The sequence below is a fragment of the Crinia signifera genome, chromosome 1, assembly GCF_055691185.1.
Source record: "Crinia signifera chromosome 1, ASM5569118v1, whole genome shotgun sequence".
In the NCBI taxonomy this organism is placed as follows: Eukaryota; Metazoa; Chordata; class Amphibia; order Anura; family Myobatrachidae; genus Crinia; species Crinia signifera.
Genome location: NC_139217.1, coordinates 32,179,989 through 32,324,167, shown reverse-complemented (window position 1 = coordinate 32,324,167; position 144,179 = coordinate 32,179,989). Strand labels below are relative to the sequence as shown.

The window sequence follows — 144,179 nt, the reverse complement described above, 5'->3', positions numbered from 1 at the left end:
CTGTTTTGTTGGGAAGTTTGTTGGGAATTGTTTTTCGACAATCCGCAGCTATTTTTGCTGATCCGCTGACTTTCCGACACTCAACAGCCGGAACATTGAATCTCCGACTGTCCAGTTACTGTGGGATGAAACAAAAACAGCCCGGGATTCCGACAGTTGGAATTCCATATTGAATACCCTCCTCAAGGCTTTCATTTCCGATTGGTAATCAGCCAGACTCTACACAGCAGTTTGACATCTCCTCAGGTTACATCATTTTTTGACGAATTGTACAATTATTTCATAGGATCCATGTTTAGGTGATTTCATTGTTGCTCTATACTATCATTGGATGATGGACAGTCTAACGCTGAGACTGATAGACTTCCTTTCTTCATCAACGTGGTTAGTGGTACCGTAAATGGTAAAGAATGACCACTTCAATGTTACTGTACCTGCACACAATGTTATTGTCAGTTGGGTGGTTAAGAATCATCAAGCAGGACACTAACCTCACCATGTTTCCAAAATATGGGGAGTTTGTTGAACACAAGCTGCTCTTCTGTAGATGAAGCGTTGAAGGTTGCCACTTTCCTGAAGTGATATTGTCTATTAGGTAAAACCGCGTAACTATTAATGTAGTAGAATGCGGTCATTTCACCTTTATCATTAAAGTAGACATCTTCGCCGGTGGGATCTTGAATGTGGACTCTTCTTAAAAAGTTCTGGAAGGATTGGACATCATTTTGATATAAATTACTGTTATACTGTATATACAATATGATATAATTACTGTAGGATACTTCCTTAACATGTATCAATATTTCTCCTTCATCCACTAGGTGTCACTGGAGTTACACTGGGGAATAGAAGGCGACCACAGGGAGCATGGGCACTTTAAAAAATAAATTAGTGTGACCAACTCCTCCCCTTCTACTTCCCCTCCCAGGCAGTCTTAGATCGTGCCCAAAAGGGAGCAGGTCACATTTGGCTCATCTCCTGGGCTTTTTTGTAATTAGGGCATAAAGCAGCAAGTTTTGCCTTTGAGGACAGGCAGATAGTTGCTGCTACTATCTGCCTGCGACGTAGGAGCCTGCCGGAGGGAGCCGGCTGCTGCTTATAGGGTTTGCGCCGGGCTCCCTGGCTGACAGAGACCACCGTCTCTGGAGCTGAAACGGACGCCGCTCACACGAAGCGTGCACCCGATCCTCCCCCAGCCCCACCGCCAACGGCATGGCCGCAGCACTGTGAATATTACCCTGCCTTCCTGTTAGAGGAAGGTCAGGGACACAAACGGCAGTGCAGCAGAGGTTTTTTTAAACCTGGCACCATTATGGGTGACGGAGCTGCCGGGCGGGGGGCGTAGTCACCGTGCGGTGCTTCCCAGCAGGCCTTGGCATACCCCAGTGTTCCTGCAAGTCGCGGCGGCCATCTTGGACATTTGGCGCCATTGAACACGCTGCTGGAGGCTCCACTATTGCGCTGCAGATCTCTCCTAAGACTGCAGCTGGGCGATCCTTGTCCCCTGGTGAACGCTCTACCCGGTCTGTGAGTTACAGGGGGGATTAGAGCTAGGTGGAGACAGTTTGGGCTGTGTCTCAAATAGAGCTATAGCGCTCCTAGGTTATATACCATAGCGCTGTTCAGGCTCTGTGACGGGTCTTTTACTTTTACTGTCTCTCCCTTCCAGTATATAATGCTGCCTATCCTATACCTACTATCTGTGTACAGTGTGGTAGTGTGTGGTGATTACTGGGTGTTTTACCATGGCAGGGGGTAGCTCAAAGAGGGTTACTTGCAAGAAGTGTAATGTAAGATTTACACCTTCTAAGGAGGGAGACTCTATATGTGATAAATGCACTGCTTTACCCCCAGCACCAGAGTCCCCGTGCATACCCCTGTTTGTGCATCACAACTCGCTGATGTAATGTCTCATTTAGCTTGTGAGCTCTCAGCAGCTCAAAAGGATAGAGAGACTTCCAGAACTCAGCAGGCATCCTTGGCTTCTGCTGTGCAGAGTTTAACAAAAGCCTTGACCCCAGCAGAGGGCGCCATTGCTTCATCTTCTAGGCAAAATCCCCCTCCCTTACTCAGGAAAAGGGTATTACAACCCTCTGGGGATTCTGGGGAGTATGAGGATATGCCTGATCTGGAGGAGGGCGAATTTGCCCTTCCAGATAATGATGATGATGATGATGTGGATGAACCTGAGGCTCAAGCGTTGTATACGCAAGAGACGGCCCCAGCCACACAAGGCTTGGAGGACCTCATACACATGGTTAAGATTGCCTGCAAGGTGTCAGATGACACCCACCTTTCCTCCAGCTGAGAAGTTAGATGAACATGTTTTGCAGGCTTGGAATCACCCTGTCAAAAAGTTCCAGGTACCGCAGCGGTTTCTGTCTGCTTATCCTCTCCCACCGGAGGGTAAGAGGATTGAGATTCCACCAGTAGTGGACTCGTCAGTCTCACGACTGTCTAAAAAGACATTCCTCCCGGTGCCGGGTGCAACCACTCTTAAGGACACGTCTGACCGTAAGTTGGAGGTAACCCTTAAGAATATTTTTTCTGCAGCTGGAATTATTCAGCGTTCGGCCCAGGTCGGATGCTGGGTAAATAAGGCCATGGGGGTGTGGGCTTCTCAGATCCTAACAGAGGTTCGTGAGGGCTCTGACCCTGCCTCCATTGTTCAGCTTGCTGAACAGATCCAAGAGGCATCCCTGTATTTGATAGAAGCCTCTTCTGACGTCTGCATGGTTGCAGCCAAAGTTTCAGCCTTATCCATCTCTGCTCGCAAAGCTCTCTGGTTACGCCAATGGCAGGCTGACGCAGAGTCCAAGCGTGCGGTGGAGGCCCTGGCTTTCAATGGGGAGGTTCTTTTTCGGGCCAGAGCTCGACAAGTGGATATCCCAAGCAACGGGAGGTAAGTCCCACTTCCTTCCCTCAGCGGCTCCACCGACTACACGCAGGACCCCTCAAAGGCCCTCTTTTCGGTCCTTTCAGCCGACGGCCAGATTCAGAGGTCGTTCCAGAGGCGGAGCTCCATCTAGAGGTTCCAGAGGACGAGGCAGAGGTGCCTCTGCAGCGGTCCAGGAACCCAAGTCCACAAAGCCAGCCGCATGACTGTCCACGGTCCCATCTGGGGGATCCCAGGGTAGGGGCCCGACTGCTGTCCTTCTGTCACATCTGGCTGCAGTCTTGTCAGGACTCATGGGTAAGGGATCTGGTAACCCACTGTTACAAGATCCATTTCCAGTTGCTCCCTCCAAACAGGTTTTTCAAGACCGGTCTCCCAGTCTCAGGGGGCAAGGCGCAACTTCTGTTGTCAGCAATCAACAGGCTGCGGACAACAGAAGTTGTGATACCAGTACCCGAAGATCAGCGTACTCAGGGATACTACTCCAGTCTGTTCCTTGTACCGAAGCCGGACGGCTCGGTAAGGCCCATTCTAAATCTCAAGGATTTGAATCCGTTCCTACAAGCGGTCAAATTCAAAATGGAGTCCCTACAGTCGGTGATACAGGGATTGGAACAGGGAGAGTTCCTGGTATCTTTGGATATCGGGGATGCGTACCTGCACATCCCTATCTGGCCTCCTCACCAGGCCTTCCTCCGGTTCTCTATACAGGACCAACACTGGCAGTTCCAGGCCCTGCCGTTTGGTCTCTCATCGGCCCCCAGGGTCTTCACCAAGGTGATGGCGGTGATGATGGAGGTCCTCAGGGCTCAGGGGGTTACCATCATCCCCTACTTGGACGATCTTCTTCTGAGGAATCGTTCAAGGGAGGCTCTGTTGTCCAAAATACAGCTCACCCAGGAGACTCTCATCAGTCATGGGTGGATTCTGAACTTTGCAGAGTCTCAGTTACAGCCGTCTCAACGCCTTCTCTTCTTGGGGATGATTCTGGACACCCAGCAGATGAAAGTTTTCCTGCCGCCCAACAAGATTCAGTCTCTGCAGGTTCTGGTCCGGTCGGTCTTGCGACATCCGCAAGTATCGGTGCACCTATGCACCAGACTCTTGGGGAAGATGAGTATAGATTAGAAGAAAAAAGATTTCATTCAGCTAGTAGAAAGAATTTCTTTACGGTCAGAACAGTCAAACTCTGGAACTCTCTTCCCACAGAGGTGGTAACGGCTGGCTCATTAAATGCGTTCAAGGCAAAGTTGGACAAACATTTACTGGAGAAAAACATCCATGGGTACAAATAAGAAATATAATTTGTCTGTAAAATACCAGAACCTACCAAATCAGCAATGTATATCTATACCAGGTTGAACTAGATGGACGCAAGTCTTTTTTCAGCCTTACCTGCTATGTAACTATGTAAGATGGTGTCCTCCTTCAAGGCGGTACAGTATGGCCGCTTCCACTCGCGCCAATTCCAGTTGTCTCTCCTTCACCAGTGGTCAGGGTCTCACCTACATCTTCAACAACGGGTGACCCTGTCCCCTCGAGCCCGTCTGTCCCTGCTGTGGTGGCTAAACTCAGCAAACCTGAAAAGAAGCAGGAGGTTCGGCATATGGGAGTGGATTCTCCTCACCACAGACGCCAGCCTACGAGGCTGGGGAGCGGTAACTCTGGAACACCAGTTCCAGGGTTTGTGGACGAGGCAGGAGAGCTTACTCTCCATCAATGTGCTGGAACTCAGAGCAGTCTACTATGCTCTTCTACAGGCGGGACACCTCCTGCGGGGCAGAGCCATCAGAGTCCAGTCCGACAACGCTACAGCCGTCGCCTACATAAACAAGCAGGGCGGCACTCGGAGCCGGGCGGCGATGAAGGAAGTGAGCAGGATCATCCTCTGGGCTCAGGACCATGATCAGGCTCTGTCAGCAGTGTTCATTCTTAGAGTAGACAATTGGGAGGCCAACTTTCTAAGGTGCAGGGCTGAGGTACTTGGCGGCGGAGGCAGTAAGGCAGAGTAGCCCAGAGAGCGATGCTTCAGCAGAAGCTGTGCAGTATCTTCCCAGTGCCTTGCTGGCAGAAGGTGTCAGCAGCGGGGTGAAGTAACCTGCCATGCCTGCCAGCGGTAAGTTGCCTTTTTTTTGTAGTGTAGCACTTGGAGTAGTCGCTACTTGGAATCACTACCCGGGGAAGTGATAGTTGTCACAATTTTCCCAGCCTGGGAAGGAGGGGGCATAGAAACATAGAATTTGACGGCAGATAAGAACCATTTGGCACATCTAGTCTGCCCTTTTTTTTACCCTTCAGGTCATCTCAACCCTTTTTAATCCTTATTTCTTTGTAAGGATATCAATATGCCTATTCCAAGCATGTTTAAATTGTTCTGATGGGAGGCTATTTCACTTAACCACTACCCTTTCTGTGAAGTAATTCTTTCTAACATTTCCCCTGAAGCTACCTCCCTCCAGTTTCAGTGCATGTCCTCGTGTTCTATTACTTCTTTTCCTTTGAAGAAAATTTCCCTCCTGTAATATGTTAAAACCCTTGATTTATTTGAAGATTTCTATCATGTCCCCCCTTTCCCTTCTCTGCTCCAAACCAGTGGCGTAACTAAGTTTTGGGCGCCCCCCCCCCCCCGCCGCCGCCCCGCCAAGCACCCCCAATCCCCCGCCGCCCATGCAAACCCCCCTCCCCCCCATGCCCCGCCGCCCATGCAAACCCCCCCCCCCAATCCCCTGCAGCCTTACCTATCGCGCTGGTCCCGGCGGCTCCGTTCTTCTCCTGCTGAGGACCACCACAAAATGGCCGCCCCAATACAGCAGACAGTTTCAGAGAACTGTGTGCTATATGGGGGCGGCCATTTTGTGGTGGTCCTCAGCAGAAGAACGGAGCCGCCGGGACCAGCGAGATAGGTAAGTCTGCGGGGGATTGGGGTGTGTGTAACTATAGCAACGCAGCCCCCGGCGCCCCCACATGCACAGCCCCCCCCCCGGCGGTGGCGGGGGCTGCGGTGCTATAGTTACGCCGCTGCTCCAAACTATACATTGTGTTCTCTGGCACCGTGGGGGCATGTGTTATCTGGCACCGTGGGGCATATGTGTTATCTGGCACTGTGGGGGCATATGTGTTATCTGGCACTGTGGGGGCACATGTGTTATCTGGCACCATGGGGGCATATGTGTTATCTGGCACCGAGCGGGCATATGTGTTATCTGGCACCATGGGGGCATATGTGTTATCTGGCACCGAGCAGGCAAATGTGTTATCTGGCACCAAGGGGGAAAATGTATGTATCAGGCACTGTCGGTGGTGATATATAAGGGGGAGCTTCTGATGAAGGACTCCTAAGTCCGAAATGCATTGAGCTGACGATTTCCTGGCAGAAGGAGAAGTTGATGCAGCACAGACGCACTTTATTTGGAAGAAAGCCATCCCGCATTTGCACTTTATGACCTTTCCATTTTGAGGTTCCAGAAACTCCTGGAAGTTGTCAGAGAGATCCGGGTGGTGAGACTAGAATTGTCGCTGTGTGATCTGTTTCCATCACCAATCGGGTGTTGATATGCTTGTTTTATTATATGTCATGTGAGTGCAATGTATAAATAAATTCTCTCGTTTTGGACTGAAGGTATTGCACTACTGGATAATCTTTTCATTCTAGAGAAATCGTTTTTGATGGACTGAAAGGACATTTCACTATACACCTAATCTAGTGTAAGTGTCATTCTAAGCAATTGGGTCAAGCACCAATCACACTATATTTTTTCTGTGTAAGTCTTTTCCATTTAGAAGGGTTGCTCAGACCTCTTCTTTGTAGTGTGGGCAGCTGACAGCAACCCAGCACACTGTGTATAAAATCTTTCCCACTGCCTACACGGGTAATGACCCATTTTTTTTAAACGGGTCTTTAACCCCTTCATGACAGAGCCAGTTTGTGCCTTCATGACAGAGCCCTTTTTTTCAAATCTGACATGTCTCACTTAAGTGGGGATAACTTTTTTTTGCTTTTACTTATCCCAGTGATTTTGAGATTGTTTTCTCGTGACACATTGTACTTCAAGTTAGTGGTAAATTTTCGTCGATACAGTCTGTGTTTTTTTGTGAAAAATACCAAAATATCGTGAAAAAATGGAAAATTTAGCAATTTGCAAAATGTTAAATTTTCTGCTTGTGAGAAAAATAATCATACCACTCAAAATAGTTAATAACTAACATAGACCATATGTCTACTTTATGTTTCCATCATTATTTCAACTTCCTTTTAATTTTTTTGGACACTAGGAGGCTTACAATATGAATAGCAAATTCTCAAATTTTCATGAAAATTTCAAACACTGATTTTTTTAGGGACCAGTTCAGTTCTGATGTGACTTTGAGGGACTTGTATGTGAGACACCCCCATAAATGATGCCATTTCAAAAACTGCACCCCTCACAGTATTCAAAACAGCATTTTGGAAGTTTGTTAACCCTTTAGGTGTTTCACAGGAATTAAAACAAAGTGTAGGTGAAATTTCAAAATTTCTTTTTTTTTGCAGAGTTTCAATTTTAATACATTTTTCTAACGAATACAGTAGATTTTACTAGAGAAATGTGACTAAAAATTGATTCCCCCAATTCTTTTGTTTTCAAAAATATCCTATATGTGGCCCTAGTGTGCACGTTGACCAAACCACAGGCTTCATAATAGAAGGAGCACCTACTTGATTTTGGAGCCTCCTTTTTATGAGATTTTTTTTTAGGCACCATGTAGGTTTCTAGGCACCATAAGTGCTAAAAGTTAGGAACCTCCCCCACAAGTCACCCCATTTTGCAATCTACACCCCTCAGGGAATTCATCTAGGGGTATAGTGTACATTTCAAACCCCCAGGGGTTTCACCAATTTTGGTACAACTGGGATGTGAAAATGGAAAATTACATTTTTTTACACAAACATGCAGTTCTGGCTCAAAATTTTTCATTTTCACAAGGAATGAAGGAGACAAAGCACCCCAAAATCTGTGCCCCAATTTCTCCCGAGTACGGCAATGCCTCACATGTGACCAAAAAATACCAGTTGGGTGCATGGCAGGACTTAGAAGGGAAGGAGTGATTTTTGGATTTTGCAGCTCAGATTCTGGTGGAATTTTGGTGGGTGCTATGTCGCATTAGCAAGACCCCCCAAGCACCAAGACAGTGGAACCCCCCCACAAGTGACCCCATTTTGCAAACTACACCCCTCAGGGAATTCATCTAGGGGTATAGTGTACATTTCAAACCCCCAGGGGTTTCACCAATTTTGGTATAACTGGGATGTGAAAATGGAAAATTACATTTTTTTACACAAAAATGTACTTCTGGCTCAAAATTTTTCATTTTCACAAGGAATGAAGGAGACAAAGCACCCCAAAATCTGTGCCCCAATTTCTCCCGAGTACGGCAATGCCTCACATGTGACCAAAAAATACCAGTTGGGTGCATGGCAGGACTCAGAAGGGAAGGAGTGATTTTTGGATTTTGCAGCAAAGATTTTGGTGGAATGAATGGTGGGTGCTATGTTGCATTAGCAAGACTCCCAAAGCACCAATACAGTGGAACCCCCCCACAAGTCACCCCATTTTGCAAAGTACACCCCTCAGGGAATTCATCTAGGGGTATAGTGTACATTTCAAACCCCCAGGGGTTTCACCAATTTTGGTACAACTGGGATGTGAAAATGGAAAATTACATTTTTTTACACAAACATGCAGTTCTGGCTCAAAATTTTTCATTTTCACAAGGAATGAAGGAGACAAAGCACCCCAAAATCTGTGCCCCAATTTCTCCCGAGTACGGCAATGCCTCACATGTGACCAAAAAATACCAGTTGGGTGCATGGCAGGACTCAGAAGGGAAGGAGTGATTTTTGGATTTTGCAGCAAAGATTTTGGTGGAATGAATGGTGGGTGCTATGTTGCATTAGCAAGACTCCCAAAGCACCAATACAGTGGAACCCCCCCACAAGTCACCCCATTTTGCAAAGTACACCCCTCAGGGAATTCATCTAGGGGTATAGTGTACATTTCAAACCCCCAGGGGTTTCACCAATTTTGGTACAACTGGGATGTGAAAATGGAAAATTACATTTTTTTACACAAACATGCAGTTCTGGCTCAAAATTTTTCATTTTCACAAGGAATGAAGGAGACAAAGCACCCTAAAATCTGTGCCCCAATTTCTCCCGAGTACGGCAATGCCTCACATGTGACCAAAAAATACCAGTTGGGTGCATGGCAGGACTCAGAAGGGAAGGAGTGATTTTTGGATTTTGCAGCAAAGATTTTGGTGGAATGAATGGTGGGTGCTATGTTGCATTAGCAAGACTCCCAAAGCACCAATACAGTGGAACCCCCCCACAAGTCACCCCATTTTGCAAAGTACACCCCTCAGGGAATTCATCTAGGGGTATAGTGTACATTTCAAACCCCCAGGGGTTTCACCAATTTTGGTACAACTGGGATGTGAAAATGGAAAATTACATTTTTTTACACAAACATGCAGTTCTGGCTCAAAATTTTTCATTTTCACAAGGAATGAAGGAGACAAAGCACCCCAAAATCTGTGCCCCAATTTCTCCCGAGTACGGCAATGCCTCACATGTGACCAAAAAATACCAGTTGGGTGCATGGCAGGACTTAGAAGGGAAGGAGTGATTTTTGGATTTTGCAGCAAAGATTTTGGTGGAATGAATGGTGGGTGCTATGTTGCATTAGCAAGACTCCCAAAGCACCAATACAGTGGAACCCCCCCAAAAGTCACCCCATTTTGCAAAGTACACCCCTCAGGGAATTCATCTAGGGGTATAGTGTACATTTCAAACCCCCAGGGGTTTCACCAATTTTGGTACAACTGGGATGTGAAAATGGAAAATTACATTTTTTTACACAAACATGCAGTTCTGGCTCAAAATTTTTCATTTTCACAAGGAATGAAGGAGACAAAGCACCCCAAAATCTGTGCCCCAATTTCTCCCGAGTACGGCAATGCCTCACATGTGACCAAAAAATACCAGTTGGGTGCATGGCAGGACTCAGAAGGGAAGGAGTGATTTTTGGATTTTGCAGCAAAGATTTTGGTGGAATGAATGGTGGGTGCTATGTTGCATTAGCAAGACTCCCAAAGCACCAATACAGTGGAACCCCCCCACAAGTCACCCCATTTTGCAAAGTACACCCCTCAGGGAATTCATCTAGGGGTATAGTGTACATTTCAAACCCCCAGGGGTTTCACCAATTTTGGTACAACTGGGATGTGAAAATGGAAAATTACATTTTTTTACACAAACATGCAGTTCTGGCTCAAAATTTTTCATTTTCACAAGGAATGAAGGAGACAAAGCACCCCAAAATCTGTGCCCCAATTTCTCCCGAGTACGGCAATGCCTCACATGTGACCAAAAAATACCAGTTGGGTGCATGGCAGGACTTAGAAGGGAAGGAGTGATTTTTGGATTTTGCAGCAAAGATTTTGGTGGAATGAATGGTGGGTGCTATGTTGCATTAGCAAGACTCCCAAAGCACCAATACAGTGGAACCCCCCCAAAAGTCACCCCATTTTGCAAAGTACACCCCTCAGGGAATTCATCTAGGGGTATAGTGTACATTTCAAACCCCCAGGGGTTTCACCAATTTTGGTACAACTGGGATGTGAAAATGGAAAATTACATTTTTTTACACAAACATGCAGTTCTGGCTCAAAATTTTTCATTTTCACAAGGAATGAAGGAGACAAAGCACCCCAAAATCTGTGCCCCAATTTCTCCCGAGTACGGCAATGCCTCACATGTGACCAAAAAATACCAGTTGGGTGCATGGCAGGACTCAGAAGGGAAGGAGTGATTTTTGGATTTTGCAGCAAAGATTTTGGTGGAATGAATGGTGGGTGCTATGTTGCATTAGCAAGACTCCCAAAGCACCAATACAGTGGAACCCCCCCACAAGTCACCCCATTTTGCAAAGTACACCCCTCAGGGAATTCATCTAGGGGTATAGTGTACATTTCAAACCCCCAGGGGTTTCACCAATTTTGGTACAACTGGGCAGTGAAAATGAAAAAAATACATTTTTTTACACAAAAATGTACTTCTGGCTCAAAATTTTTCATTTTCACAAGGAATGAAGGAGACAAAGCACCCCAAAATCTGTGCCCCAATTTCTCCAGAGTACGGCAATGCCTCACATGTGACCAAAAAATACCAGTTGGGTGCATGGCAGGACTCAGAAGGGAAGGAGTGATTTTTGGATTTTGCAGCACAGATTTTGGTGGAATGAATGGTGGGTGCTATGTTGCATTACCAATACAGTGGAACCCCCCCACAAGTGACCCCATTTTGCAAACTACACCCCTCAGGGAATTCATCTAGGGGTATAGTGTACATTTCAAACCCCCAGGGGTTTCACCAATTTTGGTACAACTGGGATGTGAAAATGGAAAATTACATTTTTTTACACAAACATGCAGTTCTGGCTCAAAATTTTTCATTTTCACAAGGAATGAAGGAGACAAAGCACCCCAAAATCTGTGCCCCCATTTCTCCAGAGTACGGCAATGCCTCACATGTGACCAAAAAATACCAGTTGGGTGCATGGCAGGACTCAGAAGGGAAGGAGTGATTTTTGGATTTTGCAGCACAGATTTTGGTGGAATGAATGGTGGGTGCTATGTTGTATTACCAATACAGTGGAACCCCCCCACAAGTGACCCCATTTTGCAAACTACACCCCTCAGGGAATTCATCTAGGGGTATAGTGTACATTTCAAACCCCCAGGGGTTTCATCAATTTTGGTACAACTGGGCAGTGAAAATGAAAAAAATACATTTTTTTTACACAAAAATGTACTTCTGGCTCAAAATTTTTCATTTTCACAAGGAATGAAGGAGACAAAGCACCCCAAAATCTGTGCCCCAATTTCTCCAGAGTACGGCAATGCCTCACATGTGACCAAAAAATACCAGTTGGGTGCATGGCAGGACTCAGAAGGGAAGGAGTGATTTTTGGTTTTTGCAGCTCAGATTCTGGTGGAATGAATGGTGGGTGCTATGTGGCATTAGCAAGACCCCCGAAGCACGGTGAAATGATGAACCTAATAATCCATAGATGTGTGGTATATTTTGAAACACTCCTTTATACATAGGCCGGGTTTGTCGGGGCAAGTTTCACAGTGGAAAATAGTTTCCTTTCTTATTCCCTTTTTATAGCAAACTTTGCACCTTTTTTGTGTCCTGCCCTTTCTTGCAGTGGAGGGGATTTCGTTGGGAAAATGCTGCCCTGGTACAATACGGGGGCCAGTACTAGAAGTACTGGGGCCCTCTGCCTGCTGATTCCCAAATGTTAGGCTCTTTATGACTTCCTCTTGAAAGTGCATAAATGTCCCCCTCTGGCCGGTAGAACGGAATAGCACGTAAGCGTTATACAGTGCCATCTGGATGATATACACGGCCAGCTTCTTGTACCAGATATTTGTTTTCCGCAGGGCACTGTACGGCTTCAGTACCTGATCTGAAAGATCCACTCCGCCCATGTACTTATTGTAATCTAGGATACAATTTGGTTTTGAGGTGTGGGTACTGGTACCTCGTACAGGGATGGAGGTGGTACTGTCTCCATGAATTGTTGTCAGTATAAGGACATCCCTCTTGTCCTTATATTTGACCAACAACAAATTTTCGGTGCATATTCCCCTGCTTTCACCCCTTCTCATTACTTGGGCAATGTGCGTTTTGGGGAGGCCTCTTTGGTTCTTGCGCACAGTACCGCAAGCTGCTGTACCTCTTGAACCAAGGGCCTTAAACAGGGGGATGCTGGTGTAAAAGTTATCCACATAGAGGTGATAACCCTTATCCAGGAAGGGGTGCATTAAATCCCAGACAATTTTTCCACTAACACCTACGAGGGAGGGGGGGCATTCTGGTGGTTCAATTCTTGAATCCTTCCCTTCATATACCCTAAACTTGTGGGTGTACCCTGTGGTGCTTTCACACAGCTTATACATTTTTATGCCATACCTTGCCCTCTTACTGGGAAGGTACTGGCGGAATTTAACCCTTCCTTTAAAATGTATAAGGGACTCGTCGATACTAATACATTTATCAGGGATGTATAGCTCTGCAAATTTGGCACTGAAATGATCAATGACCGGCCTGACTTTGAATAGCCTGTCAAAGGTGGGATCATCTCTGGGTGGGCACTGTGCATTATCGGTGTAATGTATAAATTTATGGATTGCCTCAAAACGAGCCCGGGGCATGGCCATACGGTGAAATGGGGTGCTGTACAGAACATCTGTACTCCAATATTGCCTAATTTGTGGCTTTTTTACTATGCCCATATGTAACACCAGACCCCAAAACGTCATCATCTCTACTGCATCTACAGGGGTCCACCTAGCAAATGATGACGTGGGGTTTTGAGCAATAAACTGCTGGGCATATAAATTAGTTTGGTCCACCATTAAATTTATAAAATCATCAGAGAAAAATAATTTAAAAATGTCAATTTCTCTGAGACCTGTTGAATCAAATTGGATTCCTGGGATGGCCAAAAACTCAGGAACCTGGGGCTCAAAATTGTCTGGTGGTGGGGTCCATACGAGATCAATTATTGGGGGGGGGTCTCAGCTGCTCTACGGGGGCGTCTTTGAGGGGGTCCCTCATCATCAGAGGAGGAAGAGGAGCTTAAGACAAATCCTTCAAATTTCCCGCTTGCCTCACTGGCTGTGTCAGAGTCAGAGGCAAGCATGGCATATGCCTCCTCCACCGAATACATTCTCCTGGATGACTGGGACGACATTTGGGATGACATTTGGGATGCCATTTATATTTTTGTGTTACTGGTAGTGAAATGTTTCAACACGTGTATAGTGTAGGGGGGGGTACAAACTTTATTTCAACCCGGGGGGTATGTAGTGTGTAGTGTGTATGTATGTAGTGCAGAAAAAAAAAATACAAAAATAAAAAAATTGAAGGGTTCAAAAAAAAAAAATGGAAGGGGTTAAAAAAAAAAATGGAAGGGGTTAAAAAAAAAATGGAAGGGGTTAAAAAAAAAAAAAATGGAAGGGGTTAAAAAAAAAAAAGGTCCTGCGCCAAAAATTGAGCACAGATGTTGGTCAGTAACGTCCGTCACTGAACAGCGCTCAAAGGCAACAGGAATTTGATCCAAAAAAAAAAAAAAATAGATCAACCCTGTGCCGAAAAAGCTGATCAGTGATGTACGTCACTGATCAGCGCACAGTGGCCACAGGACACACACAAAATCACAGTGTGTGTAAAAAAAAAAATGTAAAAAAGACCCCACAGCACTCACAAAAAATAAAAAAAGGTGATCAGTGATGCGACACTGATTACCAGTGAGGGGCAGCAGGTGCACAACCTTTGGTGGTACTGACAGGTATATATAAAAAAAAAAACCTCTGCACCCCTAAAAAGTTGCTGATCACCTCAGATATAGTGATCAGCACAAAAGGCGGGGGCAGCAGACACAAAATTTAGCACTCTCTATCACTCTCTGTCACTATCTCTCTCTATCTCTCTATCTCTCACTATCTATCACTCTATGACACTGCAGCAGCAGCACTGACAGGTATATCTATATATAAAAAAAAACCTGCGCCCCCAAAAAGTTGCTGATCAGTTAATTTATACTGATCAGCACAAAAGGGGGGGCAGCAGTCAGTTATATAAAAAATATATAGCACAATCTGTCACTATCTCTCTATCTCTCTCTCTCTATCTCTCTCTATCTCTCTCTATCTATCTATAGCTCTATCACACTGCAGCAGCACAAAATATAGCACTAGGCCTCTCTATCTCTCTCTATCTCTCTCTATCTCTTTCAGTTATATAAAAAATATATAGCACAATCTGTCACTATCTCTCTCTATCTCTCTCTCTCTATCTCTCTCTATCTCTCTCTATCTCTCTATCTATAGCTCTATCACACTGCAGCAGCACAAAATATAGCACTAGGCCTCTCTATCTCTCTCTATCTCTCTCTATCTCTCTCTCTCTAACTCTCTCTCTATCTAATAAATCGCAGCAGCACAAGATGTCACAGGATGTCACAAGATGTCACAAGCATAAGCAATATCAATGATCAGGTAAGTATTTTGGATGGGTTCTGGTCAGTATAGGCGGCAGCTGGGCACGGTGACCGCACTGCACGCTATTCCAGACCGGAATGGCGTCTGCAGTGCAGTCACCGTTAGTTTAAACCCCCCTCCATGGCTGTGATTGGTCCGTCGGTCCGACGAACCAATCACGGCCTTTGGGGGCGGGAGGGGTGAGGTGGGGTGACACCAGTGTCACCCTTACACCCCGCGGTGATTGGTGCTGTACTTTACAGCACCAATCACCTCCGATCCCGTGTCACCGGCGAACGTTATTCGCCGGTGACACAGAAAACGCTGTGAATGGCTGTTCACAATGAACAGCCAATCACAGCGATCGCCGACGGGGGGGCGGCATCGCCGCCCCCCCCTGGGCATGCACGGACATGTCTGCTGTCAGGGACAGCAGACATCGTCCCTCTGTCACTGCGTCTCTAGACGCAGTGACAGTTTTAAGCCATGACGTATATATACGTCAACGGTCGGGAAGTACTTCCCGGCCATGACGTATATATACGTCAAATGTCGTGAAGGGGTTAAACGGGTAAGAGCCATAAAGACCCTTTCCCGCTGCAGCTTTTAAATGGTAAATTACCGTTTAAAAGCTGTTTTTGTCACATTCACACTTACCCGTTTAAAAACCCGTTTAAGCAGTGTAAAGATGGGGGGGGGGGATTTAAAAAAAAATCGGCGTGTTTACATCGTGCGGCTCCGCCTCCTGAATGCCGCTATTGGCCGCCTTGCGGCCTAGCGGCTCCTGATTGTCCGCTAGGCCGCAAGGCGGCCAATAGCGGCATTCGGGGGCGGAGCCGCACATATACACAGTACAGTGCGGCTCTCTGCTGTTCGCTTGGTTTCGCGTGTCGGTTTGTTATTTTGCAATGTCCCCTTCCCTGGACTACGTCGCCCTGGGACAGGTGAGTATGGTTTCCTTCCATAGGTTCCCACATGGATTTCGTCGGACTCCGGACCGCCGACGCCATCGCCGACAGGGATGCCGACATGGATACAGACGCCAACACAGACTAGGACATCAGGACCAGGGCTACCTACGGGCTCAAGATAGGTAAGTATCAGTGTGTTTGTGTAATGTATGTATTAAACTTTTATTTTTCACGTGTGTCAGTGTGTTTATTGTACTATTTCTTTTACTGTGGAACTACAAGTTCCAGCGGGCCCTTTAATGCCCCGCAGGCTGGGACTTGTGGTTCTCCAAGTCCCAGCTTGCGGGGGAGGCTTGCTGGGACTCATAGTTCCACAGTAAAAGACAATAGTTTTTATTCTATTTTTTTACACCATTCCATCAGCCCGATGCCCACCGCCCAGGGGCATCGGGGACAGCACCAGGCTTCAGCCTGGTCAGGTAAGTCCTGGAGGGGGGGACCCCTTCATTGGGGGGGTCCCCACTCCCCCAGGGCCCCTGGCCAGGCTGACTGGTCGGTAGGGTTAATGCTTTGGCCGCGGGACCTTATATAATAAGTGTCCCCCGGCTGTGGCATTACCCTGCTGGCTGGTTTGGCCTGGGGCTGGTTCTTAAAATACGGGGGACCCCTAGTCATTTTGTCCCCCGTATTTTGGGAACCAGCCCCGGACCTGGAGCCTGGGGCTGGTTGTTAAAAATCAGGGAACCCCTATTTGTCGGGTTTCCTGATTTTTTTAATACCAGCCCCGGCTCCTTCAGCCTGGTGCTGGTTACGGCAGTGGGGGGGGACCCCATGCCATTTTTTTTTTAACGGGTAGAGGGCTACCCCTTTCCCACTGACGAAAAAACGGCTTTTAAGCGGGTAAAACACTGCTTTTTACCCGTTCAAAAAAACATGGTATTTTTAAACGGGTACAGCAACCTGGAGCTTTCAGTGGCTTTTAAGCTGTTCCCGTTTAAAAAGGCTAAAAAAATGGCATTTTACCGTGTAAAGCCTGCAGTGTGAAAGGGGCATAAGGGGGAATAACAGCCCCTGGCACACACAAATATATGGTATTATTATTATTATTATTATTATTATTATTATTATTATTATTATTATTATATAGGGGAGAGGGGACCACACAGTTATATATGAAGGGGTATAACACAGCTGAGATGTGGTATTGTTGTTGTTGTTATTATTATTATATAGAGGAGAGTAAAATTGCGTATAAGACTCATTATTTTTCTTGCGGCCTGCACAAGACTTAGACCTTGATTATTCGGCCCAGTTGGGATTTTGACTTTGACATGCCTGGACTATATTGACTTTTATTGTGACCGCTATCCGCTGAATTCCGTGAGGTCTCTGATGTCATGTGACATCAGCTGTCCTCCCCGAATGGGCAACACCACCAAAAAATAATGGCCTGCTCCAGCCCCTGCCCTCCCCCCTCCCTCACTACCCACGCAAATTCCTCAGCGAGTGTGTTTTCTTCCCCATTAGTGCTTAGTAAATCTCCCCCTTATGTCCCCCTCAGTGGTAGCTGATTGCAGGACTGCCATGTGACTGCAGATTGGTCCAGGATTGGACAGCAGCATTCATGATGAGTTGAATGTACTGGAGTCACATGACACATACTGAGCATTGGGGATTGGAGCAGATGGGTCAGTGACTGCGAGAGATCCAATATAGATTGAACTTGATCATGTACTGAGTTATTTTTTCAACCTCTTCAACAACAGTATATAACTATATGTAACTATAATGCACCCAGGCGGGTGTCGATTAATAGATAGTGTCTAGATAGTGTAATGTCTAAAGGTCAACATGCAATAGTTCAACAGGGCCAAAAGGTCAACTGGGTCTAAAGGTAGACACATGAAAAGGATGCCATGATTTTCACATTTTTGTGTCAATGTCGTCAACTTTTGTCATGGGCCCACAATTAGTGCAATGCGTACCCTCCCTTTTCTCGCCATGCACAATATTATTTTCTCTCTCTATGTCAACATGAATGGCGAAGTAAGAACAAGTCGGTTTTCAAAAATCACGAAAGACCTATTGCATGTCAACCTCTTGGGGTAGACCTATTGACTTTCTATCTAGACACTTAAAATCTTTCAACCGGAACAACGGCCCTTATTCTGATCGGTGCGGTAATATCCGCGTGCGTTCGCCCCGCCGATGTTTTGTGTCTGCGCATGTGCAGAGGCGTCTCTGCGCATGTGCGAGCGGGGCGTACGGCCAAATCCCGCATGATATGTGAACACTCCGAACAGGGGGTGGAGAGGGGCGTGAAGGGCTATTTGGGCTCATTACCATATGCATACGCCCCGCGTTTCATGGGAGTTCCCATGAAAACGCTGGGCGTACGTATGGTAATGCGGCCGTGACGCACGTGTAGGGGTCGGACATTTGACATCGCCGGATGTCTGCTGCCCGCCCAGATCCCTGCTTTTGCACGGAAAAATGTCCGTGTGGTCTGAGGTTGCGGGTGCTGGTGGAGCACTCGGTCCTGCATTCGATGGTCTGCGACCATCGAATGATGGGGGAGGTTACCTTAGATGGAGGAGGCGTATTCTGTGAAAAATACACGTGCGGTCCGTTCGGCCAGCTTCTTACCGCATACGGACGGAGTTGGCGATCCGTATGGAAGGCGGGGTTTCGCACGCACGGTCCTGGCCGCATAATCGGCTCTGGCCGCACCGATCAGAATAAGGGCCAACCCCTTATTATAGGAGAATATACAATCCTGGTTGAGCCACCATTTCTATCAGCTGTTGCGCTCAGTGGATTGATCATAGAGTATAACTATATATATATATATATATATATATATATATATGACAGCACTTAAAGAATAAAAAACTCACGGTTTTGCGGTACACAGTCCTGTAATGTCCTCAGGAAGACTGTGAATATCAGTTGAAACAGCTGTTGGGCCGTGTTTGTATACCATCTCATGCCTTAAATAAATCTACATTGGACTTCTACCAGTGTGTGCCGGTTCTTCCTAACCTTCTGCAAGGAGAGTGAGTGCTTCTATATATGTGTGTGTGTGTGTGTGTGTGTGTGTGTGTGTGTGTGTGTGTGTGTGTGTGTGTGTGTGTGTGCGCACCGATAATGTTTTTTCAAATGTAACTTTTAATTAGTATTAACTAATGGTCTTTGGGGGAAAATTTACTAAGAATACGAATACAAAAATTTGTTTTCGTATTCTTAATACGAATCCATACAACTTGCTTCGCCGTTGTATGGCATTTACGAATTCGTATTCCGGAGGAATTTGACTGATTCATATTTTCCAATGGCGTATGGATTCGGATTTTTGCCGATACGAATTTGTAGTTTAAATACAAATTTGTACTTTTAAATACAAATTTGTATTTTAAAATACGAATTCGTATCGGCTTCAGTGTGTAAAAAAAAGAAAGAAAAATAAATAATTTAACAAAACCGCATGGGGTCCCCCCCCACACACAGCTGTAACCAGTCCCAGGCTGACAGAGCCGGGTCCTGGTTGTAAAAAATCAGGGGGGAAATCAAATAGTGCTCTCCTGATTTTTTAAAACCAGCACCAGGCCAAAGGATAATGATTTATTTTGAAGCAACTGGGCATCCTTGAAGTTTTGTTTAACTAGAAGACATATTTGTCTCATTCTATCTCACCCTATAAGATGTAATTATATTTGGTAATTTGGGATTTTGTTCCTTTATTGAGGCTGTACAAAATGCCCATAGGTTGTTTTCCATACTAGCTAAAGCGGAATAAATCCAGCTGAGGATTGTCTTACTTCTTGGACTTCCCTCAAGAATGGAAGTAGGAAGTAGGACAAGTATCCATGTCTTCTTTTACTTGGGTCACTGCCAACTAATAATTTGCTTTAAAGTTTGGTAAAAGCGGTCTACAAGCCCTTCCATTTGCGGGTGATGAGCCTTTATGTCAAGCAACTATGAAAGTTAACTCTTTCATTCACTCAGTTGATCTGCAGACGTATTTGCCAATGTGTACCCAACTTTACTCTACGTATTGCATGGGCAATGTCAGTGTTGCTGTATGGGAGAAATAGAAAAAAGAGAAGGAGCATTTTTACCTGGAGCATTTTTTTATGACTTCTCACGCAGCTTGTATTTGGATTTCTGGATGTATAAAGCTGAATGTCATGCAGAGAATGTGCTATGGCATAGACAGCTCTGTACACTTGGTAAGTGATGCCAAAACTATGAGTGTAATAGTTAGCATTGCTTAGAGTCCGTAACTGTACACTCTCATTGCAGCTGAGAAGTTTTGTCTTATACTCAGCTTCAATTATTGTATTGAGTGAAGAATTGGAAGTTAGGCAGTTCTTATACAATGCAAGTATGTACTCTAGTAATAGGTCATTGGGGCGATTTGTGTGGCTGGCCTCTTCCAGGAACCGCTTCAGTTGCGGAATCTTTTTGGTGATGGGTGAGAACACCAGACTTCCATGTAAGAATGTCTTATATTTTGCAGCCAAAATTATTTGAATATTCGCACCACTTGGTAAGATGAAGGTCTTCTCATGGCCACCATTACGTACTTTTTGAATGAAATTTATTGTGGAAAATGAAATTGTTCCACAAAGTACAATAATTTGGGATGATGAATTGTTAAAAGTCTCTATGTTCCTCTTTGGAATTGTATAGAATTTATTTCCATCCTCAGTTGGTATCTTTAGAATAAACTCAATGCAGACACCATGGACAGCAGTGACTTTCTTTAGCTCCTGACTCTGTTTGTCACCATCATCATCATTAGAGGCAATTACACCAATCCACGTCCAGCCAAAATGTCTGAGCAACTTAACAATGGCCAGGTACTGGGTCTGGTCACTGGGAAGTGTTTGGAAAAATGATGGATAGATGTTCTTGTTGGTAAGAACAGGATCTGTTGCCCCATAGCTGATCTATGTGATATAATAAGGAGATTAGAACACCATTACTGTTGAGGCGTTATGTGCTACTATACTATAAGCAAAATACTGTAGGATGAGAAAAAAATACTATTTGATTGTGTGAGATTCACAAATACATTTTTACAGCTATATTTTGACTGGTGTGTAGCATGTGACACAACCCACCTAATAGAGAAGTGTACAAATGGAGCCCTCCTCATCTAGTCCTTCAATAGGATTAAGTGAGTAATAGGATTACTCTGCTAATCCCCTACTGTATTGTTCTATGTATTGTATTGCAGCTGAGAACAATAGGATAGCCATGGTGAGCCACGACCTAAGGAAGATAGTTGAGAGGGGCTCCATCTGTTTGTGTACAGAAAGATACATAAGCCATCTTTCTAGATCAGTATGATTGGCCTGAGAAGGAGGCACATGGAGCAAAATATATACAGAAAATGGGGAACTCTAAGCTGGGATGGGCATCATTTGTAGTCGAGGATCCATCACTGCCTCATCTCATGAGATATTAGATGCTGCTGCCCTGAGAACAAAATTTCTTGGCTTTCAGCCCTAAAAAAATAAACTGATTTCTCAGCCTGAGATGTCTGCTGTTGTGGCCATTGGACCTGTACATAAACCTACTGTCCTGGAAGTCAAGCCTGAGGAAATCCTGACTGCTTAGAATTTGGACTTTAGGACAAACTGCTGAACAAGTCACTAGAGCTTGAGGACAAGTCCTTCAATTTGAAGGTCCAAGTTCTCTGGTATAACTGCCATTCCGAGAGGACTGTTCTGCCACAAGCTCAGAAGCAGCTGTCGAAGAAGAAATGCATGGAAATATCCATACAGAACAATATGAAGACTATTTTGCAATCTAAAAACATTTCTGTCATCTCGGGGTACAAATTACTTCTCAAATATTTATGATCAATCCTTCTCAGACAGTGAGCTTCTTGATCTTGTGGTTTCCAAATCAAAGTGACAACTTTGAAAAAGAGATTTAAAAGTCTATACTAAGCCTTGGCGAGAGATAAAGGTGAGAGAGATGAAGTACCAACTGCCCAGCCTCTAAGGGGTAAACTTACTAAGATGGGAGTTCTATTGAAGATGTGATGTTGCTATGGGCAACCAATCAGATTCTGTCTGTTATCTTCTAGAAAGTGCTAAATAAAAAAGACTAATCTAAGAAAATTTAATTTTTCCAACACAGCCTTTAACATGTCAGTTAAGAGCTGATTGGCTGGCTATTTATGTCTCTCCAAGGCTTAGTAAATCGATGCCTAAATCATTGATCATACAGCTCCATAATCCCTGCATTATTGGGGAATGTACTATGCTTACGTGCAGTTCTGTTGTGTATTCAATCTTTCTTAAATGCAGCATGCTCTTCTCTCTGTGCTCTCCAGATTATATGTTCTGTCTGGCTACTATACACTTGGATCCTCCGTCTTGAAGTCAACTGTCTACTAGCTTGACAATAAAGAACCTCTTTTTCTCACTGTTGGCTTTTAGTACCACTTGTATCAAAACAGTACAAGTTTTCCAATACACTTAGATCATATTAACAAATTCCACATTCACTTGTAGTCTACATTTTCCCAAATCACCATGACATCTGAGTTGTAAACAAGGACCACATCATGTTATAAGCAAGTGCTGGCAGTTCATGACCTGTGATTTTGTCATCTGTGTGTTGGTGGTCTGGTGGGCACCGCACTGTGATTATATTTTTTTTTGTGCAAGGGTGATGGGACACACTGTAGGTTAGGCTTCATCGTAGTACATGAACCAGACACCTCTCAAGGCATTGTGGACTCTAGAGATGTCCTGAAATTAATTACATTCAGAAAGGGGAAGCAGTGGGAGGGGAGCAAGTATGGAGAGGAAGTGGGAGGTGGAAGGAGTCCAAGTGGGCCAAAGATCTTCTGTAGAAGACAATGATGACCTTCAAACCTTTTGCATGAAGGAGAAACATGTTAAAGATACAGTACTTGGTGCCTCTCCTGTGAGTGACTGGACATATTGTCTGGTCATTTACCGATGGATTGAATCAAGGCAATTCAAATTCATTGGATGACAATTCTGGTTGATGGACTAATAACTTCCATGGTTGTCTTTTCTGTATCCTTAGCATAGTTTATTCAATGTGTCTTTTATGCTCTTCATCGCAATTCCTTTGCCATTCGCCGCCAGCTGCCAGAAGGGGGCGCGTGTGCATGAGATGCTTGCGCCTCCCGCTACTCCCGCACCCTTCTCTCCCCCTGCCCATCTCCCTGAAGTTTAGACGGGCAAGGAATCTGCTACCCACCGCTGCGCTGATGGGGAGGCACGAGTGTGTGAGAAGCTCGCGCATCCCCATCTGATGGAGATTCTGACTGCCAGCCTGTGCCAGCTCAGTTCAGGCTGGCTGACATCTGTACACTACAGCTCATCAATTTCACTACCCCCTCATATTCATCAATTGTCCTGTATAGGATAACCTTGATGCATATGTTTTACACAGAAAACGAGTCCACCTGCTTTGACTCACAAAGACATGCCCCTCAAACATGAGGCCACACCCCTTAAGCTCAATCCTGTGATAATGTGTCATCACAGACTTTATCTGAGCTGCAGACACTGCCGGGGTTAATATAGTGACAAGCTTCACAAAAGCTATGCAGCCTTCTCAGTGAGTGGGGGAGTTTATGTAGGGGGCTAGGATAGGAAGTGATGGAAGTTTTAGAACAAAGGACAAGCTGTTCAGTGTGAGCAGAGGTGAGGATGGAACACACAGGCTAGAGTGTTCTGGATAAAAAAAGCCAGGCTTAGGACCATGGAGCCTATACAGTCCCTGGCATTATGGAGACAGAGATCACAGTGTAATAGCAGCAACAGGATGAGGTAGCAGTGGAAGAAACAAGGGAGATCCACACATTCAGGTGTACCCTAGCAGCTAGACAAGAGGTGTGAGTCTTTCTTAAGAGGACTATCTGGGTGAGTGGTATAAAACCCACAGGAGGTGGAAGGCCCAGTGACGAGTCCATGAGAGACTGTGCTATTTAATTTGTACTCGGATTGGGCCAAGCATGTAAACTATGATGGTGCAAGGGACAAAAGTGCGCTTCCCAAAAATTTCAAAGATGCAGGGAATGTGTCAGGATTGGGAATGCGGAGATGAAGATGAATGCATATTAAAGACACATTGAATAGTTTGCTAAGGATGCAGAAAAGACGACCATGGTAGTTGTTAGTCTGTCAACCAGGATTGTCATCCAATGAATTAGAATTGCCGTGATTCAGCACACCTGAACACCGCTGGACTTGGAACTGTTCTGTATCTATGGGGAGGCTGCTGAGTCTATGCTCTACAGTAGGTCTAATACTGTATACATTACTATACTGTATGTCCATCTAGGGGGTGGTGCTGTTTCTTCGCAGGGACTGCTGTCTGTGTCCATCCATGGACTGTGGCTACCTAATCATTTGTCTTGGGTCTATCTGCTTCAGTGGTTAAAAAAAACGGTTTAATAAAAAAATTGTGATCAAAAAGTTTGGAATAAACACTTGAAGAAGTAAAACAAAGCGTTAGAGTAAATGTTGTGTGTGCTGTTGTACTGCTGTTTATACTCATGCCTCACTGTGCATCAGGGTTGCTTACCCTCCCGGATTGGCCGGGAGGATCCTGAAAATCGGGTACCCCTCCCCCCCCCTACCCCCCGGAAAGGTGGGCAATCCTCCCGTATTCTCCCTCAGCCTCCGCAATCTGCCTGGCCGCCTCCTTGAATTACCGCGATTTGTGGCTTTTCGCTGGGAGGGGCGGGGCCAAATATGCATATTATGGCATGTTGTCCAGCCCCCTCCATGTGGTCCCGCAAATCGGGGGGGATTTTCAGTGCTGGGGCGGGGCTTGATGACATATACATCAGGCCCCCACCCTCAGAAGTGATGCTGTCAGTCTCCTCTCCGGGCTTCTCCCAAAGAGGAGAGTTCAAAAGTAGGCTGTGCATCCATGTGGGAGGCAGAATGTACTGAACTCTATGCTTACATTTATAGTTACTGTGTGTGATCTGTATTCCTCAATCCTGTAGCCTAGGGCTCATCTGTAAAGCATGTTATCACTGTGTAGACAGAAAAAAGTGTGAATCACCACCAGGTGATGAAGGCGCTGGGGAGATGGGGTGGTTTGTTATTAGGCAGCTCACACGTAGGGGGGTTCAATCCCCTGAAGTGGATACAGGAAAAAACAAACAGAAAGTTTGTGTAGAGCGCCAAGGTGTAATTAAAACACTAAATAATTTTTAAATAAGTAAATTTGATACCTCAGTGCAGGGATGAAAAGGCTCCAGAAGTTAGCAGGTAAGAGTTCCCAATTTGTACATCCAGGTTGGGGGTTGCCAGAGCGCAACGAAACGCGTCAGGTTAACCCTTGTCTGCATTGTGACTACCATTTGGATACCATACCATCACCCCTTGAACCAGCTACCAGCCTATACCTACGGACCCAGCATTCCCACGCTGGCACCCCCAACCTGGATGTACAAATTGGGAAGTCTTACCTGCTAACTTCTGGAGCCTTTTCATCCCTGCAGTGAGGTATTTACATCTTGCCCACCAGTGGAAACAGAGACCAAGGCCTCCAGCAGGACCAACTGGATCCCCACAAGTACAGGTCAATCCGGACTTCCACCTTCCCCTACCCCACCTTGCCCCATTCCATTTTGGGACCTCAAAAAAACCCAAACCAACAAGTAGCAGCATCTTGGAACAAGCAGGACTCACTTAAGTATCCAACATCAATTTCTTACTTATTGACAAGTGGTTTACTGTATGCCTTATTTTACCCAAGCATAATTATCAGTCTTTTAGGTGTAAAATTAACGTGCATTGTATTGAATGTGTTTTTTAATTTGTTGTGATAATTAAATGTATTTTTACTTTGCGATACCCAATTGATCAAATTTACTTATTTAAAAATGATTTAGTGTTTTAATTACACCTTGGCGCTCTACACAAACTTTCTGTTTGTTTTTTTCATGTTATCACTGTGGCCCTTATTCTGGTCGGTGCGGATATATCCGCGTGCGTTCGGGCCGCCGATGTTTTGTGTCTGCGCATGTGCAGAGGCGTCTCTGCGCATGTGCGAGCGGGGCGTACGGCCAAATCCCGCATGATATGTGAACACTCCGAACAGGGGGTGGAGAGGGGCGTGAAGGGCTATTTGGGCTCATTACCATATGCATACGCCCCGCGTTTCATTGGCGTTCCCATGAAAACGCTGGGCGTACGTATGGTAATGCGGCCGTGACGCACGTGTAGGGGGCGGACATATGACATCGCCGGATGTCAGCTGCCCGCCCAGATCTCTGCTTTTGCACGGAAAAATGTCCGTGTGGTCTGAGTTTGCGGGAGCTGGTGGACCACTCGGTCCTGCATTCGATGGTCTGCGACCATCGAATGATGGGGGAGGTTCCCTTAGATGGAGGAGGCGTATTCCGTGTAAAATACACGTGCGGTCCGTTCGGCCAGCTTCTTACCGCGTATGGACGGAGTTGGCGATCCGTATGGAAGGCGGGGTTTCGCACGCACGGTCCTGGCCGCATAATCGGATCCGGCCGCACCGACCAGAATAAGGCCCCATGTGCACTGCAGGGGGACAGATGTAACTTGTGCTAGGCCACAATGGCTACTGTTCCATAGGCTTGTCTGCCCATTCACATCCGATGCAACTGAGCTCACTGTGTGAACTGCTTTGCGACTGTCTCCTCTGCAAAAAAAAATTGTGTTTTTTTTTACCAATTTACACAGGCAGTTTATAATTAAATGCAGCTTGGGGATGTACAGTATCATATAGTAACAGCACAAATGAAAGCATGAGTGATACAATCCTAGTGAATTTACAGTACTGTATAAAGCAATCCATTTGCCATAGGTAGTATAAATAAGTGTGGCTACATCTGTAGTGTACCACCGGCATTACTATACTGGGTGCAAGGTATGTGGTGCACACAGGCCCCTGGGTCCAGGGGCAACATGCTGCACCCTTATATTATGCCTACCTCTTTTGTAGTCCCACAGTGTCATCCCTGTGATACTATATAATAGCTCCCATTCCCGATTGCAGGACTTTCTTTGGGCTGCACCCACTCTGTGGAATGCCCTTCCAAGCACAATAAGACTCTCCTCCAGTCTCCAAACCTATAAGCGTTCCCTGGAAACTCACCTCTTCAGGCAAGCTTATCAAATTCCAGAACCAGCCACTTAACCTTCATATACCATTCCTATCCAATCACATACCCACTGTACAGTCCACACATATGCTTTCTTTTCATCATATTTTCCATCCTCCGGACCCATGGCCAAACTGCTGGGCCACCGTATCTTACAGCACACCCGGAACCTTTGCATTCTGGTGGAACTAATGCAATAAAGAATATCTATCCTTGTGTATCAATGCCTATTTCCCTATAGATTGTAAGCTTGTGAGCAGGGCCCTCATACCTTTGACTATCTGTAAATACCCAGCTTGTTGTATCACTGTCTCCTTTGTAAAGCGCAATGGAATATGCTGCACTATATAAGAAACTGTTAATAAATAAGTAAATAATATAAATAAATGTTAATAATACAAACAACAATTAATTGTATTTATTGAATAGTAAACATATATTGCCTGTGTGTAACTATAAATGTTTAATATCTGTGCTATCTGTACAGATCTCTCTGAAGCAAAGTCTCCAATAAAACCAGCCAGCTTGTCATGGTCCAGACAGGAGAAGTTAGGAATGGTCTTCTCGGGACCAGATAAGATCTCTAGGGTTCTCTCTACAGCCTTTTTCACACTGCTACAGGAATCAGTCACATGGTAACCCAGAGTGATGTTGGGTAAGATATCAGGATTCTGGTTTATCTCATCAATAGCATAAATGAAGGACAGAAAATATCTGTAGTAACGAGGTATAGGCCTGTAAGGAAATGAAACAGAAAACAGATGTTTTCAGAATAACATAACAAATAAACAACATTTAGACATACAGATGCATCCTTGTTGCAATCACACCAAACAGCCCTTCATAGCATGCTAGGTCACAGAAGCCTAGAATTTGCCAGCAGATAAAACAATTTGGCCGATTTAATCCACCACTCTTTTAAACATTTTTTGTCATCAAACCCTCTTTGATTCTTATTTCTTTGTATGGATATCCTCATGTCTATCCCATGCATGTTTGACTTGCTCTACTATCTTAGCCTCTACCACCTCTGATGGGAGGCTGTTCCACTTCTCATCTATCCTTTCTGTGCAGTAATTTCCCCTGAACCTCCCCCCACCAGTGTCAGTGCATGTCCTCATTTTCTAATACTTCTCTTCATTTGAAGAATGTTTCCATCCTGGACCTTGTTAAAACCCTTGATATATATGTAAAAGTATTTATCATGTTCCCGTTTTCCCTTCTTTTCTCAGAACTATACATATTGAGATTTTCTAGTCTTTATGGGTATGTTTTGTGATGTAGGCCATGCACCATTATAGTTGCCCTTCTTTGTACCATCTCTAATTTATTTATATCCTTCTGGACATATGGCCTCCAGAACTGGACACGGTATTCTAGATGAGGCCGTACTAGGGAGGCCAATCCCGGGCCATTTTTTCAATCCCGGGATTCGGGATTGAAAAACTGTCAATCCCGGGATTCCCGGGATACCGGGATTGGCCTCATGATATGCCCAATAGTTGAAAAATTACCTCTAAGCATAGAGGAGATGCGGGGCAGGCCGGCGGCATGCGGCATTTGAGGCGGGCCGGGGAGGAGGCGGGTGACAATGTCTCCGGGCAGACGCTGTGGAGGAGGCGAGGTGACTGGAGAGCCGGGGAGGAGGCGGGTAACTTGGTGTCCGGGCGAATGCGGTGGCTTGTGAATCAATGTGTGGCTGCGCAGCGTGATGTGATCTCTCACATCACGCTGCGCAGCCACACAGCCTTGTTGCCAGGCAGCGCAGCGTGATGTTAGAGGTCACGCTGCGCAACCTTAGTGTTCAGACACCGCCGCGTCTGCCCGGAGTTAAAGTTAACAGCCTCCTCCCGCCCCGCTCAGCGGTACGCATAAGAAGGGGATCAAATGCGAATGCGCATTTGGATCCCGCAATCCCGGGATTGGAGCAGCCAATCCCGGGATTCAAATCCCGGCCAAATATGCCCTAAATCCCGGGATCCCGCCGATCCCGATCCCGGGATTGGCATCCCTAGGCCGTACCAATGACCTATACAGTAGCATTGTTATTTCTGTGTTTTTACACGATTCCTTTCCCTATGCAACCAAGCATCTGACTTGACTTCCTCGTTGCTTTGTTACACTGCCTACCTGCCTTTACATCACCTGAAATAGTGACTCCTAGATTTCTTTCCTCCTTATACAATTCCAATATAATACCATTAATAATATCTTCAGATTTTTGAGACTCAAGTGCATGATTTTGCATTTTTCAGCTTTAAATTAATTTAAAGTAATTTCCATGGTCTTGATCATTCCTCTAGTGTACCTAGATCATTAAGCATTTGTTTTACCCCTACTGGTATGTCTACCCTGTTTGCAAAAAGGCATACTTTTCCTTCTATACCATTTGCAATGTCAGAATAAAGATATTGAAAAGCTCTGGTCCAAGTACAGATCACTGAGTTACTCCACTGGTAACCATTACCCTCCTGTGAGTGCACACCATTACTTCAACTCTCTGTTCTCTATCCTGCAACCAAGAACTTATCCATATAAGCATCTTAGTATCCAATTCCATGCATTACAGTTTATTTAGCAGTCTACGATATGGGACAGCATCAAAAGCCTTACTAAAATCTATATAACCTATATCTACATCCCCCCTCTCTATTAATGTAGTCACCCAACCAATAAGTCCTGTTCTGCTCTATATACAGACTCACACAAAATATACAAGTGTCTTATTAAATTAATGAGCACAGTCTCCTTTGCAATAAAAATGTTTTCTTCACCCAAAAAACAATGCCTAACTTTAGCCGAGCTTCACAGGTCCTACAGCCTCACTCTCTCCAGGCATCTCTTACGCAATGGTACAGTACATTGATGCTAGATGTAGGAGGACACGTCTGTGTCCTCCTACATCTAGTGGAGGCACAATGGGTCTTATTCTGGTTCATTCGCTCTGACATGAATTTGGAAGGGGGACCAATGTCTTGCGTATGCAAGCTCAGCGAGAAGTCTGCTTGCAAAGTGCATGCACCTCAGCCATGCAAACAGTGGGGTGGAGTGGGGTGTGGAGTGCTGGAACATCAGCATATGTGTACACCCTGTGTTTCATTGGCGTTCCCATTAAAATGCTGGGCGTACAAATGCTAATGCGATCGTGACGCACGTGAATTGGGCGGACAGCTGACATAGCCAAATGTCAGCTGCCCAGCCAATTCCCTGCATTTCTTCACTCATATGTACGAGTGGTCTAGGCCACCCTTATATATGTGTCTGCCTTCACCATCATTCGGTGTTAGGCGACCATTGAAAATCGGGGGAGGTTCCCACTGACACGTGAATGGCTGTTCATGTAAAACATCCGTTAGCAAGCCTTGCAAACTAATTTGGTGTTAGAATGGGTGGTGGGTGGTGCGCGCTAACCATTCTCAAGGCAGGGTCATTCGCAAGGGTCCGTGCACGCGGCCAAAATGTCTGGTTTTATACATTTTCAATAGAATTTATTAGAACTAATTATCAATTATGGACATTTTTAAATTTCCAGTGTGATTTTTGCTGCAAACCTTTTAAAATACTGTGGCTGTGTGTATTCCTAAAGGCTGCTTTATTTATTTATTTAAAAATGGTCACAAATATATTATTTACGAGGTAACAAAGTTTCTTTAGTAACAAAGTTGCATGGGGACCAAAAATATAATGTGCAGGGTCATCTGCAGGGATTGGGTGTGGGTTGTGCGATGAAGGGATTGTAGGGGTGTAGGGGCCTCAAATGGATGTGCAGAGATCAGATGGGTGCAATGGCCTTGGAGGGGTGCAGAGATCAGAGGGGGGGGGGGGGTGTGCAAAGAGAGGATCCAGCATCTGTGGATATAGATTCCTAGACATGACAGTATAAACACTGGAAGATGATAAGGCAGCATAATAAGGTTACTGTACTGCAGAAGAACAACGTTTCATAAAATTGTGGATTTATATAGAATAAACTTGCCCCAAAAAAAAAACATTCATCCAATTGAATTCTCAAAAATCTCACACCTACTTTACAAGAAACACGGGCAGCATGAGATTTTTGCAAAGTACAAGAAGGTACGAACCATTCTAAGAAATGGAAAATTCAATTTGCTCAGTTTTCTAGATAATTAGCAAATAAATTAACATATTGGTGAAATGTGCTGAATGGTGGTGGACAGACTGGGACTGGCTGATGGTTTAGATATTGGGCTGTGACCAACAAAGCTACTTGCAGGGCTGGGACAGGCTACACAGGATTCCAGACTGGGACCAACTATACTGCAGAGATACCAGGCTGGAGCTGTAACTATAATTAACTTGTTTGGACCAATAGTGCTGCAGGGTAAGAAGATTTGATTGCAGGAATTTAAGAGGTTAACTGCACACTAAGATGAAGGAGATCTGTTTGAATGTGAATGGTGCACTATTTCAAAGGTAGAATGTACAGTAGCTGGCTATTTACAGATATGAGCTGAACTCTGCAGACCAGGTTCATTGAAGTAGATAAGGCAAAGTTCTCAGTTTAGCACACAATTAGAAGATATACAGTACAACATATGCAGGATTATAGTCAAGGCTGGATTTCAGAATCAAATTTCCACAGACATATAGAATAAGAGCTTACTGAAGAGTCCCATGCCCTCCAACTGTACCAATTTAGCCAGTACAGTACCGTTTTTTAATGGACTGTAACGGCTAAAATAAATTGTACAGAATGTACCAGTTTGCAAATGTAGATTATGTCCAGGCAGTACAATGCCCCCGTTCCCAATAAAGCCTTGTGATGCCTTTGCGTCATGACATCAGCTGAGACAGCGGCCCCGCTCCCGCAGGGCTGTGCACATAGAGGTCACCCGGCATGTATCTGGACTATGCCGTCAGTCTAAAGCCATCAGCCGCGCCAAATGACCTGTGGCTGTGGGATTCCTGGACTGCTGTCACCACCAGAGCGACCTGTGAGCAGCCTGGTGGTGAGTGGTGACCAGGCACCAGTGAGGGGAGCCACAGCCGACCGCTCAGATGTAGCGGGGGAGACTCACCATTGTCAGTCATTCGGACTGTGCAGCAGCCTAGTCACGGGGCTGTCTCACCCTCATAATTAAGCGATGACATGTATAAAATTGTTTCCACAGATGATCTAACTATGCAGAAGTTAATGATTCGGAAATGTAATGATTCGGAAAGGGAACATGGCCACGTCCCCTTTGCCTGTGGCCACCCCCTCTTTACCCAAGACCACACACCCTTTGCGATTGTGTACCGGTTTCTGCCCTCCAAATGTTGGAGGGTATGGAGTCATGTAATGACTTGAGAGACAGGCAAAAATGTAGCTATATATATAATTTATGTATGTGTTCATCCAACCTTATAGATGGGTCAGTGTACTGGCCATCATACAGTATAGACTATTTATTTAGTTACCACAGTACATAAATGCCTACTCTAAAGGAATGGCTGGGAGGCTCCCCCCCCCCCAGAAGGGTGGACAAGTCTCCCACATGCCCCTGTATCCCCTGCACTCCATCCACAAATTCCTACCCCGCTGGTCAAATTCCAGCATTTGTTGGTTTGCGCGGAGGAGGCGGGGCTGAAATGATGCAAATCGCAGCATTTTAGACACACCTCCTCCGTTTACACCCACAAATTGCGGTATTTTGTGTAATGGGGTGGAGCTTGATGATGGGGGACTTGGTAAGTATGCAAAAAGGGGCAGGGGGGAAAAAATCCAGAATATTCAAAAAAAACCACGGTTTTTGGAATATTTTGGATAAGAGATCTCTGGATATGGGGGACTCTACTTGTAGTATATTTTGGGAATGTGTAAGGAAACCCACACAAGGAGAATATACAAACTCCACAGTTAGGACTATGGTGGGAATCAAACTCATGACCTTAGTGCTGTGAGGCAGTAATCCTAACCACTACACCTTCTGTGCCGCCCATATCTCTCAATGTTACGGATCACAAATCTCCAAAAGGTTTTCTTCTATCCTCAAGTGTTACGCTATAATCGGAAATGTTTCCTGATTAACAGTGTTAATAAAGATGTTGGCACACAGGGTACTTACATGTAACACAATAAATGATCACCTGAAGACACATAAGCGTAACCAGTGCTGACGGTGAATATTCCACCAATAATGACGTCTCCGTCCTGGGTATATTGGGTATTAAATAAAGGATATTCTTGCCTGATAAAACACTGAGGTCCTGAGCGTAATATCTCACAGTGTATCAGAGACAGAGCGAGGAGACAGGATATTGCTTTACAGAGAGTGAATTCACCAAACATCACTAAGCAATGGGGCTGTTCCATAGACGGACACATATAGTAACTGTGCAGGTGGTATTCCAGGCACAGTGTGAGGCTGCTGAGTCCTGCAGGTAACTGCTCATTTTATATAGCCCTGAGAGCAAGAGAGATAATGTGAGAATTATATTTACACTTTTTCAGTTAGGAGATACATTTATTTGGCTTGTTGTTCTGCAATATATTATTAAAGTTATTGAGTTCATGTTAATTTATTTCTTCTTTTATATATTATTTATGTGTTCATCCAACTTTGTAGAAGGGTCATACAGTATAGACCCTTGTTTACAGGCATTTATACAGTATTGACTATAGATTTAGTTACTACAGTACATAAATGCCTACTCTAAAGGAATGGCTGGGAGGCTCTTGTAAATTGGGTGCGTTACCCACCCCCCCTCCCCTTGGAAGGGTGGACAAGTCTCCCACATGCCCCTGTATCCCCTGCATTCCATCCACAAGTTCCTACCCCGCTGGTCAAATTCCAGCATTTGAAAGGTTTACGTGGAGGGGGCAGGGCTAAAATGATGCAAATCGCAGCATTTTAGACATACCTCCTTCGTATACACCCACAAATTGCGGTATTTTCTGTAATGGGGTGGAGCTTGATTATGCAGGGCTCTGTCCCCAACCTCCCAGAGTGCAGTGTAAAGTCTCCCTTCTGGGCTTCTCATGCAGAGGAAAAATCAAATTTCTGCAAGTATGAGTTACAACCAAATATATACACAGCACACATAGGACCTTATTCTGATTGACACGCAGCACTGCGAAGTTTGTGCGTGTCTTTTTAAGCCCGCCTACCACTCGCATTGTCTCCTGCCCCCATTCGCAAGGCGAATTCGCCCACATGGCTGCAGATGGATGTTTTGTATAAAACACCATTAGCAGCCTAGGGGGCGACACCCACACCATTTGATGGTCGCCGACCATGGAATGATGTGGAGCGTACATGCAAAACTAAGACCCTCTCAGGTATCTTAGCTTTGCGTGTGTCCTGTACGAGGACAGGGCTGGCAGCTGACATCCGGTGATGTCATCTTCCTGCCCCCAGCACCCGCATCATCGGGCCATTACCATGGCCGCTCACACACAACACAAGCACATGCGCAGAAATGTGCATGCGTAGAACAAAAACATTGCACTCCCGTACAAATTTGCATGGGAGCGCATCAATTAGAATCAGGCCCATATTGCACAGCGCTTTCCACATAATACTTCACTATTCACATCAGTCCTTGGCCCAGTGGAGCTTACACTCTATGGGGGTAATTCAGAACAGATCAGGGCTGAAGCTGACTTTAGATGCCCTCATTGAAAATGCCTGCATTTTTCCAGATCACTCCCTGAAAACGGCAGGGTCCCTTCTCCAAAGGCTGGTCAACTGTCAATCATCCAGCATATGTGCTGCGAAGAAAAGGCATCGCTAGCTGTCTTCACACAGAGGGCTTTGCATGCACACCACAATACGTGCATATATTCAGTCCTTCGATAATCGCTCATGCCCAGGGAACAGCTTTGAACTGGGCCTTATATTCCCTATCACATGTATACATCATTCAGGCTAAGGTTAATTTTGTTGGGAGACCATAAACCTACCAGTATATCTTTGGATTGTGGGAAGAAACCGGAGTACCCAAATAAAACCCACACAAGGACGGGGAGAATAAACAAACTCCACACAGTTAAGGCCATGGTGGAAATCGAACCCATGAACTGAAATGGGGTGAGGCAGTAATGGTAACCATTACATCATTCATGCTGCACAAAGTGTCCTAAGACGATAGACTAATGCTTGTTTAATAGTTACAATTTTTTTGTCTTAAATGATACATTTACAAAGCACAAAGGACCATTAAGAAACAAGAAATACTGCTAAATAAAAATATTAAACTAGACTGCAATGGGTCTGTGGGGAAAAGTTACTAAGATGGAAAATGTATTTCATATGTGATGTTGCTATGGGCAACCAATCAGTATCCCATGGCAAATAGAACTCCGGTATTAGTAAATTTCCCCCTGTATGTGAGCTAATTTTTGGATTCCTACGTTTTTGAACCTATAGCTCAAACTTGACAACTTTGGTAAAGGCCTTACCCGGATATTTAAATAGATAAGGGGCTAAGAGGTCAGGAAACGGGGGTAGTGCTTTGAATGAAATTGTTGTGCTATTGTAATCTTAGTCCTGCTCTCAATGGCTGTAGCCTTCCTGGCCCCTCCCCAGCCCAACTCAAAGCAGCGGTCCTATCTCTCTGCCTTGATAGTATACAAGGATACTAGACAATAGAGAAATTTTATGGGGAGTAAGGGGTGATCACCATAATCAAGTGCCCCCTATCCCAGGATCCACCACTGGGGTAGCCAGTAGGATACCAAATTTATCAGGCACCAGATTAATTTTCCCCAAATTTGATAGTCTCTCTGAGTTTCTGAGAGTCAACGGCAGATCTAACCATGCTTTTCTCTAAAAATCTTATACAGTAAATTAGCCAGTTACCAAGGTAGACGTCAGCTTAACTAATACATTTATGTCTCATATGACTAGTGTTAAATGTAATCAGATTTATTGGGCATAATATGATTAATTTCATAATTTGGCTCATATTCAGTGTAGATGACTTCCTGGTAACTATAATACAAAATGGACTCCACCTTATTGGCAGGTATGCAAACAAAAACTCTTTACTGGTGGGTAATTTACTAAGATGAGCCCACTTTCAGACATGGCCTCATGTACGCTAGGTCATGCCTTCCCCCACCCTAGGATATGATGTTTTAGGGCATGTCCATGTGTCTTCCCCCATTTACCATCATGCCGGGGTGAGTCCAGAACCCCAGAAGCTGCTTCCCCAGCATTTCCTAGCACTAAATGAATGCAGCCTGGTATGCACACATCATCCATTCACAAATGCATGTGTTTCCCTTTAAGATGTCTGTCTACAGTTCCTGGCAAGTACCTTTCTGATGGGTGGTACTGTACACTCCTGGTGGGGCTCCCAGGGTCACTGATCTTCACACCACTCTCCCTGCTGTCTAGCAGTGAATGGTCCTGGAGTTTCTCCATCTTGGACTGACCAATTTTACTTCAATCCCCATATAACAGCTAAAAAAATGTTTATTTTTCCAAATGCTTTGTCATTTCATATACAGCAAAGTAGTAAATAGACCCCTAAGATCTTCAAGAGTCATTAGAATGTCTCTGCTGCTAAAGGAGACAAAATGTTTTGACATCTGCAGCTCTATCCACTACACCTGTTCTGATTATCCACCTGTTTGTGAAGGCAATTTATTATCTAGGAGTACATCACTGGGTGACTTTGGATGCCACAAGATGTCCTCAAATTGTTTATTTTTTTGTATTTTATTTGCTAATTAGCTGAATAATCTGATATTGAGATTCTTCATAGCCTATGTTACTCAGAGTATCTAAAGGAACATTTCAATGAAAGCCCACCAAAATCAGTTCAGCAGTTGTTGAGTTCACCCCACACAAACATTTGTACAGTATGTGTGTATAGATAGATAGCCACACACACAAACACACTTACAAAGCCTTGCCTTCAAACACAGAGACAGATTTGTTTTACCAAGATGTAAAGCATTTACAAGATGTAAAGCATATAAACTATGTAATAAATTATTTTCTTGTCTTCAAAATATAATTTAGAGGCCAAATAATTTTGGAAACCATAGTGTGGTAAAGTATCTACTAAATGTGCAGATCAATTACAATTAGGTCTTGTACAGTACTTATCTACATTTGCCACTTTTTTCTCATTCTCAGTGTTACTCATTTGAGTTAAAATGTAAATGTAATGATAGGGCAATCTTGTCCCTTTGGATTCAATAGGCATGAAAGTCTTTTTCGAGAAGTCTTACAATAGTACATGGGGTGCTCTCTCACATGGGGTATAATTTGCTGCACACACTTGGTCTCCCAGTTGTAATGGGATGTCTCTAATGCCGGTATTATAATTTGTGTTCCTGATGCTGATGTACGATATCCATCCGCTTATTCACTATTTCTACGGCAATCCCCATGCGTCGCTGATGCTCACTGACCCAGTCACATCGTACATCCTCGGTTTTGTCTATTTACAAAAAAAGTTCTAAAAATGTTGGGAATTTCCCTTGATGCCCGAACATGAGATAGAAGGGAATGAACATTGTCGAAGAGTGTTCAGTATTATTATATAAATATGTGAGGTCAGGTAACATGTTCGGCCACTAGGTTTGCTGTTCAGAAGAAAGCTTTCTTAACATTCTGATAATGGTTTTATTTGACCGCTCACACAAACCTTTAGTCTGTGGATGGTAGGCTGCTGTACATATTTTCTTGCACATGTACTGTATAATGTACAAGTTCTTTAAACTGGGTGGATTAGAATGCTGGACTACGGTCTGTGAGAACTTGATCGGGAATTCCATATAATCTGATGAAATGGCTGATGGATTACTTTGGCTGTGGTTTTTGCAGACAGATTTCTTACTGGAACCACTACCAAAAACTTAGCGAAGGGATCTGCAATTGTTAAGGCATATTCAAATCCACTGGAACTGGGTTCCAGTTTCACGTGATCTAAAGCTACTAATTCAAGTGTTTGTTGACTTTCGATTGGATGGAAAGGATCTCTCCGTCTCGAATCTGGGTTTTTCTTCAAAGTACACGCAATGCAATCTTGACACCATTCCTTGATATCTTCTTTCATTCCCACCAAAAAGAAGCACTTGTGTAGAATAACTTCAGTTTTTTTGTATTCCAAAATTACCTGACTGGTCGTGGTAGGCTCCAAGTAGGTATTTAGCTTGCTGCCTGGGTACCACAATTTGAGTAACATTCTCGTGAGTGCCAGGGTCACATTTGGATCAGACTAACAGCCCTTTCTTGAATTTTAGTCAGTTCTGATGACATAATAATTTTATGAGTTCTGGGCTGGCGTTCAATCTTTGGTGTTTAGTCAACTTTTTCTTCGTTTTCATTAGCCCAAACCATTTTTTGTAGTATTGGATCTTCGTCTTGTATCTTTTTCTATTCAAAATCAGTATTGTTGGTTGGGCTTTGTTCCACAGTGACTGTAATAGGATTTGAATTACCAACCTTCCAGCATTCCCTCTGTGGCTTTGGGATGAAAGCAGGTATTTCTATATCTTTACTCCAATCTTTTTCATCCTCTGCTAAGTCAGTGGTAGGTAGGCGAGACAACACATCTGCATTCACATTGGATTTCCCACTTCAATAGGTTATAGTGTATCTAAAGTTTTTTAATCTAGACATTCAATGCTGTTCTAGTGCACCAGGGCGCGCACTAGAAAGGTGAGCTATAGAGATTATTATCAATAACAATGGTGAATGAGGCAGAAGTTAAGTAATTCCTAAACTTTTCAGTAACAGACTCGATGAGAACCAGTAATTAGATTTTAAACACACTGTAATTATCAGGGTTCCTTTCAGTCTTTCTCAGGCCCCAAATGGTGTAAGCAATAACCTCCTTCAAATCGATAATTACTAGCATCGGTGTATATACGAAAAGGTCTTTCATAATCTGGATAGGCAAGAAGAGGGGCTTCGGCAAGAGATAATTTTAGCAGCTTGAAAGCAATTAGATGCCTATCCAATCAGACTACTGGTGATGAGCCCTTTGCAAATTGTAATGGAGGAAAAAAAAACATGTCCCCTAGGGGGTGGTGGTGGTGGTGCTTCACACGGTATGCCTCACTAGCAGTTGCTTAAAGAGGGTTGTTAGGCCCTAAAAAGCTACAAGGAAAAGATAGATAGCAGCGCTTGGTATAAGTTTTGGTAGATCTAGTAACCAATTGGACTGATTTTACAAATTAAAAAACAATTTATTAAACATAAGTGTGACCACTGTTACATTTTTATATCAGTGGTCACACTTTTGCTTAATAAATAGTTTTTTAATTTGTAAAATCAGTCCAATTGGTTACTAGATCTACCAACACTAATACCAAGTGCTGCTATCTTTTTTTTCCTTGTAGCCCTTTGCAAATTGCCTGATGAATCTTTGATAATACCCCACAAATCCTAAAAAACTAAGAGTGTCTTTTACAGTCCTAGGTACAGGCCAGTCACGAAGGGCATGAACTTTTCCAGGGTCTGGGGCTATCCTCTTCACATTTACAACATGCCCAAGGTAGTGAACCTCTGGTTTCAATAAATTACACTTTGCCAGATTTAGATTCAGACAACTCTTGGTTAGCTGTTTGAGCACCTCGTCCAAATGTACTAGATGCTCCTTATACTCTTTCAAAACGATGATAATGTCTTCCAGGTATAAAAAGACCATTTAAAAATTTCTTGGGCTAAGGCAATGCTTTTAAGTCTTTGAAAGATCACTATGGCATTACACAGACCAAAAGGTAAGCATTTGAATTCAACAAGGTACATAGATGTGGTGAATGCTGCTTTCTTACGATGTTCCGGTGCCACAGGGATATGCCAGAATCCACTCATAAGATCCAAAGTGGAGACGTATCAAGCTGGTTTTAATGCCATCAGAGACTTAGGTAAGGTAGACGCGTCTTTGTGCATTGCATCATTTCATTTTCAGTAGACAACACAGAAACTTAAAACTACCATCTTTTTTTCGTACAAGGAGAATTGGTGCTGCCCAGGGACGGCAACTTACCAGAATTATGCCAGATTTCTTCATTTCTGACAGCATCTCCCACACTGGCTGGTAAATGACTAGAGGCAAGGACCGGTGTCTCTCTTTTATTGGAGGATGTATCCCAGTCAGAATGTAGTGACAAATGTTCTCCACTTTTCTGAAATCATCTAGGAGCTGACTAAAGGCTTGATAATGTTTCTTGCAATACCCCTATTTTGTTCTTGGAGAGTGCTTGGATCCCCAATCTTTATCTTACTCCACCATGATGTCTCGCTTTCTTCTTCAATCTGAGGTGGTAACGTTCTGTGGGAGTACAAATACTTACCTGTCAAACACATCTTCAAAACTTATCTCAGTTATCCTTGCAACTGGGTAATTTTTGAAGAGTTTAATCGGGAAGCTATGGGGGTTCAGGATACGGACAGGAATTTTTTTTTTACTTTCTGGACTTTTGCAATCCATCGCAAAATAATTATTTCTTATTAACACACTTATAGCTTAGTTTTTTACCTGTGTGCTGCTCTGGGGTGACTGTCCTATGCTGGCTTTTTGGGTGTTTCGCGCCCCAGATGCAAACTTAGTAATAGGGACCCACCAGAGATACAAGGTCACTGTGAAGCTAGTTGGTGGGCAAATATTTCTTGGCCATTGCATATACCAAGAAACTCTATTATTGATTAATAATATGGAGTGTGCATCTGTACCATGTGTTCATTGGCCTATCCCATAAGGGAGCTGAGCTATAACAATTTTAGTGTCTTCACCAGCTGAGTGGCCAGGCAGGCTGTATGCAAGGGTGTAACTACCATAGGTGCAAGGGGTGCAGCTGCTATGGGGCCCAGAGCTGAAGGGGGCCCATCTTTGCTGTCTAAGTATATGTTTTACATACATTTATCACCATCAGTTCCTAAATAGGGGGCCCTTACAAACTTTTGCTATGGGGCCCACAATTATCTAGGTACTCCTCTGGCTGTATGTGTGCTCAAGGAAAGCGTGCAGAGCCTGGTGGGGTTCTTAAGGGTTCTGGGACACATGAAGGGCTGTGACCCCCAAAGTATACACTGCACAGCATGAGCACCCAGGTAATGGAGGAGGGCTAACCCTGGATAGCGCTGGTAGCCCCAGGGAGGCCAGCAGGAAGGCAGCAGCTGTGGTTATTTACAATGATGCAAAAAGTGGCAATTCCACAGTGCCCATGGCTCTCCTAGATAGGCAAGTGCCAATTACCCTACCCGGTGCCCTCGTACCGAGTGTGTAAAGTTATTGTGGCCATGTTCCCCTGTCACACTGTTCTGTGTATACAGATGCAGCCACACTCATCTATCCTATGACATTTGGCCTGAAAGACAAGGAGTGTTGCAGTGTGGTGAAGTGCTGCGCAATGTGGCTAGTGTGGCATTGCCGGTGAGTGTAATGCTTATGTTCCTCCACCAGATGTTGTGTGAGGTTTCCAATGAAATACAGTACAGTAACATAGTCCAAGAACTACTTTCCATTCACTGGCCATCTTTGCTTCCACTTTTCCTTTGTACAGCATGTCGAGCTAAACTGAAAAGTGGGCTCCCTCATGGCTGATAGTCTCGGCCCACCACCATGTTGTAAAGTAATTATGCTAAGTAGTGGGTCAAATCAGCCCCAGGGACTCAGTGGGGAAATGTTTGCTTAGCTTAGCTCTGTAAGGGTGGGCTATGCTCAGCAAACATCACCACACGGAGTCCCTCAGCCTGATTTAGCGACTATGTAGCATAAAAAATGGTGGCGGGCAAGACTTCTAGACTTACGGTACGACAAAATTTACATTGAATAGTTTTTAAAAGAAGAATATTGCTTGCATTGTAAACAACTCAGAGTGTAGAGCCGAGCATCAACATCATTTATCAGCTGCCTAATGACATAAGGCTTCTAGGTGCCTGCATCAAATGTGAATGAGATGACAGGCTTGCAGTATAGTAGCATTAATGGCTGAGCGGTTAAGTCCACAGTGTGCTATACGCGGCGCCTAGAGTTTGGATACCGTTCAGGAACAACTCCTTTTTTTAATTCCACTGTTTTTCTGTTCTATATTTGGACATTAAAATGTGTCTATCCTGTATTTAGAATTTGCATCCACTTTACTTGAGATGCGAAAAAAAAAAAACAGTCAGTTTCACCCATATTTCTGCTCCTGCCCCCCACACTTGCCACTCTCAACAACGGACATTGGAAAGTGGCCACAATAACTCATTTCAGTGGAAGACACACATAGCAAAGCTGTTTGAACAGTGAAAAAAAAATATATATATATCATGTCTTGATAAAGGGCCAGGAGCCCGAAACGTTGACCCACAAAACTAGTGTCCTCAACTTATTTACCTCTAACCCTGCCGCCGTGCAGATTGAAAAATCTTACGAGTGCCCACCTGATTCTTCATATATATATATATATATATATATATATATATATATATATATGAAAACAAGAGGATGTGTGGCGCCACCTGTGAAGACCTCAGTCCAGATACCAGGTATACCAGGCAATATCCCCCTTCTAATTACGGGGTGTCAGCCAATCTTCAAAAGTAGAAGTAATGGTAAGTTACTTTAGGAAAAGTGTGGGTTCAATAGATGAAGATGCGGCGACTATTGCTCTGGAGTAGTCTATACTGAGTGTGCTGGTCCGCACCGTAACAAACCATAAAAGAGTACTTTTAAAAGTGGATTTAGAACACGGTATATATTTCTCTATAGGTATGATAAAAATATCAAAAGGTAGGTATAAAAAAATAGATACATTTATTTGAACAAGGTAGAAGAAAATATGTTTCCAATAAAAAACAGACAATTTAATAATTTTTTTAAAAAACGTTCTATACTAAAAAATTATTAAAAACAGTAAAAAGGTGCAAAAAGAGAAAGGAGGGTAGCTTATCTTTAAATAGATGAGACAGGAGGGCTGTAGAGTCCCAACGCGTTTCGTCCTTCAGACTTTATCACCCCTTGATAAAGTCTGAAGGACGAAACGCGTTGGGACTCTACAGCCCTCCTGTCTCATCTATTTAAAGATAAGCTACCCTCCTTTCTCTTTTTGCACCTTATTACTGTTTTTAATAATTTTTTAGTATAGAACGTTTTTTAAAAAAATTATTAAATTGTCTGTTTTTTATTGGAAACATATTTTCTTCTACCTTGTTCAAATAAATGTATCAATTTTTTTATACCTACCTTTTGATATTTTTATCATTCCTATAGAGAAATATATACCGTGTTCTAAATCCACTTTTAAAAGTACTCTTTTATGGTTTGTTACGGTGCGGACCAGCACACTCAGTATAGACTACTCCAGAGCAATAGTCGCCGCATCTTCATCTATTGAACCCACATATATATATATATATATATATATATATGTATATATATATATATAAAATGCGCCAAACAAAATTAATGAAATATTAATTATATTAATTTAATCAAACATTATTCACTGGCCAGTGACAATATATATAAAAATACAGTAATAAATTGTAAAAAGACGGTGCACCTTGCACTAGACAACATATAACATAAAAGCCCTGTACTTTGTGGGTACCAGGTAGATTAGTAGCACTGTTAGAAACTGTCACATTGATCGTCCATCTGTTAGTGGTCTTTTGGGTAGTAATTAAATGGTAATTTCTTATGATTGTTAGTACAGTCCTAATTATAAAACAGCTTTGGTAGCATAACTTACTGTCTGGTCAGACTCAGGGCCTTGAGAAAGCTTAAACAGCGAAACGCTGCGTTGGCATCTGTTATGTTAGGGAGAAGTCCTTATAATTTACTATAGAATTGTCAATATGATAACTGAATGATAGATTATATGAGATAGGACTAAGATAAACTTGAGACACGAGAAATATAGGACATTGTATCAGAAATGTATCGAGTATGTGTACTTAACATAATATTGCAACAGTAATGTGTTTGTGATTCATTTGATTGACCACAAGAGGGCAATCTAAGCCATTAGATAATATCACTTGAATCACTATAACACAAGGGAAATCCCATACCAAACTGTGCAATAATTAGAAGTGCTCTTGTACCAGAATATAATTACAATTGAGGGTAATTTAAACCAATAACTAGTACCAATAGGAATACCAGTGAGAGTGGTATTCCTGAAATAATACTAGATACTATTGTGGCGATATACTTTGACTGGTGGCAACTGTGTTTTATGTGAAGACACCTATATTAATGTAATCACAATATACACTAAGAGAACTGAGGCACAAACCGATGTACTAACTATAGAGTGCACGAATGGGATACTGAAATAAAGTATAACCCAATATAAAAATATATATATTGTGAATATTTGGAATTGGTTTAGGAGGATTATCCACCTCAACTCAGCATATAAACATAACAACCAATTACTGTGAGGGGTGAACCAGTGAGAGGGGACCACCCATCACAAAGAGTGCCCATAAATACATATACTATATACAGCACATGACAACACCGGTTTGCTACCACTTGTGACTGGGGAACCAGTGAGAGGGGATCACCCATCACAAGTGGATAATCCATAGTATGATTGAATAATAAACAACTCGCCTATAACCTATATTTCTCCGTGGTCATCAACTAAATACATAATATAAGGAATTGATCCTCATCGAGGATTTTTTCTCAAGTTAACCCTAAAAACATTTCTCACTAATAAATAACAAATGTGTATTTTAACACACTAATTCTTTATTCTTCCATCACCTATTCTGTTTGTGTATTATATGTGCTTTTAACCTCTTTAATATTTTTGCTGTTTATGTAGTGCCCCTTATTTCGATACAGGGCATCTTAGAATATAAAATAATAAAAGTTACGTTTTAATATTCTGTGCGTTCCCCTATACAGTCTTTTTCTCGCTCCTCGTAAATACTGGTCAGACTTTTGTAAGAAATACCTGCACTGGACCATCCTCTCCCAGTTGCTGATGCTTATCCAATGAAATTTGCAGCTAACGCTGGAGTCCTTCTGGTGGTTGGCTGTTTGTAAATTTCCAGGCAGGTAGGTACCCGATGATGCAGTATTAATATCACTGTGGTTGACGCGTTTCCCCGCCTGTGGTTGCTTCGGCGGCTTCTTCAGAACCAGACTCCACTGTTATGTTCTCATTTTTATAACGGGTCAAGCAACCTTTTTTAAAGTGCAGTCGGAAACTAATTGTATTAGAACCAAGGGCCTCACTTTAGATATACTAGGTTCATACTGTTTGAACAGTGAGCTCAGTCCAGCGCATCACTGCCCCCTCCCCCTCAGCATTGCTGACATCAATCGCCCCAACACCCTGGAAGCTCACTGCACCTCCCCCTCCTTTATTCAGCCTCCCCCTCTTCATTGCCGCTTCTAAGGCCACAATGCAATGTACTCTAGAGCAGAGTTTATATAGTGTAATGTAATAGTGATTATAGTCATGCTATATATCATTTTAATACTCAAAAGATGCTTGAGCATCTAATTAGCATACTTTCTATTAAATGTATGTTCTCCACATAGGGATGCTTAATAGATGCCCAAACAGCTTATGCTCATTAATATGATATATAGAATGCCTATAAAGTGTATGGAATTGAGATTTCTTTTCTGCATAAAAATATTTCTGATACAGAATTGGATTTGCTCAGCTTGCTTCCAGTGTCTTCAAATATACTGTATAGATATAAACTCCATAGTGTGGTGCTGGATACAGACCAGAACGATTTTGTCTCAATTCCCCCGATTTCGACGCGTCAAACGACCGATTGGATGTGAAAAGTGCAGAATCGTAGCTGTTTTCCGTACAATTCCGATGGAGTACATGATCTGCACACGATCTGTACCCAAACTCATCGTGCGACCATCGTACCATTTCAAGGACATCGTTTCACGATTCTTGCACAATCATGGCCATTTTGGTGTGTACCCTACTGATACATTTTATTAATAAAAAACACCAAATTAAAAAACAAAAGCCTGGTACTGTAAGTATAACGGTACTTATGTAGTAACTGGGCTGCCGATTTTGAAATCGGGTCCATCGCATCGCATCGCACCCGACCATATCGCATGCGATGCGATGCGATGCGATGGACCCGATTTTTCCATAGGATTCAATGTTAAAATGGACTGAGTCCATTTTAACATGGAATTCAATGAGAAAAGGGGTCCTTTTCATACCCCTACTATCCAAGTGGGCATGGAGTTGGATATAAACCTGTGGCGAGCGTAGCGAGCCACCGAGCCCGAAGCGTGGCGAGCCCCGCGAGGGGACACAGAATACCGTCCCCTCGCGGGGCTCGCTTCGCTCGCCACGCTTCGGGCTCGGTGGCTCGCTACGCTCGCCACAGGTTTATATCCAACTCCATGCCCACTTGGATAGTAGGGGTATGAAAAGGACCCCTTTTCCCATTGAATTCCATGTTAAAATGGACTCAGTCCATTTTAACATTGAATCCTATGGAAAAATCGGGTCATCGCATCGCATCGCATCGCATGGTCGTATGCGATGCGATATCGCATCGCATCGCATCTGATTGTATGCCTTAACTTAAGGCATACAATCAAAAAATCGGCAGCCCAGATACTACATACAGTCGGGCAAAAAAGTATTTAGTCAGCCACCAATTGTGCAAGTTCTCCCACTTAAAAAGATGAGAGAGGCCTGTAATTTTCATCATAGGTATACCTCAACTATGAGAGACAAAATGAGGAAAAAAAATCCAGAAAATGACATTGTCTGATTTTTAAAGAATTTATTTGCAAATTATGGTGGAAAATAAGTATTTGGTCAATAACAAAAGTTCATCTCAGTACTTTGTTATATACCCTTTGTTGGCAATGACAGAGGTCAAACGTTTTCTGTAAGTCTTCACAAGGTTTTCACAAACTGTTGCTGGTATTTTGGCCCATTCCTCCATGCAGATCTCCTCTAGAGCAGTGATGTTTTGGGGCTGTCGCTGGGCAACACGGACTTTCAACTCCCTCCAAAGATTTTCTATGGGGTTGAGATCTGGAGACTGGCTCGGCCACTCCAGGACCTTGAAATGCTTCTTACGAAGCCACTCCTTTGTTACCCGGGCAGTGTGTTTGGGATCGTTGTCATGCTGAAAGACCCAGCCACGTTTCATCTTCAATGCCCTTGCTGATGGAAGGAGGTTTTCACTCAAAATCTGACGATACATGGCCCCATTCATTCTTTCCTTTACACGGAGCAGTCGTCCTGTTCCCTTTGCAGAAAAACAGCCCCAAAGCATGATGTTTCCACCCCCATGCTTTACAGTAGGTATGGTGTTCTTTGGATGCAACTCAGCATTCTTTCTCCTCCAAACACGACGAGTAGAGTTGTTACCAAAAAGTTCTATTTTGGTTTCATCTGACCATATGACATTCTCCCAATCCTCTTCTGGATCATCCAAATGCTCTCTAGCAAACTTCAGACGGGCCTGCACATGTACTGCCTTTAGCAGGGGGACACGTCTGGCACTGCAGGATTTGAGTCCCTGGCGGCGTAGTGTGTTACTGATGGTAGCCTTTGTTACTTTGGTCCCAGCTCTCAGCAGGTCATTCACTAGGTCCCCCCGTGTGGTTCTGGAATTTTTGATCACCGTTCTTGTGATCATTTTGACCCCACGGGGTGAGATCTTGCGGGGAGCCCCAGATCGAGGGAGACTATCAGTGGTCTTGTATGCCTTCCATTTCCTAATAATTGCTCCCACAGTTGATTTCTTCACACCAAGCTGCTTACCTATTGCAGATTCAGTCTTCCCAGCCTGGTGCAGGTCTACAATTTTGTTTCTGGTGTCCTTTGACAGCTCTTTGCTCTTGGCCATAGTGGAGTTTGGAGTGTGACTGTTTGAAGTGTTGGACAGGTGTCTTTTATATAGATAAAGAGTTCAAACAGGTGTCATTAATACAGGTAACGAGTGGAGGACAGAGGAGCCTCTTACAGAAGAAGTTACAGGTCTGTGAGAGCAAGAAATCTTGCTTGTTTGTTTTTGACCAAATACTTATTTTCCACCATAATTTGCAAATAAATTCTTTAAAAATCAGACAATGTCATTTTCTGGATTTTTTTTCCTCATTTTGTCTCTCATAGTTGAGGTATACCTATGATGAAAATTACAGGCCTCTCTCATCTTTTTAAGTGGGAGAACTTGCACAATTGGTGGCTGACTAAATACTTTTTTGCCCGACTGTAAGTACCAGTATAACTTATAACTTCATTGGAGATTGATTTGTGAATTGACTTCTTCCTATCTCCATTACATCAACAGGTAATTATCCAGCATTCAATATAGTGAACTGGGCTTGCAGAGCATTCCACCTCTTATGCTGAATTTTTGAAACATCTTGGTAATCCTATTTCAGAATTCTGCAGAATTTTGGTTCAAATCTGTAAAAATCTGTTATTGTGCTTTTTATCTGTGCTGTGTGAGTTGTAAGGTTTGATAAGCACCTATTGCTGGTGGGGGTGGTGTATTGGGAGGGGCAGTTGAAATCAGGATGGACATTTGTTGGACATGGACATTTGTTTCTTTAGTCTGATAAATTCAGTGTAGTTTGGGACGTCAGGCCCTGGGACGTTAGGGGTCTAGTGTGTGAAGGGTCTAGTTATAAAGGGTCATTTTTAAATTAATGGAAGCGTTATACCGGCGTTAAACCGAAGGAAACAACAAACCAAAATTACTTCTGAAGGACTGCATTCTTACCACAAACCACAGGAACATTATTTGGCCTCAACTCACCTTTGCCATGAGAAAATCTAGATTAGACCCACCAACCCTATGGCTGAGAACACCAAGACAGCCCCCAGGCCTTCCCATCATGGTGAGCATGGAGCTGTGAGGGGAAGCACCAGACACAGCTTATGCAGCAACACTTCCCCCATCTGTCCCTTGTAAGGGTGTCAGTCCCCTGCAAAGGTGTGTTCATGTTTTTTACCCCCCCCCCCCCCCGCAGCACACATCTACCCCACCATGTGCTTTTCCTGTAATGTGTACCTCTGCAGATTGCACACCCTGCTAGCTCTTATCTATGCAGTGCACCAAACTGGTTGCCTCAGATGGTATCTCTGCTGGCAGGATGTGGGACACGTGGCTGTTTCTGTGCAGGGTTTATCATACTACTACACAAGTATTTCTTTCCAATATATGCATTGGGTCCTTGTTTGGCTCGCCTCCTACAGTGTAACCTTCATAGTGCGCCCACCAAAAATACATGGACACAAGTATACATTGAAATCACCCATTCTTGGTAATTTTTTTACACCCAGTGTAATCCTACATAGAGCGCCTTAAAGGGCTGCCGCACCTGGTACCTTGTCAGGGTGGAGTACACAACCCTAAGTTATTATCCAAAATGATGCAACAATCCAGCATTATGCTTACTGTGTGCTCATGGGTTTCTTTCATTTGTGCTTGTCTGTAAAGGCCCCCATACACTAGCCGATTTTGGTCAGATTTCAGCCAGATCAGTCGGATCTGGCCGAAATCAGACCAAAATCGGCTAGTTTTGATGTCCCCTCAGATCCGATGCGCGGTCCCGTGCGCATCGGATCTGCGTCAGGTGGTCGGACCTGCTGCACGTCCGACCACCCGACTTGGGACCTAGTGGGGCGGCGCAGCGGTAGAGGGAGCAGGGGGGGCTGGGGACGCTGCGGGGGACACAGGCGGCATAGAGCCGGCGGGAGCTGTCAGTACGGAAGAAAAAAAAAAAAAAAAGCCCATACAATGAATGGGCAGCCTGTGATTGGCTGAGTGCTCTCTCAGCCAGTCAGCAATTGGCTGAGAGAGCGCTCAGCAGCCAATCACAGGCTGCCCATTCATTGTATGGGCTTTTTTTTTTCTTCGGTACAGACAGCTCCCGGCTCCCCCTGCCCGGCTCAGCTGTAAGTAATTGCCGCAGCTGTGTCCCCCGCAGCGTCCGCCCCCCCAGCCGCCTCAATGTCCCCCTGCCCCCTGCTCCCTTCACATTGCAGCTCCCCTGGAGTTGCAAATGATACATCGCATGCGATGTATCATTTGCAAAACTTGGCACATCAAGTGCCAAATCGTGTGTCCCCCTCCCGGGGAGCTGCAGGGGGGAATCAGGTCCGACTTGTCCTTAGGACAAGTCGGGCTAATGTATGGGGGCCTTTACTGTACCACCAGCATCCTCTGTATTATGTGCATTGTTTTTTAATGTCTGCAAAGCGCCTTGAGTCCTGTTGGAGAAAGTGCACTATATAAATTAAACTTACTTACTTACAAAGGCGTGCTTGTCAGCATATACAGCACTGAGGAAATCCAGTGACCCTGTCTGATTCATATGTTGTTGATCTTGCCTGTGTGGAGCCTACAAACGTTGTAAATTTCATTGGGATCACAGAAAGCATCTGATTCTGCACCATGAGATATTCTTTCTTTTGTTTTTGATGTGGTTGTGGACATTACTCCCAATAGGAAGTGCAAGTCCATTATTGTATTCAGTATGGGAGCCGAGCAATAATGATTTTAGTGAATCAATTTTATCACTGACGCGTGCTGCGCGCGACAGTATATAATGATTACTGATATAGATGTATACTGCTTACGGTCGGGGCCGGCCCCTGGAGAAAGGGTGCCCCATGGATGGGAGGACAGAGGGGGAGAAAGCAGAGGAGAGGACCTGGCGGCACAGGAAACATTGACCCCCCCAGACGGGACGGGTGCACCGCCACAGCCCTGGCATGACCACTGAGGTGCACAGAGGAGACGTAACAGGACGTGGCAGAGGACTCAGCCGCAGGCGCACGGCTCGGCACCTGGCAAGTTTACCAGATGCTCAGGACGTGGCACAGGACCCGGCCGCAGGCCCACATCTTGGCCCCCGGCACAACCTCCAGAGGCGGCAATCCCCATCGGCACCCAGCGGTGGTACCCGGCTGGGACAGTGAAGGAGACCCGGCCCGCAGGCCCCAGCCCCCGAGAGCAGAAGCAGATTTCCCCTGCCACCCCCCCAAGGAGGAGGTATGTTTACACTATCGGGGCAGCGGCATGGAACTCTGCCCAGGGAGGGCACAACTCCAGCCCAGGCCTCACTGACTCTCCCCAGGCCTCAGTGTCTCTCTCTCCCCCACGCTGGTTCTCCTACAGGAAGATGGCTGCCTAGGAACTGTGCACTCAGCCATATAAAACCCTGTGTCTCCTGTGTGATAACTGTCCTGTCCCTGCTTATATTGTCACCTACCTGGCTGCTGCAATGACCAGTGGTGCCATGGATGGCTGCATAAGCACTGTGCAGCTCGGCGGGTATGTGTTCCCTGTATGACAACTGTACTGTCCCTGCTTATGTTGTTACCTACCTGGCTGCTGCAGCGACCTGTGGCACCGCTAATGGCTGCCTAGGCGCTGTGCATCTTGGCGGGCATGTGTTCCCTGCATGTAATGTATGAAATGCCTCCCCCCCTTCATCCCTGCTTGATGCTGCACTGTAAAGCCACAAAAAATTCCTAGTGTGCGCAAGCATACATGGCCAATAAAGTTGATTCTATTCTATAAAGTTGACAAAAAAGAAAACCTGACCTTTTAGGGCTCTCATGAGCAGCGGGGGCCACAGCAGCAGCATCAATAAAATATGCCACCTCTGCATGTCCTTAGAGAAGAAAGTCCCAACTGCTGGGAGGGAGAGCATCAGAGTAAGCTCCGCCCCCACTGAGTCACCTCTGCCTATCAATGGCCCCGAAGCATTCTCTCAAATGATGCCATTCAGAAGACCCAGCATCCCCGCAAATCGGGGCTCCGTATCTGTGCCTTTGTGTGTGTGTGTCTTCTGGCCAGGCTGCCCGAGGTGGCATGCTGCTCCAGAGCGAGAAGTGCACAGCCAGCTGGAGTTTCCTGGAATGGATGCTGCTGCTGCAGCCAGGGACAACTGTCTCCCTGTGCTGGAAAATAACAAAAAAAACCTCTGGAGCCAACAATTAATTCCCGCATTGACAATGCCAAACCAGAGAAACCTGAGATTTATTCTTCTCAATATCCCCACCTGTCTAATGAGACATGGGTTGGTTGCTGGGTCTGCGACCATTTTGAAGCTGGGCAGCCTTTCTTTTGTGCATCATAAAGCACAAAAAAGACACTCGTAAGAAACTGTCTTACGAACACGTGCAGTCCTCTTGACGTAAACCTGCAGAGCTCTGACCACATGTCCCAAGCTGGAAGGTACCACAATCGGCTGGTTTACATGGAACACTGACACCACTTTCGGCAGGAACTGTTGTCTCGTCCTAAGCTCCACCCTATCCTAATGAAAAATCAGATAGGGGCTCTTACATGAAAGAGCGCTCAACTCAGACACCCTTCTGGCCGAAGCCAGAGCTAACAACGTCACCATCTTCCAGGTGAGGTGCTTCAATTATGTAGCATCCAATGGTTCAAACCATGATGATTGCAGGTAGGAAAGAACCACATCCAGGTTCCAAGGATACCTTGTAAGAAGATAGGGCCGACACAAACTTTTAAGGACCCCAGACAGAGGCCCAAATCTAGGCCCACCTGCAAAAAACACAGAAACCGTTCCAGTTTGAAGTCCGCCGAAAACTCATTTCTTCACACCATGCCATGTATATATGCCAAATCTTGTGGTTGTGTGACAAAGTCACCGATTTCCTGGCCTGGGTCATAGTAGCAATGACAGAGGAATGAAACCCCTTTTGAGCTAAGATCTGCCACTCAACCTACAGGCCGTTAAATGAAGCCGCCATAAGTCCTGTAGACAAAGGGGCCTTGAACCAGAAGATCCCTTCTGAGAGGCAGTTGCCACAGATCTTCCACTAGCATGTTTTTCAGACTCGCCCACACCCTCTGAAGCCAGTCTGGGGCTATTAGAATTGCCTCCACCCTTTGGCTTCGGATTCTTTGTAACACTCTTCCCAACAACGGGAGAGAGGGGGAACAGGTACACCAAATCATACGACCACATCGTAGTCAGAGCATCCACCGCCTCTGCCTGGGGATCTCTTGTCCTCGAGCAGTACCTGTCGACCTTCTTGTTGACTCTGGAGGCCATCAGGTCTATCTGTGGTACTCCCCACAGATCTACAATGCTCGCGAACACCTGGGGATGTAGCCCCCATTCCCCGGGGTAAAGGTCGTGGCGGCTGAGAAAGTCTGCTTCCCAGTTGTCCACCCCGGGGATGAAGATAGCTGACATTGCTACTGCATGAAGCTCCGTCCAGGCAAGGATGTTGGAGGCTTCCCTCATGCAGGTCCTGCTGTTTGTCCCTCCTTGCCGATTTATATATGCAACTGTCGTTGCGTTGTCCGATTGGACCTGGATCGCCTGATGTTCCAAGAGGGAATGAGCCTGTAATAGAGCGTAATAGACCGCTCTCAGCTCCAAGTTGTTGATATGGAGCTGCGCTTCCAAAGGATTCCACTTTCCCTGAAAATGCACACCTTGTGTCACCGCCCCCCTCCAGCCTAGGAGGCTGGCGTCTGTTTTTAACAGAATCCAGTCCTGGATTCCGTATCTCCGTCCCGCAAGGAGGTTTGGAGAATGGAGCCACCACTGCAGAGACTGTCTTGACTGTCTGTGTTGTCTCGCTGACAGGCGGATTAACCTGTGCATGTGGATGTGTGATCCGGACCACTTGCTCAATAGGTCCCACTGGAACACTCTGGAGTGGAATCTCCTGAACTGAAGTGCCTCGAATGAGGCCACCATCTTTCCCATCAACCTGATACACAGGTAAACTGACACCTTCTCTGGAGTCAGCACCTCCAACAGCAACTGCTGGAGTGCAGCAATCTTTTCCACTGGGAGAAACACCCTCCTCTACACTGTGTCCAATGTCATCCCCAAGAACTGGGTCGGCACTAGAGAGGACTTGGGTATGTTTAGAATACACCCGTGGTCTGACAGTACATGTCTGGTAGTCTCTATCACCCCCTGAAGGCTCGTCTCTGACTCCGCCTTCAAGAGCAGGTCGCCCAGATATGGAATTATGTTTATCTCCTGAGTCCTCAGAAGGAACATCATTTCTGCCATCACCTTGGTGAAGATGCATGGAGTGGTTGACAGGCCAAATGGTAGAGTCTGAAACTGGAACTGCTCGTCCAGTACGGCCAACCTTAAGTACGCCTGGTGTGGTCCCCACACCGGTACATGAAGGTAGGCATCTTTCACGTCGATGGACTCCAGGTATTCTCCCTTTTCCAATCCTGCAATGACCGCCCTTAAGGATTCCATGCGGAACTTGAAGACCCAAAGATAAGGGTTCAAGGATTTTGAGCCGTCCAGATTCGGTACCACAAACAGGTTGGAGAAGTATACCTGGCTCCGCTCCAGGGCCGGTACAGGTATAATTACTTGAGCATGTACCAATTTTTGCACCACTTGCCTGAGGATCCTGCGATCCTCCGTAGCTGCTGGGAGTTCCGACCTGAAAACTTTTGAGGGGGCGGCCTTTTGAACTCCAGCTTGTAACGGTGTGAAATAATATCCCTGACCCACGGGTCAAGGGATGAAGCATCCCACATGTGGCTGAAATATTTCAGCCGAGCCCCCACCGCGAGAATGTCTCGAGGTGGGAGGAGCCTGCCATGTGGAAGGCTTGGGTGCAGCTGTGCTTGCACTACGGTCCCGGCTGGAAGAGGCTGTTGCCTTTCTGGCCTTACCGTGAGCACCTCTGTTGGCGTTTGAGTCACCCTTAGCCTTAGGCCAAAACTTAGCGGTCCAAAAGGACTGCTGGGCATTCCCTAAAAAAGGGGTGTCTTACCGGTGTGGAATCCGATGGGAGAAAGGTGGACTTGCCAGCTGTAGCCTTGGAAATTAAGTCGTCTAATTCACTCCCAAATCTGTCCCCCTAGAAGGGCAGACTCTCCACACTGCGCTCGGAGACCGCATCAGCAACCCACTGCAGTAACTATAAGGCCCTGTGGGACGACACAGCCATGGCTGAGTTACGTGCATTAATTATTTTTGCGCCTCACACATTTTTGCTGTGTCTTGGATGTGACGCAGCTTTTCAGTTACCGTGGATACATCTATGTCACCCAACAAACCTTCTTGGATCTGGATGGCCCATGTAAATACGGCCTTAGCCATCCAGCAACTAGCGAGCACTGGGCATTGAGACGCGCCACTTGCCGTGTATATAGCCTTAACTGTGCCATCTAGTTTTCTGTTGGCCGTATCTTTTAAGGTCGAAGTCCCAGGGACAGGGAGCAATACCTTTTTAGATAGGCGGGACACCGAAGCATCCACTACTGGCGGTTCCTCCCACACCTTTCTACCCGCAGGGTCAATAGGGTAGGCAGACTTAAAACGCTTAGATACTTGGAAGCGTTTTTCCAGGCTGCTTTGAATACCTCCTCCAAGTCAGACTTCTCTGGAACACTACATCCTGTCTTCTATGAGAGACAAAGAAGGGATCCCCCTCTGCAGGAGTGGCCAGAGGTAAATCTAATGGCTAGGATTAGATTCTCTGTGCCCTGAATAGGAGGCTGTGACCCCTGAGCGTCCTCTTCAATCTCCTGCTCCTCGCTATTATCCTCACCCTCTTCTATCTTAGTCAGGGGAAATAGCAGTCTGTGCCCGTTTACGGGACACCCCTGGCATCCACCCTAGCAGTAAGCACAGACAAATCCTGCTGCACCTGCTTGGTTTGCAATGTGTTTGCTGCAAGTTGTGATGATACAGTCTCCAGCATAGCTTTCATGCGAAATACCACTAAGTTGTGGAGACACACTGCTGAGCTGTGGTGACATACATTGCTCACAAGCAACTTGTTATGTAGAACTTTACAGCAAACTTGTTGCTGCAAATCATACAAGTTATTTTTTTTCACCATTTTGGAGAAAAATCACCCCCTTTACACACTTCAATCACACTTAGGGCGGTATTCAATGTGAATACCGGCGAGGTGCAGCGAATCCTGTTTAGGATTCGCTGAACATTCGCCACGTTCCGGAGCCTCGCCGGCTCCGGTATTCAACGAGTCAGGGGCTCGCTGCCCCTGACCGGCGAATATGAGCTCCTGCGGCGAACGCCGCAGGTAGCCTGAGGACGGTGGCAGGCAGAGAGATGGAAGTCTCTCTGCCTGCCCCAGAGCGTATGTGGGGGGGAGGTGGGCTCCCCGGGTGCCAGGCAGCACAGGCTGCCCCCCGGGGGTGCCAGCAGGGGACCGGGTATATTCACTACACCCGATCGTGCATATGTAACAATCAGGTGTAGTGAATATATGAATATCTAATGAGCGGCTTGGCTCCGGCGCCCCCTGCTGGCTGCTGTGTAAAAAAAAATAATATTTTTTTTTTAAATTAAATATATATTCATGTGCTTACAGCACATGAATAAAAATAGCATGCCCCTCCTCAGAATAAAATTCCTGATTTTTTGACACCAAATGTAAAAAACAAAACACTTTATTTTAAAAGTTCACATTCCACTTCACCATAAAAAGATAGCGATTGCTACTCGGTGAATCATGGCGAAAAAAACCTTCAAATGTATTCGCCATCTGGTCATTGAGTAGGGTGATTCACCGTTTTAGTCACAAATTCGCAAAACAGCACAAATTCGCCATAAAAACATGGCGAATCAGGCTCATTGAATACCGCCCTTTAGTATACAACCAAGATAGTGTCAGACAGATAGTAGCTATGTGTTTTCTCTAACAATATATCTGTATAATGTGCACAATACTTAATTAGCAGTGGGTGGAAACTCAAAGGTATATGGGGACACCAGCACCCTGCAACCTAGTCCCCTAGAGAGAAGGACTGGTAATAACAGGCATGTACTGTATATACAATATATATATGCACACAAGTGGCTGTTAGGCACACAGAAATGCTGTACAGCGCTACACGTGCTGTCTCTGCTGTCAGAATCTCTCTCCCAAGGCTGCACCGCTGAGGAGTGATTTTCTGCTGCTGTAATGGCGCCCACAGCATGAGAAGAAGCAGGAAGCAGTGTATAGGTGCGCTTAGAGGCTCTGGTCTTGCTCTGAGCTAAGCCCCGCCCATCTAATGGGCGCTTGTGTTAAACAAAGGGTTAACAACAGAATCAGAACATGCCCTGGTGGTCCAGTCTCTGTGCAGGGACACCACTGCTGCCATCTTGCCACACATGAACCGAGATACCCCACTGTGGGGACCCCGGGTAACACTTACCACTCAACTGCTTTAGGCTGAGCCAGGGGTGTGCACGCTGCAGCACAATGCCCACGGTAACAAGCACCCTCAGGTCAGTGGACCTGCAGCAGGGATCAGTTCGGTGCCTTAAGAGGCCGGCAACAGTCCCTTCACCCGGCTTTCCTCGAAGCAAACAGCAACCCCAAAATAATAAATTAAAATAAATTGAAGAAAAACTCTGGAGCTCTAGGAGTGTGCATCCTCTCCTGCGGGCACATTTTCTAAAACTGGCTAGTAAGTGGAAGTAGAGGGGAGGAGCCAGCACTTTTTTTTATGTGCCTGTCTCCTGTCGGGTGATCTCTATTCCCCAATGTATTGAGACCTCAGTATCCCATATGAATGATAGTGAAAAGTGAAAAACAATGTCGACAATTTGACTTTCGACCTTTCCCTTGTAAAACTAATGCTTGTATCGATCTAATGACCCCATCAGCCTTCCCCTTGTCCAACTAATGCTTGTATCGATCTAATGACCCCGTCAGCCTTGCCCTTGTCGACCTAGTGACTGTATACCATGCCAGACTGCATTTGGTGGAGGAGGGTTAATGCTACGGATTGGTTTTTCAGGGTTTGGCCTAGGTAACATCTCCAGTGAGGGGCAATCTCAACCCTTTGAGTGCCAAGAGAATTTGTCAAATACTGTAGGGGTGAAAATTGCCAAAAAAAAACATTTTTATTCATCCTAATGACCTGTAGTGTTTACCTTATATAGGAAATATCTTTTTTTACACAATATTTTTTATTTGAATTTATATAACAAATGTGAGCGACACTGGTATAATTAGCGAATATTGCATACTAAGACATTTTGGACAATTACCGAATGTATTTTTTTACAGTTTCTTATATAATGCAGCAGATTCCGTTGCGCTTTACAATAGTAGACAGTGATAAAACAAACTGGGTAACAACACACAGACTTGGAGGTAGGAGGGCCCTGCTGCAAGCTTACAATCTATAGAAATATAGGAGGGAAACACAAGGACAGGCACCAGTAATACTGTAGCATAGCAGTCCTACCAAGTTACAAGTCCAGAAGGGAAGCTATCTCATATATTTAGCCAGATCTGTCCCTCATCCCCTGTGTGTATAACGCTGGGCGGGGTTACAAGAGTGATTGAAAGCGTTATGCACACAAAGTTTCTGCCTTAGGATACCGCCCCCCCTAGGGATAGACCAGCGTTATACACACCACCACCCGCTTTGAAAACACCGCCCCCCGCCCACAGCCAGGGCTACAGCACAGGCTCACCATTATACACAACAGCCAACTGGTGTAGGTGAGCGGCGGGGCTACCCGCACCTGCCCCCCACACACGAGCGGGTCTTCCGGCAGCGGGTCTGCCCGCAACACACACACCCCCCCCCGCGCGAGCAGCGGTTCTGCACACACCCCCCCCCAGATCAGCGGGTATGCCTGCACAACCCCGCCTGGAGCAGTGGGTATGCCCGCCCTCCCCCGGAGTAGCCCAACCCCCTCGCTTGAGCAGCGGCTATGCTCGCACCCCCCACCCCCCGCTGGAGCAGCGGATCTGCCTGCACCCCCCCACCGGAGCAGCAGGTCTGCCAACACCGCTGCCCGCCCCCTTTCCTCCCCCGGGGCAGCGAGTTTGCCCACAAACCCCCCCCCCCAGAGCAGCGGGTCTGTCCGCAACCCCCCCCCCCCCAGCATCAGTGGGTAAGCCCGCCTCACCCCTCGCTGGAGCAGCAAGTATGCACCCCCACCCGGAGCGGCGGGACTGCCCAAACCCCCCGTGAGCAGCGATTCTGCCCGCACACAACACCCCCACGGGAGCAGCAGGTCTGCCCGCACGCAACACTCCCCCCCCCCAACAGCAGTCCTGCACCCATGCAACCCCCCCAGATCAGCGGGTATGACTGCACAACCCCCCCCTGGAGCAGTGGGTATGCCCGCCCGCCCTCCCCCACCCAGAGCGGCGGGACAGCCCACACACACCCCCCCCGTGAGCAGCGTTTCTGCCCGCACCCAACACCCCCACGCAAGCAGCAGGTCTGCCCGCACGCAACACTCCCCCCCCCCAACAGCAGTCCTGCACCCATGCAACCCCCCCAGATCAGCGGGTATGACTGCACAACCCCCCCTGGAGCAGTGGGTATGCCCGCCCTCCCCCACCCAAAGTGGCGGTTCTGCCCGCACCCACCCCCTTCGCTGAAGTAGCGGCTATATCCGCACCCCCCCTCACTGGAGCAGCAGGTATGCCCGCCCCCACCCCTCCACCCAGAGCGGCGGGACTGCCCCCCCCACCACACGAGCAGCGGTTCTGCATGCACCCCCCACAATCAGCAGGTATGCCTGCACAACCCCACCCTGAGGCAGTGGGTATGCCCACCCTCCCCCGGAGTGGCAGGTCTGCACGCAGCCCCCCCCCCTGCTGGATGAGTGGGTCTGCCCTCACCCATCCCCCTCTCTGGAGCAGTGGCTATCCCACCCCCCCTTGCCGGAGCAGCAGGTATGCCTGCCCCCACTCCTCCACCCAGAGCGGCGGGACTGCCCCCCTAGCAGCCGGTCTGCCCGAAATCCCCCATGAGCAGCAGGTCTGCCCGCACGCAACACCCCCGCGCGAGCAGAGGGTCTGCCCGCACGCAACACCCCCCCAGATCAGCGGGTATGACTGCACAACCCCCCTGGAGCAGTGGGTATGCCCGCCCTCCCCCACCCAGAGTGGCGGTTCTGCCCGCACCCACCCCCTCGCTGAAGTAGCGGCTATATCCGCATCCCCCCTCGCTGGAGCAGCAGGTATGCCCCACCCCTCCACCCAGAGCGGCGGGACTGCCCCCCCCAAGAAGCCGGTCTGCCTGCACCCCCCGAGCAGCAGTTCTGCATGCAACCCCCTCCCCCCCCCCGGATCAGCAGGTATGCCTGCAGAACCCCACCCTGGGGCAGTGTGTATGCCCCCCCCCCAGAGTGGCGGGTCTGCACGCAGCCCCCACTGCTGGATGAGTGGGTCTGCCCTCCCCCACCCCCCCTCTCTGGAGCAGCGGCTATCCCACCCCCCCCTTGCCGGAGCAGCGGGTTTGCCCGCCCCCACCCCTCCACCCAGAGCGGCGGGACTGCCCACCCCAGCAGCCGGTCTGCCCGCAATTCCCCACGATCAGCGGTTGTGCACGCATCCCCCCCCCCCCCGATCAGCAGGTATGCCTGCACAACCCCACCACGGAGTGGCTGGTCTGCACGCACCCAACCCCCACCGGATGAGCGTGTCTGCCCGCACCCATCCCCCTCGCCGGAGCAGCGGCTATGCCCGCACCCCACCCCCAGCAGCGGGTCTGCCTGCACCCCCCCCACCAGAACAGCAGGTCTGCCAACCCCACTGCCCGCCCCCCTTCCCTCCCCGGGGCAGCGGGTCTGTCCGCACCCCCCTCGCTGCACCAGCGGGTCTTCCCGCAGCCCCCCCCCCCCCACAGCAGCAGGTCTGCCCGCAACCCCCCCCCCCCTCACAACAGTGAGTCTGCCGCAAACACCCACACACAGCAGTGGGTCTGCACGCAACCCCCCCCCCCCTGGAGCAGAAAGTATGGGCCCCCCCAAGCAGTGTGTCTGCCTGCACCCCCACCCCCGGATGAATCACCTAGTATAATACATAAGTGCCTCGGAGGGTTATGCATGTAGAACTTAAATATGATAGGCTTGCCTGAAGAGGTGAGTTTACATGGAACGCTTGAAAGTCTGGAGGCTAGTGGAGAGTCTTACTGTGCGTGGAAGGGCATTCCATAGGATGGGAGCAGCCCGATGAAAGTCCTGTAATAGTGAATGGGAGCTAGTGATCCGTGCAGAAGAGAGACGCAGATCTTGTGCAGAGCGGAGTGGTTGAGATGGGAGATATTTTGTGATAAGTAAAGAGATATAACCTGGTGCAGTATGGATAATAGCTTTATATGCGAGTAGAAGTGTTTTATATTGAATACGGTAAGATATAGGCAAACAATGGAGGGACTGGCAGAGCGGATCAGCAGATGATGAGCGTCTTGCTAGGAAGATCAGCCTAGCAGCATTTAAAATGGATTGCAGTGGTGAAAGTCTGTTCTTGGGCAGACCAGTTGGAACCGCCCATTTTCTGGGAGTGGCAGATAAAACACAGATGCGTCAGGCGTCTTAAAGGAGGGTCTGTGACATCAGCGCCGGCAGCAGTCAGCCTGTCTCTGTCACCCAGTTGTAGAAGGGACATAGTTGCGCACACTTGCACAGACTGGGAAAATCATGTGATGGTGAGTAGCGTATATGGATTTGTGGACTTGCACGTGGAGGCTGTTTATTCGCAGTCATCTGCAATGTTGCAGATCAATGATCAGGTCCGAATCAGGCGCATGGTTTGAGCAGTTCCCTGTGGAAGAACATGACTGGCCTGCACAGAGCCCTGACCTAAACCCCACTGAGCACTTTTATATCCCTTTCAGATCATACCTAAATCACTGAATTCATGCCGGTTTGACCCAGTAATTGGTGCTATCTGAAATTGGTTATCAGGTCCAGCAAACTGGCATTACAAATCGGTAAAAAAGAAGGGTTCTTACCGGTTTGTTGCCGGGTTGCTGTGCAGTGTGTACACACTGATGGAGGAGGAAGTGCTCGGAGCAGCGCCAGCTCCAAGAGCTGCCTCCGCCCCCAATAACGCCCCACCCCTGCATGACATCAGCGAACCAGCAATATTGCCGGGTCGCTATAGGGATCTGAACAGAGCAAAATGCAGGGTCTTACCAGGATTGAACCGTTTCAAAGTCCCGATGCAACCCTGCATTTTGCAATGTGAAAGCGGTATAAGGATGATCTCTCTATCAACACCAGTGGTGTCAAACACATGGCACTCCAGCTATTGTGGAACTACACTTCCCAGCATTCCCTGCAAGTTTTAGCAATCCATTATATAAAATCTGTGGCAGGGCATGCTGGGATGTGTAGTTCCACAACAGCTGGAGGGCCATGAGTTTGACACTACTGATCTACACACAAAGGTTTTTTTTTTTTTTTTATTGCATTTAAACTGTATCTAATATGATTTAAACTTGATTCAATATCTTTTTATTTACAAATCTGCAGATATGTTAAAGTATATTGCAATGGTAAAATAGATTTCGGTATATAACCAGACACACACTTTGTATTTATAGATAATGTCAATTTCCCCGGCTAGAAATGTAACTTCACAGCGACTTCTAAATGTAGCATCCAGCAATTATACAACCAACAATTAGTCTGGCTTGTTTTCTATAAGCGATGGAGGTGGAACGTGGGGTGTGTCAGAGGAGGGGTCCTGTAGGGATCTGTGGTACATCTTGCCTTTCATCTCATCAGGTCCGCCGGGATGTCATAGAACGTATTCCGAGTGTAAAATCCGTAGGGACTGTCTGGCTGAGATATCCAGGGCTCAGTGTCACAAATTGCAGACTGAAAAATGGTTTACCATTCTGAAGATTTGCTGTATAGTACAGCGCTTTATAATTAGAACAGGCACACAATGTAATGTTTCATTTTTAAAATGAACCATCTGTACAGCAACTGTTAAGGTGCCCATACACTGTGCGACGGGGTAGTGCGATGCGATATCCTGCGCACATCCCATTGCACAGCTCAAAAAGTGTGTGCCGCACTTTTTGAACTAGGTGCCGATTGCATCTCATCACTTCGCATGCAAAATGCATGCGATGCAATGCTATTGGGACCAAAAAACATCCAATAATCACACCATGTATGGGCACCTTCACAAAGAGACATCGTATGGGTGTATTGCACTCACCTGTGATACCCACACGCATTCCCACTTGTATCAGTCTCGGGCCCCACGGCTGGAAGGATTACTCAATGCTTTTTGCTCCATATCGCAGCTCGCACTGTCAGTATTCAACTGACCCCCTAGCACACACCCTTTCCACCTCACTGGGTTTTTGTCAGCGATGTGGAAACGGCGTGTGTGGCCACCAGTACAGCAAGGCAGCATTAGCCGCAAATATCGCCGTTTGGGAGAATCTTCGCTGTCATTAGACAGGGAGGGTTCCCCCAGAACATTGAATACGTTGAGCAGCCATTGCGGGGGTTAATCTGCAAGGGTCACTTGTTTTCGGCGATCCCCGCCATTTACCCCCCCCCCCCGTGCCGGCCGCACTGAATACTGCCCTGTGTGATTAGCCCAGCCTAACAAAACTTGTGCTAGTTATTAAACTTAGCAGGCGAACCCTATGATGTGTGTTCCCTTCTGTACTGGTAACTAAGACAGACAGTCATTAGCCCGACTGCACAGCACGTGGAGCGCAGCGAAGCCCCTATTTTATTCTCCCTCTATGGGGGTCGTGGACCCCCACGAGGGAGCAGTCGGGATTCCAACGTCGGGGTAATGACTGTCGGAATCCTGTCGGTGAGTCGCCCAGCACCCACTAGCCCTTGGGAGGAGATAATGGATGACAGGAGCTGACGGCACTGAAGATGTCCTATAGCGGCCAGTGCTGCACCCGGCGTGACTGTCCTAGCTGTATGTAACATTTAGCACTATGTCTGTGTGTACATATCATCATCACAGTGATGGGCTAGGCAGGACTGCACAGTCAGCTCTGCAGGCCTGCCAGCCAGTGCAGTTTGTGCTGCAGCCTGTCAGTATATAGCTGCCAATAAACTGTCCATCTGTACTAATCACCATTGCAATGGGCAGTGCTGCCAGTTAGTACCTGTCTGAGCTGCACTAGGCATGGCAGTCCTATCCTCCTTACCTGTAGGCACTGCACCTGGCGCGACAGTCCTGTCAGTCTTTATCTGGCAATAAACTGCTCGTTTGTACTAATTGCAATTGTACCAGTCGGCACTGCACTGATCGCAATTGGCGTGACAATACTGTCAGTTACTACCCGACATGGCAGTCCTGTCAGTCTGCACCTGCCAATAAAATAAAAACGAATTTTCCCACTCATCTCGCCTAAGATTTCTGCATCACATCTTACAGGTCACCACCCATGGAGGTGCCGCACTGGCACCTCCCCACCCCCAATCAACATCCCCTATAATGGATAAGTCCAGGGGTTTACCTGCAGGAGTAATACAAATCTCAATTAGATCAGGGGTGGCCAAACCTTTCCTCAAGATCTACCACCAGTTCATGTATTTCAGGCCACCTGTGGATCTATAGTAGGAATGCAGCATGTTTGAAAATGTGACAGTTAGTAATGACTACAGCTGGGCACCAGCTAGGGAGTATGGGAAATGTGACAGTTAGTAATCACTGCACCTGTGCACCAGCTAGGGTGTCTGGGAAATGTGCGTTAGTAATAATAGCACCTGTGCACCAGCCAGGTGATTTGGAAAATGTAGACCGTTTGTAGATATCGAGGACCGGTTTGGCAACCCCTGGATTAGATAATGTAAAGGGGCATAATCTAGGTCTTCATTTATATCGTTAGTATCATATTTGGGTAGCAGTATATCTTTATACCATATCAGAAGTGCCCCTGAACACTTGTACCCAACAGATTGGATTTACAAATAAACAATGATTGCTTGATACAAGGTATACACACACACACACCAAATCAAAACACACAAAACTGTCCACAAGTATCACGCACAAATGAAGTAAACACACAGAGGGCAGAGCATAAATACACAAGCACAGACTTTGGCCCTTATTCTGATCGGTGCGGTGTTTGCCGCTTGCGGTCGTACCGCCGATGTTTTTCGTCTGCGCAGGTGCAGAGGTCACTCTGCGCATGTGCAAGCGGTTTCGCCGTACGTTTTTTTTAGACGCCGCACAGGGGGCGGAGAGGGGCGTGAGGGGCTACTTAGCCTCATTACCCTATGCATACGCCCCGCGTTTCATGGGCGCATGGTAATAAAGCCGTGACGCATGTGTAGGGGGCGGGCATCTGACATCGCCGGATGTCAGCTGCCCGCCCCCATACATGATTTCATACGGACAAGTGTCCGTGTGGTCTAGGGTGGCGGGAGCTGGTGGAGCGTGCGGCCCTGCATTCGATGGTCGGCGACCATCGAATGCAGGGGCTGCTCCCAAGATGGAGGAGGTGTATCTCCGTCCACTTTCATGCGGACCGCCACATATCCGCGTACGGACGGAGGTGGCGATCCGTATGGAAGGCGGGGATTCGCCTGCACGGTCCTGGCCGCATATTCTGATCTGGCCGCACAGATCAGAATAAGGGCCTTTGTCCGAACCAGCAGCTGGCCCAATGACACGTTACATTGTATCATGGGGAATGTGACCATTGTATCATATGGGGGGGGGGGGGGTGTTTTCGACTTAGCGATATTCCCGAGGGTAGAGAACTCTCCATCGCAGAATATGGAAAGCGGTCCACCCCCTCGATGGCCAGCGATGTTGCGGGAGCGCTCATCGCTGTCCCGTAAAACACTGGGCGACTTTTGAGCTGAAAGCCGCTGAAAAGACAAAACTGAGCTGCTTTCAGCTCAGTCGCCCAGTGCGTATGGGCCTTAAGAATGAGACGTCTACAACGCCACACATTTAACTGCGCAATTGCACTGACTCGGGGTAGTGTGTGAGCAGCCCACCCTATACTTTAAGAATTGGTAATGGCAGATACACCGCACTTTTTAGGCATAAGAGCCGTCTGCCTTCATTACACCACTTAGGCTATTGAAGTTTAAAGGCCCCCCATACACAATGTGACTTCTCCTACAGTAGATGTCACATCCAATTCCCCTTGCATGCAACGTATCGCATGGGATTCCTGCTACCTGCCGCCAGGGGGTGCCGGACAGGTTCCCGACAGTCATTTACCCAACGTCGGGATCCCGACTGTCAAAACGCTGACAGCCGGGTGCCCGACGGCCACCGCTATTTTCCCTCGTGGGGTCCATGACCCCCATAGAGGGAGAATAGAATAGGTGGCTCACGTAGCCTGCCACCATGCCTGCAGCGTGGCGAGCGAAGCAAGCCCGCAAGGGGCTTTTTTGCGCTCGCCATGCTGTCTGACTCCGGGCAGTCGGGATAATGACTGTCGGGATAATGACTGTCGGAGTCGCATACCACACCCGCCGCTAGGAGGGGGTCCAACATGGAGATCACACGTGCAGCACATATAAACTCCAGGTCTAATCCAATGCGCCAATGGGCACTCAAGAAGCTCTAGTCATGGGATACGGTCACTAGGTCTACAAGCATTAGGTCGGCACCACTACGGTTGACATGGTCATTAGGTCGACAGTTGGGCGTTTCCCTTTTTTTATGGAACATGTGCCGACAGTCGGTATTTCATGCCCTACCATCCACTGGGGCGGGGTGGGAGAATAAAATAGTGTGCCGGGCGCAGCGAGGGGATACGGTGCTACGTTTAAGTGTCCATGTCGACACTTTGGACAAAAAAACGTTAAAAACCCCATGTCAACCTTTTGACTGTCTACCTAATGACCCCCGTCAACCTTCCTCCTTGTCAGCCTAAAGCCTGTCGGTCTATCCAATTGAGATTTTAGCCATGATGATCAATCATAACCTGCTAACATAATTATATTATTATTATTTATTAGCGCTGGCGTGACCGATTGATGCTAAATTAGGCATCAGCGTACATTCACGTGCACTTCTGGTATTTATAGATCCTTCCAATTGTGGACAAACTTCTCTATACTCCGGCACAGACATAACACATGGGTCACTAATATAAACCAGTTCCAGGAGACAAGTTCTTGGTTTCTGCTAAATGAAACTTCCAGGAACTCTCTAACCAATAATTAGTCTGCCTTATTTTGTGTGCAGGTTCTATAAGCGATGGAGGCGGGACGTGGGGTGTGTTAGAGGAGGGGACCTGCAGGGAATTGCGGTACAGCTTGACTGTCATTACATCAGGTCTGCAGGGATGTCTCGCTCTGCAGATATTCTGAGTGTGACATCCTCGGGGACCGTCTGGCTGAAATATCCAGCAATCAGCGGCACAAACTACCGACAGGAGAAAAAGAAAAAAAGTATCCATGCAGATTTGCCGTACAGCACGGAAAGGGTTTAATCATTCTAGCAAGCTCAGGAGAATGATTTACCAGCCCAGAGACACACACAAATGTGACATTACAGCCAGTGTAGAACAAGAATGATAACAGACTTACTGTAATTAACCCTTTAACAACTAGACCTATGTACGCACTAGTAACATTAGTTACCCAGCATATCACTGCGGGATTCACTAACACTGCAATGCAGCCACATGTCAGGGGTCTCTAACAGGCAGTGGCGTAACTACAAAAATGAAAAAAACATGCAACCCCCTGCCGGAAAATTTTGGTAGCGCATCTCCCCCCCTTCCCCAAGTAAAGTTAGCCCTCACTCACCCCTTCACTTGCCGCCGCCACGTCTGTGGGACCTGCAGAACTAAACGCCAGCAATCTCTGCGCTCTTCCTACTGCTAATGAAAAATGCCACCAACAAAATGGCTGCCCTTAACAGCAGACTTTTTAAGGATGCTAGAGAAGGCCGTCTCCTCTAGAGGCCCCCATACACTACGGCGACTTGTCCTTAGGACAAGTCGCCCCCGACTTCCCCCTGAGCTTCCCCGGCTGCTCCCCGGGGGAGCTTGATTAGAATGGCACTTGATGTGCCATTTTTTACATGTGATAAATCGTCTCGATTTATCACATGTAAAAAACCCGGGGAGCAGGGGGGGGGGGCGGGGCTAAGAGGTGGGAGCTGGTGGGAGCAGGGGGGCTGGGGACGCTGCGGGGGACACGTCTGTGCGGCGAGAAGGTAGAGGGAGCAGGGGGGGCTGGAGACGCTGCGGGGGACACAGGCTGCATAGAGCCGTGCAGGGGGAGCCGGCCGGGAGCTGTCAGTAATGAATAAAAAAAAAAAGCCCATACAATGAATGGGCGGCCTGTGATTGGCTGAGCGCTCTCTCAAATCTGACCAAAATCGGCTAGTGTATGGGGGCCTTAGCATCCTCAAAACCTGTCTGCTGTAAGGGGGCGGACATTTTGTTAGGGACACTTTTTCATTAACAGCAGCAGGAGCAGCAGCGCCGGAAGTCGGGACTAGTAGATCTGCAGGTTCTGGCAGGTAGCAGCGATAGCCCCACAGACCCCCAGCGTGTTTTACTCACACATTTACTCAGCGTCTCCCCGCCACAGCGGGGCTATTGTTACTCCACTGCTTATAGGGTATGGGTCATTGAGTAGACAGGCCTTAGGGAGACACCTGGTCAACAAGGGTAAGGAAGACAAGGTCTGAAGGTCGACACAAGTATTAGGTCAGCAGTCAAAAGATCGACATGCGGATTCACTTATTTTGTTCCAAATGTCAACAGTCGACATGGACACTGGTTAAATGAAAGCCGCCTGCCCACCATGCTTTGCGCACGGTGCCTTGCTACACTTAGCACACTACTTTGCAAAAGCTTAGCGGGCGATTCTGCGTAAGAAAATCGCATTGCATGCCATTTTCGCGTGCGATGCGATTTTCCTTTGTAATTTATTCACTGCTATTTTCCCCCCCCCCGTGCGGTGCGATCACATGCGATTGTATAGGGTGCGATGCCATTTACTTTACTATACAGTTGTATGAGACGCAATGAGATTGAGGCACCCCCCCAGTATCCACGCCACCCCGAAGCGTGGCGGGCGGCGGCAGAACACGTCCTCCCAACCTTTTCATACCCCCACTATCCACGTCGGCGTGGAGCTGATTTTTCGAGCCCGAAGCGTGGCGAGCCAAATTATATAAAATCAACTCCACGCGGACATGGATAGTGGGGGTATGAAAAGGTCTGGATGACGCGTTCCGACGCCGCTCGCCACACTTCGGGGTGGCGTGGATACTGGGGGGTGCCTCAATCTCATTGCATCTCATACAACTATATAGTAAAGTAAATGGCATTGCACCCTATACAAATCGCATGCAATCGCACGGCCCGGGTGGGGAAAAATAGCAGTGAATAATCTACATAGGAAAATCGCATCGCAAGCAAAAACACGCATGCGATGCGTACGTAGTGAAACTGGGCGCCCTGCTAGGAAACAAGTACCATAATTGGTACTCTTTACTTAGTTGGGCGCCCGTCGCGGTCATCGCGGGTACATTTATGTCTGGCCGCGACGCGACCGACGCGATGCCCGCGATTTCCCATTGAAACCCATGTTAAACATGGAAATCGTGTCGGTCGCGTCGCGGCCGGCCATAAATGTACCCGCGATGCCCGCGACGCTCCCGATTTACCATAGGAATCAATGTTAAAAGGCCCGATGGACCCGATTTTACTGTTAAATGGCTCAATGGACCCGATTTGGCCATAGGAATCAATGTTAAATGGGCCACAGAGCCCATTAACCCTTAAATGTCCCCCCAAATTTTTAACGCCACCCCACGATCCACGCCAACCCGAAGCGTGGCGAGCGCAGCGAGCCCGCGAGGGGCGGCGGTACGCGTCCTCCGACCTTTTCATGCCCTACTATCCACTAGGGCGTGGAGTGAGAATATAATAGTGTGGCGAGCGCAGCGAGCCACCGAGCCCGAAGCGTGGCGAGCCCCGTGAGGGGACGCGGATACCTTCACAGTTATACGCGTCCCCTCGCGGGCTTCACAGGTGTCCGTGGCGACGCCGACACCTGTGAAGCCCGCGAGGGGACGCGTCTACCTGTGAAGGTATCCGCTGCGCTCGCCACGCTTCGGGCTCGGTGGCTCGCTGCGCTCGCCACACTATTCTATTCTCACTCCACGCCCTAGTGGATAGTAGGGCATGAAAAGGTCGGAGGACGCGTACCGCCGCCCCTCGCGGGCTCGCTGCGCTCGCCACGCTTCGGGTTGGCGTGGATTGTGGGGTGGCGTTAAAAATTGGGGGGGACATTTAAGGGCGATGACCGCGATTTTTACCCCCGACGCCCGCGATTTCAATCGCTGGCGCCCATCTAGGTAAAGAGTACCCCATAATTTGTAAACAAAGTTGAAAAACATCACAATGGTATTTAATACAATGTAACGACTATCAAAACAGACCCACACAAGTGTACTTCTAGGAGCGCAGGGGAGCACCGTGACAGTTATGGTAGATTACATCTACAATGTCTAGGTATACCCTAATGGTCAACAGTCACAAGGTCGACAGGGTCTAAAGGTTGACAGTGAAAAGGTTGACAGCCAATAGGTCGACATAGTAAAAAGCTTGACATGAAAAGGGTTGACATGGGTTTTTCATGTTTTTTGTTGTCTAAGTGTACCGCACCTGCTCGCCATGCTTCGGGCTCGCTGCGCTCAGCACACGATTATATCTCTCTCCATGCCGTAGTGGATGGCAGGGCATAAAATACAGCCTGTCGGCACATGTCGGCTCTAAATTTTGCACACAAAAAAAAAAAAATGCATGTCGACCTTTTGACCATATCGATCTATTGACCCTGTCAAACTATTGTCTGTTGACCTTTAAACCCTGTCGACCTTTTCATTGTCAACTTTTAGACCCTGTCCACCTTTTGACTGTCGACCAATAGTGGTCGACCTAGAGTCAACCTATGAGCAGTGCGGATACTCATTGTGACAAAGCAAACACTGTACAAAGGACAACTTCTAAAAAGCGACAGTATATTGTACTTCCCATCCCTACAATGTCGCGCCTGTCCGCATAGTCCAGGACTTCCCCTAAAATCCTGCTCCCCTCATTTATGACATGAATCCATAATAACAGCGAAGGAACGACGGACTGTCGGTATCGCATGTACCACGTTTGTACTGCTGCAATGTTATCCGGATGAGCCCAATTCAAAACCTGATCTCAGGACAAATCGGTTCGCAAAATGTGCAAAACCAAGCTGCACTGCAGGTGGGCAGATGTAACATGGGCAGAGAGCGCTGCCCGCTGGTGCGGTGACTGGGAAATTTGCATGCATCACAACAGCTCATGTGTTCATTATCATTAATCTGGGCACACAATCTAACACATGGTTATCTTCACCAAAGCAGTTTTGTGCATTATTAATAATCAGCTTTTATTAATGTTCATTCTATCTCGCAACCACCGAAATGTGAGCTGGATGGTTCCCAGAATGCCTAGCGGTAGCAGTAACTGCTACACATCAGGGCCTCAATAGTTACAGCTGCGGCTTCATGCACCGAGCATTTTTGCGCCATGACACAAGATGCGTGGTGCAAATCAGGTGCCGCACCCTTCATAGCGAGTTTTGTACTTACGCACTATAGCGTCTGTCGCCAAAGCGGCACAACCAACAGACTAGCACTTGGTGGCGGTGTAGATGCCACGTGGCAGGAAGCAATGCGTGGATCAGTACCCAGTCTACTGCCCTTTTCACAGATTGAGGTCTTTCACACAGTTACTGTATAGAACACACACACACACACACAGGTAATGTTGGTTTGCCATTAGCCATGCCTGTCCAATAGGATACTACAAAAACGTATCACATGCCCGTTGTGTGCACGGCTCAGCTGATGAATGGGTTAAGCTCAGCATTGTGCAGGTGAAGCCATCAGATGCTATAGTCAGGATCACACCTGCCACTGCCAGGCTGCATGTGTCACACACTCAGGGGAATGTGTCTGAACATTACGCTTTGTTCTTCCAGATTATGTCAGTGGAATAGGAAGACCTGCATCACTGTAAGGAACCCTATCAGAGTTAAGGCCCCCATACACTATGAGATTTATCTGATCTGTAAAATTGCATCTGATTTCCCTTGAACTACCCTGGCAGCTTCCCAGGAGGCCTACATACAATTTGAGACTTGATGTGTCATTTTTTACATCCAATTTGTGTCAGATAAATCACATGTGATTTATCACATGTGATTAATCACGTGATTTATCTGACGCAAATTGGATGTGCCATGAGATTTATCTGATGGGATGGCCCTAGGGAGTGGCCTGAGCAGTGCTATACCTTGCAGGTATTATGCTGCCTATACATATGTGAGATATTGCATGCAATCATTCGATTTCGGCCACATCTGGCCGATAAATCGAATGATTGCATGCATTTTGAAGGGGACATTCGACGCGATGCGCAGGCACGCCGTTGAATGTCGCATCGATAAATATTATGTGCAGCACATAATATCTATCAAATTGCATAAGCAATCGCCTGTGGTTTTTAACCACAGGCGATTGCTCAAATGCAATCAGCGTGGGGACTGGAGCGGGGACTGGAGCTGGTGGTGGCGGCGGACAGCAGCGCTGGTGGGGACCGGCGGTGGCGGAGGACAGGAGCGCTTGCGGGGAGCTCTTCACACCGTCGTAAGGGGCTTCGCCCCCTTAACCTGATACAGCCTTTATTGTTTGAAATATGGTTTGGCCGGGTGGGGAAATAGTGCGGGTGCTGGAGTGGTGGGTGTGATGTTTGAACAGGTGGTTGTGGGGGGTGCTGCGTGATAAGGGGTATAGGTGCAGGAATATGGGTATAAGCGTGGTATATATATGGTAGGAATAAGGGGTATATAGGCAGCTATTCGGATATAAGCGGGTTATATATGTAGCAACACACTAACCCTGACACACTAATGTTGACACACGGACAGATGTGGACACAGTGATGTCTACACACAGACAGATTCTGAAACATGGACACTAACACAGTAACCCTGAAATGTGGACACACTGATGCCGACATACAGATGCTAACACATGGACACAATTATGCTGACACATGGACAGAAGCCGACACGCTGAACCAACACACAGGAGCGCACACAGCCACAGGACACTGACACAGTAACCCCAAACACGCTGACACATTGATTCCGACACAGACGGATACTAACATACCGACACACCAATGAGGACACAGACAGATGCAGACATCCTGATGCCGACACACAGACATATGCAGATACAGTAACCCTGACACATGATGACACATGGATGCCGACATGCATACATATGGTAACACACTAACACAATGATGCCGACACACAGACATCTGTATTACACATATATACATCAGTCACCCCATATAATATACTCAGTGATATCCCCAATATATCACTAATCTGCTCAATTTGATTTTTAAGTAGTACATAAGATATTACATTACACATCATATTCATATTATTTCATGTACACTGGCAGAGTGGGATATCTACTGTATGTATTGTACATATAATATGGATACAATCTATTTCCTACCACACACATGGTTTATTGTATTAAACCATGATAGCAGCAGGGATCTGCATGTGAGAGATTTAATTTAAACTTTTTCACCTCACTCCTGGGTTTCCATACCTGGTTTCAGCAGCTGGGGAGAGGGGGGGGGGACAGACATTCATTAGCTGGGGTCTGGGGGGCGTGCACTGCTGTCTTTCAGCAGCTAAGGAGAGAGGGGGGGGGGCGGGCTCTGCACATTCATTAGCTGGGGGGGGGTCGTTCTGGGCTCTACAGTGCCGTGCACTGCTGTCATTCAGCAGCTGGGGAGGAGGGGGTCCGGGCTGTAAAGCCCGTGCAGACATTCAGCAGCAGGGGAGAGGGAGGGTCGCTGTACAACCCGTGCTGTGACTGTCATCCAGATTGAAGCAGGGAGGGAAGAGTCTTGTCACTGCCGCCCTCTGCCCTCCCATCGCGTCTGCCCCTTCCTGTGACGCCGGCTGCTGTTACAACACTGGGGGTTGGACTGGAGGAGGTCCACAGCGCCGGAGAGGAGGTACTCGGAGTTCTATAGATATATCGGATCTGAAACATCGTGGGTGCTAGAAAGCGCCCATGATGGCTCAGATTCCGATATATCTTATGTTCTGCAGGTACGACCACCTGATCCAATCTGATGAGCACGGGAACGCGCATCAGATTGGATCAGATGTCACAAACATGCGATTTTGGCCCAATTTCACCCGATTTATCGGCCCAAAGTGCCGAAATCGGGTGAAATCGGCCCAAAATCGCATAGTGTATGGGGGCCTTTACACTATACTGTGCTGACCTACCCATACCGTAACCATGACCATACAATGTACAGTATAGGAAGCTAACCGCACACAGGAAGTTTTACACTGTCTATGCCGAATTCAGTCACACCTACACTTGTGCTGTAAATGGGGCATTCACCAAGCATTATGATGGCATTGCTAGCTGGGCTGCTTCTAGAGTAAAGGTTCCCATACACTATGCGATTTGGGCATGATTTCACCCAATTCTAATGATTCAGGCCGTATCGCACTCCCGATGCCCGGTCCCGTGCACATTGGATTGGAGTCGGGAGGTTGGACACAAAGGTGTACTGACGGGAGCAGTCTGGCCGAAGTAATATATCCATATCCATATACAGGCAATTATCTGCACTTCTACACTGCAACATATTCTGTGGCACTTTACAATTGGGAGCACAGTAATAAAAGGAGAAAGGGTGATACATTTTTTTTAATAAAATTGTTTAAAAAAAAGGAGGTAAGAGGGCCCTGCTCGTAAGCTTACATACAGTACAGAAGCAACGCCCAACAAAATACACACTGGTAAAACAAGTGACCATGCTACATGTACAGTTACAAATATTTGCTATTAAAATTTGATGCAGGGAAACTATGTAAACATCCCCAACAACAAGGTACCGTTGGACCCGATGATGTGCACCTCAAAGCCATTTTTGGGAAATTTTACTTTTAAATTTAAAAAGCCACCAAGATTCTATTTGCCCTGATTGATGATCTGGAAACAAGATATATTATCTGGGAAACAGATGACGAAGGAACACCACACCTGATTTCATTGCTGTCATTGAGTATGAATGACACATTCTAACATTATGATGGAGGCTTTAAACCAGTGGTCAGGGAACTCGGTCCTCATTACCCCACCCAGTGCATGTTTTGCAGGTCTCCTCACAGAATCACAAGTGAAATAATTAACTCCATCTGCGGACCTTATAAAACGTGTCTGTGAGTAATTAGTACACGTGTGCACCTGCTGGGTTACCAGCAAAACATGCACTGTGTGGGGTAATGAGGACAGAGTTCCCTGACCACTGCTTTAAACAATTGGGAATAATTTGGGATATACATATACCACACATCACACAAACGTAGCACACCACACACACAATTATATACGTATCGCACCTCACACACACACACACACATTGGACAGATACACACAACACACCCAAAAACAGTACAACACACACGGAACACATACACTTAAACATTGCACAGAGCACACAACACACAAACCGTACAGCACACAGAACCAAACATATGCGCGTGCGCACACACACACACACACACACTGTAGCACACCACACACACTTACGCATTGGACAGATACACACAGCACACTACTCACACATATACATGTAGTGGACCTCACACACTTACACATAGGACAGATACACACATAACCACTCACAGTACAACACACAACCCCATTCACTACAACAAACAGACTGCACACTATACAGATATATTCGTAATGCACCTCACACACACACACACACACACACACACACATTGGACAGATACACACAACACGCCACATGCAGTACAACACACACACACACACACCCTCATTAACTACAATACACACAAACACACACTTAAATATTGCAGATACACAAACACACCACACACATACATACATACATACAGTATGTAGCGCACCTCACACACTTACACATTGGACAGATACACACTCACATACAGCACAACACACACAAACACACACATAAAATAAACGCATCATAGGTGCTACATCTCAGGAGTGGATGTGGAATTCATCAACACACACGAGCTATCAAGTCAGGAGTGGTGTGTGTAACACAACAACAACACCACACCTGATGTCATTGCTGTCATTGAGTATCAATGCAAACACATTCTAACATTATGGTGGAGGCTTTAACAAATTACAATCTTGGGCCCATTTTACAACAATTTTGAGAATAAAAAAAAAAAAGTTTTTCCCGCAACGCCGGGCGGATCATCTAGTGTGAAACATCCTAAAGTATGACGGACATAGATGAGTTGGAGTTCTCCCATTAACATTATGTCAGATTCTATAAATGGACTCAAGTATTCTAGATATAGGATAGGGGGTAATTCAGCCCTGCTCGCTAGGATGTATATATTCGCCTAGTGAGCAGGTTAACGCCTCCCTGACAAACGCCCCCCCCAAATCCCCTTGCTACTCTGCAAGCTGCTGTGTCTCGATAGTGTCCCCGACAGGCTGTTTTAGAGGGGTGCTGCGCCCTGCCCAATTTTTAAAGAGCAAAATGCCCCTTTGGCAGCGCCACGCTAAAACAGCCTGCCTCCGACCCATCTGGTGTGACCCTGGATGCCCAGTGCCACTGTAGATAGCGATGCCCGACGCTTCCCCGGCAGTGTAGAGCCTTCGGGGTGGCCGGGACCGCCCCCTTCACTGGCGACGGCGGTCGGGCCCGCCCCTTCTCTTGACGCCGACTGGCTGGCCCGCCCCTTTAGTGACATTGGCGGCCCGAGACCGCCCAAAACAGTGACGTCGGTGGCCTGGTCCGCCCCCCTTACGCTTCTCTGTGCAGCGGCTCCCTGCCCGCCCTAGTTCCTAGAAGGAACACTAGATTATCACATATACACTACAGTAGGAATGAAGTTCACGACTTAATAGGAGATCTCAGTGTATCCGTAGGTTAGGTTGCTACTGGTGACTACAAACATCTACTACTGTGCTGTAAGAAGCGACTGCCACACTGTGTTATAGTATCAGATGAGCCCCTGTAGTGGCCGTTCTTCAGCACAAAGACCATTATTCAATCATCCTAATCACTCAGATGGTTTAGCCCCTCTGCATCGCTAAACACCGTGTCGTAAGGTGCCTTAATACTAATGGGAGCTGGAAGAGGAAAATCTTTCTATTGCCCTGCCAGGTGCCCAGCAGGGGGCGCTGAGCACAACTGAATCACCTGTTACTGCTGTAAGCTCCTGTGTGGGCTGTCCTTTATCTGAGGACAGCACATGTTCAGATAATGTGCTCTCCCCATGTAGGTATTACCCTCTACAGAAAGTACAGTAAACCCCAGAATACATTAATTGGGGCAGGATTAAACAATGCCCCGTAGGCAGTGTCCCCTTTACTAGTATGGCAGAGCCTGTAATTAACAAATTGACAGTCCTATCACACAAGAAAAGTGTGTGATATGACACTGTGCATCATAGTGGTCCTAATTATGTGAATTATGTACAGGACATAAGATGAATGGGTTTTGTTTTCTAGAACGGTGCCCAGATTCTCTACGTACGGCACCGTAGGGAAATCGCATCGCATGGGCCATTATAGCGGCATTCGATGCGATAAGATTTTTCTATGTAATTTTTTCAATGGTCTTTTTTCCCCACTATATCGCATCGCACCTCCCGCAAAATCGCATGTGATTTTATAGGGTGTGCGATGCCATGACATTAGCTATACAATGATATGATTGTATGTCCTAAAAATAGGTTTTACGCACCCTCCCACTATCCAGGCCACCCTGAAGCGTGGCGACTGCGAGCCCCACGAGGGGCGGCGGTACGCGTCCTCCGACTTTTTCATACCCCCACTATCCACGTCGGCGTGGAGTTGATTTTATATAGTGTGGCGAGCGCAGCGAGGGGACGCGGATTACTTTACAGGTATTCCGCATCTGATCGACTCGCTGTGCTCGCCACACTATATAAGGTCAACTCCACGCCGACGTGGAAAGTGGGGGTGTGAGAAAGTCGGAGGACGCGTTTCGCCACCGCTCACCACGCTTCGGGGTGGCGTGGATAGTGGGGGGCGCAAAAACTCTTTTTAGGACCTATACAATCATATTATTGTATACCTAATGTAATGCCATCGCATACCCTATAAAATGGCATGCGATTTTGTGGGAGGTGCGATGCGATGCCCCGGGGCACACAGAACAGTGAATACATTACATGAAAAAAAATCGCATCACATCGCACGGCACTAAAACGGCCCATGCGATGCGATTTCACTACGCACAATAGCCCACTAAGCAAATAGCTTAGCGGGCGCCGTTCTAGGAAACAAGTACCGATGAATGTAATATATAGCTTCAGCCGGTTTTGCAAGTTTTGGAAATCGTAGAGAGGGGATAAAGTTCATTGGTCTGAAAGAACATGTTTTAATCAGGTGGTTGGTGACGGTACAATGGAAAAGAAAATGTAGACAAAATCCACCAGGTGGCAGCATTGTGCAGTGTTCTGATGGAAAACACTACTATATGTATAAACAGTCACATGTGCAGTTAAACATCTGTGCATCCTACCTCACATACATCTACTGTATATCACATACCACATACATTAGAGAAAGAGAATACACTCCTTATTGCAGAAATAGACGTCATGTTTGCATGTAATGCAACTACGCCATGCCAGGATTTCCACCACACCATGACAGCTAGCGGGTTCAGGCCACCTGGGGGGGACCCCGTTGCTCAGGGGGCTGGAAAAGCTGACATGCCGCTCAGCAGAGTAGGTGAGCGGCGTGTCTGCGTGGCGGGGGACTGGATGTGGCTGAAAGAGCCGACATGCTGCTCTGAGTTGAGCAGTAGGTTAGCTCTTCCAGCCACATACAGTTCCCCGTCACCATGCTGACAGCCTGCTCACCTCTTCTGCCGACAGTGGTTGTCAGCTGTTACAGCCGCAGCCGTATCCAGGCTCTCAGCAGCGGACTAGATTTACACGGCGGGGGGCAGCGGAAGAGCGCACCATGAGTGAAACCTGCTCAAAAGGCAGGGCGCACAGTGGCAGCAACCCGTAAACCTGCAGTGATTGGCTGCCGGACGGCCACTGCACAATGATTGGGTCCCGGCGGCCGCTTCAGTGATTGGTTCACAGGTGCAGCACAGCGCATCCTCGGGGACCCCTTCAGTTTCAGAAACGGAGTCCCTGTGACCAATTTAGAGTAAAATCTAGCACGTTTTTGTGAACCCTGAGTTTGATACAACATAAATGATAGATACCTCATTGAAATATAAAAATATTCTGAAATATGGAATAATCTGTTATACAAAATGTTTCTGGTCCCCAAACATTTTGGATAAAGGATACTCGTCCTGTATATGTTTTCATATATTAAAAAGAGCAGAATGTGGGGACCAATGATATAAAACCAAAAAGACAGAAAACCAGAGATATTCATACAGTACACTAGTGGGGTGCTCCACTAAGCAAACAAATATTTTCCAATATATCCAGATGTACTGTATGAGTAACAAGCCAAATGAGGACACTCACTAATGAAAAGCCACCAAATTTATTAGATCACCGCCAGCATAGTTTGGTCAACATTTCAAGACCCACCGAATAGACTCACACAGCACCCAGAGCCATATAATAAAATACAATATACTGTATAACCAAAAAGTTATTTTTTGTCCTATATAATTTTTTTCTAAAGTCCATAAAAAATTGACTTTGTATTATTTAACCATTATTCAGCGTCATTTTATTACCGAATCGGGATATTCATTAATGAAATGTTACTGAATCACGTTTAAAAAAAATATTTACACAATCCTATATTTAAAAAAAAAAAAAAAAAAAGTGGTGAAGCTGTGTTGGCGGAAGGCCCATGTTATCACATACACACCTGGATGTCTTTACCACGGCCTTCCCCCACCTCCGCTATAACCTCCCATAGAAAGAACAGTTCCCCCACCCCCAACCCACCACCCCAGCGGGAAGTCAGGAACTCCGGCAATGACACATCTGCAAGGCATCGGGTCTTTAATGGAGAAAAGCACAACTCACATCATTAAGCGCGCTGAGCCGCTAGGCGTGCGGTGGGTGAGGAGCCGGCTTCTCACTAGTCTGTACACAGTCCGTAACGCAGGCATCTAAGACACTTGCACAGCACTTGGGCTGCTATCGGGCTGGAGGTTGATCAGCTTGTTGGTGGCCTGAGCCAGCTCTGAGATGGAGACCCGTCCTCTCTGGCGGATGAACTGTGCGACCGCTGCCAGCTCCTCTGTGGTGATGTAAATGAACTTTCCCCTGTCGTCGATGACACCTGCAGGAGAAGAGACTTATCACCACACTACGGAGGCGGGAGCTGTGTGGTGCGCAGGACAGATCGGAGGCAAGCAATGACCAGAGCGGTCTGTGCAAACACTTCTGTACAATAGCTGCTGACGGAACCAGAGATTGGGGCTCACCGACCAGTGTACACCGGTTACACCGCGACATTCATACAGGGCTGGTGTAAGTGCAGACGCATGCTGCTGATCAGTACTACATGACACTAAGAGTGTGAATAGGGCCGGTGACACCACACAAATAGGTACAGGACTGCATATAGGGGACCAATTCAGGACTGCTCGTTCAGGTCCGAATTCGGCTCAGTCTATGATGATGGGGCTCTGCACATGTGCCATCAGGGGCGTCTGCATTTTGATTGGACGCCAGGGGAGCATCCTGGGACAGACACCCGGCGTTTCATGGACGAGGCCACAAAACCGGTGGGTGTGCCCATAGAAATGCTGATCTGACCCAATGGAATGCAGGCGTTCCCGGCCTGCTCGCGGCTGGCGAATGACATCACATGATGTCAGCAACAGTCACCAATTCAGAGAAATCCGTGCAGCACAAATCAAGTCATGGGCTGCTGCAAACAGAAGAGAAGTCTTTTGATTGTGGTGGTTGGTACATTCGCCGGGCCAGAGTTAACCTGGTCACTAGGCCTAGAATATAAGCAGCCTAGAAAGCAGGTCTGAATCAGGCCCCTAGGCCTTTACATTCATGCACAAAACGTCAGAGAGATGATTCCAGCCAACTTCCATTCACTTACCTGTAATAGATCCGTCAGCCAACAGATCCTGTATCCTGCTGATGGCGTCCTGTTCATGAGACAAGGGAGACATCAGAGCAACACTGCAACATCTCCTGCATAGTCCTTACCTACAGTATCTACTGGGGGGGGGGGGGGGAATTACCCTCCCCCATATAAAACGAGATAACCCTCGAATATCACTTACCTGAGCTCTCAGACCAAACTGGGCCCCCAAGTCTTCTAGAACAACCACCTTTGACATCTAGAAATAGAGTAAAGCAGACAATGTGACCTGTTATAGGCTGTGTGCTTAGATTACTACAACTTGAACACTTTCATTACTGTGGTTGTAGTCTATGTGAGTGACATCACCACGGTAGCAGAGATTGCAAATATCCGATTGGAAGCAGCTGAAATCAATGTATAGATCTAGAAAGGCGCGTGAAACAAAAAGGTTACCTCTGCACACTGCCATAAGAACGCAGTTTGTGTAAACGGCATTAGCTTAGTTATACAAGGTGGTACTATAAAGACCAGCACTTCCGGCTACTGTAGTTATACGGATATGTATACACCTGTCAGACAATGATACATTCACCTAGAGACTGCAACGTTTTTATTTCTTTGTTACTGGCTTACGGCAAAGTGCAGAGGACAAATATCCAACTAAACATGATGATCTGTCAACATGTCAGCAGATGGCGCTGTCTCCCACAATAAGATATAAGTTCATTATTGATCTCATTGTCTAAACTGCAACAGTGAGAATCTAAGACAGCTTTCTGTATGTGAGCTACAGAGCTATATTATTTACTGTATGGTCCTGTAACTGTATACAGTGCTTTTTGTAGCTCACAGTAATGTTTGACTGTAGAAATCTTATACAATTTCTAGTACCAACCAAAAATCACGGGTCACCCTGTACGTGCGGTATTTATTATATCATGCACCAACAAGATCCGGTGTAACATCTTCAGACCGAAGGCTCGGACGTCTTCCTACAGTACACGCAGCAGCTTACAGCCCTGTACACATGCAACGATTTTTCCCGTTTTTCGATTCGATTTAGCTTATAGAAGCAAAATCGAATCCTAAACGAAATTGAATGGTTTTTGTATTACTTTCGATCTACGAACCATTCGATGCGAGCTTCCGTTTTTACAAAATCGAACAGAAAAATCTACTATGCAGCCAAGGAAATATCAAATTCGATCTAGTAAATCGAATGTGTACAATGTACCATGAATGTATATAGAATTCAATATCGAATTCAATATCTAATACAAAAGTACAGATATAATGCCAAATTGAATGGAAAGATCTAATGCCAGATCTAATAGAAAATCGAATCTAACATCGAATCAAAAGCAAATCGGTGTGTGTGTACAGGGCTTATGACTGATATATTGAAGTCTTCCAAAGACTAAATGCTGATTGGGGAGCACAGCACAGCTAAAGCCCTGTACACACACATTGATTTGCTTTTGATTCAATGTTAGATTTGATTTTCTATTAGATCTGGCATTAGATCTTTCCGTCCGATTTGGCATTATATCTGTACTTTTGTATTAGATATCAAATTCGATATTGAATTCTATATTCATTCATGGTACATTGTACACATTCGATTTACTAGATCGAATTCGATATTTCCTTGGCTGCACAGTAGATTTTTCTTTTCGATTTTGTGAAAACGGGAGCGCGCATCGAATCGAATGTAGATCGACAGTGACACAAAAACCATTCGATTTCGTTTAGGATTCGATTCTGCTTCTATAAGCAAAATCAAATCGAAGAAAAAAAAAAAAAGTCGATGCATGTGTACAGGGCTTTACACAGGACTGCATGAAGGAATGCATAGGTGCCAAGGAGCAGAACGCAATACAGACTCCTATGCAAGAGGCCTAGACTTGTATGACAACATTAATCACTGACTGTATGCGGATGTCTTCTGCCTCCATGATGTTACTAGTGACTTCCTAGGGCTATCTATTCAGTACACACATAGGCTCCCTGGACTCATGGCAGCGGCTATGATTGGGGTCATGTTGTGCGGTATAGGAATAAGGGACGGAGGCTCCAAATTTATTTTGTACAGAGGTACCCCTGCAGTTGCACCAAAAAGCCCGTATATCAGTGCGCTAGGTCCCGTGCAGCCAAAAAACGTGTCTTTGCTGCAATGTGTTAGTACTATGTCACAGCGGGAAACTGCGCTGATGCCTGTGATAGGCGACACCTGTCTATCCGTGTACAATAGTCTCTGGATCTGTACATGAAGTGCTATGAAGGACAGGTTGCAGATTTCCTGTGCCACCTTGTGCTTCGTATATGCACAGATAAACACCTGCGGCACATCACATTAGTCGCATCGTATTGTCACAATTTAAGTCACATACACAGTCGCCCAGTGTGTATGGACCATTAGAGTGAACATACTCAGAGACACCTCACAGCACACGGCATATTGAGGCTAGTTACGTGTATGAGGACACTTGTACACACATACACAATATATATATATATATATATATATATATATATATACACACAGCACTGAGGTGTGACGGGTGTTTGCAGCTATTAAAGTCTTTATCCTTGCAGTAACAGGAGACTGGGAACTTCCTCTGTAACTTACCTCTGAAGCGGTCGGACCACCCAATACCAGAACTTGAATGCGCGTCAGGCTTTTCCTGACATTGACCCTGACACACGTTCTAGGCGGTCTAACAAACACCCTGGGACAAGGTGAAGGAGACCCGGCCCGGATAGCCAGGACAACAAAGTGGCGTAGTTAGCGGCAGCCAAGCTGTAGAACTGACCTCTATGGACTGCAGGTTGTGTACTGGAACAGTCCATGGAATTCAGTTCTCAGAGCTGGGACCTGCCATCACGTCTCCATCTTCTGAGGTGGGAACCTCCCCATCTGTGCGGGTAGAGGGAGGGCAGATGGGAAGCGAGCTGGCCAATAAGCAGTCAGTAAATAGCGAGCGCTATATTGTAGGCGACGTGCGTACGAGGTTGTGGAATTAAAAACAATGTATAATTAAATAAATATATATATTTTTTAGTTTAGTGGTTTTAATTACACATTATATATAGGCTACGGTTTAAAATGGTAGACAATGTCTAGGTCGACACCTTGAAATTGTCGACATACCCATGGTAGAAATTGACAAAAGGTAGCCATAAGCTTATGGTCGACAAATACATGGTTGATGTGAATAAGGTCAACATGCGTTTTTCACGTGTCTTTGATGTCTATGTCGGCATAGACATCATAGAAGTGTACCACATCCCCTCCAATGGCTCAGCACATTGGTGGGGCTATTGCATAGAGTGGCAATAGCCCCACCAATGTGCCAAGCCATTGGAGGGTATGCGGTACACTTCTATGGTGTCCATGCCGACATAGACATCAAAGACACGTGAAAAACGCATGTTGACCTTATTCACATCAACCATGTTTTTGTCGACCAAAAGATAGTAAAGTTTGAACGTGAAAAGACGTGTGTGTCAACCTTTTGTCAGTATGTTGACCATTTCAAGGTGTTGTCTACCCGGTCACCGCAAACCCATACATAGATCTCTCTGTGTATCAATCATTTATTGAGCTGCTGAACACTACAAGCGCGGATCCTATGCTATAATACATTTCGATGAGCATTACTGTCACCTACGCACAAAGGAACACGCAAGTTCTCTTGCCCCATCTAAAGCCAGACCATCGGGGTCTCTACGGAGACACTTGTCCACACTGCAGTAAGCTAAACAATGCACTCAATGTAACTAGCTACTTATCCGAATAACTATTCATCTACCACGTCCCCCAATTTTGGATGAAGAAGCCAACAGCAACATCACTGGCTTGAAGTCTCCTAGGTAACAGCATATTCGCACATCTAAATGGCCTGCTGTAACCTCTGAGGACGTTGCTAGCCTATAGTTCTCGCAACCCCAAGTTTTCTAGCATCTTACGGGAACATGGCCATATTTCACCATCACCTTGACATTGAACATGTAGTAAAAGGTGTACACTGCCGGAATGCATAGATTCAAATAAGGGTTACCCTGTACATATTAAGAAGCACATGCATGTTACCACAGGATGTACCCATGTAATCACTTACCTTTATATAGTCTATAAACTCTGTGAGGAAACTGCGGGTCTGAAAAGGAAACAGAATATATTAGAAACTCAAATGGACAGTGATGCCGGGTTCACAGCAGAGGTCCCATAACCACAGCAGGGCTCCGTATAGAGTGACAGACAGGGGTCCCATAACCACAGCAGGGCTCCGTATAGGGACAGACCGAGGTCCCATAACCACAGCAGGGCTCCGTATAGGGACAGACCGAGGTCCCATAACCGCAGCAGGGATCTAGGAGAGGTCCTATAACCGCAGCAGGGATCTAGGAGAGGTCCTATAACCGCAGCAGGGATCTAGGAGAGGTCCTATAACCGCAGCAGGGATCTAGGAGAGGTCCTATAACCGCAGCAGGGATCTAGGAGAGGTCCTATAACCGCAGCAGGGATCTAGGAGAGGTCCTATAACCGCAGCAGGGATCTAGGAGAGGTCCTATAACCGCAGCAGGGATCTAGGAGAGGTCCTATAACCGCAGCAGGGATCTAGGAGAGGTCCTATAACCGCAGCAGGGATCTAGGAGAGGTCCTATAACCGCAGCAGGGATCTAGGAGAGGTCCTATAACCGCAGCAGGGATCTAGGAGAGGTCCTATAACCGCAGCAGGGATCTAGGAGAGGTCCTATAACCGCAGCAGGGATCTAGGAGAGGTCCTATAACCGCAGCAGGGATCTAGGAGAGGTCCTATAACCGCAGCAGGGATCTAGGAGAGGTCCTATAACCGCAGCAGGGATCTAGGAGAGGTCCTATAACCGCAGCAGGGATCTAGGAGAGGTCCTATAACCGCAGCAGGGATCTAGGAGAGGTCCTATAACCGCAGCAGGGATCTAGGAGAGGTCCTATAACCGCAGCAGGGATCTAGGAGAGGTCCTATAACCGCAGCAGGGATCTAGGAGAGGTCCTATAACCGCAGCAGGGATCTAGGAGAGGTCCTATAACCGCAGCAGGGATCTAGGAGAGGTCCTATAACCGCAGCAGGGATCTAGGAGAGGTCCTATAACCGCAGCAGGGATCTAGGAGAGGTCCTATAACCGCAGCAGGGATCTAGGAGAGGTCCTATAACCGCAGCAGGGATCTAGGAGAGGTCCTATAACCGCAGCAGGGATCTAGGAGAGGTCCTATAACCGCAGCAGGGATCTAGGAGAGGTCCTATAACCGCAGCAGGGATCTAGGAGAGGTCCTATAACCGCAGCAGGGATCTAGGAGAGGTCCTATAACCGCAGCAGGGATCTAGGAAAGGTCCTATAACCGCAGCAGGGATCTAGGAGAGGTCCTATAACCGCAGCAGGGATCTAGGAGAGGTCCTATAACCGCAGCAGGGATCTAGGAGAGGTCCTATAACCGCAGCAGGGATCTAGGAGAGGTCCTATAACCGCAGCAGGGATCTAGGAGAGGTCCTATAACCACTGCAGGGATCTAGGAGAGGTCCTATAACCACTGCAGGGATCTAGGAGAGGTCCTATAACCGCAGCAGGGATCTAGGAGAGGTCCTATAACCGCAGCAGGGATCTAGGAGAGGTCCTATAACCGCTGCAGGGATCTAGGAGAGGTCCTATAACCACTTTAGGGATCTAGGAGAGGTCCTATAACCACTTTAGGGATCTAGGAGAGGTCCTATAACCACTTTAGGGATCTAGGAGAGGTCCTATAACCGCAGCAGGGATCTAGGAGAGGTCCTATAACCGCAGCAGGGATCTAGGAGAGGTCCTATAACCGCAGCAGGGATCTAGGAGAGGTCCTATAACCGCAGCAGGGATCTAGGAGAGGTCCTATAACCGCAGCAGGGATCTAGGAGAGGTCCTATAACCGCAGCAGGGATCTAGGAGAGGTCCTATAACCGCAGCAGGGATCTAGGAGAGGTCCTATAACCGCAGCAGGGATCTAGGAGAGGTCCTATAACCGCAGCAGGGATCTAGGAGAGGTCCTATAACCGCAGCAGGGATCTAGGAGAGGTCCTATAACCGCAGCAGGGATCTAGGAGAGGTCCTATAACCGCAGCAGGGATCTAGGAGAGGTCCTATAACCGCAGCAGGGATCTAGGAGAGGTCCTATAACCGCAGCAGGTATCTAGGAGAGGTCCTATAACCGCAGCAGGGATCTAGGAGAGGTCCTATAACCGCAGCAGGGATCTAGGAGAGGTCCTATAACCGCAGCAGGGATCTAGGAGAGGTCCTATAACCGCAGCAGGGATCTAGGAGAGGTCCTATAACCGCAGCAGGGATCTAGGAAAGGTCCTATAACCGCAGCAGGGATCTAGGAGAGGTCCTATAACCGCAGCAGGGATCTAGGAGAGGTCCTATAACCGCAGCAGGGATCTAGGAGAGGTCCTATAACCGCAGCAGGGATCTAGGAGAGGTCCTATAACCGCAGCAGGGATCTAGGAGAGGTCCTATAACCGCAGCAGGGATCTAGGAGAGGTCCTATAACCACTGCAGGGATCTAGGAGAGGTCCTATAACCACTGCAGGGATCTAGGAGAGGTCCTATAACCGCAGCAGGGATCTAGGAGAGGTCCTATAACCGCAGCAGGGATCTAGGAGAGGTCCTATAACCGCTGCAGGGATCTAGGAGAGGTCCTATAACCACTGCAGGGATCTAGGAGAGGTCCTATAACCACTTTAGGGATCTAGGAGAGGTCCTATAACCACTTTAGGGATCTAGGAGAGGTCCTATAACCGCAGCAGGGATCTAGGAGAGGTCCTATAACCGCAGCAGGGATCTAGGAGAGGTCCTATAACCGCAGCAGGGATCTAGGAGAGGTCCTATAACCGCAGCAGGGATCTAGGAGAGGTCCTATAACCGCTGCAGGGATCTAGGAGAGGTCCTATAACCGCAGCAGGGATCTAGGAGAGGTCCTATAACCGCTGCAGGGATCTAGGAGAGGTCCTATAACCACTGCAGGGATCTAGGAGAGGTCCTATAACCGCAGCAGGGATCTAGGAGAGGTCCTATAACCACTGCAGGGATCTAGGAGAGGTCCTATAACCACTGCAGGGATCTAGGAGAGGTCCTATAACCACTGCAGGGATCTAGGAGAGGTCCTATAACCACTGCAGGGATCTAGGAGAGGTCCTATAACCGCAGCAGGGATCTAGGAGAGGTCCTATAACCGCAGCAGGGATCTAGGAGAGGTCCTATAACCGCTAAAGGGATCTAGGAGAGGTCCTATAACCACTGCAGGGATCTAGGAGAGGTCCTATAACCACTTTAGGGATCTAGGAGAGGTCCTATAACCACTTTAGGGATCTAGGAGAGGTCCTATAACCGCAGCAGGGATCTAGGAGAGGTCCTATAACCGCAGCAGGGATCTAGGAGAGGTCCTATAACCGCTGCAGGGATCTAGGAGAGGTCCTATAACCACTTCAGGGATCTAGGAGAGGTCCTATAACCACAGCAGGGATGGAGGAGAGGTTCTATAACCACCGCAGGGATGGAGGAGATGTCCTATAACCACTGCAGGGATCTAGGAGGAGAGGTCCTATAACTACAGCAGGGATCTAGGAGAAGTCCTATAACCACAGCAGGGATGGAGGAGAGGTTCTATAACCACCGCAGGGATGGAGGAGATGTCCTATAACCACTGCAGGGATCTAGGAGGAGAGGTCCTATAACCACCGCAGGGATCTAGGAGAGGTCCTATAACTACAGCAGGGATCTAGGAGAAGTCCTATAACCACAGCAGGGATGGAGGAGAGGTCCTATAACCACAGGAGTTTTCGATGTACGGCAAAGGCTGCCTAGCACAACACATACAGGTAATAAAATATTGTTTAGGGAGACCAAAAATTACTGAGTTATAGGGCAAATAATCTCCGGCTGCAACATGCTCCGATACTGGAGGCTTTGGAGGGAGTATGTTACGCCAGCGGACAGACACAGTGCGTGTGGCTCCCTGTAGATCTGCTGTAGCACGCCGCCACCAGCGGTTTCCTTATACACCCTGCTGTATGTGCCATTACCTGCACAGCACAAATACCAGCCCAACTCCAGGCTTGCAAGCAGTACTGCACACAGACAAGCAATGTGGTGCAAGACACCCTGGGCGTGGGGGGGGGCGTATAAACACAGTCTTCAATTTGTGGTTTTCACAAACTTACAGCACACATTCATTCTCTCTGAAGGTCAGACAGGCACGGGGGAGATATAGGTTCCCATGCAGCGAAAACTGTAGATGAGAAACGGTTTCATAACCTCCCAAGGATTGAATGTGCAGATCGGATCTGTCTCTCACCATGTAGACAGACTGTTCCTCTAATGTCAGAAGAGACAGAATTACCCCAGCTGTCTGCAAGTAGTAATCATTTTGGGTACGGTTGGAATGGAGAAGCCTTTATGAATACTAACCCGAATCCTAAGAACAGCAACCTTTACCCACGTAGAAGTCATTAGGCGACAGAAAAGCCATTGCCTTACACTACGTATACAAAGTGCAGCTGTTCTACAGCCGTCTGGCCAGAAACATTCATTCCCAAACTCTGTATCATAACCAAGAAACAACTAGAGCAGGCCTGGCCAACCTGTGGCTCTCTACAAATCCCATCATGCCTTGCCACAGTTTTGCTTTAAGATAAGGTATTGTTAAAACTGTGGCAAGGCATGCTGGGATTTGTAGTTTGACAACATCTGGAGAGCCACAGGTTGGCCTGTGCTGAACTAGAGTATATAATTGCACTACTGGGCCCAGACTCTTACCATCAATACTGGGATTTGGTAAGAGATCTTCTAGTGTAGTTGTTCCCAAACTGTGTGCCACAGCACCCTGGGGTGCTCGGGACACTTGCAGGGGTGCCCTGGGATGGTGTCCCCCGCCCAATTCAAATTATTTATGCTTAACGTAATAAGCAAAACAGCTAATTGTGGCAGCAGCTGATTACCACCTATGGGTATCGCTCAGTGCCTGGAATATTCTAGAACTACAAATACCAGGATGCCCTGCCTCATTATTGCAGTATGATACACCAGCGGCAGCTCATGCTGAGATTTGTGGTTCAACCGCAGCTAGAGTGCCAAACGTTACCATGTCACACAATTACAGTTGGCAATGTCTTAATTACTGTCACCCATGATAACGGTGACCACAGAACAGGCCAAGGTGACTTCTAACACGGTTACCTCTCACAGCTGTGACTGCATCATTTCATATATTAATATTATAAACAATACAATCATTTATCAATTGTTCAGAACATTTTTTTTTTATTACTGCGATTTTTTATTTATTGTTATTTTAAATTGATATGGCCCCACAATGGATGTGCAATGTTTAATACTAATAAAATGGAATCGTATCAAAAGATAAAGTGCATATCAAGTAAATGCGCTGCCACAGTCTGCAGCAACACACAAATGCAATAGCCCGATGCAATGTATTATCTCCAAGGCTTAGACAGGTTGTCAGGTTACCGCTAAAAAAACCCAATGCTTCCATTTCGGTGTGCAGAATTTGTAACCAGAGGAGTTCGTCGTGGTCCTCATCCTCTGCGCACAGAAATCTGTCCATTCCAGGTGTACAACCAGCCCCCAAATAACACGCAGATAAACACTGCAGGAACCACTGCAACTGGTCAGAACACTAACGATTCATCTGGCCGTAACATAAGGAATAGGAGCAACCATGCAAGAGAAATACAGAACCAACGTGTCCAGCTCTGCGGCTGGCGGGGCATCAGGCACAGAGGAAGGAATACTCAGTGCAGTATGAACCTGACCAAGAAGCACCCGCAAGACCCATATAAACCCTACACCTAAAAGTTTCATAGAATTTAAAAAAAAAAATCTACTATTTTTTTATTTATTATGGACACTAGAGGCACGAGAAAAAAAGAGAAGATAACACAATAAATGTCTACAGAATATTAAGTTTCACTGTGGACAGAAAGGGGAGCAGGTTGGGGGGTATGCAGGCATTTTACGTCCCTGCCGATATCTTGTTTCTAGTAATATAAAGCTCACCGATTCCACCCCACATTCTGTATTGATCCAGATAAAGCCAAACATATATTTGCACCAATATAAACTTAGAGCTTTAAACACACATAGAAGAACACTTCCATTGCGGGGTGGGGGTGGGGGTATTCAATCTTGTCGCTTTCTGCGGAAAAGTGAAATAGCTGCCGTTTATGGATGGAACAGATTCGCATTCATTTGAAATTTTCATTTCATTTCAATCTGTGAAAGCAGATTCAGCTTTTCAAAGAGCCAGACATGCAGACGCGAATCCCAGCTGTATTCCTGACGAACACGGCCGGGATTGAATCCTCACACCCTATTATTTCTGAAAATCACAAATAATGGGAAACATTGAATACCCCCAATATCTATGCGATGTTTCTCTCGAGTAAGGATCTCATTGTGGCAAAATGACTAACAACCCGATTCTGGAAAGGACTTTCTAATTATGGGGCAGATGTACAAAGTCAAAGAGAGAGATAAAGTACTGGCCAAACAGCTCCTAACTGTCCTTTTTCAAACAGCTTCTGATAAACCGGTTTAATTATAATAACGGAGAAACATGTGAAGGAACAGCACTATCGGAATTGTCAGTATTTGGAGGAGTGCCTCAGCCCTTTGAAATCCTGATTCACAACCGGGGTTTTGTGTGCAGGAGCTGCGGCAGTATTAGGAGCACAGTGCATGCAGGGGATTGCTGCAGTCTGCTACAACAGTGGGAATCCTTTTGGGGATCTGCTGTCTCCGATAAGGTAGCACCTGCATGGATAATCAACCTCTAATTGAAAGGGATTAAAACATTACACTAAAGACTCTACCACTGACTGATAAGGATTTATATATTCCACTAGCACTTTACTGGAATAGGGAATATAATCTCTTTTTACACAACATTTTTTTATTTGAATTTATATAACAAATGTGAGCGACGCCGGCATTTTTAGCGGATATTTTGGTTAAGAATTTTTGTATTGTTTTGGATGCAAGGATTGTGTGCATTTGTGAATTCATGATTAAAAAAGGATGTTTTTAAAACCGGAATCTTTTCATAACCTTGATTATTAATCATATGCACCCCCCAATGGTGAGTTTTCTCCTCAGCTGCCTTATTTACATTTATTTGGTACATCAGAAACACTTACTAAAATTATCACATCGGAAAAGGTGTAACTATTTCTCACCAATAAGAGTTAACTGGGGACTTTTCTTTGCAGTAACAAGCGGGCTGGGTGATACTTCGGGGTGCATGCACACCTGGCATTTTGCCCAGTTTGTATACACAGCGATCATACACAGCGGGGGGGGATATCGCTGGGCTAGAAATCGCCAACACTGAGCAATTATCGCCCGTCTAAGTGATTTTCCCGGGGGTGGGCGGCTTTCCATAGCAGGACGCTATGGAAAGCCACCCGCTCAGTCGCTCGTCTGCTGGTAATACCAGCCAATGAGCAATCGGCAGCCGGCATTGATGTGGGACCGCGCATCAGCGGTCACCGCTCACCACCGGCCCGTACACTCCGGGCAGCTTTTGAGCTGAAAGCCGCTCAAACAAGTAAACTGAGCTGCATCCAGCCCAAAATCACCCAGTGTGTATGGGCCTTAAGTAGTGGAGAGAGATAAAGTGGATGGCGATTAAGTATTTCTGTGCTGCCAACAGCCATGTTACAGGCTTTGTATGAGAAGGACAGTTAGGAGCTGGTTTGGTTGGTACTCTCGAACGCTTAAGACATAGACCCAACTGGGCACACACTAGTCAACTTTTTAAAACTTTTTTAAAATGATTTTTTTTTATATTTTGAACGGGTCGTAACAAAAGGTTTAAAATCAGGCATGTCCCAACTATGGCCCCCCAGCTGTTGTGAAACTACACATCCCAGCATGCCTTGCAATAGTTATAGCATTCCCAAATAGCAAAACTGTGGCAAAAGCTGGAGGGCCATAGTTTGGACATGCCTGGTTTAAATCGTCCAGTGTGCATAAACCATGTCTCTGACAACGCGCGCTCCAGCGTGTTGCCAGCAATGACCTCTATCCCTTCTACGCGCAGGGTCAAGACCAGACATCGCTAATGAGGGCTATGCTGCGGAATGCAACTTGACCCATCACCGCTGGCATCGGCATGCGTGAATGCGCTTGCCAATGCCAGCTCCCGTCGCCAGTGATCTTTCTGGGTACACACGTGGTCTAGAGTGTACCCAGCTTAACTGTCATTTTCCAAAAACCCGGGAGGAAATCAATTCTGCACTAATTATTCAGCCAGTAAAAACGAGACGTTACCGCAATATATATATTTTTTTTAAATGGCCAATTTCACATTCACTCGCTGGCAGCCTACCTAAAAAAGGTTTCACTGTGTTAGGAATCATGTACCAGTGAGTGGTTACTTAGTCCTTGTATCACAAATGTTTCTGTAAACAGAATCCCCAATATTTAGTACAGAGCTGGATTTTCTGGAGCCAATTTCGATAGCTCACAGTGATCAAATTACCCGCGGTAAAATACAGCTGGTAACGAGATACCCCACAAAGACCGGCACAGGAGCGGATTACATGCATCGCTTACATAAAGGGGATGCCAAATCTGGATTTGCTATTCTTGCACGAGGTAGGTGTGTGTGTTATATTTCTGTCTATATATCGGATTCAGAGAAGTTTCCCATGTTAGGTTACAGGTTAGGATATATTCAAGAGCACGGAAATTCCATTTGCGTCAGAAGATGACACTTTCTCTCCGAAGAAGTTGACGTGTCGGATATAACCGACACGACCAGAAGGAAACACTATAGCACTGGTGCACACTTACACCTAGCCTCGCTGAACATCAAACAGCTCTTTGCGCTGAACCCTCTACACCGCACAGCCACATAAGACTATAAGCCAGGATTGGCCAAACCTGTCCTCAAGATCTACCAACAGTTCATGTATATCAGGCCACCTGTGGATCTATAGTAGGAATAAGGGATGCCTATCCCCGGCCATTTTTTCAATCCTGGGAATCGGGATTGAAAAATGCTCAATCTCGGGATATGCCTCTCTAATATTTTTTTTTATAATAAATAATTTATATAAATTTAATTTTTAAATGACCCCCACCCCCCCCAAAACTGCCCGCACCGCACTTGTCATTATAACTGCCTAGTAAACCCGACCCCTACCCCAGACAATCCTCCCATCCCCCCTGTAAGTGACCGTGCAGTCACTTACGTCGGTTGTGACAGGCAGGAGTCAGTCTCCTGCGGACGGGCGACACAGCGGGCGTGTGTCCGGGCATCCGGGTTCGGAACAGTGATCTATGCTGACAGGCATAGCGGCGGCCAGGCTGTGCAGAGTCACGTGATGTCAGGGGTCATGCTGCACAGCCTGGGTGCCACCATGTCTTTCAGCACAGATCCCTGTCCCTAACAGCGGCACTGCAGGGGGGTGAGAAGAGTCAGCCGGGCAGCATCTGAGCCATATACTAGTGTTCATCGCTGCCCAGCTTAAAAAAAAAAGTGAATTTTATATGAAGCCTCAATCACAGGATTCAAATCCCAACGATTTCAGGTCAAAATCCTGGGATCCCTAGTAGGAATGATGCAGCAGGTTTGAAAATGCAACAGTTAGTAATGACTACACCTGTGCACCAGCTAGGGAGACTGGGAAATGTAATAGTTAGTAATGACTACACCTGTGCACCAGCTAGGGAGTCCAGGGAATGTGACAGTTAGTAATGACTACAGCTGTGCACCAGCTAGGGAGTCCAGGGAATATGACAGTTAGTAATGACTATACCTGTGCACCAGCTAGGGAGTCTAGGAAATGTGACTGTAATGACTACACCTGTGCACCAGCTAGGGAGTCTGGGAAATGTGAGTTAGTATTGAATACACCTGTACACCAGCTAGGGAGTCTGGGGAATGTGACAGTGATGACTACACCTGTGCACCAGCTAGGTGGTCTGGGAAATGTGAGTTAGTAATGACTACACCTGTGCACCAGCTAGGGAGTACGAGGAATGTGACAGTTAGTAATGACTACACCTGTGCACCAGCTAGGAAGTCTGGGAAATGTGACAGTTAGTAATGACTACACCTGTGCACCAACTAGGGAGCCTGGGGAATGAGAGTTAGTAACGACTACACCTGTGCACCAACTAGGGAGTCTGGGGAATGTGACAGTTAGTAATGACTATACCTGTGCACCAGCTAGGGAGTCTGGGGAATGTGACCATAATGACTACACCTGTGCACCAACTAGGGAGCCTGGGGAATGAGAGTTAGTAACGACTACACCTGTGCACCAACTAGGGAGTCTGGGGAATGTGACAGTTAGTAATGACTATACCTGTGCACCAGCTAGGGAGTCTGGGGAATGTGACCATAATGACTACACCTGTGCACCAACTAGGGAGTCTGGGGGATGTGACAGTTAGTAATGACTATACCTGTGCACCAGCTAGGGAGTCTGGGGAATGTGACCATAATGACTACACCTGTGCACCAACTAGGGAGTCTGGGGAATGTGACAGTTAGTAATGACTATACCTGTGCACCAGCTAGGGAGTCCGAGGAATGTGACAGTAATGACTACACCTGTGCACCAGCTAGGTGGTCTGGGAAAGGTGAGTTAGTAATGACTACACCTGTGCACCAGCTAGGTAATTTGGAAAACGTGGATCATTGGTAGATCTCGAGGATCGGTTTCACAACACATGACTATAAACTCTCTGGATGAAGCTCTAAAACATTTTATCCATGGATGAAATGGGGACACCTTAGGTGTCATTGACTGGATGCATCACTGGCAATGCCCACAACTCACCCCGTAACAATCTAGGCAAATATAAGGTATTGGCTGTGTAAAAGGGACTCACCTGCTCCTCATCCATGGTCTCCTCCACGCCTTCCTCCTCCACCACAAAGCTTTGCTTCAGCTTCAGGTACTCCTCATGGTCCCGCTTGTCCTGTTCTTCCTTGGCTTTTCTTATTTCCTCCTCCTATGGGGAGATAAAAGAGCGGTGAGGCCGGGAGACACATCGCCATGTACTGCCCCAGCAGGGTTAGGACATAGCACTACACAGGCAGCCTGCAGAGCCCTATTATATACAGCACAGGCTGCACACTACACACGCCCCCGTCTAGCCGTATAACTGGTGAGTTCCTCTTCCACAGCACAGAGTGTGGTCTCACCTAGAGGAGAGTGCAGCCTTGTGTGAGAGAGGAGCTGGTGTTCCAGTCACAGGATGCCAGAGGGACAGCTACTGCCCTGTGATGACCAAACATTACATGCCCCGACACAGACACTACAGACCAGACAGAGGGGCAAAGCATTACTAAAGTGGTCATCACAGGTGAGAGTGATTACAGTAATTACACCAATGGAACAGAACAGTCACAGAAGCCGGCACGGGCTGTCTGCAGCCGAATTATAGGTGCCCGCATGGACCTGCTTGTACAGTACAGGGCAAGAACAGTTATGCCCGAGCTAATGTGCTTTACTGTACACACACTGCATGACACATTCATTCATAGTGAGACATTCTTGCTATTTTGAATTGACGGAGGATATGGAATGTAAACTTACTGTCAGTGATCAGAAATGCTTGCAAAGATCATATTATGGAAATGTGAAGTGTTTTTCTCCAAAATTCAAATAAAAAAAAATATAAAAGCACAAACAGAATACTTTTTTCTCTTACGTAATTGGTGCTTTAGAGATTGCAGTGAGGACAGTAAGCAGCACATATTGGTCACACAAGTACCGAAGTACGCCGCACAGTTATACATGACAAATAGTGCTATGCTCTGCAGACCGGTCCATGTCTCACACCACGAGGGGCGGCGGTACGCGTCCTCCAACCTTTTCATACCCCCACTATCTCCGTCAGCGTGGAATTGATTTCTATATAGTGCGGCGAGCGCATCGAGCCGCCGCACCCGAAGCGTGGCGAGCGCAGTGGGCCCCACGAGGGGACGCGTAATACCTGTGAAGTAATGTGCATCGGCTCGCCACACTATATAAAATCAACTCCACGCCGACGTGGATAGTGGGGGTATGAAAAGGTCGGAGGAAGCATACTGCTGCGCTCGCCATGCTTCGGGTTCACGTGTGGCGTGGCGTTAACAATGGTGGGGCATAGAATGAAAAATGGGGTCTGGGGGGCATTTAATATTGGGGCCAAAGTAAAATCGGGTCGGTTGGGTCAATCGCATTGCATGAAATTGGTTGCATGCGATGGGCCAGATTTTTGCAACCCGATTGCATACAATTAAAATCGGTGGCGCCGTGCTAGGAAACAAGTACCGTTTATTTTAGTACGGTTTCCAATTGTAAAGCGCAACGGAATAGGCCGCACTATATAAGACGCTGTAACGGAATCGGCTGCGCTATATAAGACACTGTAACGGAATCTGCTGCGCTATATAAGACAATGTAATGGAATCTGCTGCGCTATATAAGACGCTGTAACGGAATCTGCTGTGCTATATAAGACACTGTAACGGAATCTGCTGCGCTATATAAGACAATGTAATGGAATCTGCTGCGCTATATAAGACACTGTAACGGAATCTGCTGCGCTATATAAGACACTGTAACGGAATCTGCTGCACTATATAAGACGCTGTAACGGAATCGGCTGCGCTATATAAGACACTGTAACGGAATCTGCTGCGCTATATAAGACAATGTAATGGAATCTGCTGCGCTATATAAGACGCTGTAACGGAATCTGCTGCGCTATATAAGACGCTGTAACGGAATCTGCTGCGCTATATAAGACGCTGTAACGGAATCTGCTGCGCTATATAAGACGCTGTAACGGAATCTGCTGCGCTATATAAGACGCTGTAACGGAATCTGCTGCGTTATATAAGACACTAACGGAATCTGATGCGCTATATAAGACGCTGTAACGGAATCTGCTGCGCTATATAAGACGCTGTAACGGAACCTGCTGCGCTATATAAGACGCTGTAATGGAATCTGCTGCGCTATATAAGACGCTGTAACGGAATCTGCTGCGCTATATAAGACGCTGTAACGGAATCTGCTGCGCTATATAAGACGCTGTAACGGAATCTGCTGCGCTATATAAGACGCTGTAACGGAATCTGCTGCGCTATATAAGACGCTGTAACGGAATCTGCTGCGCTATATAAGACGCTGTAACGGAATCTGCTGCGCTATATAAGACGCTGTAACGGAATCTGCTGCGCTATATAAGACACTGTAACAGAATCTGCTGCGCTATATAAGACACTGTAACGGAATCTGCTGCGCTACATAAGACACTAACGGAATCCGCTGCACTACAGTATATAAGACACTGTAACGGAATCTGCTGCGCTATATAACACACTAACGGAATCTGCTGCGCTATATAAGACACTGTAACGGAATCTGCTGCGCTATATAATACACTAACGGAATCCGCTGCACTACAGTATATAAGACACTGTAACGGAATCTGCTGCGCTATATAACACACTGTAACGGAATCTGCTGCGCTATATAAGACACTGTAACGGAATCTGCTGCGCTATATAAGACGCTGTAACGGAATCTGCTGCGCTATATAACACACTAACGGAATCTGCTGTGCTATATAAGACACTGTAACGGAATCTGCTGCGCTATATAAGACACTAACGGAATCCGCTGCACTACAGTATATAAGACACTGTAACGGAATCTGCTGCGCTATATAACACACTGTAACGGAATCTGCTGCGCTATATAAGACACTGTAACGAAATCCGCTGCGCTATATAAGACACTGTAACGGAATCTGCTGCGCTATATAAGACGCTGTAACGGAATCTGCTGCGCTATATAAGACACTGTAACGGAATCTGCTGCGCTATATAAGAGACTGTAACGGAATCTGCTGCGCTATATAAGACACTGTAACGGAACCTGCTGCGCTATAAAAGACACTGTAAATAATAATAATAACATTTCCAAATAAAAACAAAAAAGTGCCGCTTTATAATATCCACTATAATAGATATTAGTCAGGCATAACATGTAATCTAGTCAGTGCGGGAAAACCCCAATATACTGTTCTTCCGATCACATCTCCTGTATTAAATCCCCAGAAATAATAACCCTGATGCAGTTCATGACAGCCATTCTGAAGGAGCTAAACTTATCAGGAGATATGATCATTAAGACCTTCAAAATAGCAATGCACCCTGTAAGCATGATAGATAGATAGACACATAGATAGATAGAAAACAAGCACCTAGTATCTATCTATGTTGTGGGGGGGGGGGTAGAAGCTGAACAGAATCAGCAGACTGAACAGACGTCTTTACTCTTTGGGTGCACTTCTATGTTTTACGTGGGAGTAGAGGATCCTGACATGCACGGAATTAGGTCTCTCATATAACAAGCCAGCGATGTGGGCTGCTGTGTCTCGCACGCACACACATTTGTGCATCATCTGTATTGGCTACTGGACCATCTTCCTTACAGCCCTTGCCTTGCACGGAGTGATTGCCATCTCTTTGGACCAGCACATGGGTGGTAGGTAACTCACAAGCAATGGTGTAGCTCAGCAAGCCGTCATGTCCTGGCAAGATGTGCCAATGCAGATGTCTCTGGGTAGGAGTCATTGGATTGCCCAACTTTAGGTCAACATGAATTGTGTCAACGGGCTTTAGGTCGCACATGGCGGCTCAATTTTTTTTTCCATTTTAATCATGTCGACATTTTGACTGTTGACCTTGACATTGTTGATCTGATGCTTGTGTCGACCTTCCCAACCCTGTCAACCTATTTCAGATATCGACATAATGGAAACATGCCTTGGTGTACAGACGGAACAAATGCTGAGACGAGTATGGACTATGTGGTCCCCATACGTGTGCTCAAACCATCGTTATCACTCCCGGGCGCAGCATCCGCTAACGGTAGCAAGTGTGTAGTTTGTGCCAGAACTCCTGGATATTGTCCAGGACGCATAGAGGTGACTGCCGCTGTATCTGCATAAGTGGACCGTTAGGCTGGTTTCACACACTCCGGCTCCTGCCGGACGGTGAAATCCCGCACGGCCAGGGAGCCGTGCCGCACACATTAGTTGTGAATGGACACTATTGTGTCCATTCACACGGGACGGCCACGGCCCAGCCGCACGGTGCAGCCGGATCCTGCCACTGGAAGGGACGGCTGCCGGGCTGTGGCCATCCCCTCCATGATAAACGACTGTGCGGCACGGCTCCCGGGCCGTGCGGGATTTCACCGTCCGGCAGGAGCCGGAGTGTGTGAAACCAGCCTTAGGGCTATTTCACACGCTCCGGCTCCTGCCGGGCGGCGAAATCCGGAACGGCCAGGAAGTTGTGCAGAACACAGCAGTTAATAGTGGACACTTAACAGACGTGGCATCACTTTGAGAGGGTGTGTATACAATGGGTGTATTGCAGGTTTTATGCATTTCACTTGTTTTTCCCTTACAAAATATATATACTCGAGTATAAGCCGAGTTCTTTAGCATATTTTTGTGCTGAAAAAGCCCTCCTCCACTTATATTCAAGTCAGTGGCTTTGGGAAAATGGCCGCCGCCGGCTTTGGGAAAATGGCCGCCACCCTCCTGCACTGAAGACATGTCTGCTGGCATTGAGGGTTTTGTCGTACCTTCACTGCCGGAAGCTGGGACCCCGGGCAGCAGTAACGTCCTACACTGCCACATCAGGGACTGAGCAGCAGCAGCATTCTGCACCACCAGGCTCCAGCAGCTGAGACCCCAGGAAACAATGGGACCCCAGGCGGCGGCTGCATCCTGCACCTACTTTACATTGCCTGAGCCGGGACCCCAGGCGTCTGCTGCATTTCGCACCTTTGGTACATTGACAGCAGCTGGGGCCCAAGGACGGAGAGGTGCAGTGGGAAGTAGAAGTGTAGGGAAGGAGGGTGGGAGATGCAGGTCTGGAAGAGGTATTGAAAGGTGAAGTAATAAATGATAGAGGGAAGGAGAGGTCGGGTGTATGTTATTATGCAGGGGCAGCAGCCTGTGGTGTCCTGGTATTATTAAACATGGAAATTTACCACTAGCTGCTGCATTTCCACCCTAGGCTTATTATTGAGACCAATTTTTTGTGGGAATATTAGGCGCCTCAGCTTATATTCGGGTTGACTTATGCTCGGATTATAAACGGTATGTGTCCGTTCTTGGACCTGCGCTTTGCACGTTGCAAGATCACATGTGGGGAAGAAGGGCGTGTAGACTTTTATACCCACTATCTTCCACTGAAGAGAACCGCACTTCATCTGCACACTACATTTACCGGCACGCAAGATCAAATATAAAAAATTTAATCAAAAGCTTTAAAAAAATAAATAAACCAGAAACACACCCTTATAAATATTTAGCGATTGGTCTTGCAGCTGCTACTCTTATCATATAAATAGAAATTAAAAAAACTCTGTGGTGAGAAGACATAGCCCTAATGCAGCCTGTGCACAGGAAGGATGGTGCCACGCACTCACAGCAGACCTCTGATCTCGTACGAGGCGGACTGTTTTGCAATGAAAAGGAAGCTCTCTCTCGGTGATAAGGTGTCAGTTGGTAAACCATTTCCTCACGAGAAAAACTCCACCGGTAAAAGGGAATTCCCCAAGAGGGATCCGTGCCGCACAGTGAAGACTGCTTGGGCACGCAGAACAGACACGGCTGCTTTCTACGCCAGCTGTGTCCTGCTCGCAGGGAAAAATATACATCATTACTACACTGGGTTTGTGAACATTCTATACACCATTAAATGTTCAGTAGGACGTTAGCACATACAGTAAGTGCCTCCTTACAGGGTGTCTGCATGTTCTACATTTCTCACACTGGTGGGAGCTGCCACATTGCCTGATGTAAAGGTATCGGCACGGATGACCGGGCCACACAAAGATGGGAGTTGAGCTGCCACCACCACTTTCCAACATTGCCCCTAAATACTAATTCTGTACAGAGAACGGTGTCGCAGGTGTTAAAGTGATCATCTGCTGCACCCTAGACCTCCTCTGTAGTTATAAAGACCAGTTATACCAAGTACGTGTGCACTCTACTGCTGTACGAATGCTCATTTGCCAAATAGCTGGGGAACAGTCATTTCATTTACACAGAAATACGTAATGTGAGCACATCTTGCTGCCCTATGCAGGGGCACAGATAAGGGGGGGGGGGGGGGGGCACTTACTACCTAGTAATGGGGTCAAATGTAATAAGAATAATTGTATTTGTATAGCTCCTCTTTCTCCAATAGGACTCAATCTGCTTAACCCTTTGAGTGCCTAGTGAATTTGCCAAAACCGACAGGAAAACTGGCAAGCAAACACTTGTATTCGTCATACTGACCCGTAACGTTACCTTATATAAGATTTATAATCTGCTTTTGCACAACATTTATTTATTTGAATTTATATAACAAATGTGAGCGACGCTGGCATTTTTAGACGATATTTTGCGCATCTTACAGAGAGGTTGGCACTCAAATGGTTAAATAGATAGAATGAATAATACAGTACAGGAACACTGAAGTACATGAAAGCGTCTCAAAATTATACTGAAAGGAACTCTGTAAATGTTGCGTAAACTGTCTTGAGTTTTTTTTTTTTTTTTGAAGGATTCTAGAGTGGGGGCCTTTCAAACTGTCGGGAAGAGAGGTCCATAGAGCTAGAGCCGCAGGGCTAAAAGCTCGACCCCCCCAAATTAATTACGGGAGATCCGAGGTACGAAGTCCTTGATCGACAGATCGCAGGAATAGGGTGGGACAGTATGGAATCAGAAGCAGATGGGAAAAATATATTCTTTTGTGGCCACTCCTTCTGGATTTCAGCACGCCCCCTTTACAACCCCTGATCAACTGCTTTCTGGCCCAGGTTAATGCTGGGATCTTAGGACCATTTCAAAATGTTAACAAAAAACCAACCACTTTAAATATCCAGATTCTGCTTTGTCTGGGGAAAGCAGTGAGGCAAAAAGCACTGTATAGTCACCATACAGGGGGGTATAATCCATCTTCCCTTGCTATTTGACCTCTTGATATAGGACCCAAAGCAGATGCGAACGTGTCACTGCCACAAAGGTCAGGACAGTGGCCCTTTGAGGGGAGTGGCTACAAAAACACAGGCTTGTACTTTGCGGGCGTGTCCTGATCAGCCATTGTGAATTTGTTTGTTTCTTGGCTTGTCCAACTGCGGACATTCAGCGCTTCTCACAAGTTTAATGGTTCGACCCATCTAGTGTCCTATGTCTTCTGTACACAAGACAGCAGCTGAGTCATGAGCGTATTATTGTAAGTCCACTGAGTCTGCAGGCGCAAATGAAACTTTGTTGCACACACGTGAACCAGGCCCAGACTCCTCAGGGACCTTACAAGTGAGTGATGAGGACTAAATGACAAATCCCTGAATTAAAGCACCAGTCATTTTACGAATATTCCCCAATAGTGAGGAACATATGCCGGCCTGGTATAGGGCCTGGGAGCTATTCCATGTAGGGCATCTATGGGCCTAGCAGCTCTCCCATACGAAGTGCAGTTACAGCTGGACAAGACCACAAGCCCCACACGGATTTCTGCTCAGACCTCATTAGCGTGCAAGAGAGAGCTGAACAGCTCCAGGTCACAGGCCAGATATACTAGGTGAAACGTGTTTATTAAACCTTCTCTCTGCCGCCAACTGTACCACGCTGGGCGATCTCTTCTCAAAGTCACATGATTTAAAGTTATCTGAACTCATAAAAACAGATACGTAAAGATTAAATAATCACTTTCGGCAGTAGAAAAGACATTGTAACAGACAGTGACATCTCTAGCAGTCACCTATGGGACCGATCGCCACCTACGCTACAGATAATTATACCTCAAACAATTAACCATTCACCATAGGGGGACATATACAGTAGATTAGCTCTGCAGCTCCAGCCCATACATAGCGGAGATACGTGGTGGTATAGATGACAGTGACTCACCACTGCACTCTCCCATTCTGCATAACCAGCTTCTTCAGAGATGGTGGGTGGGTAGGCATGCAATGGGTAGGGGCCACCTACTAGCAGTTAAAATAGATCAGGCTGTTACTACTAAATCACTGACTTCATATGGGCTCCAAGCTTAGGGAAAAGGGGAAGGGGATGAAGGCCAAGGGCACAGGACTAATTTGCTATGGGGTTAGAAGGTTTTCTCCATAAGAAAGAAGTAGTGCAGGGGCCGCGTGTGGCAGTGTTATTTTCTACTAGCATAAATGTAAAACAATTCAAAGTTCTAATTGCAAGTAAAAAGTGCAGCACCCTAATACATCTCCGTATGAATATTTGCGGAATGCTCAGAGAAACCTCAGACTATTGCTCTTGTTCTATACGGCCTTATAGCTGAAGCATTTGTTTTGCAAGTTATCGATTACTTTTACTGCATCTGTGGGAAAAAAAAAAAAAAAGACCGAAAGAGCTCCTAACCTACTTGCATTGTGACCAAACTATTTCATCTAAGCCGTATCGCCTTAGATTAACAGCACACGTATCCTTCCGCCCTCACCCATTCACAGCAACAGCCATCTGCAAAGTGGGGATTATGTTTCGCCATTGCGATGGAAAAGCAGATGGTTTTATCTCAAGTGGCTGCAAATCCCAGCCTCTAGAACAGGCATGTCCAACGTTGGCCCTCCAGATGTTGTGAAACTACACATCCCAGCATTCTTTGCCACAGTTTTGCGATTAGAGAATGCTAAAACTATTGCAAAGCATGCTGGGATGTGTAGTTTCAAAACATCTGGAGGGCCAACGTTGGACATGCCTGCTCTAGAACAACTCATAGGTCGCTGAGCTTCACCAACATTGCAGACCAATCTTTCATGACATCTGGAAGTTCCAGATGGACAATGACCACGTACTGGCCAAGTTATTTCTGTTTCCTCATAGGTTTTGCCTGAATATTGAAAGCAGGAAGGTATAACTTGTGAAAGGCCTTCAGAATTAGGGCACATTGTAACAGAACACTATCAGATTACGGTTTACTCATCCACTACAAAAAGTGTGCTTCCATTTCTCAGATGATACAACCCATATTAAGGTGCCCACAGACTCCTCGATCCTGGCGTGCGTTCTGTGCTTAACTAGCACACATCGCATCGTATGCCTTGTGCATGCGAAGCGATAGAAAGCTACTACAAAAAGTATGTGCAGCACATACTTTTTGTACTGTGCGATGAGGTGCCGCGGGAGAGCGCACACCATTGCATAGCATCGCCGGGATCGGTGCGTGTGTGGGCACCTTAACATTACACTACCCTCCAATGGGATTGTATAAGACGGGGATGAATTTGAACTCAGCCATTAAACAGATTCAAATCACTGCTGCCCAACGGTCTCTTTAGTAGGCATTTCCCAGAGCCGCAGTTTCAGGTGCAGTGTTGGGGAAGCCGCAGACTTCTGTAGGTGGGTGTGATTCACAAAACAGAGGAGCGACTAAGCCAGTAAAGATTGTCAGACAGTTTCACTAGCGTCGGCAGCTGAACAGTCTGAGCAAACTTTATGGGTTACCCAGATGTCCGATGGCCAAAATCGATGATCGTTACGCCTCCCACTGCATGAACGCAGCGTCTCAGATACGCAACCACTTAAGATGCAGCACAGATTGCTCCCACCTCTCAGGCTGGCAAAGTGTGTATTCAATACATAAATGGACATTTCTGAAGCTAATGTGTGTGTGTGTGTGTGTGTGTGTGTTCTTGAAATGCTGATGACAAATATTACAGTCATTAACAGGAAATTAAAAAAAAAAAAAAAAAAAAAAAAGAAGTTACCCTTTTCTCTTCTTCCATCTGGACCAGTTCGTCTTCTTTCCGTCTTTCTTCTTCACGTTTGATTTCCAGTTTCTTGCGTTCTTGGCGCTCGGCCTCCTCAGCCTATCAGGAAAAAAACATTAGCACAAAGATTAAATATATATTCGTGTGATACAGAAGATTTGCTTAAGACGATCACCAGAATCTGGAGCTGTAACACTTGCTGTATCGCAACAGAATGTTGCTTCAAATGGGACACAGCAGAGCTCAGAGGGATCTTTACCTTATAAAATTATACTGGTCATTTTGTTGCCAATATTTTACACGAGGATTATTATTATTATAATTTTATTTATAAGGCGCCACAAGTGTTTCGCAGCGCCATACAAAGGAACAATACAGGGAGACAAAACTTGGCATAACATTGAATAAATAACAAAAATACAGTACAAATACAGAGCGCCACAGATCAGTACACATTACAGCTTAAATGTAAGTAGTGAGGACTCAATCAACATACAACTAGAGGCTTGAGGCCAATGATGGAGAGGAGTATGCGGACAAAGATGGTCACTGAGTGTTGGAGTAAAGGAGAGCTGCAGGGGTTAAAGTGAGGGGGAACTGAGTTCCACCACCTCTAATGGTAGGGGCAACTACTTCCACCTCCAGCACAGACCTGCACAGTAATTCCAACAGAAAAGACTGTCCCAGCAGCTTTCTTCTCTGGCACAGCATATGAGATTTCAAGCTGTCACATGGTACTATTGCTGTGGGCATTATGTGTAAGGAGCTGTACTACTATGGGCATTGTGTATAAGCAAAGCTACTGTGTTGCATACATGTATAAAGAGTACTACTGTGCAGCGTAACATGAAAAGTGAGTAAGGGGCATTGCATGTGGTGTAATGTGTATGCGATTGTGCTACTGTATGAAATAATTTAAATTGGGGGTACAAATTGTATGACCACTGTCCCTTCATAAAGAAGGGGAGGTAGGACATAAACTTATAGTTGCAGGTGGTGCCAAAAACCCTGGCACTGGCTCAAGTTTGCCTAAATTGGGAGGGGGGGTGGTTGATGTCAGGGGAAAGGAGTTCCACCACCTCTCATTGACCACTTTAAGCCCTGGAGAGCTGTGAGTGAAATGTGAAGAGAAGTGGGCTTAGACGACAAGAGGGAAGAGGATGAAACACTGTACGATTGACAGCTGTTATGCGACACCAGCAAATAAAAAAAAAGTATGTTTTAACAGCAACATTTCCAAAAATAAACAAAAACACTAACAAACACGTGTTGTAGTTTGGGGTTTATAGTTTGCAGTACAGTCCGCATGTGGCACCGGTGACCAACAAGGGACTAGATGTTGACGAAAGAGCCTTATTTATTTATTTCAGTTTCAATATCTGTCGCCCCCATATTACACAGTGCTGTACACGAGATACTAAACATCCATTAGTCCCTACTCATTCTAAATAAGGTATTTTTCAACTGAGGGAGGATATCTTCGCACACAGAGGAAAACAACACAAACAAGGGGAGAACATACAAACTACGTGCAAACAGCACTCGGGTCAGTATAGAACTCTCAGCCCCAGAGCTCTGTCACCAAATACAGCTAATTTAAAGTTTGTGCTCTGGTCCAACTGCTTTCAGGTCACAACTGTGCTAAATGTGTGATATAATCATGAGAACACCAGGCGGATCACAGCAATTAGTTCTCATTTATAAACTAGTTTACCTAAATTCAATAGCTTCGATTATGGTTTTTCCTGTTAAGGGTGCACAAATTATATTAACGTATGAGAATGTAATTCTAAAGAGACGAATGGAGCACAAAATTCAAGTTACAGGATGCTTAAATGTCTATAGTCTGCCTCTTTACTGGTGAAAACAATGCCCCTATAACTGCTGGCAGCCATTTTGAATCATCAATGCTGCCATTGGCAGCCATTTTGTGACAGGAATGCTGTCCAGCAGTTCAATAAGAGCCAGTGAAATCACTAAAGCCTTTGTGTTGTATCATATGAGCCCAACACATTTCACTGTCATTTTCCTACCTCACGTTGGGCTTTTCTCGCTTGCTTCTCTTCCAACTTCTTTTGTTTCTTGGCGCCAATTTTTCCAGGAACCTGAATCTCTGGAGACTCTTCTTCATCATCATTGTCCTCCACCACCACTGTTGAAGAAAGACAAATCAAGTCAGTAAAATCTTGACCCTAGTCTACATCATCTTATACAGTAACGCAGTTCTGTGTGCAACGCATAAATTCCTTTGTATACATTCCTCTACCATGATCAATAGGTGGTTTTATCAGAGGCTTTACGCAGAGATCAGTTATTGCCTTTTCAATTTAATCATATTCATATTTTGCCATCTGTGTTTAAGCAGTGTTCTAGCTCGGCACAAGGCCAGTATCCCTTATCCGAAATGCTTGGGACCACGAGAATTTTGGATAAGAGATTGTTTTGGTTTTAGGAATTATACATTCAGTGGAATTCCAGGTCCCAAAAATGCATTGCACGTGTTCGCTGTGCTTTTGTGACGTCACTGGGACAACCGCGCAATGCATCCTTGGGGGCGGGAATGCCGCTGAAAACTAATACGATGGCCACCGAGGGAGCAATGGTGGAGGGAACAAACAAAAACGGCATTCTGAAAAACTACTGTTTTCGGAATATTTTGGTTTTGGGATATCTGGCTATACCTGTATTATAGTGACAATTTTATAGCAAAACATACCCATTTATTTAGTAAACAAGAAAGGGACTGCCCTAAGGTAGTCCGAGGGCGCTGTCAATGGGTGTATGTCAAAAAGAAAGCTGCTACTTAAAGGGACTGAGTGGGTCCCTTAAAAAAGAGAAATATAAAAAAGAAAGGAAGTAGCGCTTTACCAATGAGTTGTAATCAATGTAAAAAACATTTAATATGCATAGAATAAAAAATTTGACATGTACATAAACATATAAATAATAAAAAAATGGGAAATATAAAACTCTCTCAAGGGCCCACTGTATGTGCCACTATATAATGGGATCCGTTCCTATTAATGCCGTCTGGATGGAAAAAGTCCCAAAGGGAAATGATGCAGTTCTTTGAACTGGGGGTATATAAATGGCTGTCCACTGGATTCAAAAACCACAATAGGAGGTTGGTATATTTACCGCTGGGTGTCCCTTGGGAGACTTGTATCCGTGAAGGACTGCTGTTTTAAGCTGTGTTCTCCATTTGAAGGGAAAAGGGTAGATGGTGTATCTCTCCTATGTGGGAATCACGATGGTGTGGAAAGCAGGTGAGAATGTCCTGAACAAGCAAAGGCTCCAAATGTGGAGGTGAAGACGGCTGGTTGGATCCTGATGAGCAACAGTGTGACGATGGCAGTTAGGGGCCTTGAGAGGGAGCAGCTTCCAACGCGTTTCACTGGCTCTAGGGGCAGCTTTTTCAAGGATATGCTGCTATGGGGCTGGAGGGGGTATTTATACCTGCATTTGATTGTCAAACATAATGCACCTGTGCATTTATTACTAAAGCATATTCGAAATGTTACTTTCTAGTTTTGTTGCCTTCTATTGCTCTCCATCATTGAATAATATGTATGTAAAATCCAATGAGATGTGCATGTGCACAGGTGCATTATGTTTGACAATCAAATGCAGGTATAAATACCCCCTCCAGCCCCATAGCAGCATATCCTTGAAAAAGCTGCCCCTAGAGGCAGTGAAACGCGTTGGAAGCTGCTCCCTCTCAAGGCCCCTAACTGCCATCGTCACACTGTTGCTCATCAGGATCCATATGTTTATGTACATGTCAAATTTTTTATTCTATGCATATTAAATGTTTTTTACATTGATTACAACTCATTGGTAAAGCGCTACTTCCTTTCTTTTTTATATTTCCCATTTATTTAGTAAAACCAATATTATTACTATTATTGCATACATTATTACTATTTTTATTATTGAGTAACAGTAATACATAATAATAACTTATTATAATTATGTATAACTCTTCTTGTTTCTCAATAAAAATAGCAACAATAGTGATATGCAATAATAGTAATGCCCAATAATTGTATGTATTACTATTATTGCTACTACTATCAATAGTAATATAGAGTATTACTGATATCCATTATTAATAATAAATAGATCAATAATAAAAATAGTAACATTCCATATTACTGTTAATAGTAATAACAACAGTAATACATAATATTGAATATTGCTATTTTTATTATATATTATTTATAATTATTGTTTATCACTATTATTGCATATAACTATTGTTACTATATTTATTATTGAACAACAACAATACCACCTTATTATAAAAAATTATTAGGTACTATAAAATAGTAATATGCAATAACCGTAGTAATAATAATAATAATTATTAGGTATTACTGTTACTCAATAATAGAATAGTAATATGTAATAACAGTCATTAATAATAATTATTAATAATTTATTATTATGTAGTAGTATTGACTATTATTAGTATTGAATATTACTAATATTAAAACTTTTGGTACTTGTTTCCTAGCACGGCCACAATCGCGGGCATCGGGTGTCATTTTTAGTGGTCTGCGACGCGACCGACGCAATGCCCACGATTTTCCCATTGAAATGCATTGAAAAAAGTCAAAATCGCGTCAGTCGCGTCGTATGCGGCTAAAAAAGGCTTAAATGGTCCAGACGCGATGCCCCCGATTTCCCATAGGAAACAATGTTAAATGCCTCAATTTCACCAAATCATCATAGGGAACAATGGTAAATGGGCCAGAAACTCCCCCAAAAACACCCCTGAACAGTGAAATGTCCCCACAAAAGTAGTTTACGCCACCCCACGATCAACGCGAACCCGAAGCGTGGCGAGCGCAGCGAGCCGGCGAGGGGCGGCGGTACGCGTCCTCCGACCTTTTCATACCCCCACTATCCACGTCGGCGTGGAGTTGAGAAAAGAATAGTGTGGCGAGCGCAGCGAGCCACCGAGCCCGAAGCGTGGCGAGCCCCGCAAGGGGACGCGGATACCTTCACAGGTAAACGCGTCCCTTCGCGGGCTTCACAGGTATCCGCGTCCGCTCGTCACGCTTAGGGCTCGGTGGCTCGCTGCGCTCGCCACACTATTCTGTTCTCAACTCCACGCCGACGTGGATAGTGGGGGTATGAAAAGGTCAGAGGACGCGTAGCGCTGCGCTCGCCACGCTTTGGGTTCGCGTTGATCGTGGGGTGGCGTAAACTACTTTTGGGGGGACATTTCAGTGTTAAGGGGTGTTTTGGGGGGTTTCTGGCCCATTTACCATTGTTCCCTATGTAAATTGAGCCATTTAACATTGTTTCCTATGGGAAATCGGGGGCATCGCGGGTAAATTGAGGCATTTAACATTGTTCCCTATGGGGAAATCGCCCCCGATTTTTACTCACGATGCCCACGATCATGATCGTTGTGGCCGTGCTAGGAAACAAGTACCAAACTTTTTTAATCCAACGTCTGGTCAGGCTCAACAGCCCTAGCGCTAGTAGCCGACCCAATGGTGAGCCACTTTAAAATAAGAACATTAAAATCGTTCAACATTCAATGTAGAAATCATTGTCAAATTCCAATTAAATTGAAACTAGCAAAAAAAAAAAAATTGGACTTACAGGAGGGTCATATTATTCAGTATTAGTTTTGAAATTTGAGACGTGCACTTCCAAATATTAATATATTTTTTCTAACTATAAAGTAAACCGGAATCTATATATGTCATTAAAGTATCTAAGATGCATGGTTTTATTTATTTAGATTTGAGGCTCTTAAATATTCAAATATTCCGTATTTGCTATAGTCAATATCAGTCACATTATACCAGGGCAGGCTTCTGAGACCACTGAGGAATGTAAAACTGAGATTATTGCAAGTCACAAAATGACAAATACACAGAAGCAGAAAATTCGTTACGCACAAAATCTGCCTCTTAAGGACCTTTAAACAGAAAAAATACTTTTGTAAACAAATTAGTAAGTCCCCCCCCCCACGCACAAAATCTGCCTCTTGAGGAACTTTAACCCCTTACTGACACAGCCAGTTTTTGCCTTCCTGACAGAGCCCTTTTTTTCAAATCTGACATGTATCACTTAAGTGGGGATAACTTTTTTTTGCTTTTACTTATCCCAGTGATTTTGAGATTGTTTTCTCGTGACACATTGTACTTCAAATTAGTGGTAAATTTGGGTCGATACAGTCTGTGTTTTTTTGTGAAAAATACCAAAATGTCGTAAAAAAATGGAAAATTTAGCAATTTGCAAAATGTTAAATTTTCTGCTTGTGAGACAAATAATCATACCACTCAAAATAGTTAATAACTAACATAGACCATATGTCTACTTTATGTTTCCATCATTTCAACTTCCTTTTAATTTTTTTGGACACTAGGAGGCTTACAATATGAATAGCAAATTCTCAAATTTTCAAGAAAATTTCAAACACTGATTTTTTTAGGGACCAGTTCAGTTCTGATGTGACTTTGAGGGACTTGTATGTGAGACACCCCCATAAATGATGCCATTTCAAAAACTGCACCCCTCACAGTATTCAAAACAGCATTTTGGAAGTTTGTTAACCCTTAAGGTGTTTCACAGGAATTAAAACAAAGTGTAGGTGAAATTTCAAAATTTCATTTTTTTTGCAGATTTGCAATTTTAATACATTTTTCTAAGGAACACAGTAGATTTTACTAGAGAAATGTGACTAAAATATGATTCCCCCAATTCTTTTGTTTTCATAAATATCCTATATGTGGCCCTAGTGTGCACGTTGACCAAACCACAGGCTTCATAATAGAAGGAGCACCTACTTGATTTTGGAGCCTCCTTTTTATGAGATTATTTTTTAGGCACCATGTAGGATTCTAGGCACCATAAGATGCTAAAAGTTAGGAACCCCCCCACAAGTGACCCCATTTTGCAAACTACACCCCTCAGGGAATTCATCTAGGGGTATGGTGTACATTTCAAACCCCCAGGGGTTTCACCAATTGTGGTACAACTGGGCAGTGAAAATGAAAAATTAAATTTTTTACACAAAAATGCAGTTCTGGCTCAAAATTTTTCATTTTCACAAGGAATGAAGGAGACAAAGCACCCCAAAATCTGTGCCCCAATTTCTCCCGAGTACGGCAATGCCTCACATGTGACCAAAAAATACCATTTGGGTGCATGGCAGGACTCAGAAGGGAAGGAGTGATTTTTGGATTTTGCAGCTCAGATTCTGGTGGAATGTTGGTGGGTGCTATGTCGCATTAGCAAGACCCCCCAAGCACCAATACAGTGGAACCCCCCCACAAGTGACCCCATTTTGCAAACTACACCCCTCAGGGAATTCATCTAGGGGTATAGTGTACATTTCAAACCCCCAGGGGTTTCACCAATTGTGGTACAACTGGGCAGTGAAAATGAAAAATTAAATTTTTTACACAAAAAATGCAGTTCTGGCTCAAAATTTTTCATTTTCCCAAGGAAGGAAGGAGACAAAGCACCCCAAAATCTGTGCCCCAATTTCTCCCGAGTACGGCAATGCCTCATGTGTGACCAAAAAGTGGCAGGACTCAGAAGGGAAGGAGTGATATTTGGATTTTGCAGCACAGATTCTGGTGGAATGTTGGTGGGTGCTATGTCGCATTAGCAAGACCCCCAAAGCACCAATACAGTGGAACCCCCCCACAAGTGACCCCATTTTGCAAACTACACCCCTCAGGGAATTCATCTAGGGGTATAGTGTACATTTCAAACCCCCAGGGGTTTCACCAATTTTGATACAACTGGGCAGTGAAAATGAAAAATTACATTTTTTTTACACAAAAATGCAGTTCTGGCTCAAAATTTTTCATTTTCAGAAGGTATGAAGGAGAAAAAGCACCCCAAAATCTGTGCCCCAATTTCTCCCGAGTATGGCAATGCCTCATATGTGACCAAAAAATACCAGTTGGGTGCATGGCAGGACTCAGAAGGGAAGGAGTGATTTTTGGATTTTGCAGCTCAGATTCTGGTGGAATGAATGGTGGGTGGTATGTCGCATTAGCAAGACCCCCGAAGCACGGTGAAATTATGAACCTAATAATCCATAGATGTGTGGTATATTTTAAAACACTCCTTTATACATAGGCCGGGTTTGTCGGGGCAAGTTTCACAGTGGAAAATAGTTTCCTTTCTTATTCCCTTTTTATAGCAAACTTTGCACCTTTTTTGTGTCCTGCCCTTTCTTGCAGTGGAGGGGATTTCGTTAGGAAAATGCTGCCCTGGTACAATACGGGGGGCAGTACTAGAAGTACTGGGGCCCTCTGCCTGCTGGTTCCCAAATATTAGGCCCTTTATGACTTCCTCTTGAAAGTGCATAAATGTCCCCCTCTGGCCGGTACAACGGAATAGCACGTAAGCGTTATACAGTGCCATCTGGATGATATACACGGCCAGCTTCTTGTACCAGATTTTTGTTTTCCGCAGGGCACTGTACGGCTTCAGTACCTGATCTGAAAGATCCACTCCGCCCATGTACCTATTGTAATCTAGGATACAATTAGGTTTTGAGGTGTGGGTACTGGTACCTCGTACAGGGATGGAGGTGGTACGGTCTCCATGAATTGTTGTCAGTATAAGGACATCCCTCTTGTCCTTATATTTGACCAACAACATATTTTCGGTGCATATTCCCCTGCTTTCACCCCTTCTCATTACTTGGGCAATGTGCGTTTTTGGGAGGCCTCTTTGGTTCTTACGCACAGTACCGCAAGCTGCTGTACCTCTTGAACCAAGGGCCTTAAACAGGGGGATGCTAGTGTAAAAGTTATCCACATAGAGGTGATAACCTTTATCCAGGAAGGGGTGCACTAAATCCCAGACAATTTTTCCACTAACACCTACGAGGGAGGGGGGGCATTCTGGCGGTTCAATTCTTGAATCCTTCCCTTCATATACCCTAAACCTGTGGGTGTACCCTGAGGTGCTTTCACACAGCTTATACATTTTTATGCCATACCTTGCCCTCTTACTGGGAAGGTACTGGCGGAATTTAACCCTTCCTTTAAAATGTATAAGGGACTCGTCAATACGAATACATTTTTCAGGGATGTACATCTCTGCAAATTTGGCACTGAAATGATCAATGACCGGCCTGACTTTGAATAGCCGGTCAAAGGTGGGATCATCTCTGGGTGGGCACAGTGTATTATCGGTGTAATGTAAAAATTTAAGGATTATCTCAAAACGAGTCCGGGTCATGGCCATACGGTAAAGTGGGGTGCTGTACAGAACATCTGTACTCCAATATTGCCTAATTTCTGGCTTTTTTACTATGCCCATATGAAACACCAGACCCCAAAACATCATCATCTCTACTGCATCTACAGGGGTCCACCTAGCAAATGATGACGTGGGGTTTTGAGCAATAAACTGCTGGGCATATAAATTAGTTTGGTCCACCATTAAATTTATAAAATCATCAGAGAAAAATAATTTGAAAAAGTCAATTTCTCTGAGACCTGTGGAATCAAATTGGATTCCTGGGATGGCCAAAAACTCAGGAACCTGGGGCTCAAAATTGTCTGGTGGTGGGGTCCATACGGGATCAATCATTTGGGGGGGGGGGGGGTCTCAGCTGCTCTACGGGGGCGTCTTTGAGGGGGTCCCTCATCAGCAGAGGAGGAAGAGGAGCTTAAGGCGAATCCTTCAAATTCCCCGCTTGCATCACTGGTTGTGTCAGAGTCAGAGGCAAGCATGGCATATGCCTCCTCCGCTGAATACATTCTTCTGGATGACTGGGATGACATTTGGGATGCCATTTTTATTTTTGTGTTTCTGTAAGTGTAATGTTTCAACACATGTATAGTGTAGGGGGGGTACAAACTTTATTTCAACACGGGGGGTATGTAGTGTGTAGTGTGTATGTAGTGCAGAAAAAAAAAATACTTTATACAGGAATTTGATCCCAATAAAAAAAAAAAAAAATTAAAGGGGTTAAAAAAAAAAAAAAAAAAAGGTCCTGCGCCAAAAATTGAGCACAGATGTTGGTCAGTAACGTCCGTCACTGAACAGCGCTCAAAGGCAACAGGACACCCACAAAAACAACGTGGGTGTAAAAACAAAAAAAAAAACAATTTAAAAAAAACTGCAGAAAAAAAATGATATCAACCTGTGCCAAAAATGCTGTTCAGTGATTGTACGTCACTGATCAGCGGCCACAGGACACCCACAAAAGCAACGTGGGTGTAAAAACAATTTAAAAAAAATTTCCACAGCACTCTCCAAAAAAAAAACTATTTAAAAAAACTGCAGAAAAAAAAATGATATCAACCCTGTGCCAAAAATGCTGTTCAGTGATTGTACGTCACTGATCAGCGCTCAGCGGCCACAGGACACCCACACAAGCAAAACCCCACTGCACTCTCCAAAAAAAAAAAAAACTGCAGATCAGTGATGCAACACTGATTAGCAGTGAGGGGCAGCAGACACACAACCTGACAGGGTATATATATAAAAAAAAAAACCTGGACCCCCAAAAAGTTGCTGATTAATTAATTTAAACTGACCAGCACAAAAGGGGGGGCAGCAGGGGGGGGCAGCAGTCAGTTGCACACGCAGCACAACCTTTGGTGCAACTGACAGGTATATATATATAAAAAAAAAACCCTGGACCCCCAAAAAGTTGCTGATCAGTTAATTAATCAGCACAATCAGCACAAAAGGGGGGGCATCAGGGGGGGGCAGCAGCCAGTTGCACAGGCAGCACAACCTTTGCTGCAACTGACAGGTATATATATATAAAAAAAAAAACCTCTGCACCCCCAAAAAGTTGCTGATCACCTCAGATATAGTGATCAGCACAAAAGGGGGTGCAGCAGACACAAAATATAGCACTCTCTATCACTCTCTATCACTATCTGTCCCTATCTCTCACGATCTGTGACTCTATGACACTGCAGCAGCAGCACACACAGAAGTCACAAGATCCAGGAAGTATCCAGCTGCTGGCAGCATGCTACCAGCGGTGATCAGGTAAGTTTCAGGCAAGGATCAGGTATGTATCACGACAGATTGGCACGGTGACCGCTCTGCACGCAATTCCAGACCGGAATGGCGTCTGCAGTGCAGTCACCGGTAGTTTAAATCACGCGCCTTGGCTGTGATTGGTCCGTGGGTCCCACGGACCAATCACAGCCTTGGGGGCAGATGGGGTGAGGTGTCGTCGTCACCGATGACCCCCTCATGCCCCCTGACGCCCGGCGGTGATTGACACCTGTGTTACCGAGCGTCTGATTCGCCGGTAACACAGGAAAACGCTGTGAATGACTGTTCACACTGAACAGCCAATCACAGCGATCGCCGACGGGGGGGCAGCATCGCAGCCCCCCCTGGGCATGCAGGGACATGTCTGCTGTCAGGGACAGCAGACATCGTCCCTCTGTCCCCGCGTCTATAGACGCGGGGACAGTTTAAAGTCATGACGTATATATACGTCATGTGTCGGGAAGTACATCCCGGCCATGACGTATATATACGTCAAATGTCGGGAAGGGGTTAAACAGAAAAAATACTTTTGTAAACGAATTAGTAAGTCCCCCCCCACCACCACACAAGTTCTCTATTCCCAGTGCTGCACTAAAGTTTAAGGGGGAAATAGTGGAGGGGCCCTATTCAATGCTGTCTTTACCATCAGCATTGAAGAGGGATCACGGCAGAATGAGCCTGATATTAATAGTGGTCGAGCCTGCTAGGGCGATAATGGTTGTGGATTGTCGCGATCCTGGCCGTATATCAACAATCCACGGCCATTTACGCAGACACACCCCCTTTTCGCTGATCGGCAGGTGGGACACTGAATCCCACCTGCCGATTTGCTGTCGGGCAAGCAGGCCAGGATCACGGCTGTTGGGAGGGAACGACAGCCGTGATCCGGGATTGCATACTTCCCCTAACACTTCCTGAGCAGGCCGCAGGAAGAGATCTTATGGGGCAGGAGACAGATATTTATGAGAAAATAGGTAACAATTCACTGAGAACTACGGAAACATGGCAGCCAATAGTATCCTGTAGCAATATTGCGCCAAGGGCTGTCAATGTTTCCTACGCCATCAAAAAAGTTAAAAATTGATGGTTATTGAGGTCAACCCCCCAAAATTAATTCAATAAAGAAAATGCAGTGTGGGGCAGGTCAGCCACAGGGAAGAAAGACCATGAAAACCAGATTCGGTTGGGTGCAAAAATATTCTACATTTGGCTAAAACTTTCAAACCGAAAAAAAAAAAAAAATTAGCAAAAAGGCTGCACTGCGATTACATTCTGTGACGTGTCACATGATGCAGATAAGGAGATGAGCTGCACAACCCAACAGACTTTTCCCAAGCCTGATAGGACCGAGATGGCACTAAGGTCGCCCACACACTCCGCCTGTACCTAACAAATATTTTCATGCTCAGAAACCACAAGAACCCTGCCCAAGGGGACAGACAAATACAGCAGGTATCACAAAGAACAACATAGGATCATGTATCGGAGTTTCTACCGCTGGACATACGTTAGTGAGTCTGTGCAATACGTTAAATCAGGGAGAAAAATAAGTCAATATATTAGTGCACTGCAAGGCTGAAAACCCAGAAAATATTAGAAAAATTTGAAATTTCTGAAAAAAGTAATGTGGTTAATAAGGTGCGATACAGAACGTGTGACTCATGCGGCTACATCTCCTTCATACCAGTTCCATAGTACTATTAGCTACTACCATTATTAGTGTTCATTCGAGTTTATTCTGTATGTCTCTGCAAAAATACAGATCAGACTGTATTAAAAGCACCACAACAAAGAGTGACACCCCAGGCAGGTAAGAGGAACTGCGCGGGTTTTGAAAGGTACAGGGTGGTAGAATGAACACTATTTATTACTATTATGTGGTCAATTCAGCTAAAGTTGCATCACAAACCCATCGTGGAAGACTCAGGAAGCAATGGCGGCTCTTGGCGGGGTCATACTATAATAGGTTGACCACTATGGGCCGACACATCGGTACACTTCTAAAGTGTCCATGTCTATATTAGTCCACAAATACAAACAAAAAACGTGAAAAACTCATGTCAACGTTTTTGCTGTGCCAACCTATGGCCTGTCTACCTTAAGGGTGCCGGAAGGGGTCCCGACAGTCGGGGTCCCAACAGTTATTAATCCGACGTCGGGATCCCGACTTTTAAACCACCGACGGCTGGGTTCCCGACGGCCATTTTTCCTCGTGGGGGTCCACGACTCCCATAGAGGGAGAATAGAATAGCTGGCGAGCGTAGCGAGCCCGCAAGGGACTTTGTTGCGCTGGCCATGCTGTCTGACACCGGCCAGTCGGGATTCCGATTGTCGGTGAAAGATACCACACCCCTACCTTAATTGGGTCAACCTTACGAGCCATACCATCTGAAGAACCGCTGGATGTTTTTACAAAGAAATCTCTCCTCACGAGCAGGTCCAACAAGGAGTTCCAAAACAAATCTATTTGTCTAGTTCCAAAACTATTATATGGTCCACTGGTTCCCACACTGGGTGCAGCAGTTTGGTGGTCCAGGAACAAATGAAATGATTTATGGTCTATGTGACAGGAAAGGCCACAGCTGGTGACTGACAACCATAACATGTGGACAAAGCAGCTCATAACCGAATCAAGGAACAGGTCAGCACACACAATGGATACAATGCTGATACTGTAAAGGTCGGGTGCCGGATGACTGACCGTCAGTCATTATATCGACATCAGAATCCCGACTGTTAAAACCCTGACACACGGGCAGCGGTTATTCTCCTTCGAGAATAGAATAGGTGGCGAGCCACTGTGCCCGCAGCGTGGTGAGCACAGCGGGCCCGCAAGGGGCTTTGTTGCACTCGCCACGCTGTCGGGATTCTGACGTTAGGCTAATGACTGTCGGAATCCCGACTTTCGGTGTGATAAACCAGACCCCTAAAGGTTCCCATACGCTAGAGCAATTTTTCCCGATGAAACGGGCAGAGAAATCGTCCCAAATCGGATTGCACAGTCCCATGTACATCTGACGTGAGCCAGAGGTCGACCTTCCTCCCAATAACAGGTAAGAGAGGTCGCATGCGTATCATATTATGTGTGAAAGGACCACATGCTATACCCCCCCTGGGTCGGAGGGATACTTTGCAGTAGTGTATGGTCACCTTAAAGGTGGCCATACACAGGTCTGACTTGTCTGAGCCACACGTCGGACTGGATTTCCCTTGAACTTCCCCTGCAGAAGTGTTCCATCTGATTTATCACTCGATGGCACTTTTATCGCATGTGAAAGGACTCCTGGGAGAGCTGCTGGGGGGAGCTCAAGGGAAACGGGGATCAATACATTGCAAGTGCTAAAATGCACCCGCGATGTGCCGCTGGTAGCCTGATTTCAATCTTTTATTATGCGCTGCACATAAAACCTCCAGGTTGTGATCCGATGCACACAGGAACGCACATTGGATACAATCTGATGTCCGATTTCGACAATTTTCATCCGAGATATCAGCCCGATCCGCCGGAATCTGATGAAAACAGACGAAATCAGACCTGTGTATGGGGACCTTTATGACTGTATGTCAAAGTATAGTATGGTACAACAACAAACTCTAGAGTCTCAATAAACAGTGCCATCAAGAGGCTTAGTTATCAAAGTGTTCCCTTTAAGCTTCTTTTGCAGGGTGCACCCCGCCATTTATGTGTGCTGCACTGTGCGCCCTTACGGTGCCCCTCACCGATGAGAACTTCAGGAGTTTGCCATCAAGCGCAAAGGGTATTACGGTGTATGCCATCATGTGTAATGGGCATTATTGTGTGTGGTATAATGTGTAAGAGGCATTATGGCACCAGTGTGTGCCATAATGTGTAATTGACATTATGACAGAATACGTAATGGGCTAAGCTGAGTAGGACAATGTCTGGTGAGCGTAATTCTAGTGCAGTGTGCAAATTATTTATACATGTTTTGTTTTTTTGTTTCTAATGTCAATTTCTAATATAAAATGTGCCCTACCCAATTGAAATAAGTGCCCTACCCGGTGGTCAGCCCCCTGCCCTAAAAAAAAATCCTTGAGTGAACACTATAAGGTAGATGGTTCACCAGAGTACAAGAACTATTGGGAGTGACTTGGAAGAAAGCTAACAATGTACTGAGCACTACTGTGACATCCCTCCCTCTAACGTTCCCTTGTACACTATGGTGGGAAGCATGTTCAGTTCACAAGAACGCATGGATGGATGTACAGCTGTATCCAGCAGAACACTGCGGTTGATGGTTAGAATACTGGAAGCTGCAGTGTTAGCTTAGACCGGTGGTTCCCAAACTTTTTTGAGTCACGCCAGCCTAGAGTATCATATTTTTTTTTCGCAGCAACCCTAGGCCAAATGTTTCTTATTGAGATTTTTTTAAAAATATATAAAATGCAGTAAACTGTGTTTATAGGTCATTCGGTACTTCTTTACTTTCACGGCGCCAGCATGGCGCCGCGCGTCAGAGTCCCCTTGCGGGGCTCGCTTCGCTCGCCCACGCTGCGGGCTCGGTGGCTCGCTACGCTAATTAAAATCAACTCCATGCCAACATGGATAGTGGAGGTATGAACTATCCATGTTGGCATGGCGTTAACTTTGTTTATTTTACTTACTTTGTGGCGAGCGTAACCCGGAAGTAGCGCGGCGCCATGCTGGCGCCGTGAAAGTAAAGTAGTACCGGTCATTCTTATGGTCAATGATGTGGTAATGATTCACTTCTGTTTGTACACATGCGTTAAGATTAGAAGCAAAAACCAAAGTTTTTTTCCTATTAAATTGACCATAAATAATTTGAATTGGTCCTGAACCACTAACCCAGGGCACCCCTGCAAGTGTCCTGAGGCACACAGTTTGGGAACCACTGGCTTAGATACCGTGGAAGGTTTCTAAATGATGTTACTATGATCCACAGATTTATATTCCCCCTCCAGGTATAAGTGAACCCAGTGCATGATGGGTAAATTGACAAAACTGAAGGGGATCAGTGCAAGAGAATGAGGAAGGCGGGGTTACGCTACTGTAATTACCAAACACAGTAAAGCGCTCTTAACAGATTGGTTCACTTCTACATAAATCACACAAAAGAGGCATGAAGGGCGAGTGACTCAATGCAGTGGGTTTTGCTTTTGGACTGATCAGTACAAGCGACGTGACATGCCTTAACCTGAGCAGAGAGGGAAACAAATCTAGGGCAGATGTTAGCAACGCTCATCCGTGGAGAGTATCCATCAAATTACTAGTTTCATGAATGAGGAAATTAAACTGGGTAAGTGTGAGAGAACCCTAAGGGTGTCCACAAAATGAACTCTACTCCCAAGCAGGCACCTTCTCTCTCTTCCTCCATGCGCTGGGCTCGCCTCTGCGCCAGCATGTTGCGATTCATCCGTCTCCTTGGCATTCCTTCACCGCGCTCCTCTGGCTGGGACCGAGGCCGTGCTGCTGCTGCCGCCACAACAACATTTTGATGGTGCTCGCGGTCACCTACAACAAAAAATAATGTCATCAATCCTTGGTGCCAATGCTACGGGACCCAGAGACTTACGGAGGCAGGGACCCAGGTTATAAATTTACATACTGTACCAATTTTCCTAGATTTGCCTGCTAAGTAATTGGTTCGGTACTTGTATATAAGCAGGGCACCCATTACGTAGTTTGCAAAGTGGTGTATTGAGAATACCAATACACCACTATGCTGGCTACGTAACTTGTTCAGGAGCTGTGCTAATACACAATGGTTCATATCCGGCAATTGTCCATCACGATCCATGACACCCCGGCGGCAGTGTTCCCCTCCTCCAGTCGCTCCCCGGCACCAGCAATGTACACAATTAGCGTAGTGCCTGCTGGGGGAGCAGGGAAACCATGTGATGTTCCCCCAGCGGCAGTACGCTGAATTACATACATTGCTGGGGAGTGACTGCCGGAGGAGGGGAACGCTGCCGCCGGGGTGTCATGGAGGAGGAGAGTGTCGGAGGAGGGGAACGCTGGCACCGGAGACATCGCTGCGGGGATCGTGATGGACGTTAAGTAAGTATAAAGCACTACACACATATTAGCAGGGTGCCCAGCTATGCTACGCTGACAACGTAGCCTAAGGTACGTTGACAGTGTAGCCGGGCACCCTGCTAATACACAAGTACCATTGGTTCTGATTTATTGATGTGCCTGAATTGTGAGGCATTAATCGGTGAGAGGAGTGTACTGTGGATGCTATAATGGTACTGTGATAAGGCATAATATGTACTGGAGGGCACTAATGCGGCACAATATGTACTGAAGGGCACTCATTTGGCACAATATGTACTGAAGGGCACTCATTTGGCACAATAGGTACTGGAGGGCACTCATTTGGCACAATAGGTATTGGAGGGCACTCATTTGGCACAATAGGTATTGGAGGGCACTCATTTGGCACAATAGGTATTGGAGGGCACTCATTTGGCACAATAGGTATTGGAGGGCACTCATTTGGCACAATAGGTATTGGAGGGCACTCATTTGGCACAATAGGTATTGGAGGGCACTCATTTGGCACAATAGGTATTGAAGGGCACTCCAGATCCCGCTTTCCTTATTCCACCTTTCCTCATATCCTGCTCACTACTCCTACCAGCCTCAGATCCTACTCACGTTATGTGACCCACTATCAGACCCTGGTCATCCTAATCCACCCACCATCAGACACTGCTTACCTCGTTCCATCTTCGCTGAGACTCTGCAACAGACCCTGCTCACCACACCTGCCCCGAGATGCTACCTATACATGAACTGCGTAGGGTCCTGAGGACCGAGTTTGAGAACCACTGTTCTAAAATTATGGTGGAGGCTTGGTACTTGTTTCCTAGCACGGCACCCCCGATTTTTAGTCGTATGGCATCTTATGCATTGTATCGCATGCCATATAGCCGCATGCGATGCGATTTAAGAACCCTATACAATTTTAAATTGTATAAGCATCCTAATGGGTGCTTACAATGTTAAATGCACCCCCACGCCACCCCCACTATCAACGACAACCCAAAGCGTGGCAAGCGGCGGCGGTACGCGTCCTCCGACCTTTTCATTCCCCCACTATCCACGTTGGAGTGGAGTTGATCTTATATAGTGTGGCGAGCGCAGCTAGCCACCGAGCCTGAAGCGCGGTGACTGCAGCGAGCCCGGCGAGGGGACGCGTATTACTTTACATGTATTCCGCGTCCCCTCGCTGTGCTCGCTGCACTCGCCACGCTTCGGGCTCGGTGTATGATACCAGGCCAAGTATCAAACACTGCTCACCTTTATGCGCCTACTCCAAGACAATGCTCACCCCAACCCCTGCCCCTCTTGATCACAGACTCTGCTCACCTCACCTGCCCAGAGATGCCGCTTAATACCCCACCTGCCCCCAAACCCCACTTACCTCACCAACACCCCATCTGCCCTCAGACACCACTCTCCACACCCCACTCACCTCAACCTAACCTGCCCACCTTACTCCCAGCTGTCCCCAGTCACCTTGTTCTGTCTGCACCCAGAATCTGCTCAGCTCACCACCCCCCCTGCCCCAGCTCAGCTCACAACCACCTGCCCCTAGACCCTTCTCCGCTCACCCCCACCTCTACCTGTCCCTAGACCCTGCTCACCTCACCTGCCCACAGACTCTGCTCACCTCACCTGTCCCTAGACCCTGCTCACCCCACCTGCCCCTAGACCCTGCTCAACTCACCCCACCTGCCCCTAGACCCTGCTCAACTCACCCCACCTGCCCCTAGACCCTGCTCACCTCACCCCACCTGCCCCTAGACCCTGCTCACCTCACCCCACCTGCCCCTAGACCCTGCTCACCTCACCCCACCTGCCACCAGACCCTGCTCACCTCACCCCACCTGCCCACAGACTCTGCTCACCTCACCCCCACCTGTCCCTTGACCCTGCTCACCTCACCCCACCTGCCCCTAGACCCTGCTCACCTCACCCCACCTGCCCCTAGACCCTGCTCACCTCACCCCCACCTGCCACCAGACCCTGCTCACCTCACCTGCCCCTAGACCCTGCTCACCTCACCCCACCTGCCCCTTGACCCTGCTCACCTCACCCCACCTGCCCCTAGACCCTGCTCACCTCACCCCACCTGCCCCTTGACCCTGCTCACCTCACCCCCACCTGCCCACAGACTCTGCTCACCTCACCCCACCTGCCCCTAGACCCTGCTCACCTCACCCCACCTGCCCCTTGACCCTGCTCACCTCACCCCACCTGCCCCTTGACCCTGCTCACCTCACCCCCACCTGCCCACAGACTCTGCTCACCTCACCCCACCTGCCCCTAGACCCTGCTCACCTCACCCCCACCTTCCACCAGACCCTGCTCACCTCACCCCCACCTGTCCCCAGTCGCCGATCACCTTGCTCTGCCTGCCCCCGGATCCTGGTGATGAAGAACAGCACTGCTGCCAGCACAGCAGCTGCTACAATGTACAGCACAGGATCCATCTTGGCACGTGACGTCACTGTGTGAGCTCAGCCCGGCCGGCAGCCGGCGCACAGCGAGTGAGTGGACGCTACCACACAGATCAGAGGGGTGGATTAACGTGTACATAGACCAAAGAGCCTCATCTATCCGCACTGTTCTCCCTCAGTCCGGTTACAGTAGCTGTATAACCTCACCCCGTACAGGGCGACGAGTGACAGGTGCTGTACATTACTATATTTCGCACTGGGTTCAGCCTGGAATCCCCTTGCATTCGCGATGGTTTGCGCCGTCTGCTAAATCTTACGGAATAAACATTTCCATCAGAAGAAAAGTAGCTCGGACGGGAGGAAACTGAGGCGCGCATTAGTGTGTTTGCTGTCGCTGCGCGCCTCTTATTGCCAGCTATGTGGAGAAACTGCCTCGACAGAAGTTACACATTGGCCAAAATGCCCATTAGTGTGTGCTACCTTGTTGAAGGTGCAGTGGCCACACTGTTACTGTTATCTGTGCTCGGAAGAGACATGATACAGAATATTTGGTGTTGGCACAGAACGTCCTAAACCAGTGGTTCCCAAACTGTGTGCCTAGGCACCCTGGGGTGCCTCAGGACACTTGCAGGGGTGCCTTGGGTTGGTGGACAAAGATCAATTCATATTATTTATGGTCAATGTACCAGGCAAAACCAGTGCTGTGGCTGCCAATCATAATATATGTGGACCAACAGAAGCAAATCCTGTCCCTCACCAGATAACTGTGACATATAAACACAATGCATTTCATTTAATATTTTTTTGTCTGAATTTCTCGATAAGAAGCATTTGGCCTAGGGGTGCAAGGAAAAAATTTTGATGCTCTAGGGTGCCGTGAATCAAAAAAGTTTGGGTACCACTGTCCTAAACCATAAACAGCGCCACCCAGTGGTAGCATTATTATGAAAAGCTATAATATGCATTGATTAAAGCCTTACCAGAAGGGAAGGGTTAAAGTGGTCATGCAGAGAACGCATTTCCCGATGCCACCGAATAACCCCCCCCCTCCCCTCTATGCCATCTAATTACCCCACCTTCTATCCCTCCCCATTAGGCAGGGACAGTGGTAGGGTTTTCGGCATCCCCCTGCATCTAGAATGTAATGTGCATACAGTATACAAAATCATGTATAATGGGCATAATGTGTAATGGGCATTATAGTGTGCATAATCCTGGTGCAGTGTGTCTAAGGTGCTCTACTTGGTGCAGTGTGCTAAGGAAATCTAGCTGGCGCAATTTGTAAAACTGGCTCTACAGTTACTACTGTGTGCTGCCACGCCCTTTCCCCACTAAGCCACACCCTACATTTTTTATGTGTGATTTTGGCATGCACTGTCCAAAATTTTAGTTGGGGTGGGGGCTCCAGTCCCTTTTCTGGGCACCAAAATGTCTAATTACAGTACTGCAGCTACTGGGCACATTATTGTGCATTCCTGCTCATGTGCAAAACCCAACAGTCCTGCACTGTGCTCTGCCACCACCAACAGTCATTCACTGAGCTTTCTCTCCCTGTACAGTTTCACACTGTGCTCTACCAACCTCAGCAGTCCCGCACTGTGCTCTACCACCCCCAGCAGTCCCGCACTGTGCTCTACCAACCCGAGCAGTTCCGCACTGTGCTCTACCAACCCCAGCAGTCCCGCACTCTGCTCTACCACCCCCAGCAGTCCCGCACTGTGCTCTACCACCCCCAGCAGTCCCGCACTGTGCTCTACCACCCCCAGCAGTCCCGCACTCTGCTCTACCACCCCCAGCAGTCCCGCACTGTGCTCTACCACCCCCAGCAGTCCCGCACTGTGCTCTACCACCCCCAGCAGTCCCGCACTGTGCTCTACCACCCCCAGCAGTCCCGCACTGTGCTCTACCACCCCCATCAGTCCCGCACTCTGCTCTACCACCCCCAGGAGTCCCGCACTGTGCTCTACCATCCCCAGGAGTCCCGCATTGTGCTCTACCACCCCCAGCAGTCCCGCACTGTGCTCTACCACCCCCAGCAGTCCCGCACTGTGCTCTACCATCCCCAGCAGTCCTGCACTGTGCTCTACCACCCCCAGCAGTCCCGCACTGTGCTCTACCACCCCCAGGAGTCCCGCACTGTGCTCTACCATCCCCAAAAGTCCTGCACTGTGCTCTACCATCCCCAGCAGTCCTGCACTGTTCTCTACCATCCCCAGCAGTCCTGCACTGTGCTCTACCACCCCCAGCAGTCCCGCACTGTGCTCTACCATCCCCAAAAGTCCTGCACTGTGATCTACCATCCCCAACAGTCCCACACTGTTTTCTACCACCATCAACAATCCCGAACTGTGCTCTACCACCCCCAGCAATCCCACAATGTGTTCAACCACCCCCAGTAGTCCTGCACTGTGCTTACCACCCCCAACAGTCCCACTTGGTGCTCTACCATCCCCAGCAGTCCCACACTGTTTTCTGGTGTGGTGCACCTGTTACAAAAATGATACAATAATATTTAACTTTTAATTCATCATTTAAAAACTTGCGAAATATAAAACACAAAAAGACTAGATAGAAGTGATAGACAAAAAGATAGAGTAAGTGTGTTTAAAATAAGGTGGCTGGAAGGCGACGCACTATCAACTGTTCTATTTCAATTCATATAGGGATATGTCCTCACAGGTTTATAGTGATGTGACAACTCAGAAAGAGAAATGCCCGTATCTGGCTATCTGAATAGTGAGTCACAGGCACTGTATGTCCTGTGTACCCTATTTATCAGGATAGATGCTATATTGCTTGTCGCTATCCTAAAATAGGGATCTCACGAACCCAGTGTCAAATTGTGGCAAAATATGACAGTCTCAAGTTTGAAAGAGCTAGAGTTACCAATCCTGTAAATCAAATACAGAGTGCTTTAAATGTGCAAATGTTGTGGTCTGCAAATATATTTTGAAGCAACCACCTATTATTCGCAATGCTATGTCCGTCTGCCTGTGCTGTGTCCAAAAAGCTGTATATGTGTATCACCAAAATAACTGTGTCAGCATGACTCTTGGTTCATAGGGTCACTCCAGCATTAACAGTGTATGAGTATCACTGTATATGGGGGTGGTTGTAATTCCACACTAAAAGGGCCCTGGTTTATAGGGTCACCCCAGCGAAGTGGTTATAATTCCACAGTCAATTATATCTGGGAGTGGTCTTAATTCCACAGTAACAGCGTGATGTTCAGAAAATTGTAAAACAGTTCAGAATAATGCTGAAATTAGTGGTTTTAATTCCACTTTATAGAAAGTCATAGATAGAGCACAGTTTGGGATGTTGACGTGGTCACAAATATATTTGATATTTAAGTGGTTTTAATTCCACAGTAACAGCGTGATGTTCAAGAAATTACAAGGTAGTTCAGAATAATGCTGAAATTGGTGGTTTTAATTCCACTATATAGAGAGTCATAGATAGAGCACAGTTTAGAGTATTGGCGCGGTCACATATATATTTAGTATTCAAGTGTGGGTAGGTGCACGTGATGCCACCTCAGGTACCAGTAATGATTTACAAATGGTTTGCAGTTATGTATCTGCTTTACAGATCTGAACAGGGCTAACACAAAGTTCGCTAGGACTCGCAACTGACTGTAGATTTCAGCACCGTGGCTGTGTCTGCAGAGTCCTCAAAGTAATTGTTATACTGTGTTTATTTGTACAAGACACATAATATGGTAACAGTATCAATATTGTGTTTACAGCACTGTATATATTCAGTTGTATAGTAGCCCACACTGCATGTCGGATCTGCTGTCTGGATGAAATAAAGAAAAATTCAAATAACCCCCTAGGGATATAGCAGCAGTCGACCATGCAGTGTCGACATTTAACTTGGTAATGGCTCAAAGCTGCTATCAATAATAGCACCGTGGCTATGAATCAGTGCCACAGTTTACCATATTCTATGGGTAACTATAGTAAATGCCCGGGCTGAGGTCACTCAATCAATGAGTATATGTCAATACTGCCGCCTGGGTAGACCAGGATTCTATATTGCAATGAGGCAGTACACCTTGTAAGTCTAAGGTGTTACAGGTAAAGCCCTGTAATCGGGTTTTTACCTAATAGCCTGTGGGAAAAGATTACAGATCAAAATACATTTCTAACAGAGTGCGTCGCCAAACAGCACACCGCTAGCCGGCGTACGCTTCGCAAATTAGCTTTTTCAAGGCCAACCAGACCCGATACCCGGAAGCTCCTTTTAAACCTGCCATTCGGCAGGGTTCACCAATCACGGCTTTCGCCGCATGTAGCTTATTGGTTATTGGATGGTAGTACTCCCCCTGGTCACTGACGGCTATGGTGTGTGACCACTCCCGGCTCTCATGATTTATTCATGAGTGCCGCAATCCGATAGGACTCTGCGCATATCTCCCAGCCCCGTGTCTCGCGTGTGACCAATCGGGGTTCTCACCGCATTCAGATCTCCCCGGGATATGATCCTCCCTTCCTCCATGTCGTACGAAATGTTAAGTAATAAATATTAAATATTAAATACTGTACTGTATATACCTTCGTATCATATATCGTATGTGCCTCAAAGCCCACTCTTGCAGACGCTATTGATATTGTGGAGTAGTGGTACTGTGCCTTTGTAGGTCCGATTGGACCCGATCTTTCGTGAACACATCCAGTAATTACACTTTATGACTGGTCCCCCATTGTATAGTATATAATTTTTTTATAATATTCTTTATAATATACTTTTTACAAAACAAAATTTCTTATCATGTTTCCAGTTTCTCCTGGATACATTTAGTAATTACATAATATAATTGGCTCCATTGGTGCAATACCTGTTAACCACTTATCGTCCGTAACCATCAGAGGTGGCATCATCACTATTATGTATTGATACAGGCGAATATATATACTACATATCACGGCATTCTATATATTTTGTGTGCTGATTCCACTCTGACTAATTTAGTCATGCACCCATAGATCGGGTCCAATCGGACCTACAAAGGCACAGTACCACTACTCCACAATATCAATAGCGTCTGCAAGAGTGGGCTTTGAGGCACATACGATATATGATACGAAGGTATATACAGTACAGTATTTAATATTTAATATTTATTACTTAACATTTCGTACGACATGGAGGAAGGGAGGATCATATCCCGGGGAGATCTGAATGCGGTGAGAACCCCGATTGGTCACACGCGAGACACGGGGCTGGGAGATATGCGCAGAGTCCTATCGGATTGCGGCACTCATGAATAAATCATGAGAGCCGGGAGTGGTCACACACCATAGCCGTCAGTGACCAGGGGGAGTACTACCATCCAATAACCAATAAGCTACATGCGGCGAAAGCCGTGATTGGTGAACCCTGCCGAATGGCAGGTTTAAAAGGAGCTTCCGGGTATCGGGTCTGGTTGGCCTTGAAAAAGCTAATTTGCGAAGCGTACGCCGGCTAGCGGTGTGCTGTTTGGCGACGCACTCTGTTAGAAATGTATTTTGATCTGTAATCTTTTCCCACAGGCTATTAGGTAAAAACCCGATTACAGGGCTTTACCTGTAACACCTTAGACTTACAAGGTGTACTGCCTCATTGCAATATAGAATCCTGGTCTACCCAGGCGGCAGTATTGACATATACTCATTGATTGAGTGACCTCAGCCCGGGCATTTACTATAGTTACCCATAGAATATGGTAAACTGTGGCACTGATTCATAGCCACGGTGCTATTATTGATAGCAGCTTTGAGCCATTACCAAGTTAAATGTCGACACTGCATGGTCGACTGCTGCTATATCCCTAGGGGGTTATTTGAATTTTTCTTTATTTCATCCAGACAGCAGATCCGACATGCAGTGTGGGCTACTATACAACTGAATATATACAGTGCTGTAAACACAATATTGATACTGTTACCATATTATGTGTCTTGTACAAATAAACACAGTATAACAATTACTTTGAGGACTCTGCAGACACAGCCACGGTGCTGAAATCTACAGTCAGTTGCGAGTCCTAGCGAACTTTGTGTTAGCCCTGTTCAGATCTGTAAAGCAGATACATAACTGCAAACCATTTGTAAATCATTACTGGTACCTGAGGTGGCATCACGTGCACCTACCCACACTTGAATACTAAATATATATGTGACCGCGCCAATACTCTAAACTGTGCTCTATCTATGACTCTCTATATAGTGGAATTAAAACCACCAATTTCAGCATTATTCTGAACTACCTTGTAATTTCTTGAACATCACGCTGTTACTGTGGAATTAAAACCACTTAAATATCAAATATATTTGTGACCACGTCAACATCCCAAACTGTGCTCTATCTATGACTTTCTATAAAGTGGAATTAAAACCACTAATTTCAGCATTATTCTGAACTGTTTTACAATTTTCTGAACATCACGCTGTTACTGTGGAATTAAGACCACTCCCAGATATAATTGACTGTGGAATTATAACCACTTCGCTGGGGTGACCCTATAAACCAGGGCCCTTTTAGTGTGGAATTACAACCACCCCCATATACAGTGATACTCATACACTGTTAATGCTGGAGTGACCCTATGAACCAAGAGTCATGCTGACACAGTTATTTTGGTGATACACATATACAGCTTTTTGGACACAGCACAGGCAGACGGACATAGCATTGCGAATAATAGGTGGTTGCTTCAAAATATATTTGCAGACCACAACATTTGCACATTTAAAGCACTCTGTATTTGATTTACAGGATTGGTAACTCTAGCTCTTTCAAACTTGAGACTGTCATATTTTGCCACAATTTGACACTGGGTTCGTGAGATCCCTATTTTAGGATAGCGACAAGCAATATAGCATCTATCCTGATAAATAGGGTACACAGGACATACAGTGCCTGTGACTCACTATTCAGATAGCCAGATACGGGCATTTCTCTTTCTGAGGTGTCACATCACTATAAACCTGTGAGGACATATCCCTATATGAATTGAAATAGAACAGTTGATAGTGCGTCGCCTTCCAGCCACCTTATTTTAAACACACTTACTCTGTCTTTTTGTCTATCACTTCTATCTAGTCTTTTTGTGTTTTATATTTCGCAAGTTTTTAAATGATGAATTAAAAGTTAAATATTATTGTATCATTTTTGTAACAGGTGCACCACACCAGGGACAATCTTTTTTCTTGTTTCCTCTGAAACACTGTGTCCATGTATACTTTGTTGTCCAGTGGTAGCACACCTCCGAAGTCTAGACTATAGACACAGTACTTTACATATTACGTACGGGGGTCCTAGCAGTGTCCCTTTAATATTAGAGGACAGTTCTGTGCGAGTGACAAACAACCCTGTCTCTCCACACTGTTTTCTACCACACCCAACAGTCCCACACTGTGCTCTATGGTCGCCACCCCAAAATTGTGATCTGCCACCACCAACAATCCTGCACTGTGCTTACCACCCCCAATGGTCCCACACTGTGCTCTACCACCCCCAACAACCCTGCACTGTGCTTACCACCCCCAACAGTTCCACTTGGTGCTCTACCATCCCCAGCAGTCCTGTACTGTGCTCTACCATCCCCAGCAGTCCTGTACTGTGCTCTACCATCCCTAAGAGTTCCACACTGAGTTTTATAACCCCCAACAGTCTCCCACTGTGCTCTTCCACCCCCAAAAGTTCAGCGCTGTGCTCTACCAACAGTCCCACATTGTGCTCTGCTACCCCTAACAGTTCCTCAGTGTAATATATCACCCCGGACAGTTCCACTCTGTGCTCTGCCACAACTAACAGTTATTGGTACTTGTGTACTAGCACGGCACCCATCGCATCACAGACCATATCGCATGCGATGGTATGCGATGCGACTCGATATCGGCCGATGTTGTACAATGGTATACAATTTCAAAATTGTATGCCATTGTACATGGCATACAATGCCATACAATGCGATGCAATTATAAATTGTATAAGCACCCTAATGGGTAGTTACAATGGTTAAATGCACCCCCACGCCACCCCCAAGTATAAACGTGAACCCGAAGCGTGGCGAGCGCAGCGAGCCCCGCGAGGGGACGCGGATACCTTCACAGGTATCCGCGTCCCCTCGTGGGCTTCACAGGTATCCGTGTCCCCTCGCGGGCTTCACAGGTATCCGCGTCCCCGCGCGGGGCTCGCTGTGCTTGCCACGCTTCGGGCTCGGTGGCTCGCTGCGCTCGCCACACTTTCTATTCTCAACTCCACGCCGACGTGGATAGTGGGGGTATGAAAAGGTCATAGGACGCGTACCGCCGCCCCTCACGGGCGCGCTGCGCTATCCACGCTTCGGGTTCACGTTTATACTTGGGGGGTGGCGTGAGGGTGCATTTAAGCATTGTAAGCACCCATTAGGGTGCTTATACAATTTAATATCGAATATGAGTTAAAATCGCATCGCATGCCATCGGGTGTATGGCATGCGATGTGATTCGATTAAAAAAATCGGGCGACTAATTATCGGGGCGCCGTGCTAGTACACAAGTACCCAGTTATTCACTGAGCTCTCCATCCCCGTACAGTTTCGCACCATGCTCTACCCCCCCCCCCCCCAGCAGTCCCGCACTGTGCTCTCTAACCTCCAACTGTCCCACACTGTGCTCTCCCACAGCCACTGGTGGGGATGTTTGGTTATGGTATAGGGCAGTGATGGCTAACCTTGACATTCCAGCTGCTGTTGAATTACACATCCCAGCATGCCCTGCATCAGTTTCAGCATAGCCAAATAGTAAAACTAGCAGGGCATGCTGGGATGTGTAGTTCAACAACAGCTGGAGTGTCAAGGTTAGCCAACACTGGTATAGGGGGTCGACAATGTCTAGGTCGACAGTCACTAGGTCACCCACTAATGGTCGACACCAAAAAATGGTCGACGTATTGTGCCATAGGTCGACAGAATGTCGACACACGCTTAAGGTTGACATAATCGACATTCAATTGATCGACACAAGTTTTTGACTTTTTTGGTGTCTATGAAGACATATGGCAACATGAACACCGCTCGCCATGCTTCGGACACGGTGCGTCACTGCGCTTGGCACACTATTATATTCTCCCTCTATGCCCACTTCAATAGTAAAGTCGATCTAAATAAAAAAGAACATGAAAAAACTCATGTTTTTGAGTGACAACTATGTCCATGTTGACCGTAGGCTCGTGTCAACCCTCTGTCAATGTTGAAATACAGTATGTGAACCATTATTAGGTGCTGACCTAGTCACTGTGGACCATTTGTGGTCAATGGTGTCTATCAACCTAGACCAATGATGGCTAACCTTAACACTCCAGCTGTTGTTGAACTACACATCTCAGCATACCCTGCATCCGTTTTAGCATGGCCAAATAGTAAAACTCTAGCAGGGCATGCTGGTTTGTGTAGTTCAACAATAGCTGGAGTGTCAGGGCCAGGCTTTCCTACCCTCCCGGAATTGCCAGGAGGCTCACGAAAATCGTGTCCCCCTCCCGGCCCCCCGAGAAGGTCGGCAATTCTCCCGCAATTGCCAGGCAGCTCCCACACCCCCCTTCCGTGCCGCACTAATTATCGGGGTTTCAACAAGGGGCGGGACTAAAATTAAGCAAATTGCGTCATTTCGCGTCATTTTAGCCCCGCCCTCTACTCTTTCAGTCATCAGCCCCGTCCCCGCCCCCCCCCCCCCCCCCGACCTGGAGATCCGGCTGTCCTCTCCGGGCTTCTCCCGGAGAGGCTATTCGAAATGTCGGCAAGTATGGTCAAGGCTAGCCATCACTGACCTAGACATTGTGGCCCCAGGGGCCCGGATACCAGCTAATGAAGCATTATGCGCATTATGGGGTCTGACCTTCTTACTGTACGTGACCTTTACGATAACAGCCTGGAAAATATTTACACACCAGAAATCCTCGAACTCACCGATTACAGGATCAATAAACCTGTGAAAACCAGATATCTGTCACATTTATGAGGCTCTTAGCAACGTCCCGCTGCCAGATCTGTGGTGGAACTGTGTTGTGGCGACCAAAGAGATTAATCCACTCTGTATTCCCCCACTTCCCCCCGTCTTATTAAATGCGATTGTTCCCTATCTCTTAAAGCCAAACATTAGTTTCAGCCCATAGACTTTTCCATTTGCATGTATTTGCAGTGATATTAAATGCATATTAGGCGCTCCCATAGCCAGCAGCATGAATGGGGCTGCGTCCTCTGTGGGGGAAGAGATGGCGGTATCATATAACTACTATTAAATCAGTAAATAGATGTTATAGGCATACTGCAGCTTGTTCCACGCTCGGCTTCATTGTAGATAAATCGGCGACATTAATGGTATCTTTTTCCCATTTAAGTACATCGGAAGATTTCTCAATGAAATGCACCTTTTAAAGCATAAAATATTTTCCATTTATCGGGTAGATGTGTTTGTACAGTAGCTGGAAGAGAAATAACATTCTCGTTATCAGTGGCGTAGCTACGTTTTGGGCGCCCCCCCTGCCGTTAGGGGGGGCGTCCCCCCCCCCCGTCGCCGCCCCGCCAAGCACCCCTACTCTGCCGCCCATGCAATCCCCCCCTCAATCCCCCACAGCCTTACCTATCGCGCTGGTCCCGGCTGCTCCGTTCTTCTGCTGAGGACCACCAGAAAATGGCCGCCCCCATACAGCACACAGTTTCAGAGAACTGTGTGCTATATGGGGGCGGCCATTTTGTGGTGGTCCTCAGCAGAAGAACGGAGCCGCCGGGACCAGCACGATAGGTAAGTCTGCGGGGGTTTAAGGGGGGCTTCAACTATAGCACCGCAGCCCCCGGTGCCCCCTCATGCACAGCGCCCCCCCCCCCCCCCCGCGGTGGCGGGGGCTGCGGTGCTATAGTTACGCCGCTGCTCGTTATGATGATCCGTTATCCGACGGAACAGGACAGAAGGGGCATTTCTAGTGGGCCACTTAAAAGGATCTAACTGGGTGTCTGTTAGGGTTGGGATCATTTGATCTACAGCATTATGGTCAACAGTCATTAGGTCGACGCCATTAGGTCGAAATGGGAAAAGGTGGACATGGGTCTAGGTCGACATGGGAAAAGGTCGACATGGTTATCGGTTGAAAGGTCATTAGTTTGACAGGTCGTTAGTTCGTTAGTTGGACAGGTCATTAGATTGACAATGTCTAGGTCTACAGTCAAAATGTCGACATGTTGGTTTTTTTTTACCTGAATGTCAACACAGTCGACTTGGACACAGTTAAAAGTGCACACTATTTTATTCTCCCTCCATGCCCTAGTGGATGGTAGGGCATGAAATACCGTCTGCCGGCACATGTTGGCTCAAAAAACAGTGAAAAACTCCATGTCGACCTTTTGTCTGTCGACCTAGACACTGTCGAACCAATGACCTGTCAAACTAATGACATTTCGACCTAGAACCATGTCGACCTTTCCCCATGTCGACATTTCCCCATGTCGACCTTTTCCAGTGTCGACCCAATGGTGTCAACCTAATGACTGTTGACCATCATGCTGTAGACCAAATGACCGCATCCCGTCTGTTCTTGGAGCAAAGGAGCCAAATCAGATCAGGTCGTTCGGGTCTGAATTCGGCCCTTTCCCCGATGTCTGGGGTCTGTGCATGCGCGTTTTATTCTCACCTAGCCATTTACTTCAGACATGGAGGTCCAAGGGTGAGGGGGGGGGGGTGAGTAGCAGGGGAACGGCCACTGTTTATGGGAAGACAGGTGCGTGTGTCCATGCCTGTGTGGGGTGGATGGATGATGTCAGGGCTACCTCCTTTTTCAGCCATTTCCTTCCTGGACCGACCGATGATGGTTTTCTGGCGACGGACAATAAGTTTACTACAGGAGGCGGAGCTCTGGTGGTGGAAGTCTACCACCTGCTTCTCTTCTCCTCGGCGCACACTGCCACAATTTCCAGCCATGGCTTTGTGTGAGGATAACGATGTGGTGGCAAGCATAAGGTCGACAAGCATTAGATCGACATGACTGAAGGTTGACATGAGTTAGGTCGACAGGGTCATTAGCAGTGGCGTAGCTACGTTTTGGGCGCCCCCCCGCCGTTAGGGGGGGGGGGCGCCCATACCCACCCCCCGCCGCCCCGTCAAGCACCCCCCCACCGCCCATGCTAACCCCCTTCCCCGCAGTCTTACCTATCGCGCTGGTCCCGGCGGCTCCGTTCTTCTGCTGAGGACCACCACAAAATGGCCACCCCCATACAGCAGACAGTTTCAGAGAACAGTGTGCTATATGGGGGCGGCCATTTTGTGGTGGTCCTCATCAGAAGAACGGAGCCGCCGGGACCAGCAAGTTACGTAAGTCTGCGGGGGATTGGGGGGGGGGGGGGTAACTATAGCACCGCAGCCCCCGGCGCCCCCACATGCACAGCGCCCCCCCCCCGCACGGTGGCGGGGGCTGCGGTGCTAAAGTTACGCCCCTGGTCATTAGGTTGACACAAGCATTAGGTCGACATGGGGAAGGTTGACAGTCAAAAGTTCGACATGGGGTTTTTCACAGTTTTTTTTTAGACGACATGTGCCGGCAAGTGCTATTTCCTGCCCTACCATCCGCTAGAGCAGGGCTGGGCAACACCGGCCCTCCAGATGTTAATGAACTACACATCCCAGGATGCTTTGCATTAGTTTTGCTATGTGGCCATGCTGAAACTGATGCAAGGCATGCTGGGATGTGTAGTTCATCAACATCTGGAGGGCCGGTGTTGCCCAGCCCTGCACTAGAGCATGGTGGGAGAATAAAATAGTGTGCTGAGCATAGCGAGGCACTGTGCCCGAATCATGCTACGTTTCAGTGTCCATGTTGACTGGGTGAAAAAAACAGTGGAAAACCCCATGTCGACATTTTGACTGTGGACCTTCCCCATGCCGACCTAAATCTTGTGTAGACATAATGACCCTGTAGACCTAACCCATGTCAACCTTCAGTCATGTTGACATTCCTGCATGTCGACTTGCGGTCATGTCGACCTTAATGCATGTCGACCTAGTGGTGTCGACCTAATACTTGTCGACCTACCCATACCCGGGTAAATAGAAACAGCAATAGCGTCACAGCGCTGATTAGTGAAAGCACAGCCAATTCATTTATTGCTGGGTGCATAAGAAATCGGCCAACGTTGTGCAGAAGGTTTATCGTCAGCTGGAATTTGCATCTGTCAGCTGATATTTATCTAGAACGTCGCTTAGGATATTAATTAACCTCTGGGCATCTGGTGACAAAATTTAGCTTAGTTTGAGATTTTACATCTTTGTTCCCTGAGTTACTGCATCAGCATTAATCAGACGCCCTGACTGCTGCCTGGTGTCTGATCGACTTTACAATATATTCAGTATAGATGCTGCTGATTTGGGACATACTGTAGCAGGTGGTTCAGGTTCATTCGGAACGAAGTGAATTACTGTGTGGGGTCAAGGTGGCAGTGGAACTAGTTCCACCTGACCATTACAGGTGGTGGATCACCACCACTACTTTAACCTCTGATATGGATATTGGTCGAGTCAGTGGTGAGCTGGGCCGGGGTGAGCACGGGGAGTAGAGCAACCTTTTTCCTATGTGAAATACAGTACATGTGTATTACATCATCGGTGTCACTATTCTACGGTGCGGCTTCTCATATTATCAGCCCACATTATGGGTAAAATGTAATAGGGAGCGATTTTTTTAGGTGTCTGACTGACATCACGGGGTGACTGTCTCCACTATAGTACAGGCTGTCATTGGCGAAGGAGGACAACGCTGGAGCAGGTGAATATGTGTAAATGTAATACCCCTTTCACATTACAGCTAAAACATGGTAAATTGCCGATTTTAAATGGCTTTAAAACGTTTCTAGCTGTAATGTGAAAGGTCCAGAGAGAATTTAATGTAGAAGGTGTTAGATTAAAATTGTACAGCTCTGGGTGTCTTGTGTCATTATTTACACATTCTCTTTATAGGTGAACTATGGAACTATGAGACCCAGCAGGCAAATCAATTAAAATCACATTGCTTTTTACAGGAGAACTACAAGACCCAGCATGGGGGATGGTTTCTTAAATACAGGGGATTCCCCCCCCCCCCCCCCCTGTATTTGTTTGGGGAACCAGGGCTGGCTCAATGAGGCCGGGCTGACTCTGCTTGGAGAGGGGGACCCCACAACCTTTTCTTTTTTCAATTTCAATGTTTACACATATTTTTAGGGACGGAACCATGCACAGATCTCACTGATCTGTGCATGGTTCTGTCAAACTCTCCAGGCTGTACCTGGTCTATTTGTATTGCGCCTTTTTTGTCATTTTAATGGTGTGAAATGAAAATTTGCACCCTATGACATTTGAGATAGTTATGTTTTCTGTGAGAAAACATCTGGATGCGATTTTTAATGTGCGATTTTTTTTTTTAACATTTCAAAACGTGCAAATTTTACCGCAATTCGTACGTTGTTATATGTGCGAAATCGCTAGTTTTTGGTCCAAAAAAAACGCACATGTCTAGATATATATCTAGGCTTAGATATATCAGGCTTGCCTACCCTCCCGGAATGGCCGGGAGCCTCCCAAAAATCGGTTCCGCCTCCCAGGAAGGTGGGCAAGTCTCTTCTTACACACACAATGGGGTAGCAGTTGTGCACCTGCGGTAATTGGGCGGCTTACCCTGCCTACAGTAGATACGGTAGAATGGGCAGCCAGCAGTTACCAGGGTATACAAGCTTTAAATCTACAGTGTCTAGGTAGACAATCAAAAGGCAAAAGGTTGACATGGTCAAAAAGTCGACAGTCCAAAGGTAGACATGAAAAAGTTTGACATTACTTTTTTTAAGGTCGACTTGAGTTTTTAATGATTTTTTTTGTAAAAAAAAAAAAAAAAAAAGACTTTACCATCCAAGTGGGCATAGCCTTAGATTTTAATAGTGGCAGAGCGCAGCGAGGAATGCGCACCAAGCATGGCGAGCACAGAAATACCATGTGAGGGGACACTGTACACTTATACCATGTCCATGCCGACCTACTGTATGTTGTCATAGACACCAGAAAATCCCATGAAAAACGCATGTCAACCTTTGTCAACCTTTTTCAGTGCCGACCTTTTGACCATGTTGACCATTTGGCTGTCGATGGATCAAATATTATCTTACTAGATAATAAGACTAAATTTTAATAAAATTTTCACATAGTGGTTCTCAAAGATAGAAAACTCGAAGGGGGAAATTCACTAAGATGTGAAATACACTTCACAGGTCATGTTGCTTTGGGCAACCACTCAGATCCTGTCTACTATCTTCTAGAGGGTGAAAAAGCAATAAGAAGTAGCTTCTGATTGGTTGCCAATAGCAACATGACCTGTGAAGTGTATTTCACATCTTAGTAAATTTCCCCCTAAGAAACAAAAACTTTACATTAAATACGTTAGATAAATACTGTATTAATGTAATGTACCCATTAACAGCTTAAAGTGCATAAACCATAGACATCAGATTACAGTTTCCAGATCGGAGAGTGTCGGTTGGTAAAATGAAAAACGTATTAGTAGGTCGCCCTAATATTTCAATATACTATATTAGTTACTTATAGTACTATAATACTATACTCACTATACTAGGCAGCTTTAGGCATTTGCCTAGGGCGCCGGCCACTGGAGGGCGGTAGTCGGGAGCAGAGAACCCCCCTGGATGGAGGTGAGTGGCTGCCTGTCACTCCCCCCCAGCAACCTCCATCCAGGTACCCCCCTGGATGCAGGTGAGTGGTTAAGCGGCTTCCCCCCCCCCCCACCCCCAGCAACCTCGGCAGCTGCCGCCGCATCGCCCCTTCCCCCGTGGAAGCACTTCACGCCCGCCCAATGCCGCTGTGGAGCGACACGGCACCCGGCAGGTGTGCGGCTTCCCCCACACCCCTAGCAAACTCGGCGGCTGCCGCCGCATCGCTCCTGCCCGCCAACCCACTGCCGCTGCGGAGTGATGCAGCGGCAGCATCACACCCGACATAGCGGCAGCTCTCCCCCCACCACCGGCCCTGAATATAATACAGGTTGGGTATCCCTTATCCGAAATGCTCGAGACCACAAGCATTTCGGATTAAGGGATTTTTACGTTTTTTTTGGGATTTTTTTTTTCACATACTTACCTGGTCCCCCCGATGGTCCCCGGCGGCCTTCGGGATCTTCTTCATCGGTCCCAGGGGTGCATTGAGCGAGTTTGCAGGAGCACCCGCGCAATGCACTCCTGGGACCTCAGAAGATGCTTAAGTGGACATCGGGGTACTTGATAAGTATGAAAAAAGGGGCAGGGGGGGGGGAGCCAAAATATTCTAAAAAACAAAACACAGTTTTTGGAATATTTCGGATAAGAGCTCTCCGGATATGGGAAACTCGACCTGTAGTTTCCAACCAGTCCAAATGATGCAACAACATAACAGTAGTGTCAGTACCCTACCGCCGTGTGTGCACGAATGGAGCAACACTTGCCAGATGCCATCTAATGGCCGTTGGTGAGCACAGCACTTGAATTCCCCCCATAGAGATGAGGACAATATAATATAATATTTCCAGCACATTAGTGCCTCGCTTTGTAGCTTAAACATGTCTAAAGACAGACTTACATTTGCAGCCAGAAAAAGGGTCACAAAAATCCACATTTAATAACATATATATAAAAAAAGTAACACGTGTTTGTATGACAAAAGTGACACACGTATATTATTGCATCCTTTGCACAGTTGTTGGTGTTCGTCCGAAGCGGCAGAAACTTGCGGCCTCAGCTAAATAATCTTTCACTTGTCTGTAACCGAACACCATAATGCATGAGCTGACCGAGTAGTATATAGAGGACAGGATGCCGTACAGAGCAGAGAGCACGTCCCAGTCGTGGTCACCCATAAGCCCAGTGACAATAGCGATCCACACCCCATCACTGGAGATCCAACAGATAACGTAAAGAAGGAGCAGAGACAGCAGTATCTTGGTGGCCTGGGCTGTGTGCTTGTTCCAGCCCCGCCTGATGGTCAACGTGTCCCGGACTTGTCTCCGGTGCCTAATGATCAGGTCTATTGTAAACCCATTTAAGAGGACAACCAGGATTATCAGCAAGAGGTCCAAGCTCACCGTGGCATAAGTGATGACTCTCACAAGGACGCTTTGGGAAGGGCCGAGGCAGTTGGTGCTTGTCATCATCATGTTGCTCTGATTCCGAACCTCCGAGTCCTTAACCAGCAGATACGGAATATGGAAAGTGATACTTATGGCCCAGCAGCTGGCGAGCGACCAGTTGACATACTGCGCTTGGTGTCGATGGATGAACTTCGACCAGCAATGTCCAGGTCTTCTTATCTTTATGAGGTGGAGGAAACTCAGGTTCTCCACTGACCAAATGCTGACCAGCCTGAAAGTGTGGTAGAAATAGAGGAGAATCCTGCAGCCTGTAGATCCAAACACTTTGTGGTTAAAGAACACAAGCAGTCCAGGGATCTCCTTGTAGCAACACAGCAGAAGGTTGACTACGGCCATGTTGACGATGATTTTGTCCAGAGGATGGAACACCTTGTTTCTGATGGCATTGCTGAGAAAGGCAACGATGAGGACCAAGTTTGCAACAGTCCCAAAAAGAGCAGCAAAATAAATAGTGAGAGAAAAAATATCTGAGGCACTCAATTTCATAATTTGGTGTCCAACGTGCTCCTTCTTCCGTGTCTTCTGAACCTCCCTACATCTCTGGCAGATGCACGGTTACTTACACACACCCCCGTCAGCTTCTGGGCAAGTTCTGCAGCAGCTGGACAGTTTCATCCCATACGAGGTGTCCTCTGGTGAGAAGCAGAAGGTGTGATGCATTTATCAGGATCACCATGGCAGCATTTATTTCCAGTGAGATAGCTTACATGTTCTACAAGTAAGGGACTATGACAGCTGTGTGCTAGCACTGTAAAATGTCAATCAAGAAGATATTTCCTTAATGCTCTACAGAACCGAACATTTATACACACGCTTGGCAAATCATTGAGAAACCAATGCATGACTCATAGATGGAGCCCCTCTCTTTCATTGCCGGCGCTCGCCAGAACGTCCCCACTGGTGAGCGCTGGCGGAGAGGGACTCCATTAGACTGGGACGTGCGAGTGTCTCACACGCACGCGTGTCCCAGTCAGTCAGTGGCTGGGTGGTGGGACCCTGCCCGTCTCCGCTTCAGGGAGATGGGCAGGGTTAGGGGGGTGTTCGGGGAGGTGGTGGGGATCGGCGATGGGGACCGGGGAGGCGGTGGACGGCGGCGGGGAGCTCCGTCTGAACGGAGCGTGCGAGCTTGTATGTGCAGTGTAATATATGTATAGTATAATATATGTACGGTATAATATATGTACAGTATAATATATGTACGGTATAATATATGTACAGTATAATATATGTACGGTATAATATATGTACGGTATAATATATGTACAGTATAATATATGTACAGTATAATATATGTACAGTATAATATATGTACGGTATAATATACAGTATGTGCAGTATAATATATGTACAGTATAATATAATATATGTACGGTATAATATATTGTATGTACAGTATACTAGATGTACAGTATAATGTATGTAAGGTATAATATATGTACAGTATAATATATGTATGGTATAATGTATTTATGTATGGTATAATATATGTACTATATAATATATGTATGGCATAATGTATGTATGGTATAATATATGTATGGTATAATATATGTATGGTATAATGTATGTATGGTATAATATATGTATGGTATAATATATGTATGGTATAATATATGTATGGTATAATGTATGTATGGTATAATATATGTACGGTATAATATATGTATGGTATAATAATTGTACTGTATAATATATGTATGGCATAAAATATGTACAGTATAATAAATGTATGGTATAATGTATGTATGGTATAATATATGTACGGTATAATATATGTACGGTATAATATATGTATGGTATAATATATGTATGGTATAATATATGTACTGTATAATATATGTATGGTATAATATATGTACTGTATAAT

The 144,179-nt window shown here is 46.3% G+C and overlaps 3 protein-coding genes across 4 annotated transcripts in view; all 3 read right to left on the bottom strand.

Moving 5' to 3' along the window:
- Positions 1–2,042, bottom strand: part of LOC146067397 (vomeronasal type-2 receptor 26-like) — a 5,551-nt gene extending 3,509 nt beyond the window's left edge. Inside the window, exons 1-2 of the mRNA XM_083179183.1 lie at positions 1,893–2,042; positions 492–704 (exon numbers count right to left, since the gene is read on the bottom strand). Coding sequence (XP_083035309.1) covers positions 492–704; positions 1,893–2,042 — 363 coding nt within the window. The remainder of the gene's footprint in view (positions 1–491; positions 705–1,892) is intronic.
- A 77,240-nt stretch (positions 2,043–79,282) lies between these two features.
- Positions 79,283–125,237, bottom strand: DDRGK1 (DDRGK domain containing 1). 2 transcript variants are annotated; one of them, XM_083185978.1, is made up of 9 exons: positions 125,086–125,237; positions 122,028–122,183; positions 107,710–107,828; positions 105,674–105,775; positions 95,757–95,879; positions 84,944–84,982; positions 81,022–81,078; positions 80,835–80,883; positions 79,283–80,057 (listed from the first exon to the last, which is right to left on the bottom strand). In XM_083185978.1, exons 1-9 carry the CDS (start codon positions 125,171–125,173, stop codon positions 79,885–79,887), a joined length of 906 nt encoding a protein of 301 aa, XP_083042104.1. In that variant the 5' UTR covers positions 125,174–125,237; the 3' UTR covers positions 79,283–79,884. The 2 variants fall into 2 exon arrangements, with proteins under 2 accessions (XP_083042104.1, XP_083042112.1); XM_083185986.1 differs by lacking the exon at positions 125,086–125,237 and adding an exon at positions 125,054–125,073.
- Positions 125,238–141,841: 16,604 nt separating this feature from the next.
- On the bottom strand, positions 141,842–142,798 carry LOC146025678 (vomeronasal type-1 receptor 96-like). Its single transcript, XM_083155668.1, has one exon. The coding sequence runs from the start codon at positions 142,796–142,798 to the stop codon at positions 141,842–141,844; it is 957 nt and encodes a 318-aa protein (XP_083011794.1).
- Positions 142,799–144,179: the final 1,381 nt, after the last annotated feature.

Excerpts from the sequence above, each read along its gene's own strand:
- DDRGK1 (XM_083185978.1), bottom strand. The coding sequence starts at position 125,173 with ATGGATCCTGTGCTGTACATTGTAGCAGCTGCTGTGCTGGCAGCAGTG. Across the intron at positions 105,776-107,709 it reads CGAGAAAAGCCCAACGTGAG|GCTGAGGAGGCCGAGCGCCA; the intron begins GTAGGAAAATGA and ends TTTTCCTGATAG. Across the intron at positions 80,884-81,021 it reads AGTTTGGTCTGAGAGCTCAG|GACGCCATCAGCAGGATACA; the intron begins GTAAGTGATATT and ends TCTCATGAACAG.
- LOC146025678 (XM_083155668.1), bottom strand. The coding sequence starts at position 142,798 with ATGAAATTGAGTGCCTCAGATATTTTTTCTCTCACTATTTATTTTGCT.